This window comes from Arvicola amphibius, chromosome 3 (genome assembly GCF_903992535.2).
Source record: "Arvicola amphibius chromosome 3, mArvAmp1.2, whole genome shotgun sequence".
In the NCBI taxonomy this organism is placed as follows: domain Eukaryota; kingdom Metazoa; phylum Chordata; class Mammalia; order Rodentia; family Cricetidae; genus Arvicola; species Arvicola amphibius.
Window position 1 is genome coordinate 124,983,717 of NC_052049.1, and position 134,812 is coordinate 125,118,528.

The 134,812-nt window shown below is 48.2% G+C and overlaps 5 protein-coding genes across 6 annotated transcripts in view; 4 read left to right on the plus strand and 1 right to left on the minus strand.

Moving 5' to 3' along the window:
• Positions 1–9,682: 9,682 nt before the first annotated feature.
• On the plus strand, positions 9,683–44,804 carry Cspg4 (chondroitin sulfate proteoglycan 4). Its single transcript, XM_038324312.1, has 10 exons — positions 9,683–9,770; positions 28,890–29,053; positions 30,752–34,291; positions 35,549–36,031; positions 36,488–36,664; positions 38,376–38,574; positions 38,696–38,830; positions 38,934–39,100; positions 42,486–42,669; positions 42,970–44,804. The coding sequence occupies exons 1-10, from the start codon at positions 9,683–9,685 to the stop codon at positions 44,802–44,804; spliced, it is 6,972 nt and encodes a 2,323-aa protein (XP_038180240.1).
• Positions 44,805–65,932: 21,128 nt separating this feature from the next.
• Snx33 (sorting nexin 33) lies at positions 65,933–78,305 on the minus strand. The gene is made up of 2 exons (XM_038322987.1): positions 75,000–78,305; positions 65,933–67,371 (listed from the first exon to the last, which is right to left on the minus strand). Exons 1-2 carry the CDS (start codon positions 76,471–76,473, stop codon positions 67,118–67,120), a joined length of 1,728 nt encoding a protein of 575 aa, XP_038178915.1. The 5' UTR covers positions 76,474–78,305; the 3' UTR covers positions 65,933–67,117.
• Positions 78,306–85,414: 7,109 nt separating this feature from the next.
• Positions 85,415–86,365, plus strand: Imp3 (IMP U3 small nucleolar ribonucleoprotein 3). The gene has a single exon (XM_038322855.1). It carries the CDS (start codon positions 85,504–85,506, stop codon positions 86,056–86,058), a length of 555 nt encoding a protein of 184 aa, XP_038178783.1. The 5' UTR covers positions 85,415–85,503; the 3' UTR covers positions 86,059–86,365.
• A 5,169-nt stretch (positions 86,366–91,534) lies between these two features.
• Snupn (snurportin 1) lies at positions 91,535–121,650 on the plus strand. Of its 2 annotated transcripts, XM_038324181.1 has the most exons (9): positions 91,535–91,577; positions 98,108–98,270; positions 99,238–99,382; positions 104,848–104,952; positions 105,186–105,282; positions 110,462–110,559; positions 116,293–116,370; positions 118,987–119,067; positions 121,112–121,650. In XM_038324181.1, the coding sequence occupies exons 2-9, from the start codon at positions 98,113–98,115 to the stop codon at positions 121,421–121,423; spliced, it is 1,074 nt and encodes a 357-aa protein (XP_038180109.1). In that variant the 5' UTR covers positions 91,535–91,577; positions 98,108–98,112; the 3' UTR covers positions 121,424–121,650. The 2 variants fall into 2 exon arrangements, with proteins under 2 accessions (XP_038180109.1, XP_038180110.1); XM_038324182.1 differs by lacking the exons at positions 91,535–91,577; positions 116,293–116,370 and adding an exon at positions 91,602–91,769.
• A 13,052-nt stretch (positions 121,651–134,702) lies between these two features.
• Ptpn9 (protein tyrosine phosphatase non-receptor type 9) overlaps positions 134,703–134,812 on the plus strand; it is an 80,686-nt gene continuing 80,576 nt past the window's right edge. The window contains exon 1 of the mRNA XM_038321727.1: positions 134,703–134,812. This exon is cut by the window's right edge and continues 545 nt beyond it. The gene's annotated coding sequence lies outside the window, so the exon portion shown is untranslated.

The following is a 134,812-nucleotide window of genomic DNA, read 5'->3' on the forward strand; positions in this document are numbered from 1 at the left end:
CCGCAGAACCTCTCCCTGCTCCAGGATGTCCTTCTGTTTCTCCTTCCCTGGTTTTGGCTGTCTCTTTGCAGGCTTTCTTCTGGCTCTTCTTCCTCACCCTGACCTTTCCGTACTGGCAAACGCTTATTAATCACGAAACATAAAATAGTAAGTTTCTGTGGACTCAGTCTCGCGGGCTCTCCCTCCCCCGGGTGATACATGTGAAGATAATTCAGTGGGGGGGGGGGGAGCGCTGTGCTTGCTGTGCCGCATGGAGATGAGTTCAGACTCAAAGGATCCACATAGTCAGCTGTGCGGAGCAGTGTGTGCCTTATCCCACCACTGGGGAGGAATGCCTGACCATTCAGTTCACCTAATCAGTGAGTTCTAGGTGCAGGGAGAGACGTTGCCTCAACAGAGGCGGTGGGGAGCAATCAAGAAAGACACTCAATGGTAGCTGGCCTCTGGCTTCCACACAGGTGTACGTACATACACATCTTGCACAAAAGTTTTTTTGTTGTTCTATTATTCGGTTATTGTGTGTAGTCTGGGTGTGTGCATGCCACAGTGCATGCATAGAGGTAAGAGGACAACTTTGGGGAGTTTTCTCCTCCCACTGTGGGGTCCAGGGATTGAACTCAGGTTGTTCAGTTAGAGAGCGCTTCTAAACACTAAACTATCCTGCTGGCCCCAATTTGTTGGGGGGCGGGTACGGGTCTCACCATGTATTCTAAGATGTCCTGCAACTTGCTGTGTAGACCAAGCTGGCCTCAAGCTCACAGAGATTACTTGCCACTGCCGCCCCAGTGCTGGGTCAAAAGGCATAAAACACCACACCTTATTCCCCAATTTTTAAAAATAAAAACCCAAACAAAGGCAAACAAAACAAAGGCCCCACCAAGGGAGCTGCTGGTGCCTCCTGGTAGGCTGACACAAGGAGGCCACAGCATCACTCGACTGTGCTCCACAAAGATACAGAATCTGAATCAAACAAAAGAACACAAGACAAGATAGCTAGCCTGGAGTCACAAAAAAAGAAAAAAGAAAGAATAAAGAAGAAAGAGGAAAGAGGAAAGAGGAAAGAAAAGCCAGTGTCACAGAAAACAAAGAAACCCTGAAGAACTGTGCCAGCCTTATAAAAACTCCGAAAGTCACACAGCTCAACGCAACACAGAAGGCAGGGGCTTGCTTTTGATGCAAAGGATGTCGTTACAAAAATTGATCAAAGCAGAAATAAGTCTATGGTTTATTTCAAAGTGTAGCCATGTTTATTCCTGATTGAGCATTGCACTCCTAAAAGGGAAGGTCTTTGCTCCTAGAAAACACATACGGACTTGTTTAAAGGAAAAGTACTGAGTGTCGTGGCACCTGCTTTAGTCCAATGCTCAGGAGGCAGAGACAGGCAGGTCTCTGTGATTTTGACCACTCTGGTGTACACTATTGTGGAGAGTAGACCAGCGCAGATTGATGTAGAGTTCCGGAATAATCAGGGATGCATAGAGACCCTGTCTCAAAACAAATGAAAGTGTGGTAAAATATTAACACTTAGGAAATCTAGGTGAAGAATGTGCGAGAATTATTTGTAATAACCTTGCCACTTCTATGTACGTCTAAAACTGTGTGCAATATTGTGTCTCAATAGAGAGTAAAATGTTATCAAGCTCTGTGAGTAAGCGAGGACCTGATTGGGATCTCTAGAGCCCACACAAACCCAGGCTCAGTAGCATGTGTTTGCAATCCTCCTATGAGATGGAGGGCCAAGGCAGGAGAGTTCCGGGAAGTTGAGGGCCAACTACCCTGACATACACAGCAGCAGACAATAGAAGCTCTGCCCGAACAAGGGGAAGCAAGCAACTGACACCAGAGGTGGTTCACACACACACACACACACACACACACACACACACACACACACTCGAGACAAGGAAAGAACTGGTACTAGAAAAGAGGAGAAAGAGAAGAAAGGATGGCAGGGAAAGGGAGAGGAGAGGGGATGGGAGGGGAGGTGAGGGAAGGGAAGGGAAGGGAAGAGCGGAGCGGAGGGGAGGGGAGGGGAGGTAGTGACGGTTTTTAGGGGTTCTTTTTTTTTTCGTTCTCTTCTCTTCTCCTCCCTTCCTCGCCTCTCTCCCTCTCCTCTCCTCTCCTCTCCGCTCTCTGAAGAGAAGAGAAGAGAAGAAGAATTTAAAAATGAGCACCTGGTTCTTCCAAGCTCAGACCTGGACCTTTGTCTCACTTTACGTCACTCTTCATCGTCAGGGCAGACCCCTCTCCTCTTGTGGCTCCTTCACTAATGGCACATCAACAATTGCCTAACATTTCTCTGTTCTTCCTCTATTCTCAGCAGCATTAGGTTTATGCCTGCACCATGACACTCGGGTTTCACATGAGGGGAAAAATCAACATGCCCAATTCACGCTGTAGTTGAGACTGACCTTGAACTTCTGGTCCTTCTGTCTCTACTTCCCAAGTGGCTAAGATCATAAGTGTAAGCCACAACTATTCCTGGTTTTATTCAGTATTTCTGATCAAACCTAGGACTTTGTATATGCTAAACAAGCTTTCTACCAACTAAGCTACATCCCTAGCCTCCAAAGAACTTCTTGTGAGATATCTCCCACCCCTAGTTCATCTCAGTGTGTCACCCTACCATCCAACTTGGTGCCTGAGCCTTGGGCTTGTCCTGCACACCTTGCTTGTCTTTACTGCCCAACTAATCACCAAGTCATTTTGGGGAATTTCAAAGTCCCAAAAAGTCAGGCTCCTATATATTAGTCACCCCAATGTCACCAGTGCCCCCCTCCAGCATAGTGCATGGCACCTGATTTACATTTAAGAAATCTTTCTTGAGTGAGAGGTGATGAATCTGTTGATAAAGTACCTGCCACAGAATGAGTACCTGCCTTCAGACCCTCAGCACCCGGTAAAAGTCAGGCATAACTGCACACCTCTATAACTCCAGCGCCAAGGAGCAGGGGCTGAGAGCAGAGAGAGGCAGATAGGAGCACGTTGTCTAGTCAGTGTAATCAATGAAGTCCAGGTTCAGGGACAAGATCCTGTGCATAGGCGAGGGGGGTGGGACTGGAGAAATGGCTCAATGGTTAAACTCTTCCAAAGGACCTGAGTTCAGTTGGCAGCACCCTTACCATTGGCTCACAACTGCCTGTAATTTCAGTTGCAGCAGATCTGACATCTTCCTGCCTCTACTAGCACCTTCACACATGTGGCGTGCGTGCGCGCGCGCGCGCACACACACACACACACACACACAAATAATAATAAGTGAAACTAAAGTGAAGGACTGGCTAGACAGCTCAGCGGGTAAAGGCACTTGCCACCAAGACTGAATATCTAAATTTAAACCCTGGGACCCAAATGGTAGGAGAGAAAATGCCCGAGAGTAGTTCTCTGACTTCCACACGTGTGTTGTCATATGTATTTGTGCACACACATAAATTAAAAATAAGATGTACAACAATTAAGGAAGAAACCTGACATTGAGCTCTGTTCTCAACATGCATATGCACAAACATACACACACGTGTTCCTACATATACACTCACATGGACACATGAATACACAACATGTATACATACTGAAAGAAAAAAATCTGGGGCTGGAGAGATGGCTCAGTGGTTAAGAGCACTGATTGTTCTTCCAGAGGTCCTGAGTTCAATTCCCAGCAACCACATGGTGGCTCACAAACACCTGTAGTAAGATCTGGTGCCAACTTCTGGCCTGCAGGGACACATGCAGGCAGAACATTGTATACATAATAAATAAATAAATAAATATTTTAAAAGATTTTTTTAAAAAAAAGAAAAAATCCTTTGAGGGGCTGAATGTGCAGCTCAGGCAGGACTAGCTGGACGACCCTGCATTCAGTGCTCAGCAGAGGAGATTTGAGTACGTGAATTCTTTGGCCCACCGGTTGATCAGAAGAATGCCACTCTACCAGCAGGAGCAGAGCATCCTTTCTGAGTGCAGACACAGGACCATCTCCCTCACTGGCCCACCCTTGGCAGGCAGCTGTGCAGTGTTACACCCACTATCTACTGTCACAAAATACAGGGCGCTTACCACAGCAGTCTCCTGTCTCACACAGGACCTGGGCTTTAGGAATTTGGAAGAGGTCTGGCTGGAGATTCTGGTTCTAGAGCTCTTGGGAGGGGGCAGTCAAGATAGCAGCAGGGCCCACAGTCATCAAAAAATGGACTTGGAGAGCTGGCAGATCCGGACATACCCAAAGATGGCGTGTTCTCATAGCAGGTGAGTTGGTTCTGGTGGTTAGTGAGAGGCCTCAGCTCCACCCCACATGAGCTTCCACAGGACACTTACCCGTCCTTTTTCATGGAATGGCCACTCACAGCGAGTGATTGGAGGCAGCAAAGCAGAAGCCACTATGCCACTGTGACCTTGCCTTGGAGTCTGCACCATCCTTTCTGCCCTGCCTTCCTGGGAGCACGGGCCAGCTCTATTCATCCAGGGCAGGGGCTGCACCGGAATGGAAACAGCAGCAGATGGGGACTACTGTTACTGTGAAGCTGTGTGTATGGGTGTTACATACATGTATGTGCAGGTGTGTTTGCCTGTGCATGTGGAGGCCAGAGGTTAATGTGAGCTCTCTTTCCCTAACACTTTCAAACTTATTTTTTTAGAGATTTGTTTTATTTTATTCCTATATATGTTTGTCTTTCTGGGTGTGTTTCCCTTTGCCATATGTAAGGGAGTGCCCAGGAAGCCAGAGGCATCAGATCCCTGGAGCTGGGGGTTCAGGCAGTTGTAAGTTGCCTGGTATGGATGCTGGGAATTGAACTCAGATCCTCCAGAAGAGTGACGCACATTCTTACCAACTAAGCCATCTCTCCAGACCTCTCTCCACCTTGTTGCTTTTGAGAGAGAGTCTTTCACCAAATGCAGAACTCACAGTTTTAAAACAAACTGGCTAGCCAGAAAACTCCCAGAAACTGCCTATATCTACCTCCCAGATCTGGGATTGCAAGCTAGGCCATACTTAGCTTTCAGATGGGTACTGGGGATACAAACTCAGGTCCTCACATGTGCACTCAGTCATCTCCCCAGCTCCCCCAAGAGGATTTTCACTAGGACAAGTTGTCAATGAACCAGGAATGGCCACAGCCCAGGCTGTGCAGGTTTGTGTAGCGTACAAGCTCCAGACAGGTTGTAGCCCCACCAGCTTGCTCCAGGTCCCTCTCCTAAAGGAATCCTGAGAGTCATAAACAAAGAGTGAGAAGCTCCAGGCTCTGCCCTTGGGTTTGCAAAGCCTCGGTGTCTCAGTTAGAAACCATCAGCCCAGGATCATGGTGGCTCTGTATGAGGAGGAGAAAGCACAGATAGGTCGTGTGACTCATCCAAGGCACACAGAAAAGGTTTGGCAAGACCCGGCTGCTGGCTCCTCACCCCACATTCTTTCCATTGCCCTACCCGGGCCGCCTGCTTAGACCTACATCTAAAGCCGTTGCAAGCGTTGGTCCCAGGCCCAAGCAGGTATTTCTCCTCCTTCCAAGAAACCCAGACGAACCCCTCAAAGGTGCCCAACCCTTGCCGGACCCTGAGAGAGTACATGCACAGATTTTCCACCTAGGTGGGGCCCATTCAGCCCCCCTTCCAGAGGCTGTCTCTGCAGGTGGTCAACGTCCATCAGAACAGCACATCAAGGGTTAACAGCATGAACTAATATTTAGAAATAGCACATCCTAGAGGAGTCAGCTGTGGCCAGCTGGTCACAGCCACTGAAGCCACAAGCCTTTGTGGACACGGTATGGCAGGGGGAGAGCCTGCTCTGGGGAACCTGAGAGGCCCTGAGGGGGTAGAACACCCCTGCCCCCACCCGATAATCCCAAATATGGCATAGGCGTGGTCCAGAGCCCCCCTCTCCCAGGGGTTGGACAAGCAAAGCTCTCCAAGGTCCTCCCATCCACAGCCTTGCTCCCAAAGCAGCAAAGACAACTTTTCAGCTTCTGAATTGTGTAATTGTTGGGACTAACTGCTCCTGCCCGCTGGAGTCTGGCTGCCTGCACTTGGAGGAGTCTTACCAGCTCCTGGGCCAGAAGCCGGAGCAAGACCACTCCTACAGAGGCTTCGCCGGAGGCTCTGCAGAGGAGTTCCTAATTATGAAATTGCAGAGCCAAGGAACCAATACCTAAAGCCCATGTCCCCTTGCACAGGGTAGTCTGTGCTCTGTGTCCTTCATGGCAGAGGGCCAATTCCCTAAGGGCAAGGCCCAGTTGAAGCAAAACGCCGCCGCTGCACAGACACCGCCCCTTTGAGGGCACAAGCACACACCATTTACCAGCAGGCTGGCTTTGGCCACAGGCTCCTTGGGTGGAGCCAGTTGGTCAGGGTGCAAAACACCCAGGCTGAGGGCAGGGTGGGGCTGCAGCCATTGCCAGAGCTGGCATGCTTAGTCCCAGATGCACTGGGGATGGGGGGCAGTAAAAGTGACCAAAAGAGCTTGGCCAATCTGCAGGGCTAAACATTGGTGGGGAAGTAGAAGTCGTTAGGTGTCTGTTGTCTCGTTCCCCTAGAGTTCTTAGGGAAACGCAGACAGCATATACTATAGATCATTGAAACTTCAGAGAGTTTGTAACCCTCTGACTTATATTATAGGTGGAGCGTTCTGAGCCACCCTCTTTCCTTGTCTGCTTGGGTGTCCTGGTCTGTGAAAAGGTGTCACTCTAGGGGGTGGGAAAAGCACTGAGTTACCCCCCCACACCCGTCAGTCTCACTAGAGAGAAGACTCTATGGAGTCTACACAGAAAGCTCAGTGTGGGGAAAAGAGGCCAGCGAGGGCTTCCTGAGGGGAAAAGATGTGACCAGGGAGGTAGGAGCAACAGGAGCTGCCTGTGTATGTCTGGTCAGCCCAACTCGAGGAAAGTCATGGCAAAGGTTAGCAGGCAGAATGGAGGCAAGAGTCAACCTTGAGAATGCCAGGGAGGTTTGGGTCAGCTCTGCTCAGGACAGGCATGCCCTAGAGGCTGGGGTGAGGACAACGGAAGAGCTGGCCCTAGCCGCATCCAAGAGCACAGCTCTGAGTCAGTGGGAGATGATTAGCCATTCTCAAGCTACGCGGTCACTGCTCAGCTTCAGTCCAGGGTTCAAGTCTCATGCTACAGACTAACAGAGGTCAAACCTGTGTGCCCAGAGCCCCAGTGACCCTTCAGCTTGAGAGCCACAGCTTTCTCTTTCATCTGAAAACAAGACTTATTTCCAAAGGTGTCAAGATCTCAGGTGAATGATTCTTGTTTTTAATCTCTCTCCCTGCATTCTCCACACAGGAACTAACTTTATAGTTGCAAATGACTTGCATTTCTGATTCTTCCACTTCTACCCCAGTGTAAGGATTAAAGGTTTATGTCACCACATCCAGTTTTTTATTGAATTTTATTTTGTGCATGTTTACGTGAATGTATGACGTGTATGCAGGTACCCGTGGAGACTAGAAGCTTATCCGAGACCCTGGAGCTGTAGGTACAGGTAGTTGTGAGCCACTCAATTCTAGTGCTGGGAACCAAACTCTTCGAGGGTAGAAAGGTGCTGAGCTCTCTCTTTAGTCCCCGTGCCCAGTTTTTATGCTGTGTTGCAGAGCAATCCCAGGGCTTTTATATACTGGAAAGGAACTCTACCAATAAAACTACATCCCCCTCCCCACCATCCCGGTGATAAAGGTTGAATCCAGGGCCTTGTGTATGCTAGGCAAGTGTTCTACCGCCTAGTTATTTCCTTTGGTGAGTGCTTTACAAACTGGGAACCCCCAGGAGAGATGTACAAGCTGGGTCATGAACGCAGTGCCGGCTGCATTCTTCTTCAGGTCTGTGTCTCTCAGCCCCACTAGCAACAAGGCTGGGGAAGGCTCTGAGCTCATCCTGTCTTAAATCTCAGCCTTGGGATGGGCAGCAGCTACTTGTCTGGAGGATCCTCAGGCAAATGATTCCTGGTGGGGGGGAGGGGGCAACGAAATCTGTAGGTAGGGGCCAAGCAAGATGGGAGAAGACAGGCGGTGTGGGACCAGTGTGAACCTCCACTCTAGTTTCTAATTCATAAAACGGCAGACACCTCCTTTCCCTTTCATTCTTAAAACTCTTTTTCCCTAACATTCCCAGAAGCCTCCGCTCCCCAACCCTGGATCCATATTTGGACAGTAATTGGCCCCTGATGAGGACCAAGTGCCTGGCTGACTCTGAAGAAGGAAAACAAGAGAGGAGGACTCAAGGCCTCACTTACCTAGGGTGCCTGGATAGTTCTTAAGTTTGTCAAAGTCCCTGTAAAAGAGTAATAACTGGCAACTTAGCCAACTTTAACGGCCACTTATTGAACACCTACTATACACAAATAATAACTGCCTCTGGAGGGGAAAGTTGAAGGTTCACAGACGATACTCCATGGGGTGGGGGGGGTGAGTAAGTTGTATACAAACTGTGAAGTGCTGGAATGTACAGAATGGAAAGGGGATAAAAGGCAAATATATGCTAAGCACCTACTGTCTGCCCCCGGAGTAGGCATTTGAAACATACTAAAACACTTAATCCTTATAAATTCAAACTAGCCCAGACCAATTTACTCACCGCTTTAATCTCGCTCAGCCTCAGATTCTCCATCCATGGGGCTGGGTTCTGAGGAAAGTTATGAAATGTATTCGATCTGAGCGTGTGCACTGGAGCGTGGGCTGCAGCAAGGAACCTAGCGGAGGGGCATGTGTGACAGAAAAGAGGTACAGGGGTACCTCCGTCCACAGGAGAAACCTAAGCCAGGCCCCATTGCAGCTGGGGCTGGAGAAACACAGGCACTGGGAAAGGCCACAATACTCGCCTTTTTCCAGCTCCTGGTTGGGACTAGGCAGGCTTTTGCCTGGGATGGAGCCAGGAGAAGAAGGCCCCAGCCTGAAGCCGTTAGGTAGGAGCTAAATCCAGGGCCAGATTTCCAGGAGGCAGTGGGGCGAGGGAAAACACCCAGATTCTTAGGTCAGGAGGCCTGGGCTCCTGGCAGGAAAGGTCAGGCACCTGCCTTTGACCCTGAACTAGGAGCTTGGCTCCTCCTATAGAGAATAAGGGAAGGGTGCTTAACACTCCCTCCCCCCCCCCCAGCCTTGAGGGTTGTTTTGAAGCCTATGTTATCACAGGACTGAGCTAACCGTAAGATCGAGATCCCTAGTCTTTTCAGGCAGAGAAAGTACAGTTTGTGGAAAGAGGAGACCAAACTCAGGGTCCTGTCTAGCGGTCCGCTCAGTGGAGTCCTCATAGTCCTGTGACCGTGGGGCACCTAAACCCTCACCATCCCCTCAACGGCAGGAGAAGACTTGCAGCTCACACTTCCTTTCCCATTCTTAAGCGATCCTGCCCACAGTGTTCTGGGGGTCTAAAGTCTCAGACACTTTGTCCCAAATCCTTAAAACAGGGCATGAGTCTGCCTTCGCGGTAAAAGTTCTTCAGCCCTGACCGGGAGCAGGAGCCCAGAACGGCCCCTTTAAGAAGGTTGGGGGTGGGAGCAGACACCGGGAACCCCCGCCCGAAATGCAAGCGCGGGTCGGCGCCTGCCCCGCCCCCGGAGTTAAGTACCGGACAGCCCTTGCGTCCTAGCCCGCGCGAGGAGCCCTGCTCCCTTGACTTACGACTGGAGACTCGCTGCTGTCCAGACTCGGCACGCTCTGTTCCCTAGCCTTTCAAGTCCAGACACCCAGCCCGCCGCGATGCTTCTCGGCCCGGGACACCCGCTGTCAGCTCCAGCCCTGACCCTGGCTCTTACCTTGGCCCTGTTGGTTAGATCTGCGTCTCCCGGTGAGTGAGGGGCTGACACCCTATCCCCCAGCCTAGGGGATCTTTGTGGAGGCTGCAGTCGCAGGCCAGGATCAAGAGTCAAAGGGCCCTACTTCTTCCCCAAGCTGAGGGTCTGGGAGGAAAGCTTTGATCTCTGTTTATCGGGACTCTGGCTATCCCAGGTTGTCTGACTTTCTTGACCCTCGGAAAGGGGCCCCTGGAGTCAGATTGCCAAGGGCGTGGCTCTGCCCACCCAAATTGTCCGGGTCACTCAGGCCACCTCAGTGCTATCCAATCTCTTTGCCAGACAGGTTTGGGGTGACCGTAGCGGTACTTAAAGAGCACCCAGTGGCATTAATAAGTGGGCATCCTGAACACAGATACCCTGAGCCAGAAATGGGGAGTGTTGTGCCGCCGTGAGAAGTGAAGAGGAGACTTAATGCCCCACCCTGTGTATACCCAGCACACCTCTGCCATGGCCTCCTCTCAGTACCTGGCATCTGGACCCTTTCACAGTTCTGCACCCCTCCTTTCATGCCAGGGCTGGCTGGCTTCTGCCTCTACCTACACCCACCCTTATGTCTTTCCTCACTGAAAGGACCTGGTTGGTGACAGACAGATCCACCCCCTCTTCAGGTCCCAGAGTCAAGACTGCTACCCTTCAGCTCTCAGCCCTGGGGCACCCCGTGCCACACCCCCTGTCCCTAGCTGTGGTGCCTGACCAGCAGACTGAATGGAAGTGTACTTTCTGAGAGGTGCCAGTGCATCCCGCCTCTGTCACAGAGCCAGGAACCCTAGCATTACAGCATTCTTCCTTTGCTGGAGACGAGGGTTGAGATGCCGTGAGATCTGCAGCCTCGGGGCCCATCAGTCACTACTCCCCATGCATGAATCATGGGGATGCAGCTTCCATCCTTCAGGACCATTTCCAAGAGCAACTAAGAGCAGAGAAGGACCCAGGCCCCACCCTTCTCCTCCGACAGGGGAAACCAGCTCTAAAGAAGGGGATCACAAGGCACCCAGAAGGGAATGAGTCAGGGAGGGACCCCCTGCACTATCGTGATTCATGGGTAGATACAGACTCACCATTTCTGCTTCACAGACTTCGCTTTCTAAAATTCCACAACCCTGGTGGTGAACAGAGCTGAGAGACGTGAAAAGGGAACACCTGAGGTAGCTGGGGGTTTGGCTCATCCAGCCCCCAATTTCCAGTCAAGAGGTTGTTCCCAGCAACCCCTACCTACATGGACTTCAACTGAGAATAATTCCCAAATACCATCTTAGCACTGACAACATAAGACACGGCACTAGGGCTGTGCAGAGATGGGCAAGCTGAACCAGGGTGTGGCAATGCGTGCCTGCAATGCCAGCATTGGGGAGGCTGAAGTTAAAGGATTGCACTGTGAGTTCAAGGCCAGCCTGGGCTTCAGAATGAGTTGCAGATCCGTCTCAGGTAGAGTGAGACCCTGCCTCAGAGATAAACAAAAAATAAAAAAGTGCAGGGGAAGAAGGAAGAAGAGAGGTGAGAGAGAAGGGGAAGAGGAAGGGGGAAATGGAGATAATTGTGTTCATTCAGGAGATAGAAAAATGAAGTAAAATTCAAAGAGCAGTTTCTAATTGTCTAGAGAAAGATTCACATGCAAGGTGTGGAAGAAATCAGACACAAAATGGGTGGGCCAGCCGTTCTTGAGTCGAGCCCTGGAGAGTGGGAAGGGAGTCTGCGATCCTGTCTGCGGTCCTCAGCCTGGACAGGGGCGGGAGGTGGGTGTAACAGGGTGTTGAAATAGAAAGACCAGCCTGACTGGAAGGCATATTTTGAGCATGGGACAGGAAGAGCCATTGGGCTGGGACACAGAAACCTTAAATGGCAAAATGAAGCCCACAGCCTAGGCACTGATGGTAAAGAGAAGAGGGTGCAGGTATGGATCAGGGAACAGACCGGTGCCTATGCCTAACAATAGACCCATCCTGGATTCAGCAAGAATCTGAGCAGGGGGAAGGGATGAAATAGTTGATATTCTCCCCTATGCCAGACAGAGCTTCTGCATAGCACATCCAACTCTGTAACTGCAACAATGTCTAGGAGGTTTATACGTGGGGGCTGACCTCACGGCCCAATATCAGGAGTCCGGGGGAGGGAGTGGCTATGCTTCTTCCCCAGGCTGATTTCTGGTTGTGGGGCCTCCAGCTACCCCATGCTGCCTGGCTTTCATGACCCATGGAGTCAAATTGACCAGCCCCATCCTGGGCTCTGCCTGAGAAGTGTCACTATGCCACCTCTCTGGAGGTACTTGAGTTCCCCTGCCCCAGCAGAGGCACACTTGGGTGGCTCCCTGCACCTATCAGCATTGCAGAGTGTCCAGATCATGGGATCTGGGAGGCAAGTTTTCTTGGCAACCATCTGGGGCAACATCTCAACTGTACAGACAGGAGAAATGAGCCCCCAGAGAGGAAGCCAAAGTCTAAGGCCTTTGCCGAACCCCCGATGCCCAAGAAAAGCCCAGGGGAAGAAAAGGAGTCCACTTTTCTGAGCTCTGTGGGAGGCCCTTGGCTAGGTGAAAGTGAAGTCGGAAGGACAGGCTGGGGAGAAAGAAGATGGCTTTCCAGTGCAGGAAGGCTTGACTCTAACTCAGCACCTGGGGTATGTCAGAGTACAGCTCTGGGGACACTGACTCCCATACCTCTTCTCTGGCCTGGCCTCGCCTGGGATCTAAGAGACTGAGGTGGGACCTACATAGCGGAAGCAGTCAGTATTATCTGGACGGGGATCTGAAGAGATGGGGCATTTAAGACAGTGGTGCTCCGGGACCCAGATACTAGAAAGAGAGTCAGAGTGGATTCTGTTGGCTCTGAGAGTGATTTACAGGGCACAAGTGGCGTGGAGACAGATGAACTTTGTGTCTGCACTGTGCGCACTGCCCCAGATCTCTGAGGCAGGGCAGAGGCCAGGGCCTTAACCCAGCCCACCCAGACTCTAGAAAAGCTGCCCCAAAACCAAACATAACTAAGCTCCCGCTCCCAGTGTCTGCATGCCCAGGCAGGACAAGAAGAGCCTTTTAGCAGTGCCTGACCGGGGGGGGTTATGGGGGAGGGTGAGCCATGCCAGGTGGGCCAGGCTGCTGGTTTCTTGGACCAGAAGGGGAGAGGGCCACAGGGAAAGGAACAGGCATGTGTGGAGCTCACACAGGAAGTGTATAGGCTCTCTGGGAACTGGGCGTGCTGCCCAGGATGGGGTAGGGGAGGGGGACTTGGATATCCCTGGCGTCCATGCTTGCTTGTTCACTGGTGCACACAGATGGGGCATGCACATGAGGACCCACAAGCACAGGCCATGGTGGTATCCGACTGCTCTCACTGAGCCTGACAGAGGCAGTAAGGGCAGGAGTAGCTGCTGCCTCCTCCCCAGCCTTCTACCAGACAGACCTGGGCTTGGGTGGAGCCTTGGGGGACATGAGGAGCGGGCAGGGCAGAGCTGCACCTCCTGGCCAAGACCAGGAGCAGATAAATTAGGGGCCTGTATGCTAGGATTTGGGCCTGCTCCCTCTTTGGTTCTCTGTCTCACTGACTCCCCGACAAGTGCTGGCCATGTCCAGAGCCCCTCCGTCATGCCCTCTGCCCCAGCCTATGTCAATTCTGCAAAGCCTTCCGGAGTTAAAACTCTTGCTCTAAGTGCAGACAAGGTGGGTCTGGATGCACCATATTACCTTCATTGCTGAATCTGCAAGGAATCTTGGCATTAACTGGATCAGCACCAATAGTTAAGTGTTAGGAGATTTGGGTTCCTGGCCCCCAGGAGAACCCAAATCTCCTAACAGGGAGAGGGTAAAGCCAGTTCATGACTCAGCCTGATCATTTTTCTTCCAGAGCCAGCCCTGTTGGGTGCTGGAGGGAAATCATCGCATTTTATAGAGGAGGAAACTGGCTTCAGAGAGAAGTAAGGACTCCCCCAATCACTCAAGGCATTCTTGTTCATCCCAACATAGTGGGCTGTCCCAGGTCAGGCCAGCAGGGTAGAGGTATCCACTAGTGACCTCAGCCCCCCACCCCACAAGAAGAGAAATATCTCCTAGAGAAGTGCAGGTCCCGCCAGCAATTGTTCCCACCTTTCCAAGCCCTCCTACCTCATAGCAAATCCTCCATTAAAAGCCTCCACCTACTCCCAGCTAGGGCGGCAAAGGAAGCCACACTTTTGTCTCTGATATAGGTTGTAGCCTGGGGCTGCTGTTAAGGTGGCTTAGTGGTGTGGATCGCCCATGTTCTGAAGGTAGCGTGGGTGGCCCTGGCCAAGAGCAGTGCCTGTCTTGTTGACCAGTCCCTGTTGCTCAGTGCCTACCCACGCCTGCCGGCTCAAAGCCTGTGGAGGAGCCCGCTCTGCCAACTCTGGCATGCATTAGCCAGGCTGCCAGCCATGGCTCATGCTTACTTAAATGTTTCAGTATGTCCCCACCCCCTCTGCCTCCACAGACCTAACAGCAGAAACTGACTCTAGACCAGCCCCAAGTGGGTCACAGCAGGGCTCAAGAGGGTGCTTGCTCTGGAGTCACACAGTGTTTCCTTAGTAGACTGGGGGCCAGGCTTCCCTGCCCTTTGTCCTTATTCCCTGGCGTGGGCGATGGCCTCACCCACAGGAGCAGCAGCCCCGTGGGAGCATATGTCTCATCTCCTTCTTCCTGGCTCTCGAACACATAACTGAGTGCAGGGGTGTTCCAATGGGGGCTGTGGAAGTCACTGTGCTGACCAGGGATTTCAGAATGTGCCTCAAAGTGCCCCCAGGGGTCACACTGCAGCCCGCCTGGAGGTATATGATTCTGGGATTATGGGATGCCTGTCTGGCCCAGTGCACATGGCGCAGCTTCCTGAACAAATGTTTATAGGTTGAGTTTTATGTCCTTTTTGCCAGGAGTGATGACACATTACTGTAATCCCTGTACTCAAGAGGAAGAAGCAAGATTGAAAGTTCATGGCCAGCCTAGGCTACATAGCAAGACCCTGTCTCAAAATTGATGATGGTGATGGTGATGATGGTGATGGTGGTGATGATGATGGTGATGGTGGTGATGATGATGATGATGGTGATGATGATGATGGTGATGATGGTGGTGGTGATGATGGTGATGGTGATGATGATGGTGATGATGGTGATGATGATGGTGATGATGATGATGGTGATGATGGTGGTGGTGATGATGGTGATGATGATGATGGTGATGATGATGGTGATGATGGTGATGGTGATGATGGTGATGATGATGATGGTGGTGATGATGGTGATGATGGTGGTGATGATGATGATGGTGATGATGATGGTGATGGTGATGATGATGGTGATGATGGTGATGATGATGGTGATGATGGTGGTGGTGATGATGGTGATGGTGATGATGGTGATGATGATGGTGATGATGATGGTATAATGTCAGGCTAGTGATGCAGCTTCTTTGGCAATTTGTCTAGCATGTGTGAAGCCCTGGGTTCAGTCCCCAGCAGAATCACAGACACTAAGTGTGATGGCATGTACCTGTTATCCCAAGACTTGGAGATAGAAGCAGGATCTGGGAGTTCAAGGTCATTCTTGGCTAAATAGTGAGTCTAAGATCCTTAAACGTTCTAGACTGGAGAGTGAGTCTACATGAGATCCTGTGTCAAAAACAAAACAAAAATATACGGTTTTAATAGAGTATTCTATGTCAGAGAGAAAAGGGGGAGGAGGAGAGAGTGAAAGAGAGAGAGACAGAGTGAAGCTACTTCAAAGAATCCCACTCAAGGCTGATTGTGGGTTTTCCCGTAGAGTCCTTCTCCGGGCAGCTCAGCAGGAAGCCTGAAGGCAGGGAGGAGCCCCTGAACACAGCCTCCTTACACCCAGACTCTGAGGTTTCTCCTGTCTTATATTCCCACTCTGCTACTCCTACAATCAAATGGGATTCCTGAACATTCAAGTGGGCAAAAGCCTCATTGACTCACTGCCAGCAGACCCCCACCACACCATCGCTACCCTGTGCCCTTCCCTCCCTACAGCGCACCAGCCTCCAAGGTCAAGGTGAATCATGTCCTAGTATCTGACTGAGCCAGCCAGTTAGCATCTTCTATTCCCAGCACCCTTCCACATCTGCCCCAGCTGGTCTCCGCAACTGGATTTCCCTTCCCCAATCCTTCGAGCTTCATCACCACAGCCCCTTTTTACCACTTATGGTAAAAAGTCTTTTTTACCACTAATGGCTCTGAGACCTATAGCCTAGTAAGCTTTTCTCTTGGGGCCCTGTATAAAGCAACTTACTTTCACCATCCTTCTGCTTCCGGACCCAGGGCTAGACACTCAGCGGGTGTGTGTCCGTGAATATGTGTGTGCCCACATGTACACACACACACACACACACACAATGCATTGTCCAGGCTCCAAGCCAGCAGTCCTAGGGGAAGCCCCCCAATTCAGGACACACACCCTGGCCCAGGAAGGACCTCTGGCTAAGTCTAGGCCAATCTGCTCTCTGGGGAGCAGAGGAGACTGGGGAGAGGAGACCAACTTCCGTTCCCACCTAAGAGCAAACCCTTCCCCGCCCACATTTCAGGAGGGGGCAGCTATAAATATCAATGGGCCCAGGATGCTGATTCCCACGAGGAGAGTTCCTCCCTGCTGCAGCTGGGGCAAGGCAGCCTTGCCTCCCCACCCCCTCCTGGCAGAGGGAGAACAAATCACCATTTTGGGGAGTCTCTGGGCTATGGATGAGTTCCTTTTCTATTCTTATTTTTACTCAACCCCCACCTTTCCTGCTCTCAGCCTTGGGCTGGACCTTCTATGGGGAGGCAAGAGGCTAGGCACAGTGATTTAGATTCCAGCTCTAACACTCTTGTGTGACCTTGGCTTGGCCCCCTCTGAGCCTCGAGTTAGTCCTTTATAAAACAGGAAAGAATAATTCCTGCTTCTCACATGTGTTAAAGACAACGAAGCCAGACTGAGGCCTGGAATATACGGTCTGTGAGCCCTTGTGCCCGAGGTTGCTGGCATTCGGTTCCTCCTGTCTTTCTGGGGTGGGTGGTTCAGCTGTGGGGTGCTCCTGCTCAGGAAAGGTTCCAAGGCAAGGACCCTGCGAAGGCTGCCAGCCTACTGCTGCCCACTGACCGCACCCCCAGGCCAGGACCCTTCACAAAGTGGAGACTTGAGGGCTCAGGTCCTGCCCTGCTCACCTACAGGAGCAGAAGGCCCCTCCTGGGTCCCCAGAGCCCGCTTCCCACTAGCTGAGAGCCCTGAACAAGGCACCCTAAGCTGGCATGCAGCTGAAACTCAGTCAGAGGATGCCAAGTGAGTGTCCAAAGGTACTCAAACCCTGGGCCCAGAGAAAGTAAGTGGGCAGGGAAAAAATGGCCCCAGTACTGTTTACGGGCAGGGGAACCCAGAAGCCTGTCTTTTTCTTGCCCTCTGCTAACCCCATAGGGCTTTTCTTGATACACTCTCCAATTCTGACAAGAGCCCAGTGACTTTGACATAAAGTAGCTTGATGTCAGAGTACCATAGGGCTACTAACAAATACCACTTGTAATCAGCAGTGGTAGCTACATAGCAACGGGCAGAAATACAGGCTGAGAGAAGTTGAAAAGAAATCTCTGGGATGTTGGTGATGTCCATGTGTGAGCCCCAGAGGACATGCGAGAAGTTAATTTCCAGAGAGGTCTACAGGGTGTGAAGTCCGGCACTGTGACTCCAGAAGAACCCTTGGGATGAAGGACTACCCAATCCTCAGTCTTGGGTTGAGATCCTACTATGTGGATACCTCTTCCTTCATTTCATAGCGTATTGGGAAAGGACAGGCTAGCTCCCCGGATGTGCTAATAGAATCCAGGCGCCTACCCTGGCTGTTTCTGTCTCCAGGCATCTGGGGCCCGTGTGCTTCTGGTCACCCATCTGCAGCCCAGCTGAGTCCTTCTAGAAATAGTGAGTGAGATGGAGGTTTCTTTCTCCAATTAGTGATAACTGAGAGAGAGGTAGGGGACTTGAGCCTATGTTTACTATGTGACAGATTGAGATCTCTGACCCTGCTGTGTGGCTTTCAACATACCCCTGTCCCTCTCTATGCCTCTGCATGGGAACTTTAATCTCCCAAGTCAGCTCTAAAATTCTGAATCCAAGCTCTTAAGAACGAGATGGGGGCTCAGCTTCTAGCTAGCTGCTTGTCCTGGGCCACACAGTAAGATGGGCTTCAGGGCACTGATGAGCCAGTGTTCTCTAGCATTAAGAATCACTTCCCAAAGTTAGCCCCAGACCCTGGGGCTCTCCCAGAATGAGAGCTTCCCTCCACCCCCGGGTTCCCATCTTCCACCCCCTAGCTTGGCCCCACCCTGCCAAAAATAAACTCCGACCACCCCATTTTGTCCCAGCCAGACCCACCCAGCCCCTCCAGAGCCAGTTGAGTCACTGCTCGGGACTGCTCCTTTTTTTAACCGTCTGAGTCACCGGTTGTGGCTATGGCTGTGTGACACATGCCCAAGCTGCAGCCAGCCCGTAGCCCCTAATAAGCACAATGGTGACAGCGTGACAGCATGACAGTGCCTGCATAGTGACTGGCAGCAGGTGGCTGTCCCTGCTGCTTTGGTTGGAACCTCTCAGGACTGGGAAGCACATTCCCTAGTAAGCCTAAGGTGCAGCTGACCCCACAGGACCTGCCTTACCTGTAGCATTTTATTGCCCCTCCACTAGACCTAGTCTTGTACACCGAGAGAACCAGAGAGGGGTCCCCAAGCCCAGGGTCTAGGGATGAAAGAGAAGGCCTGGCTTCTAGAGTGAAGGTCATAGAGATGCCCATTGTTGCCCTGGCCTATTTGGTTCCAGCTCAGGTCCCACACTGTGCCTGAAGACTCATCGCAGGCAGAAATGCCCGCTTTGGCTTCCCCTGTTGCTCCTGCCTACCACTGGGCTGCTGCTGTCTCTCCCAGACTCTTTCCACCCCATCTTTGCTTCTCCATCTTGACCATCCCTGTTCCTGACTGGCTCTCTCCATTTCTCCCATATCTGTGGTTCCTCTCTCTCCATCTCCTCCTTCCCCATTGCTAGCTCTGCATCTTTGCCTCTCCCCTCTCTGGTCCAGCACTTTCTTTCTGTCATCCTCTACCCAGTTTGGATGACAGTCTGAAGTGCTCCCTCTGAAGATGGCACCCCCTAGATGCTCCTCTGTCTTCTCAGTAGACAAAATAGACCCACATCCACCCATTCCCAAATGGGAGTCTGGGCCCTGGAGACCAATAATCCCGAGAGAAATTTTCCATCTCCCTCACCCAGGCCCTGTCCCCTAGCCCAAAGCATAGACTACATCCTGTCCCAGGGAATGTCAGGATCCCACAGACACTTCCTTAGAGCCTGGGGGATGGAGAGGGGGCCTGAGAATGGCCCCTCCTTGAGCTCTGCTGGAGCAAGGGCCTGCACAACTTCAAATCCTATCCTCTGTCTGTGGCTATGCCTCCAGCTATAAATAGGGGCTCACAGTCTATTTTCTTTAAAAACAAGCGTCAGACTGGGTCACCATGGCCAGAAAAGCACTCCCTGGCTGGAACAGCCTCCCACCCTTCCTCAGTCACTGTGTCTAGGCCCCTTAGGTGGTTAGCAGGGCTGAAAAGGAGGTTGGAGGGGAGACACAGTGGAGAATATCCAAGGCAGTCTCCAAGGTGCTACCTGGGCCACCTGGGCCACCTGGGCATGTGGCCACTCTTTATACACCCTCCCGCCATCTCCTCCATCACACAAGTGACCTTGTGCCTGAGACTCACAGTGTCAACAAAGAGAAGTGAGGGCACACGACTCCCCACAGTTGAGTGACTTTGAGCCCCAAATGAAAGGAGAGTGCCTTGGCTGTAAGACAAGGGGAGGGAGGCATGAGGTCTGTTTTCAGGGAGAAAGAAAAAAGCTGGATCCAAGAGAGGCTCTGCGTGTCTGCTAGATCTGGACAGAAAACCTGAGGTCCCGTAAGGCTGGCACATGGTTAAGCTCAAGGGAGATGAGGATGAAGGCTGTGGACAGGCACAGGTCACTCAGGGCCTTCCACATCAGTTTAACTGTGGCTACTACTTGCAGTGGAAGGCAGGAAGCTAACTTAGGCGGGCACGGGATGGTGGCCATCTGCCTTGTAGAATGGCAAAATGGGAAAGGAGTTTAATTCGAGGGAGAATTTAGAGGCAGGATACATGGAAAATGGGTATCCCTTGGCTGTGAGGAGGGAGGAATGTGTGCATCCCGGAGAACTCAGACTTCTGTCTATAGTGGCTGGAAGTGGGAACTTTACGGGGCCAGTATGCAGGTTGGAGCAACATGACCTTGTTTGCTATGAGTGGGGATGGACATGGTGGTTCCTGGCCCAGATGTCCAGAGTCACTAGTAGTGGACCTGGGGCTCAGTAAAAGAGGCCATACCTGAGACTGAAAGAAAAAAAAGGGGTACATTGTAACAAGAGCAGGATTTAGCTCCTGGGAGCCATAGGTGGCAGGAAACCCAGTGGGACCCATCTCCAACAGCCACAGGAGATGTGAGACCTCCGTCAGGGCTCTGTGCATGGCCTGATTAGCCCTTGACTCCGTGGTTTCTGGGCCCGACCTTCTAGCCATCGAGTCTGTGGGCACTGGCCAATGTGATGGTTTGTTGCTCAGCCTATCTGAGACAGATCTCCTTGATAGAAATTCCCAAGACAGGCTGGGCTGTGGTGGCGCACGCCTTTAATCCCAGCACTCGGTAGGCAGAGGCAGGTGGATCTCTGTGAGTTCGAGGCCAGCCTGGTCTACAAGAGCTAGTTCCAGGATAGGACAGACTCCAAAGCTACAGAAAAACCCTGTCTCAAAAAATCCCAAAAAAAGAAAAGAGAGGGGGGGAAGGGAGGGAGAGAAGAAGGGCGGGAAGGAAGGAAGAAATTTCCAGGACTAAGGAAATGGCTTAGAGGTTAGGATCACTGACTGCTTTTCCAGAGGATATAAGTTTGATTTCCAGCACCTGAATGGCAGCTCACAGCTGGCTATAACTTCAGTTCCAGGAAATTTGACACCCTCTTCTGGCCTTCACAGGGACTGCATGCATGAGTGCCCAGACATACATGAAGGCAAACACTCATACACATAAAATAAATAAATAATAAAGTTTTTTTTAATGAAATTCTTGAATAGGACCAAATGTCACATCCTTTTGATCTCTACTCCTCTGCCTACTGGTCCTTCCTCCACCTACATGTCCATGGTGCTCCCTCCATCTACATGTCTATGGTGCTCCCTCCACCTACATATCCATGGTGCTCCCTCCACCTACAAATCCATGGTGCTCCCTCCACCTACATATCTATGGTGCTCCCTCCACCTACATGTCCATGGTGCTCCCTCCATCTACATGTCTATGGTGCCCCCTCCACCTACATATCCATGGTTCTCCCTCCACCTACAAATCCATGGTGCTCCCTCCACCTACATATCTGTGGTGCTCCCTCCACCTACATGTTCATGGTGCTCCCTCCACCTACATATCCATGGTCCTTCCTCTGTCTACATGTCCATGGTGCCCTACGTGAGGACATGAGCCTGGGTCCTACCCTGAAGAGCTTCTAGCATGCAGGCTTGCCTCTCAGTGGTAAAGCACATGCTTAGTATCGCACACGCACACATACACTGCCTGTCCACCTGTGCGTCTGTCTGTGTTATAGGAGACAGATGATCCCTAATCCAGCTCCTGATGAGAAGCATCTATCTGGAGGTCTCTCCCTCTTCTTCCCTAGATCTTAGACATGATTGTTCCGAGGAACATGACCTGATCTACACACAAATGCCACCAAGATTTAACTTCAGAACTGCCCAGGCCCACAGTCATTGTTTCCTATCCCAGCTCACCCCTTCCATCTCCAAACCCTGAGAAGCCTTCCCAACACCCCCATTCTCATGGCTGGTCTGTGGCTGTGGCACTGCGGTCTATGTCTGTATGGGCTCTGCTGTGAGAGGGTTTGGCCCAAAAGACACTCTCAGAGTAGCTCCCCACACATACTCAAGGCCTAGTTACTAGACCCCCTTCTCTCCACTCTCCCTGACCTCCAAGATCCCAGGGGGCAAGACTGGTACTTAATCACTGGCTTCTGAGAAGACTGGGCCACCTCTTGCCAGCCCCTCCCTCTCCCAGCAGCTCCCAGAGCCCACCCACAGCTGCTCCAGGAGAAGCCAGGCCGCCTCACCCTGCCAGCCAAAGCAGATGCGTTCCCTCCGGCCCTCCGTTCCTCCCACTTCCACCCGACCCTGACAGAGGGAGCCTCAGGGGGACAAGAAGGGAAAAAGTGTGTCTTCCCCAGGCAAGATGCCAAGCCTCACACCCTCCTCCCACCACAGCCAGTGCAGATGCTTCACTTCCGATGGCAGCCACCACTTCTGTGTGCATACACCTCCCTGCTGGCACCCACATCACCCAAATCTGGCACCACACCCCCAGGGACTTCAGCCCTAGTCTGGCCTCTGTCCCTGCGAACCCCTTGCACAGGGAATTGTCCTCTCTAAGCCTCAGTGTCCCCACTTGTAAGATGGGAGGTGTCTCAGAGAGATCCTGCTAGGGCTCCAGGGAGTCCCTTCTTTTTCTTTTGCATGCCATTAACCTTATCCCAGCCTGAGCCCACTGAGATGGGAATCTCACACACCCCCAAGGGCCTGGCCAGCAAGGGATGGGGAATGTGGGAGAGGGCCTAGAAATCCACCCATCTAACAAGGAGGAAAATTATAAGGCAGAGAAAAGCCTCTTGGAATTGCTCCCCCCCTCGCTGGTTCCTCCCTCTTTGCCTGGGGCTGAGGAGCAGCGGAGCTCTACAAAGACTCCTTTGAGACCGGCTTCCTCCAGTCCCAGCCTCCAGCCTGGTGGACTCTGGGCTATTGGTTCCATCAAAACCTCTCATTTTCCCTCCTACTTCCTCTAGTGCCCCACATGGCCCCCGGGCTGGGATGTGTGGCTGGAAGCCCAGGACACTAGCCCTGCCCCTAGAAAGCTCACAGGGCATCGCCCAGCCCCTTCCTGCTTTCTGTCCAGGAGCCCACATCCCTCATGTAAGCCTCTGCTTTGGAAATCATCCTTAGTCTATGGCCCACAGCATGGCTGACTGGTGGTAGTTGTTTAGAGGACCAGGAGCCGAGGCCAGGGCCAGAGGTGGAGCTCAGGCAATAACTGAGGAAACTATCTTCTGTTCTTGTCTCTTTGGATTTTCAGGGAACCAAAAAGTCAGTGAGAGAGTGAAGGTCAAGCGTGATTCTTGTGGCTACACAGTTCTTGGGGTAAAGGGAAGTAGGTCATGCTGACCCCAGTAGAAGTCTTCTGGTGTTCATTGGTGGAGGTCATTTGCCTGTGACTCTGACAGTGCTTGGTGGTCCCGCGCTGCCCTGGGATGAGGTCTTGTCCTGAGAGGGAGAATGAATGACTTCTGTTCTAAATTCCTGTCCCTCGTGATTTTGAGCTAGTCCACTGTTGTTCACGTGGCTAGGAAGCCCAGAATCAGACGGGCTTAGCTAAAGAACAGTGACCATGTGTGGTCTTCAGGGAGCCCATAGCAAGGGGAGGTGTCGACGAGGCTGCTCACCCCAACGTCATGCCTGTGGAGGCTGTCGCCCCTTTGGTCTGACCTGAATCTGTTCCATTTCATCTCCTCCTCCTTACCCTCAGAGTAGCAGATGTGAGGAAAGATGGTGGCCAGGGTCAAGGTGGTAGCTTGGCCTCAGAGTGGGTGAGATGTGCTGATGGGGGTGGGAGGTGGGGAGCAGATTTGGGAGTAGATAACCCCCCAAGCTAGGCCCACTAGGCAGATTTGCCCTTGCCAAGGGGTCCAAGAAGCGGGCAGTATGGTAGATTATCCTTCAGTCCTGGTCAACCAGGATCCAGAACCTGGTCCTATGAGTCTTTGGACCTGGTGTCTATCCCCCCCACAGACCTCACTCTCACACACATGCTCTGTCCAGGTGTGCGACGCGCGCGTACACACACACACCCTAGTCTGTGGGGACTCCATAAGCTGCATTTGCCTCTCTATCACTTTGCTCCCCCAGCCCAGAGCAGGGAGAGCCAGTAGCCAGGGCACCAGTCTCTGGTGGAGGAAAGAGAGGGAGTCCTTGGAGATACAAGGGGAGGCAGGCAAGCTGGCCTGAGGGCTGGGTGACCTCAGAGAGAGTGCCCGCCGTGGCTCAAGCAGGGCATTGGGCCCATTGCTCTTACAAAGGCTGTATTGAACCCCAGGTGGGTCCCCCACCCCCATGACCGGTAGACAGAGAGCCCTTCATCCCTGCCTCAGCCCTCCCAGGAGTCTGGACCACAGACCTCTAGACTCCCTTGAAAACCCCAACCTCACCCTGCCTTCTCAGACCTGGAACCAGGATGGACTATTACCCTGATGGCAAACCCCACAGGCTGGAGTAGAGTCCAGCTTCCCCGAGGCAGGATCCTCTTCCCCGCTCACTGGGCACCCTCATTGCGACCCACAGCATCCTGCCTTTGCTGTCTCCCTTGGCTTCCCCATCTCCTTTCCTAACTCTAGGCTATGTTCCTTGTGTTCAGTCTTCGTGAGGAGGAGCACTATGTCTGATTTTCAGTGTTTTCCTCAGACTTTCTCTCTCCCATATTGGCTCTTCTTTTCCATCCCAATTGCTGCATTAGGCTCTGTGTGTGTGTCTGTATGTCTGTATGTCTGTGTCTCTGTGTGTATCTGTGTCTCTCTGTGTGTATGTGTCTCTGTGTGTGTTGTGTCTGTCTGTGTTTGTCTCTGTGTCTGTCTTTCTGTCTCTGTGTGTGTCTGTGTGTATCTGTGTGCCTGTCTGTCTGTATGTGTGTGTATCTGTCTGTGTGTGTATCTATCTGTCTCTCTCTGGGTGTCTGTGCTCTGTGTGTGTGTGTCTGTCTGTCTGTGTGTATATCTATGTATGTATCTGTCTGTGTGTGTGTCTGCCTGTCTCTCTGTGTGTGTGTCTGCCTGTGTGTGTGTGTGTCTGTGTCTTCATCTCTGTGTGTCTGTCTTTCTGTCTGTGTGTATCTGTGTGTGTGTCTGTCTGTGTGTGTGCGTGTCTGTGTGTCTGTCTGTATGTGTGTGTCTCAGTGTGTCTGTATGTCTGCCTGTCTCTCTGTGTATGTCTGTGTGTGTGTGTGTGTGTGAGTACATGCACGTGTGTATAAACAAATGAGTTTTGGGGGAAGCTTGGTCCCCTGTTTCTCTCACCTACCTCTCATGCAGCAGCACTGGGCATCACCCCCTGTTCACATACCCAGGGCTCCCACCCCCACCCTGCACTCAGCTGGGCAGCAGGCACTCCTACTGCCATCCTGCCTAACAGCTCTGGGCTCCCATTTTCTCCCTTATAAAGTCAGGCGATGGCAGACAACAAGGAATGCTGGTGCTGCCCATGACGCAAGCCAGCAGTGGGGGCCCGCCTGGCTGCCCTAGGCTATGAGGGGCTGTGAGCATGGAGCTCACAGGGGTTCACTGCCAGGGTTTGGGCTCTGTGGGTGGTGCTGGGGTGAGGTTCAGACAGTGGTTGAACAGAGACCTCAAGCTTACCTTTCTGAGACCAAGTCTGATAGCTTCCCCAGTGTGTCCCCAATATGGCCTGTGCCACAGAGAACTTTGATATTGTGGAATTTGTTCTGCATGGGTGGGGGGCCCAGGATGGGTAGCCAGAGGCCTGACTCTCCAGTACATCCTAGGACAGGGAGTTGTCTTCCCAGTTACAGAAAGATGGGCATGAGGGATAAAGGTGAGAGAAGAGAGACCAGGAGGGTCAGAGGCCTGAGGTGGGCTGTGGCAAGGCCGAAAGTCATAGGCAGAGGCATTGAGAGGTCAGATAGAAAGAAAGACAATTGGCTTGCAGAGTTCAGAGGAGTATGGGAGCTGGGTCTACATCAGTGCCCCAGGACGAGGGAAGTCATGTAAACTGAAAACCTTGCTCCCAGCCAGGCAGGGAGAGCTAAAACACATAGGTACTCCCTACATAGGGACCCTTTGTCCCCAGAGCCAACTGACCAGCTGAAGGCTGAGCATCCTAAGAAGCAATTCAGGTGTAGCATGATAGTGCACACCTGTAATCCTACCAAGGTGATGCAGAGTTCAAGGATAACGTCCACTACATAGTGACCCTACCCTGACAAAACTAAACGCTAAGTGCTCCCTGGGACAGGGACCAATAACCACGGACACACTTAGTTGCCCCAGGCTTCCAGGAGGAACCAGCACAATCCGGGGCCTGCCAAAGGGTGGCTATCTTGAAGACTGACCAAAGCCGCCCCTGACCATCTGTGAGGGACCATCATGGCAGGACATGAGCTCTTTCTGTCTCCTGACCCTGAGTCTCAGGAAAAGCATGGAGCCACCCCACCCTGGGGCCCAGACAGCAGCTCCCTGTTCTTGAGAGGAAGGGTGGGAAGCCACGAGGACTTCTCCACCTTCGGCAGAACTCTGGGATGGGAGGGGCAGGAGCCCTCTAGGAACACACGGCCTCTTTGAGGGAGCAGGCCTGTCCAAGTAATGGCTGGCAGGCAAGGGAGGCAGGACGAGTTGGGCACAATCACTCCTCTGTCCTAGCAGCTCTGGGCCCTTACGCGTATACACAAACACATAGCCTTAGACAAACCCCAAAGACGCCCCAGCAGCCACCCACACACTCAAGCACATGCACGCACATCTGCGTAGCCCTGGACACTCACCTGTGACCTAAGCCCACACACAGGCAGCAAGCAGCCTTCCTGCCTCTCCAGTTCATCTCCCAGAGCCTGGGGCATTTGCCCCTCCCACACAGAGGGCTTGGCCTAAGCACACTACAATAACCTCCCCTCCTCAGCCCACACCACTACCTCTCTCTGCCTGTAAGATATCTAGAACCAGTAGGGGGTGTGGGAGCAGATGCCACCGTCCCCTTCCCTCTCCCTGCAGAAGGATCTGTGCATCCCTACCAGCCTTTCACTGATCCTAATCTCTGAGAGCACTTATTCCCCTTCCTCGGTGATGCCACCCTCGCCCCCTCCAGGAAGTCCTCTGAGATTGACTTCTAGTTTGTTATTTCTTCATCCCGCACCCTCTTTATATCTGAAAGCCCTCTCCAGCTGCCCCCTACCTAATGACAGCAATTCTGGATGCAGCCTATCAGAGGGAGTAAGAGGAACACTATATGGAGGTGAGCAGTAGTCCTGTCAGAGTTTCCAAAGCCCCAGCCAGCTTGGCTTCAGAGGCCTCTGTTCGGACAAGGGGGCTTGCCTGGCCTGCACACTCGAACAACACAAGGCAGCCAGTGTGAGTGCCTGTCCACACAGGAAACATCAGGGCTCAGGCCCTCAATGGGCTTATTCAGACCCCAGCTCTCTGGAAAGTACCTCTGCTTCCTGCCACCCTTCCACTTAGCCAAATGGGCTGCTGCTTTCTCCTGTGGGAAGAGAGCAGAGGCAAGAGGTGCAATGGTTAGGGCCAGCGTGTACCTTGGTGCCTGACCCACAGCCCTGGCTTCATCTAAGACCTAGGACATATACCTTCTGTGCGAGGGAGTTTTGGCCAGATCGCTCTCACCAGAGAGAGCGCCCTCTTCCTTGGGGGTGGTGAGCAGCCCAGATCTCCTTTGTTTGCCTCTGCAGGATATAAATATTCTCTGAGTGGGCAGCATCACCTGGCTCACAAAATCCCTGAAGGTTTGCTGCTTAGTCTCAGCAGCTGCTCCAAGCCACTCCAGCCCACCGGCATGGTGGCTCCATCCGGTGGGGGCTGTGAGCCCCACCCCCTGTTCCGTGGCTGCCCTTGGTTTAGCCCGCTGCATTCCCCTCAAGCAGATATGGCACCCCCCACAAACACTTACTGCCTGCCCATTCCTTGGTCTGACGTTCCCTGGCACAAGGTGTGCTGGGTCTGCAGAGCCTGCCAACCACACCTGGGCAGGTGGCTTTGCACTCACTCTATCCTTCTAACTCGCGGTACCAGGAGCCGCAGAGAGAGTTCAGCTCGGCCCTAAGAACAGCATTATCTTTCCTGGCCATCCTTCCTGAGGCGGAGAAGGCAGGCGCAGGCCCCTGCGGTGGCTGATGCTGCTCTCTCAGGCGGATGTCAGCTGGCTCAGGCTGGCCAGGGCCCAGCGCTTGTGTGGCTGATGCCAGATCATCTCTATCAGAGTCATCAGCCTGACTGGGCCCTGAAGTCTCAGAGAGGCCTGACTGGGATGAGTCTTTTCCTCCTCCTGTAGTCTTTCCCCAGTGCTAGATATCTGCAGGCAGTCAACATTATAATCACCATGAAGGAACGGACAAGAAACTGTGGTGGTGGGCGGGAGACAGGGGAAAGCACCAGGAGGGAGACTGAAGGAGGACAATCTCAGAGTGGTCCAAAGGGAGCCTAGCTGGCCGTCACTGACCCTGGGGAGACCTTGTCTGTCCTGCTGCCTGAGGACGCTCGCTTTGGTCCAGCTGGCAGATTCGTGGTCCCTCCTACCCTTGTGCTCAGATTCAGTCCTGGCTTGGCCTAGGGAAGGGAAAGTCTGCCGTTGTCTTCCCTGGCTCCTTGGGCGAGCGTGGAAACAGAGAGCCCGGATGTGACTATTCACCAGAGACTGGGGTAGTGCTGCAGCAGGAAGCAATCGCAGAGTGATGGGGGAAGTTCTGGCCCATTCTGAGGCTGACACTACGCGTGCTCTCCATCTGGCCTGAGAGCCTTTGCTCCTTGGCAGACTCCGAGCTCTAAGCCGCCCCACCCCACCCCATCCCCACAGGCACTAGGAAAATAGCACGAGAGAAGAAAATACCTGTCCGCATTCCACCATCTGGCACCAGCTCTGGCCAACCACAGAGGCAAAACATGGCCGTGGCAAGGGGTATGAAGAGCCCACCCTAGGAGCAGGAACGTGACCGGGGATCCCCTGTTCCCAGGGACTGTGTCCAAGAAAGATGATCAAGACAGGACAGGGAGAGACCAGTCCCAGGATGGACAGTTTCTAGGGCCCAGAGGTGGTGGAAACATGTGGCTTCAGGAACCCAAGCAGTCCCGAACAGCTGCCGTCCTAACAAGGCCCCTAGACAATGCCACAGAGAGCTATGGGATATGTTAGCATGGAGGTCCCTCCGGCAGCCCAGCTGTCCGTCTCTGCAGTACCTAGCCTCCTCCTGCCAGGAGCCTGGCCCTGACCACAGCTCTCTCTTTCTCTCGCCAGCCTCCTTCTTTGGGGAAAACCACCTGGAAGTGCCCGTGCCCACAGCCCTGACCAGAGTAGACTTGCTGCTCCAGTTCTCCACATCTCAGCCCGATGCCCTGCTTCTCTTGGCAGCAGGCCAAGCTGACCATCTCCTGCTCCAGCTCTACTCCGGATGCCTACAGGTGAGTGGCACGCCTGGGGACAGGGATAGGCATTCCTTCTCTAGCTTAGAAGGCCTTGCTTCTGGCTGTGCAACCTCATGGAAGTCCTCAAGGCAAGACCAAGACCAAGACCCCAAGGCAGAAGTGACTTCTGCCTTGGGGTCTTGGTCTGTCCACTGTGAGTGGACGACATCCCAGATCCCAGAAAGAGTGTTTCTTTTTTTTCCCCACAAGACAGCGTGGGACTGCTCACACACAGAGACACACACAACACACATGGGACACAGAACTGCTCTGTGTGACAGAATCACATGGACCTGGGGTTTGAACTCGGGACCTCACATGCGCCAGCGCCACGTGCTTAACAGGCTGAGCTATCGCCCAGCTCGCTAGAAAGAGTGTTTCTGTTACGGCACTTCTGCCTACACGCTGACTATGAGCTCACTTCTCTTCCTAGCCCCTAGCTGGCCATCTGGACTTGAGAGCACTGAACCGCTTCCTCTGTCCACCTCTTCACAGTATTTGACTGACTGACAGGCTTTCTCACTATGGCTCTGGCTTTTCTCTTTGCCAGCCTTCCTCTCCCCTGTGCCTAACCAGTCCTCCTCCTTTGACATCTCTGTGTCCCGTGCTACTCACCTGACTCAAGTCCCTCCACTGGGGTTTCTGCTTTCCGCTAGGCCCCCCTGTGGTATGGTGGTACACTCTGTGATCATAACACTGCCGTTATCACCTGTTTCTTATTTCCTGCTTTAAGATCAATATTATTAGCAAGGGGTCATTTGGCTTTCTCTTGAATCTTCCTACTAATTGTGAAGAGTTTATGGTCCTGGCCTTGGACACATCTGCTTTCATGCCCCATTGAGGTTGGGGACTGTGGCCCTATCATCCTAGAGCTGCCATGGCTTCTCGCTGCCACAAGGTGTCACCCGGGGCCTGGTGCAGTAGTCACAGTGATGCCCATCATCGTACAGAGATAGTCTGTGGATAGCTAAGGTCTTGTACTCTGCCACCACCCACTCTGGTTCTGGTGTCCATGTCATGGAGGGAGCCTTCTCTGCTGTATCTTCAAAACAGCATCTGGGCTGCTGAGATGGCTTAATAGGTAGATGCACCTCTGTGCAGCGCTGATTGTTGAAGTTCAGTCCCCAGAACCCACAAAGTGGCAGGAGAGAACTGACTCCTGAGAGTTGTCCTCTGACTTCCACATGTGCGTGCACACACACGCACATGCCCACACACACACACACACACACACATTAAATTAAAAAACAAACAACAAACAAACACAAACCATCCCTTTGGGTTCTTATCCTGTACAGTGAGCCAAGCTACTTTTCCTCGCTAAAGGGGTTCACCAGGAAATTCCAGAGTTGCTATTGCTCCTCCAGAAGTAGTTTTTCTAGAATCCAAACTAGGTTTTCTGGCACTGCTCACCCAAGGAAAGAGAGGTAGAATGAGATTGTGGGTAGCGCTGCTTCAGGAGAGAGCCTTGCTTTGTGGAAATCCCTGGGGTCAGGATTACACAAAGTACCATGAAACCTTGACTCTACCCTGTTCATGTTGGTCAGTGAGGGACGCATGAGTGATATCACGAAAGCCTTCATCCTGGTCCCACTTTGCGGGGGAGGGGGCTCGGTGTGAGAGACCCACTGTGCTTTTGTGGGGTAGATAGAAACGTCACCTATTCCCACCCCTGATCTCCCTATCTCTCTCCAGGTCAGACTTGTTCTGGACCAAAAGGAGATGAAGCTGCAGACCCCAACAGACATAGTGCTGAGTGATTCTGCCCTCCACACCATAGTGTTTACTGTGTCCGACAGCTTGGCTGTGCTGTCTGTTGATGGGATTCTAAACACCTCGGCCCCAATCCCAAAAGCCAACCTGGAGGTCACCTATGGGCTCTTTGTGGGGGGCTCTGGAAGCCTTGAATTGCCTTACCTGAAGGGAATCAGCCGACCCCTGAGGGGCTGCCTCCACTCCGCCACTCTCAGTGGCCGCAACCTTCTCCGTCCACTGACGCCCGACGTTCGTGAAGGTTGTGCTGAAGAGTTCTCTGCTGGTGACGACGTGGGCCTGGGCTTCTCTGGACCCCGCTCGCTGGCTACCTTCTCTGCCTGGAGCACCCAGAAGGAAGGCACACTGGAGTTCACTCTTACCACGCGGAGTCAGCAGGCTCCCTTGGCCTTCCAAGCAGGGGACCAACGTGGCAACTTTATCTACGTGGACATATTCGAGGGCCACTTGCGGGCTGTGGTTGAAATGGGTCAAGGCACCATGCTGCTTCGTAACAGCGTGCCTGTGGCCGATGGGCAGCCCCACGAGGTCAGCGTACACATAGATGCTCACCGGCTGGAGATCTCTGTGGACCAGTACCCTACACGCACTTTCAACCGCGGGGTCCTCAGCTACCTGGAACCACGTGGCGGTCTACTCCTTGGGGGGCTGGACGCAGAGGCCTCTCGCCACCTCCAAGAACGCCGTCTGGGCCTGACACCAGGAGCTGTCAATATCTCCCTGGTAGGCTGCATAGAAGACTTCAGTATTAACGGCAGAAGGCAGGGCCTCCGGGATGCCTGGTTGACCCGTGACATGGCAGCAGGCTGCAGGCTTGAGGAAGATGAATACGAGGAAGAAGCCTACGGCCCATATGGAACTTTCTCCACCCTGGCACCGGAAGCCTGGCCAGCCATGGAACTGCCAGAGCCATGCATCCCCGAGCCAGGACTGCCTCCTGTCTTTGCCAACTTCACCCAGCTGCTTACCATTAGCCCACTGGTGGTGGCCGAGGGTGGCACAGCCTGGCTTGAGTGGAGGCACGTGCAGCCCACGCTGGACCTGACAGAGGCAGAGCTTCGCAAGTCCCAGGTGCTGTTCAGCGTGAGCCAGAACGCACGCCATGGGGAGCTGGAGCTCGACATCCCAGGAGCCCAAACCCGGAAGATGTTCACCCTGTTGGATGTGGTGAACCGTAAGGTCCGCTTTGTTCATGATGGCTCTGAGGACACCTCTGACCAGCTGATGCTAGAGGTGTCAGTGACCGCTCGAGCCCCTGTCCCCTCCTGCCTTCGAAGAGGCCAGATTTACATTCTACCCATCCAGGTGAACCCTGTCAATGACCCACCCCGCGTCATCTTCCCGCACGGCAGCCTCATGGTGATCCTGGAACACACACAGAAACCTCTGGGACCTGAGATTTTCCAAGCCTATGATCCAGACTCTGCCTGCGAGGGTATCACCATCCAGCTCCTTGGTGTCTCCACTGGTGTCCCTGTGGAACACCGGGACCAGCCTGGAGAGGCAGCAACTGAGTTTTCCTGTCGGGAACTGGAGGCAGGCAACATAGTCTACGTCCACCGGGGCGGACCTGCCCAGGACCTGACGTTCCGGCTCAGTGATGGGATGCAGGCCAGTGCTCCAGCTACGCTGAAGGTAGTGGCTGTCCGGCCGGCCATACAGATCCTCCACAACACGGGGCTGCGCCTAGCCCAGGGCTCCACTGCAACCATCTTGCCTGCCAATCTGTCCGTAGAAACAAATGCAGTGGGACAGGATGTGAGCGTGCTGTTCCGAGTCACTGGCACCCTGCAGTTCGGGGAGCTGCAGAAGCAGGGGGCAGGAGGGGTGGAGGGCACCGAGTGGTGGGACACACTGGCGTTCCACCAGCGCGATGTGGAACAAGGCCGAGTGCGGTACCTGAGCACTGACCCACAACACCACACCCAAGACACGGTGGAGGCGCTGACCTTGGAGGTACAGGTGGGCCAGGAGACCCTGAGCAACCTGTCTTTCCCCGTGACCATCCAGAGGGCTACGATATGGATGCTGCGGCTTGAGCCTCTGCATACCCAGAACCCTCATCAGGAAACCCTCACCCTAGCCCACCTCGAGGCTTCCCTGGAGGGGGAGGCAGGCCCGTACCCTCACACCTTCCGCTACGAGTTGGTTCAGGCCCCCCGGAAAGGCAACCTGCAGCTCCAGGGTACAAGGCTATCAGATGGCCAGAGCTTTAGCCAGAGTGACCTGCAGGCCGGTCGCGTGACCTACAGGGCCACCATGCGGACCTCTGAGGCAGCTGATGACTCTTTCCGTTTCCGCGTGACGTCCCCACCGCATTTCTCCCCACTCTATACTTTCCCCATCCACATTGGTGGTGACCCAAATGCTCCTGTTCTCACTAACGTCCTCCTCGTGGTACCCGAGGGAGGGGAGGGAGTCCTGTCTGCTAACCACCTCTTTGTCAAGAGTCTCAACAGTGCCAACTATCTCTATGAGGTTATGGAGCAGCCCCACCACGGCAGGCTGGCTTGGAAGGAACCAAAGGACAAGGCCACCCCAGTGACCTCCTTCACTAATGAGGACCTGCTGCATGGCCAGCTGGTCTACCAGCACGATGACTCTGAGACCACAGAGGATGACATCCCATTTGTGGCCACACGCCAGGGCGAGGGCAGTGGTGACATGGCCTGGGAGGAGGTGCGCGGTGTCTTCCGAGTGGCCATCCAGCCCGTGAATGACCATGCCCCCGTGCAGACCGTCAGCCGTGTCTTCCATGTGGCCCGGGGTGGACAGCGGCTGCTGACCACAGACGACGTGGCTTTCAGTGATGCTGACTCGGGTTTCACTGATGCTCAGCTGGTGCTGACCCGCAAGGACCTCCTCTTTGGCAGCATCGTGGCTATGGAGGAACCCACGCGGCCCATCTACCGCTTTACCCAGGAGGATCTCAGGAAAAAGCAAGTCTTGTTCGTGCATTCAGGGGCTGACCACGGCTGGCTCCAGCTGCAGGTGTCTGATGGGCAACACCAAACCACTGCCATGCTGGAGGTGCAGGCCTCAGAGCCCTATCTTCACGTAGCCAACAATTCGAGTCTTGTGGTTCCTCAAGGAGGCCAGGGCACCATTGACACAGCTGTGCTCCACCTGGACACCAACCTGGACATTCGAAGTGGAAATGAAGTTCACTACCACGTAACAGCTGGCCCTCACTGGGGACAGCTGCTCCGGGATGGCCAGTCAGTCACCTCCTTCACCCAACGGGACCTGCTGGATGGAGCCATTCTCTACAGTCACAATGGCAGCCTCAACCCCCACGACTCCCTGGCCCTCTCTGTAGCAGCCGGGCCAGTGCACACCGACACTATCCTGCAAGTGACCATTGCCCTGGAGGGCCCCCTGGCCCCACTACAGCTGGTCCAACACAAAAAGATCTACGTCTTCCAGGGGGAAGCAGCTGAGATCAGAAGGGACCAGCTAGAGGTAAGGAACAAGGAGGCGAGCATGGCCACGGGCCAAGCAGAGGGCCACATCCATGAAGGGGGTGTTACTGTGGCGACTCGGGGCTTAGCAGTATTACATAGCTTCAGTACTCACCTATATGTGCTTCTAGGGACTCTGTTACACATAATCTCCCTGTAAGTTGCATGTACCTCCAGAAGTCACATACACACGTGTCCTTGTTATGGCTAAGCATGAAAGATCTGGACTCCAGTGAGACCCACGAAATCTCTGAGTAGAACCCACGCAGACGTATTCTGTTAAGTTCCCTAGGAGGTTGCCAAGGGCCATGAGCTCTCAGGAGTACTGCTGCTCAGATCCCCAGGCCTTCAGCTCTTTTCCCAGACCCCATGCCGGGACTGTGAGGGTCTATGCGGTGATTAATTACTCAGGGAGTTCATAGTACAACGCTAACCATCAGGCTCACGGCCTTGCTGTGCAACTCAGGCCAGATCCTTTCAAATCTTGACACCCTTCTGGTTCTGAGTGTTGGAACTTCGAGAAAGATCATGACTAAACATGTCAGGAAGTGCACACATTGGAGGAGGTAGCGTATGAGCCCTTACTGTGGTGAGGCACATACACTTGGGAGGCAAAGGCTGGCAGATCTCTGTGAGTTCAAGGCCAATCTGGACTATTTAGTAAGTTCCAGGCCAGCAAAGGCTCAAAAGAATGGCAGGGGCTGGGGGAGCACATAATACAGACAATCAAAACTAGGGATAGCATTTCCAGCAAAAGGAATGTGCTCTGCAAAGGCCTAGAGGCAGACGTGTAAATCTGAGGGTGGCACTTAGACTTGTCGTTTGTGGCTAGATCAGGCTTTGAGGGAGTACTTGGGAGCCTTTGGACTGGACCTAGCTCAGCAAACTGCTTAAAACCTGTAATGTGGGAGCCTGTGCTTCTAGGAATGGTGGAGGTGCCCTCTAGTGGCACACAGTGCAGCCATAACAGGATTGGGAGCTGAAAGCCCTAGAAAAATCCACCTAACAGATCTAAACAGTGCCTGAGCAGGGCCCTAGCAGAGGAACCTGAGTGTGTGTGTGTGTGTGTGTGTGTGTGTGTGTGTGTGTGTGCGCGTGTGCGTGTGCATGAGTCTGGACGTTTTGCATGTGAACCCAAATGCATGTGAGCAGCAATATCCTGGCAACATGAGCAACAGGTGGAGACTAAGCCTGTTCTGCCAGCTGAGGTCCACAACAGCCTGTGATCCCGTGTGTCCCCATGGTCTCTGTTGACCAGGTAGCCCAGGAGGCAGTGCTGCCTGCGGACATCATGTTCTCGCTGAGGAGCCCCCCGAGCGCCGGCTACCTGGTGATGGTGTCCCACGGTGCTTCAGCGGACGAGCCGCCCAGCCTGGACCCTGTGCAGAGCTTCTCCCAGGAGGCAGTGAATTCAGGCAGGGTTCTCTACCTGCACTCTCGTCCTGGAGCCTGGAGTGATTCCTTCTCCCTGGATGTGACCTCGGGCCTGGGTGACCCTCTTGAGGGCATCTTTGTGGAGCTGGAGGTGCTGCCCACAGTCATCCCCCTGGAAGGGCAAAACTTCAGCATTCCTGAAGGTGGCACTCGTACCCTGGCCCCTCCACTGCTCCAAATCACCGGGCCTTACTTCCCCACACTGCCAGGCCTCCTCCTACAGGTGCTAGAACCACCCCTGCACGGGGCCCTGCAGAAGGAGGACCAACCTCGAGACAGGAGCCTCAGTACCTTCTCCTGGAGAGAGGTATGTCTGTTCCAGAGACCCCAGGGCAGCAGCCCGGCTCTAGTTGCTGGTACTGTTTTATGCTTTATTTTATGTCTTTCTCTGGAAGCTGGAAACTATTGCCCCCTGACTTCTCACCTATGGAAATGGATTCTTTTTTTAAAAAATATTTATTTATTTATTATGTATACAATATTCTTTCTGTGTGTATGCCTGAAGGCCAGAAGAGGGCACCAGACCTCATTACAGATGGTTGTGAGCCACCATGTAGTTGCTGGGAATTGAACTCAGGACCTTTGGAAGAACAGGCAATGCTCTTAACTGCTGAGCCATCTCTCCAGCCCCCTGGAAATGGATTCTAAAGGAGTCTGTCTTCTCCTGTACTCAACAACAGAATATTCAGGGTGCTGGTCCCAAGATCCCTGGTAAGTCTTAGGCTAGCTGAAGTCTGACAACCAGCCCTGGGTCTGCTTGTAGGTGGAAGAGCAGCTGATCCGCTATGTGCATGATGGAAGTGAGACACCAACAGACAGCTTTGTCCTGGTGGCTAATGCATCGGAGATGGATCGCCAGAGCCAGCCCATGGCCTTCACCGTCACCATCCTGCCTGTTAATGACCAACCACCTGTTCTCAGCACAAACACAGGCCTGCAGGTGAGTTCACCCCTGGGACCACCCCTTCTCCGCTTCTGGAAGAGACTAGGGTCCCCTAATTCTCCCCTTTGCTCGGGGGATGCTGTCCTCCTCAGTTTCGTCCTCTAAAAGGGTTTGCTGCCACATACTAGGTTACCGGGCGGAGAAACATTATACAGCACTGAAATCAGCGCTGCTGTGAGGTTTTGTTCCTGGGTACTTAGAAATATGGTGGGAGGTCTTGCTTTCAAAAGGTCACACTTGGCCTCGCTCTTCCCTGGACTCGCCTGTAGCAGAAGACTTCCCTAATGCCCCAATCCCATAATACCTGACAAAATTTCCTACAAGCCCCGTAGAGTGAGCTGCAGGTGGGGAGCTCAAGCACCACATCAAATAAAGACCACAGCTAGACTCCCCAAGCTTCTGTCCCTACCAGGCTGTGGCACCCCTGTTCTGTAGAAATGGGATCTGGTGTCCAGACAAGGACAGCGCTCCACGATCACATGGTATAGAAAGGATATAGTTTGACAGGCCTACTTAGGACAACAGAGGTTTGGATGACAGCAGCTAGAGCAGTGGTTCTCAACTTGTGGGTCACGACCCCTTGGGGTTGAATGACCCTTTTACAGGGGTCACCTAAGGCCATCAGAAAACATAGATATTTTTACATTATGATTCCTAATAGTAGGAAAATTACCATTATGAAGGATCAATTAAAATAATTTTACGATGGGATGAGAGGCCACCACAGCATGAGGAGCCATGTTAAAGTGTCACAACATTCTGAAGGTTGAGAACTACTGTTCTAGGGATAGACCGCCACCAGGAGGAGTTTTGGGAAGCTGTAGAAGCTGCTTCTGACCTGTGGTCTGACTCTTTTGTGGCTATCTGTGGAGAGGTGGTATAATGTTACCTGTGGGAAGTGGTTAAATTGGAGAAGCAGGACTTAGTTTCGATAACTAAGGATTGCCTAGAACCACAGATTGGAAATGCTGTGTGGCAAATTGGCCACCAGATGGTAATATCCACCCATGTTAGCTCCCTGGAGCCCTACAGTGAGGCTTTCTCTTCCTGGGACTCGATGAGGGAGGAGCTCATGGATGCAAGAAGGATGTTTTTTGATGAGGACCCCTACGCAGAATGGCCCCAGTGACCGGCCCTGTGCCACATGCCCAGGAAGAGGATCTTGCTCTCCTTGGGAGGGTAACCTCCGGGGCCTCCCCTGCATTCTGCACGGGTAGGGTCCTAACTTCAGGAAATTTTCAGCTCTCCTCTCTGCTCTTCAGCTCCCCGGCCCAGTGTTCAGCTGGTAGGAAAGCCTATTTCTATGTATCCTGTGCTGGCCAACCTCACTACCTCTGCCCCGTGCCCACCCCTGCCAGGTGGTGCATGCCACGGTAGGAGGAAAGGGAGGTCCCTGCACACCTTTGGTCAGGGATGGGGATCTCTGGGTAGTAAAAACTCAGTAAGGAACAAACAGGAGTATTTCTAGGCAGGAGGCTGTCGGCTGGCTTTGAGATACAATTAAGATTAGGACAAGTGGAGAAGAAGGAACAAGGGCCGAGGTGACCGAGGAGGAGAATGGGATGGAAGGTCCTTTATGTGGTAGAGCCCAGAATGACACAGGCATCTATGACAGCTGAGTAAAGCAGGGTGGAGCCCTGGTGTCAGTCCCAGGGCCAGAAAATGGGGGGACGATGAGAACAGAACTTTCACGTGCCTATGTCCCCAGATCTGGGAGGGGGCCACTGTGCCCATCCCTCCTGAGGCCCTAAGGGGCACAGACAATGACTCAGGGCCAGAAGATCTGGTCTACACCATCCAGCAACCCAGCAATGGACGGATAGCGCTGAGGGCGGCTCCAGACACAGAGGTCCGCCACTTCACACAGGCCCAGCTGGACAATGGACTTGTGCTGTTCTCACACAGAGGTTGGTGCTGAGCAGGGTCTTCAGCCCCCACACCCACACCCACCCGCACCCCCTGGGAGGTATCTTAAGGGAAGGGAGCTCTGTCGGGCCAGCAGGATCCAGATCCAACCCTTGTGCTCAGGAGCCCTGGAAGGCGGCTTCCACTTCGACCTCTCTGATGGTGCACACACTTCACCTGGACATTTCTTCCGAGTGGTGGCCCAGAAGCAAGTGCTTCTCTCCTTGGAGGGCAGCCGGAAGTTAACTGTCTGTCCAGGTAGGGCTACATGCTGAGTAGCTGGGGTAGAATTGAGGGTGGTATAACAGGTCCCTGGCCGTGGCGCCTGCTCAAAACTGACAGGCCTTTTTGTGCTTTCCAGAGTCTGTGCAGCCCCTCAGCAGCCAGAACCTGAGAGCCAGCTCCAGCACAGGCACTGACCCCCGGCACCTGCTCTACCGGGTGGTCAGAGGCCCCCAGCTTGGCCGACTGTTCCATGCCCAACAAGGCAGTGCAGAGGAGGCCTTGGTGAACTTCACCCAGGCTGAGGTAAGGGCCAAGACACAGACCCCAAACTTACCTCAGGTAGCTGCCAGCCAAAGCACACACATCCCTGGCATCTGAGCATTTTTGGAGCACTCCCTAGTTCAGGGCCTCCAGACGGAAGCTGTAACTGGATCCTAGCCGCTTAAAAGGGCCAGAGTAAGGAGGAGCAGTGGCACCCCAGCAGCTGGTGCTGAGCCCAGCTTGCTTCAGTGGGACAGAGCTTGGAATAAAGTTGAGCTTGGGGCTCAGGCCAGGTACCAGAGAGGAACAGAGGAAGCTGGGGACAGAGTGGGCCAGGCTGACACTCTTATCCACCCTTTGGAGCAGAGTTCCTAGCCCATGCCAGGGCCACCAATCAAAATTATAATTCCCAGCCTCAAGTAGAGGCTGGCTGGGGTGCTGAGGTGTCAGGGCTGTCTGTGCAAACCAGCGGGAACCAGCAGCCAACACTTACCAGGGTCTAAGGGACTGTGAGCAGCTCCTCCGGGCCATGGTAGAGGACAGGCAAACACTTGGGGCATCCACCTAGAGGCCATGTGGGCACATGAAACTAGGGCGTGATCCCAATGATTTCTATATGAGCAGGCTCCAAGAAGACACAGCTGGCCCTGCCACTCCATCTGTAGCATTGTGAAGCCGCTCCAAGAACTTTCCAGAGGGGCTTACCCTGGCTCTTGAAAATGGCAGGACCCACCCCCAGGACTCTTTCCAGTACTCCTTCACCTCAGAGGCCTCCTGGGTCCTAAAGTGCCTTTCCACTCCTTCGGGGTGTGTGCTCCCCCTGAGAAGTAACTGGATGGAGAGGCTACCAGATAGCTCAGAGGAGGAAGATGGGTTAGCTACCGTGAAGTAAGATTTCCCGGGTCTGTCGCCTCATTTGCTGGGCCTGAGTTCTCTCTTCTCCTGGGCGCTGGCCTCTCCCACAGCCCCTCCCCACAGTGAAATAAGCCAGTGGCTGTGACAGCTGTGTGCCCCCAGTCACTGGGAGTCTTGTCATCAGAGACCAAGAAGGAGGGGAAAATAGGACAAGGCCATGCGTGCCCCTCCCCCACCCAGCAGTCTGTGCCCCCTTCATTCCCCACCACCACCACCACCACCACCACTCCAGCAATGTGAAGGACCAGACTGAATGGCCACCAGGGGGCCAGACTGGCAGTGCCACCCGAGGAGGCTGGAAAGAGACTACGTGGCACAGGCACCCTCCTCCACTGGAAGAGGGCAGGCAGCAGGCAGCAGGCAACAGTGGCTTGACAGTCCCACTGCCCTTCAAGACTCTGGGTACACAGGGCAGGGCTCAGGTAGCCTCAACTTGCAGACAAGGATGTTCGTTTGGAAGGCAGGTGACTATGCAGTTCACTAGGCTAGTAAGACGCTAAACCAAGACCAAGCCTTCTGACTGCTCATCGAGTTCCCTTCGCCTAAGGACACTGTTTCCCACAGCTTGGGAGACCTGCATACCTGGCCTGATTTCTGCCTTTTTCCCATTCAGGCACTAATAGCCAGGCATCACCCTGACCTCCACAGCCACTGCTGAGGGGTGAGGGGGTGTCTCCATTTCTAACATGTCCACCATCAACCTGGGCCAGAGGTTTCAACAGGCAGTCATCAATCCTTTAGAACACATCTGGCCCACAGATGTGTTTTATTTGAGTACACATTACATTTAATATTTTAACATTAGTTGTCAACATTGGAGCCTTAGGAAATGTCACACAAACCTGATGCCCTGATTCTTCAAAGGCCTGTGTTCCTTCTTGTAGCAAAGCACTGGGAAAGAGCCTCTCTTGGCACGAGTCTGTTCCCAGGGTAGCCAGCACAGCCCTACTGCGGTACCCTGGGCTGCCAAGACCCTTCGTTCACAGAGCTCCCACGCCTGACTCCGTGTTACTATTGCACATGTCTTGTGTTGCTGAAAGGAAAACCTTTCTGTATCTCCTAAAAGGGGAGAAGCAAAGATAAGACACGAGGATGTAGCATTTGAGCAAGAGTGAGCTTAAATGCTGAGTTTGGCACGGTGGCATGTACCAGCTGCTTAGGAGCCTGGGGCAGGGGAATCACTTGAACCTGGGAGGTCAAGGCCAGCCTGAGCAACATAGTGAGACCCTGGTTCAAAAGAAAAACAGAGTGGATTAATTGTATATTTTCAAAGACTCACTCCGTGTTAAGACTCTGCAGAGGGAGTGGGCAGAGGCCTGGGGTGGAACACAAAAGAGGAACCTTGCAGAAACCCAGGCAGGACCTGGGTGGCAAGGCAGAGAGGAGCCAAGCAAGTCTCTGGGGTTCCCTCTGAGCCACTCACCAGCAGAGCTGCTGACATGGTGATGGAGTCTCAGGAGACAAGGCCACTGGAGCGTATCTGGGCCTAGGGAGCTTGGAAGAACTGGTAGACATCTCTGTGGAGCAAGACACAGGTGGAAATTGGAGACTAGGGGACCGGTAAGAGTGAGGGTAAGCTGGAGATTCTGATAAGGGCTGCTAGAAGCATCTGAGACCATGCCACAAGGACTGGGGAGCAGGACCAGCGAGTCTGTGAGGTGTGAGGAGCCTCAGAGCAGAACAGCACACTCAGAAGCTTCATTTGTATCAAGTGATGCTCAGCAGTCACTGAGACCTCTGGATCTAATGCAGAGGATCCATTAGTACCCTTGCTGAAATGGGTTTGGTGACATCATGAGAGCAAAATCCCACGTGGAGTGATGTGTGTTGACAGTGGAGATTATTCTTAAAAAATTTCGCTGCAAAGGAAACAATGAGAAACGGGAGGGAGCAAATGCTGTGGAAACTGTGAATTGAGGTGCGGGGGCGTAGCTCAGTCGGAAGGGTGACCACCTAGGACACATGAAGCCCTGGGTTCAGTCATCAGCCACCACATAAAAGTGGCATTTTAACAAGCTCCAGGACAGACTAGGATGCATAAAACCCTCACTCAAGACAAGGAAAAGTCAATTCCAGAATTGTTTTCTTTAAGATGAAAGAAAAAAATAACTCGGTTGCATAGCAAGGAAAAAAGATGATCTATTTGGGGGAAAGCTGACATAACAGAAGAGAGAACCGAATGTGGGAAGCAAGGAGGATGGGAGCCAGGGCAAAGGCAGAAGGACCCCGCTTTCAATGGAAACTTGAATAAATGACCAATTTCCCCATCTAGAGCTGGGGCTGAAACTTAGGCTTCTGGCTCCAAAGCCCAGCTCTTCTCTGCCACATAATTGCCTATTGGTGACCCCTTGAAGCAATGAGGTAGACAACAGGCCACACAGAAAGACCTAGGTCCAGACAGAAGAACACTGGGGACATGAGAGTGTGCCAGTGTCCTGCCAGCCCGATAGGAAGCTTTCAGGTACTAAAGTGTGATGCTACCTGTCATACCCAATCATAATGTCTTTCCCAGGTGAATGCTGGGAATATTCTGTACGAGCATGAGATGTCTCCTGAGCCCTTCTGGGAAGCCCATGACACCATTGGTCTCCTGCTGTCCTCACCACCTGCCAGGGATGTGGCTGCTACCCTTGCTGTGGTCATGTCTTTCGATGCTGCCTGTCCCCAGCGCCCCAGCCGCCTCTGGAGAAACAAAGGTGAATAGCATGATGATGGATGGTAAGGTTGAGGATGCAGAAAACTGCCTCAAAAGAGGGCCAGAGGCCTGGCTTGCAGCTCCTGTCTTAGTCCCGGGCCCTCAGAAGGTATGGGGATAGTGTGTGGGGAACACTGACATCAGCAGAAGGCACAGCCTTTGTTCTCCCGGGGCCATGAACCCCATCCTGAAGCTACTGGTCTAAAGGAGATGCACAGACTTGCTCTGGGGTCTCCTTTCTGCGAGTTCATGGCTCTTCCTCCAGTGGACCAGACCTTCATAGCCTATGTCTCACCCCTAGGTCTCTGGGTCCCTGAGGGCCAGCGAGCCAAGATCACCGTGGCTTCCCTCGATGCCTCCAACCTCCTAGCGAGTGTCCCGGCATCTCAGCGCTCTCGGCATGATGTGCTCTTCCAGGTCACACAGTTCCCCACCCGGGGCCAGCTGTTGGTGTCTGAGGGGCCACTCCACGCCAGGAGGCCCCACTTCCTGCAATCTGAACTGGCTGCAGGACAGCTGGTATACGCCCATGGTGGTGGGGGCACCCAGCAGGATGGCTTCCGCTTCCGCGCCCATCTCCAGGGGCCAACAGGAGCTTCCGTGTCAGGACCCCAAACCTCTGAGGCCTTTGCCATCACTGTGCGGGATGTGAATGAGCGGCCCCCTCAGCCACAGGCCTCCATTCCACTCCGGGTCACCAGGGGCTCACGAGCCCCTGTCTCTCGAGCTCAGCTGAGTGTAGTAGACCCAGACTCGGCTCCAGGGGAGATTGAGTATGAAGTACAGCGGGCACCCCACAATGGCTTCCTGAGCCTGGCTGGGGACAACGCTGGGCCCGTGACCCACTTCACACAGGCTGATGTGGATGCAGGGCGGCTGGCCTTTGTGGCAAATGGAAGCAGTGTGACTGGCGTTTTCCAGCTGAGCATGTCTGATGGAGCCAGCCCCCCGATACCCATGTCCCTAGCTGTGGACGTCTTGCCGTCCACCATTGAGGTGCAGCTGCGAGCACCCCTGGAGGTGCCCCAAGCTTTAGGGCGCTCTTCACTGAGCCGACAGCAGCTCCAGGTGATTTCAGATCGCGAGGAGCCGGACGTAGCATATCGCCTCACTCAGGGGCCCCTGTATGGGCAGCTACTAGTGGGTGGGCAGCCTGCCTCTGCCTTCAGCCAGATGCAGGTAGACCAGGGGGAAGTGGTCTTTGCTTTCACCAACTTCTCCTCCTCTCAGGATCACTTCAAAGTCCTGGCTCTGGCTAGGGGTGTAAATGCATCAGCCACCGTGAATGTCACAGTGCAGGCTCTGTTGCATGTGTGGGCAGGTGGGCCATGGCCTCAGGGTACCACCCTGCGCCTCGACCCCACTGTACTGGATGCCAGTGAGCTGGCCAACCGCACAGGCAGTATGCCCCACTTCCGGCTCCTGGCCGGACCCCGATATGGCCGTGTGGTTCGTGTGTCCCAAGCCCGCACAGAACCTAGGAGCAACCGTCTTGTGGAACATTTCACTCAGCAGGACCTGGAAGAGGGAAGGCTGGGCCTAGAGGTAGGCAGGCCAGAGGGTAGATCCATGGGCCCAACGAGTGACAGTCTTACTTTGGAGCTGTGGGCAAGGGGTGTCCCACCCGCGGTGACTTTGTTGGACTTTGCCACCGAACCTTACCATGCAGCCAAGGCCTACAGTGTGGCTCTGCTCAGTGTTCCCAATGCTCCTCGGACAGAAACAGAGAAACCAGGAAGAAATGCCCCCACTGGCCAGCCTGGCCCAGCAGCATCCAGCCCAGTGCCCACTGTGGCCAGGAGCGGTTTCCTGAGCTTCCTAGAGGCCAACATGTTCAGCGTCATCATCCCTGTGTGCCTGGTCCTCCTGCTCCTGGCCCTCATCTTGCCTCTGCTCTTCTACCTCCGCAAGCGCAACAAGACAGGCAAGCATGATGTCCAGGTGTTGACCGCCAAACCCCGCAATGGCCTCGCCGGGGACACAGAGACCTTTCGCAAGGTAGAGCCGGGCCAAGCCATTCCACTCACCGCTGTGCCTGGCCAAGGGCCCCTGCCGGGAGGCCAGCCTGACCCAGAGCTACTGCAGTTTTGCCGGACACCCAATCCTGCTCTCAGGAATGGCCAGTACTGGGTGTGAGACCTGGCCTGTGCTCAGATCCTGCCCACCCTCCAGGCTCACTGCTTCTGTACCCTGGTCTGGCCTGATGATCTCCAGGGCCAAAAAGACCTTGAGATGCCAGGGGTAGAGAGGACTGGGAGACAGTCTGGAGATCCTGGAGTGGGTGGAGTCAAGAGCTGGAACCTTCCTCAGCTCACTTAGACCTGGAGAACTGCAGGCGCCAAGGTGAGAGGCAGCTAAAGTCAGCTCACTGTGGAAAACACGGTAGCAGCCTAGATTGATCACAAACAACTCTGGGTCCTGGGTCTGTGACCTTAGATAAGTCGTACCTGACCCAGGCTGCCTAGAAGGTCAGGAGAAGAGAGCACCCCGGGTTGTCCACCCCAGCTCTGGCCATTTGTTGTCTCTGAAGTACAAACTCTCCCTCCCTGGCATTTTCCTGAAGCTGAATGGGGAGGAATGTTAGTCAATAGATTAATATATTCAAGGTGCAAAGTGGGTGGGTTGCTCTGGGGCTGGTTAATTTAAGGCAAGAAAGTTATTTAACATGGCACTGGGCTAGCCAGGCCTGATGGAGCCCTGGAGTGTATGGGAAGGAGAAGTGTCTGAAACCATTTATCCACAGAACCCTGTGGTGCGGCACTGAAGCATTGGTGAGCAACCATCAATGCCTGGACTGGAAATGTTGGAGGCCACTCGGGTGGCCATGCTCCCCTCAAGACTAGGGAGCAGACAAACTGGGGCACTTGATCCCACGGAGCCTTGGAAAATGGTGCTCCAGAGGCTCCAGGCAGCTGTGCATTGTTTGTCTTTGTGCACTGGGCTCGTATGCATGGCAGCCTCACTCCTCTGGGGCAGGCCATGTGGCCTAGCTTCGTGGGGGTTGGGATGGACTAATCTGGGCAAGCTCTTGAATTTCCACCTCCTGGAGCCGTCCCAAAGACCTCACTCTTACCTGTACAGGCAGATGGGCTGTTTGTTGAGATGGGACCAAAGCCCTTACTCTACAGGGAACTTCAGGGAAAAATAAAATAAAAAGAAATGCTCCCAGTCCTAGACTTCTTAGCCTGGGTCTTGGCCTCCTCAGCCCCATCCTTCCCCACCTCCCTTCCTTTTGGGTGTAACAGCAAAAGTGAGAGAAATGGCAGCGGGGAGTGGGGGGCTTGAGGATGTCCAAACGTGGGGCACGGTGCATAAAGGGAAGATCTGGGCATGCAGACTTCTGTGTGATCCTTCAGTATCTCCATCCTTCACCAGGACGATCGAGGTACTTCTCCAAAGGAGAGGAAGCGATACAGACACATGCCCTGTGCTTGGCCCTAGGGCACACCATTCAGCTGGCAATGGGGCCTAAACTGCCAAGTCCCCAAAAGAAAAGCCATTATATGAGTTACACGGCAGACAGAATCCTCTGGCCCTTCCTAAAAGAGGATGATGCAAGATTAGGGGGCAAAGAAAGCAAACTCTGGCCCAGGGGATCATCTGGTCCTGAGAATGGATTGAACTGTCACTTGTCTGTCACCCCAGCATTTGTGGGGTGGAAGCAGGAGAATGAACTCAGAGCCATTTTTGACCACATACAAAATTCAATATTCAATATCCTGACAGAGACACTAGGTGTCTGAGCTCCAGGGGGAGATTAGGATTTCTTGGGGCCCCAGAGCAGGCAGGTTAGAGGTGAAGAGCTGTACGCAGCCTTTGGCAGCTGACCTGCATCTGGGGACCAGGATGATCTATTGATGTGCCCCAGCATCTGTAACATTTGAGCCAGGAACAAGGAGAGGAAGGGAACCCACTCTTCCAGCCTGTCCCTAGAGAATCCAGGTGTGTCACTGACATAAGGGAGCGTCTCCAAAGGAACCAGAGGGAACGGGAGACAGAATCTGAGAGGGTCTGTGAGAGCTACCCAGCAAAGTAATGGTAGATAAGACCCCTGAAGCCCAGCAAGACTTCAGGGGTGCCTCTCAGAAAAGCACCGCCCCCAAAAGCACTGACCCCCTAGAAGCCTTGGCGTTAATTCTGGCCCCCAGAAATACACTACTTTCCTTGTATAAACTGCACATCTCTGGTTCCCCAGGTTAGGAATACTAAGTCCAGAGCGTCCCCCACACAGCACCCACAGCTCCACCTTGCCACTCCCAGGAAGTTAAGGCTGGCTCCTCAGGGCCTTGATATCTGGGACCAGTCTCCACCCAGAGTCACCAGCTCCCTGAAAGTGTAAGCAGAGCTGTGGGTGACAGACCTGCCAGGCAGGATCTGCCCTGTCTCCTATTTCCCCTAGAGGACCGACAACACCCTCTATTCACACAGCCTGCCCTGCCCTGCCCCCAGGCACTGGCGCAGGCTGACACAGCTCTGCTGCTCCAAGCCTGAGCTAGGTGGTGAGCTGGTGCCCAGGCTTTGTGCCTACAACCCTGCTAGGACCTGTGAGATTTCACTATACAGCTGAGGTGAGGACCTAACACAATTGCGGTGGGTGGGGATGGGGGGCACATGACTTGACCCTTTTGAATATACCCCTAAAACTGAAGGGCAGGGGTTCTGTCCCTTCCACTACATAACTCAGCAAGGCCAGGATATAGCTCAGTAAAAGACTACAGGGCTGGAGCACTGTCTCAGTGGCTACGAGCACTGGATGCTCTTCTAAGAAGCCAGGTTTTGATTCCCAGCACCTACATGGTCACTCACAACTAACATAACCCCGGTTCAGGGAGGATCCACCACCCTTTTCTGGCTTCTTTGGGCACCAGGCACACATGTGGCATATAAACATGCATGCAGGCAAAATACCCACACACTTAAAAAAAATTAAATCATAAAGATAAAAAACAAAAGCCACAACCAAAACCTTGACTAGCATAAGGCCCCAAGTTCAATGTTTTGTAAGACTAAGGGAGGGGGGGGAAATTACACCACACCATCCATCCTCTCCTATCCTTAAGGAGTTTGTTTCTCTAGGCTCTGCCCATGTTTAAGATGTTGAAAACTAAACCCTCTTTTTTGCACACAAACACACATATATATATATGAACTATATATATGTGAACATGAGTTTTTTTGTAATATTTGGACACACAGCACAGAGACCAGTATCTGTCGACATAATATACGATCCATGAAGGATACACACAAGCTCTGGAAGCATGTGCCCTTTCCCTGTGGCCCTCTCAAATGCCTAGGAGCTAAGGGAGTCAGGACACCCTGCCCATTCAAGGAACTATGCCAACATCATTGAAAAGAGAACCCATGGATATAGGGAGGGCTTGCCACGGGGGCCCAGATCTCTAGGTCCCCAGCTTGAAAACACTGTCTATTGCTTTAGAGCCTCTTACAGTGTAAAGAAGGGAGCCCTCTAAACTGGCCCTTTAAGTGTGGTTGCTATGGCAGTTGTGCAGCTCACTGAGTTAGAACACTCATCTTCCAATAAGAAGCCAGAGAAGTGCTTCCTCTAACTCTTACCTAACTTCCCTCTGACCAATAAAAACTGCTAGAGCAGCTGGCATCTTCCTCATTTCCCAGGAGTAAGAGATCTTACAGGAGTGGTGGTCCCAAGGCAGACCTTCAGATTCTCTGATTTGGTCCCTTTCCTGTCCACAATGTGGGAGTTGTTCTGGCAAGTAGATAAGACTGGCCTGACATCTGTCTTGCCCTGGGTCCCCTCACAGTAAGCGCTAGCAATACGTATGTACTTTGAAGTTACGGCCGAAGATGACTCAGGTCTTGGCATAACGAGCCACAATTGCTGTGGTAGGTGCGAATAGGAATCCACTTAGCCCTTCCTGAAGAGCCCCAGACATTCCAATAACTAACAAACCACGATGTGGGCCGCAAGCCAGTAGAGCCGGCCAGTTAGGAGAAGCCCAGAAGTGTGTGTGTGGGGGGGGGGCTAGCGGGCTCTGTCTGCTCCCTTCTCCCCTCACAGACTTCTGGGCATTTCCATTGAAGAAACAGCAAGCAGCCACAGGAACTGAGCTTGTTTCCATCCTCGGTGTAATGAATCATCGTCTTTAACTGATGGCTGCTGTCCTCATGAAGGGCGTCACCTCCTCAGAGGGCCTCCTGTGGCCACCAAGATAATGAATGGGTTGAACTGTGTTCCTTTCCATTTCAGATGTGAAACAACCTTTAGCTAGGTCAAGCAGTGATCAAGAAAGGACTTTTCTAGACGAACAGAAGTGTGGCTGGTACTGGAGTTCTCCTGTCCCCCAAACATGAGCACAGTCAGCCAGAGACTGAAGCTAATCCCAAGATAACTTTCTGAGGCTCTGTCAGGAGTGGTTTGCAGAGGGCTCACGTGACTCCCCCCCACCCCTGGGTCCTTCAGCTCAAATAAAATAGGTTGTCTTCTTTGCTGCTGAAGAGCTCTGTGGGTTACCAGCATTATCGTGAATTTGTTAAAAAATAAAGGGCAGGGGGCTGGAGAGATGGCTCAGAGGTTAAGAGCATTGCCTGCTCTTCCAAAGGTCCTGAGTTCAATTCCCAGCAACCACATTGTGGCTCACAACCATCTGTAATGGGGTCTGGTGCCCTCTTCTGGCCTGCAGGCATACACACAGACAGAATATTGTATACATAATAAATAAATAAAGGAAAGACATGAAGAACCAGGTTGGGCTGCCCCTCAATGAATGAGCCCTCACCTAAGCTGGCATATAAAACTCTGGTCCCAATCATTAACACTGCAAAAAGGAACCAGAGATTCCCAGGCCTTTCCCCCAGATGACTGAGTGAGATTCTACTTTAACAAGGCTAGGGGCGATTGGAATTCACACTGCACAGTCGTTTATATTGCATTGAATACATCTCCCCAACCTGGAGCTAGCTCATTATACTGAGGGGGTGGCAGAAACAAGGCCGGTTACCGTCATGCCATTCGTAGCTAGGCTGGAAGGAGTCAGACCATACAAACCTGTCCAGGAGTATTTTGGCTTGCACTTCATGTTGCACGTTTATAAATTCCCCTACACACCCTGCCTTACGGTAGGGTTTGCTAACTCCAGGGCACTCCACCAAGTTCAAGAGAAGGAAGTTGAGTAGAGATTGCCGGCGGGCAACTGTTATGCCCAGATCACGGAGTCCCCCCAAAAACCAACTAGGAGACCAAGTCCTGTATGTAAGAGCAAAGAGCCTTTATTCTTATTCAAGCTCAAATTCGGACTTTCCGTGTGTCCAACACATTGGCACAATCAGAGAGCCCCAGCTCAGTTGGGATGGGGATTTTGATAATAGCAGAGGTTGAGGTGAGGGATTTCTAAGGCTTAGGAGCCCTGATTGGCTGACATTGGTTTAGGGGTGTCCTGGTGAAAAGCCTATCTACAACGGTCGGAAGGTTATAAATTTCCTTTGCGTGCTCTGTTCCTGGGTAGGGCCTGGTGGTCTCAGTTTGTGGTCTTTCTTGGAACCAGGTATTGCCTTAGAGTAAACTCCTGAGACTCTTGGGCCTCTATTGAGCTTGTCACGGCTGGGCCCTACAACAACCAAGTCTAATTGGGTGGAGGGAACTGTTAGGAATATTCTTTGTATTAAAAAAAATATTTTTATGGTTTATTTAACTTTATTTTATGTGCATTGGTGTGAATGTGTCAGATCCCCTGCAACTGGATCTTCAGACAGTTGTGAGCTGCCATGTGGGCGCTGGGAATTAAACCCGGGTCTTCTGGAAGAGCAGTCAGTGCTCTTAACCATTGAGCCATCTCTCCAGCGCCTGGGATATTCTTAAGACAAGCCTCTCTGCCGATGCAAATAATTCCAATAAGACCCAATTAGACTGAATAAAAGATGCCCACGTCTAGTGCAGCGCTCCCGTGTGGCCGGGACAGCATGGCAAGGGGGAGAAAGCCAGTGAGACCACAGGGAACCTGGAGACCACGTGTTTCTATTCTGGGCAGCAGCCTAAATAGCCTGTGGGAATGGTCCTGACCCTCCCTGGACAGGGGTCAGTGTTTGGCAGGCTTTCCCAGAGGTGGAGTCCAGACCAAGGCAACTCCCAGGGGAGGGGACTTCCAAAGACGGATGCCCAGGGTTGGGATGAGGCCCCCAACTTAATATTACAGGAAACAATCCACTCCTACCCTTGTCTCCCAAAAGCCAGTCCCTGATTAGTGCAGCAGCCCAAAACACACTTCCTTCTACAGACAAGTTAGTCCTACTTGTCAATGAAAAAGACAGAAGTGTCTGGCCAAAGTCACCTGTCCATGCTCACCTGGAAATGCCTCTTTCTGGAAGAGCAACAGCTGCCAGCAGAGGTGGAGGATAAAATTCATCAGGAAGGAGTTCTCCATATGTACACAGTGGGTAGCCAGGTATAATGGCATATTCTGTAATCCCAGCACTTATACCACCAAGGAAAGCCTGGACTACCCAGTGAGATAACCATCTCAAAATCAAACAACAACAAAAACCAGACAGTGGAACTGAAGCTGTCTCACTGTCTTTCTGCCCTGAGAGGGGATATCAAACGGTGTGACTCCACCCTGTGGGCTGTCTGGGTGGAAGTTCACCCTGCTGTAGAAGAAGACTCCATCCTCCCCATTCCTCTCCCCCCTCCCTGGATTGCTGAGTGACTGGCTTGGGCAAAGGCCCAACTATCCCGACCAGCGGGATACAAACGGGGGTCCCTGATAAACCTAGTGGAGAGGAATGAAAGGGACAAGACACACGAGAAATGACGGCAAGACATGATTTCTGATCAAGCCGTCCAGTTTATTATTTCCTCAGAAGCTGTTATATAGCAAACGGGCAAAGGGGGGAAGAGAAGGGTGTCGGGGGCGGGGGGGGGGGAAGCGTGTCAAGGGGGGAGGGACGGGTGTCAGGAAACTCAGGTCTGCTGGAATTCAGGTCCGGAGACATCCCTAGCTGATAAGTAAATACTGAGGGTCTGTAATTGTTGACTAACGAAGGAAAATGCTAATAGATTTTGGAGCCTGGTGCCTGCAGGTCTCTGCTAGGAGAAAAGACGCCAGGTTGATTTCCCAGACCCTGCAGAGGGGATAGAGGTAAATATTTTTCTTAATTTGTGAGATTAAGATGGCTGTAAACTAAATGCAGATCTCAAAATACAGGTCTTTGCTTCCGGCATGTCTGCCGGAAGTATTAGAATGAGGGGAGTTAAAGGTCATCTGGTAGATGAGCGGGCATTAACCAGTGGGGGGAACAGAGGCCCGATCCTCCCATGTCTAATTGGTGGGGGGGAAATTCTTTTCAACTTGGTGGAAGAATTTTCAGAGGTACAGATGTCTTTTTGGGGAGGAGAGGGTCTAGGTTTTTATGTCAATACCTCTGGACATCAACCTCTATGCAATCAGGCATGTTCCTCAGGAGACCCAGAAACAGAAAGCATGGTCTTCTCCCTACAGTGCTTTGCCTTGCACCCCTTGCTGCTGCCCATGCCTATCGTGGACAGCCACACATATCTCTGGGTTTTATGTGGCTGCTATAGGAGACTCGCTCTCAAGGGGCTTTTCTAGCCCTCAATTAGCCAGATCAAGCCAGTGGTAATGGACTGAATGGGCTTGGATGCCACCTGTTAGGAAATAAACTTAGTGAGCCTATTAAGGGACCACGGTTCAAAAGCCATCAATAATAAAATTCTAAAAGAAGGTCCCAAAAGGGAACGTAAGAGGGTTACGGTGACCCAGGGGAAACTATCTCTCCTCTTGCTCTATCTGCTTTTTTTCTATGCTCGAATCCTTTTGTGACCTTAGCAAAACTGTCTCTAACTATCCCAGTGTGATCAGTATAGAAACATTTCTCTTTTAGGGCAGTGCAAAGGGATCAAAAATCTAAAAATCTTGACATATGCATTAAACCCAAAACATTTTACAGGGTGTGTCAAACTTTCCTCAACATCTATAAGGAGTTACAAATATCACTAGGTCAATTCCAGTAAGAGTACAATGACAGACATTGTTGTTATTAAACACCAATTCCAGTCTCTGAGCAACAGTCAAACCCCAAGTCTGCCTGTTATTCTTTTGGTCCCTGCCCCTTTCCACGCTGACTCCCAGCGACCGCTGGTCTCTCAGAGTCATCCTGAATCTTTTCTCTTCCCTCTTCTCTTCTCACTGTCCCCTTTTGCGTGTGTCTGTGCCGTTAAGCCGCCGCCGCCGCCGTTTGCCGCTGCCTGTTCACGTGTGCTCACCCGCCGCTTGGTCACACGTGTTCCACGAGTCTCCACGCAGCTACACCAGCCCACTGGCCTGGCAGCTGCCCAGCTACAGTTTTTAAGAACAAAACTGCCCCCTTCTTAAATGAAGAGGGGTTAATATTTTAATCAAAATGAGTTCTGTGTCCCAAAGATTAAAACAGTCAGAGCTCCAAAGCAAACAGGATTCAAACTGCAGAAAATTGTAGTCGCCACGGTCAGGTCATCTCAGCAGGGCATCTGTGTCTGCGTCCCAGGTCTGGAAGCAGCTCAGCACTTGTGCTTCCGGGCAGGTGGGATTCCTGGGTGAGGTGAGCTGGATTCAGCTACCTGAAGCACATCTTGGCAATTATCTCAGCGGGGTCTCTTTGTGAGGACTCTCTGGAGGCAGGACGTGTAGAGTGGCTTAGCAGGTCCTGCTATCAGGCATTTTTCTCCGTGGGGGCAGGGAAGACTGTATCAAGGATTCCTCTCCAACTAGGTTCTCGAACACCTTTATGGGGTGCTACTACATCATCAGGTCCAGCTTTATTTTCTTTCTATGAAAAAAGCACAAACATATCCTCGACCTCAAATATATATAGGCCGGGTCTTTTCATAATGCATTGCAGGGGCTTTTTTACCTTGCCTTAGTAAAGGTCAGCTTGGTGTCTCCATGTCAGATATGTTGGCATCAGGATCTGTCTATAACTTTTATACTTTGTTTTTAAGGAGCCATGGTATGCTCCACAATTTCTTTTTGTTATTAACCATATAAGCAGTTTTTCCACTGGAAGAGCCATTGTAAAATTTAATATAAAATCCTTTAAGGGATTTTTAGCTGTAAGATTAGCATAATACAGTTGTGTGAATTGTAGCAATGATCATCTGGGAAAATCTGCATTGGTGTTGTCTCTTTGGGGAGCTTAGATAAGAGGTGTTGGTGGATGAAAATTGACTTTCTATCAGTGTGAATTGTATAATAATAAAAAGCCTTTTTGCCTTTTTGCTAAACAGCAGTGAGTCAGTCCTCCAGAGGCTGATCCAGCCCTCCCCGCCTCCTGCAGCTGGAAAAGGCTAAAAATCATCCTTAGAGTGCCTATGTGTCTTCTTTTCGTGAACCCACACCCAAAAAAATGGAGCAACTTTGGTTCCTCTGACTCCATAGGAGTCATATCCAACTGCTACGTTGTTACCAGAGCTCTGCTAGCACCCAGGCAGATGGAACACTACAGCTTGCATTTCTCTGCAGAGTTTGTGTCTTACACACACACACACACACACACACACACACACACACACCCGTCTCACTGTGGTTCTCTTCTTCCCACTGTGTATTTTCTCTGAACTCTATGGGCAAAACTTGTTTACAAAGCTTTCATGGGAGCTCACCACATGGGAGGCAGAGGCAGGCGGATCTCTGTGAGTTCGAGGCCAGCCTGGTCTACAAGAGCTAGTTCCAGGACAGGCTCTAAAAAAGCTTCAGAGAAACCCTGTCTCGAAAAAACCAAAAAAAAAAAAAAAAAAAAGAGATAGATGCAAGCAGCACATACAAGCCAGGACCTCCTCAAACTCCTCCCAGACTCTGATAGTATTTGTGCAGAATCTCGATGTTCTGTGAACCCTTAACCCAGCAAGGCTGAGCATTTGAAGTGCTCACTGAAGCCAACTTCGGGTGAAGAGCAAATCCAAGGGGCCCTTACCCCTCCCACCCAGAGAGCCCTACATTCACCCTTCTGCCCAGAGAAGAGTATCTTGTCCATACCCACACAGTGACTCACTGACAGAGCTGGGCCTCTCTACAAGGCTGTAAACACTGCCAGGATCTCATTTTTAGCAGTGGAGAGGCACCTGGGCAAACTCGACAGACAATGGGCACACCAGAGACCTTCAAAGAGTCCAAGCACAGTAAGAGAACCCCAGAGTCCTGATAATACCTGTCAGAGAAAGTGGAACTTGCCTTAGAAGGTAAGACTCAGGCTAGAAAGACTGCTCTTGATTCTGCCTGTGGGCATGGCTAGGCCTAGACACCCCAATAAGTTCCTACACCCTCAGAGGTGTAGGAACTTCTGTTCAAGAAGTGCCCAGAGAGCAAGATGGCTCCACTGGTAAAGATGCTTGCCTTCCAGTCCGACAACCTGAGGTTGTCTCACACACACACATCCGTAAGAACACACACACCACATGGCCACCCACACACACACAAACACCCCCTCAGTTCTATCTCTGAGACCCACATAGCAGAGAGAACTGCTCTTACAAGTTGTCCTGGCCACACACACAGGAATAGAAGTCACAGTATTTTTTCAACGATTACCTCGGTGTCAGGGGACTGAATCCATAAATGGAAAGAGGGAAGGTGGAGACAATGCCTTCTACCTGAAAAATTTGTACAAGGCCACTCGCCTATTCTAACTCAGATGGGATAACTGGGCCCAGAGAGTATGGAGCCAGGTCTAGGGGAATTCAGTGCCAGCTTTCTGCCTAGAGTCCCACACTGGCTTTCACTACAGTCCTATTTCCTGTCTCTACTAGTATCCACGTGAGAGGGCTCCCACCAGCTCCCACCAGCTCCCACCAGCTCCCACCAGCTCCTAAGTTATCCGGGATCCTGGATGTCTGTGCTCTGAGTCACAGGTCAGACCCTCTGGCCCATCTTGTCATGCTGCTGTTCCTCCCTGTGCTGGGAATCCTGTGCTGAGGGCACAGGTAGAAAGGCTTCAAGCATTTAAGCTCTACCCAGCTCTGCCAATGAGTTTCTGTGTGACTGTAGGTGACCTAAGGCTGTGGAGTTTTGTTTGTTTATTTTTTTGAGACAGGGTTTCTCTGTGTAACAGCCCTGGCTGTCTTGAAATTCACTTTGCAGACCAGACTGGCCTCCAACTCACAGAGATTCACCTGCCTCTGTCTCCCAAGTGCTGGGATTAAAGGCGTGCACCACCCACAGCCCAACAAGACTGAGTCTTAATAGGAACTTTGGATACCAAACTGAAAATCTGTGAGTAGTCCCTGCACTGACAGGGTGTAGTCGCTGGAAGACACTGGTGATGGACTGGATCTTGGCTATTGCCAAACTCTCAGACAAAAAAGAAAAATCTTTAAGATACAAACTGAAGCTGAGTGGTGGTGGCACACACCTTTAATCCCAGCACTCAAGAGGCAGAGGCAGGAGATCTCTGAGTTTGAGGCCAGCCTGGTCTACAGAGTTAGTTCCAGGACAGTCAGAACTACCCAGAAAAACTCTGTCCCAGAAAAAAAAAATGAAGAAATTGGTGTAGCTGGGGTGCGGCTGAGTCCCCAGGGCAGATTTCTGCTCTCAGTCGCCCCACCTTTGAGGCTTTTGCTCAGCTATCCAGCAGCCACGCTAAGAACCAGCAGGATAAGACATGACCACCCTTCCTACAAATATACCCCAAATCCCACTCGGCTGGTGCTGGCCCAGCGAGACTGGGTTCAAGGCTGGAGAGAAGGGAACCTGCAGTTCTGCAGGGTGGGGCTGGCAGTTATCCAAAGAATGACGACGGACAGGACAGGACAGGACAGGACAGGACAGGAGCTCTCTGGGCCTCCAGTGGACTGGGGAAAGCCAGGGCTCACCTCCCTCCCTCCTCATGGCTGACTAAGAAACAGGGAAATACACCCGCGTGAGTCACCGGGCCTTGGAGGTGTGGGAGATGATGTCAGGAAGAAGTGTCAGGAAGAAGGCATGCTCTCTGCCACCAGCTGTGATGACGGCAGCACACACAAGCTCATGATCACGTACCCAGAGGACTACCACATGCTTCCGTGCACATGCATGTGCTGAGTCTCACCGGCACTGCAAGAAACACAAAACCACAGGCACACATACGCTGCCTCAAGAACAGCTGACATCCCTGCAGATGTCCTGAGTAGCTTGCTCTGAGCAAAGCCCTATGTTAGATATGAGGTATAGCAGGGAATAAGCTGGACAAACCCAGCTGCCGGGAATGCCGCTTCGCACCTAGGCAAACATCTTTCACCAGGAATTCTAGCCCAAAGCCAGCCTGTGCTACAAAAGCCAGCCACAGGTACTACAATAGTCACTTTCTTACAGTGTGCTCAGTATATAGCTAGCCTTCCATTTCTGGTCAAAAAAAATAAGATAAAGTTTAGTAAAACAAATAAAGTTGGATATGGTGGTTCTAGTTTATAATCCTAGAACTTGGGAGACTAAAGCAGGATTGTCATGAGTTTCAGACCAGCCTGGGCTACATAGTAAATTCCAGACCAGCCTGGGCTACATAGTGAATTCCAGACTAGCTTGGGATGCAGAGAAAGACCTTGACTCAAAATAATAACAATAATAATAATAATAATAATAATAATAATATCAAAGCCTGGTGTAGTAGCTCATATCCTTAATCCCAGAATTTGGGAGGCAGGGGCAGGAAGATCTCTGAGTTCGAGCCCAGCCTGATCTATATAGCCATAGCCAGTTCCAGCCTGGGCTACATTGAAAGACCCTGTCTCAGAAAAATAAAAAAATAAAATAAAATAAAAGGAAGGAAGGAAGGAAGAAAATAAAGGATAAGAAAAAAAAGGATAAATAAAAAATAAATGACTGTGAGTTTGAGGCCAGCCTGGTCTACAAGAGCTAGTTCCAGGACAGGCTCCAAAGCTACAGAGAAACCCTGTCTCAGAAAACAAGATAAATAAATGAATAAATAAATAAATAAATAAAAGATATCTGTAGGTCATGTTGCCACTAAAGGCCATGTGGGTGTCCGTGGCCTGTGCTGCTGCCTAAGGCCATGTTAATGTTTATGGCTGGGCTACTGCTGGAGACCATGTTGACGTTCGTTGTTCATGTTGACCTGGAAGTCATGTTGATGTCCCTGGCCTATGCTGCAGCCGAGGGCCATTTAGCTGTTCATAATCTTTACTGACACCAGAGACCATGCTGAGGTCTGTGGCTCATTCTGACAACCGAAGACCACGTGGTTGTTCATGATCAGCAAAAACCATGTGGAAGCCGGGTGCACGCCTTTAATCCTAGCACTTGGGAAGCAGAGGCAGGTGGATCTCTGTGAGTTCAAGCCCAGCCTGGTCCACAGAGCTAGTTTTAGGACAGCTAGGGCTGTTACACAAAGAAACCCTGTCTTGGGGGGAAAAACACGTGAAAGTCCATAATCCATGCTCACACTGACTGTTAAGGGCGAGGAAGCTACTTCTGCAGTTGTGGCTACGAGTGCAGACTCAGGGTTGAGAAAGAGGGACATAGAAGGCTTCTGTGAAAACCCTTACCTCCCGCAACCGCGCCTCCCAAGAAGGTAACAACCCAGACAGAAAGCGGTCAAAGAGAACTCTTAAAAAGCGTGAAAAGGATGCTGAAGTGTAGATCACAGATTTTGGCTTCTGGTGGGGTTGGAAAGGACTCTTTTTTTTTTTTTTTTTTTTTTTTTTTTTGGTTTTTCGAGACAGGGTTTCCCTGTAGTTTCTAGAGCCTGTCCTGGAGCTAGCTTTTGTAGACCAGGCTGGCCTCGAACTCACAGAGATCCGCCTGCCTCTGCCTCCCGAGTGCTGGGATTAAAGGCGTGCGCCACCACCGCCCGGCCAGGACTCGTTTTTTTTAAGGGGCTGGCCACTGGGATTCTGACCATGTTCCAGTGAGTATATGGATAACACAAATTGGACTTGTTTTTTCTTCCTCCACCTCTTCCTCCTCTGCATTTCTTTTTTGGGGGGAGGTCACAAGAGTGGAGAGGCAGAGCTGGAAGGACTGGGGAGTGAGTGCTTTATGTGAAATCCCCAAATAGAAAAATATTACATTGAAAAAAAATGAATAATAAGCAATAAATATCAACCTTTGCATAGAAGTGTTTGCAGATAAGATTAAAAGATGTCTGAAGTTTGCTAGAAAACAAGACATGGGGAGAGTAAGACCTGCCTGCTGTTGATCATTATGAGCTGAGGGACGGACTCATGCAACCTGTCAGACAAGCTTCTCTATTCTTATACATGTTTGAAATGGTCCGTAATATAAAAGGCTAAATACTGCAATTACAGCTCGTAATAAATGAGATTTTTGTTGTTTTGGTTTTTTTTTTTTTTTTTGAGACAGGGCATCTCTGTGTAGTCCTGGCTGTCCTGAAATTCACTCTGTAGAGATCAGGCTGGTCTCAAATTTACAGAGAGCCGACTGCCTCTGCTTCCCAAGTGCTGGGATTAAAGGTGTGCACCACCACCTCCAGCCCAGCATGAGATAAATTTTTAAAGGTGTAATAAGGCGAAAGAAATACTAGGAAGTCTCTTTAGAGTGGGTGGTCAAGGAAGGTTTCTCTGAGGCATGATGGTGCATATCTGTAATCCCAGCCCTTAGGATAAAAGGAATTCAAGGCCAGCCTTGGCTATATACTGAGACCAGCCTGGGCTACATTAGACCCCTATCTCTAAATAAAACAACAGCAAAGCTAAATTAACAAGTGCAAATCACACACACACACACACACACACACACACACACACACACACACACACACACATATATATATATATATATATATATATATATATATATATATATATATATCTTGGAGAAGACCACTCTAGACATGGAAAGCAACCCAAAGGCCCTAAGATCCTAGCAAACATGGAGGAGGGAACATAAGATGACTGGAGAGTCTCCATGGGTTTGGTCCTTTTTCTTCCTGTCGCCCCGTGCCAGGTCCCTCCTGTATTTTGTAGGTCATCATCCCACAGCACAGAAGGCTCTGGAGACTGCTGACGTTCCAGGCTACTTCCTCACTGTTCTCCCTGAGAAAGGGCTATAAGTCTATCCGGTGCATGAAGAGACTCCAGAGATCACTATGGCCCCTGTTAGTGTTTGCAGAGTACTGTGTCAGTCCAGGCAAGCCAATCATGAGGGAGTGACAGTGTCAGTTTGGATTTTTTTTTTTTTGAGGCTTTGCTCATGGACGTGGTGTAAAGTATAACAGCAAAAACAGAGCGAAGTACCGTTCCTGATCTGAGTTCCAAGGTCAGGGATGGCTTTGTCTAGGCTGGGAAACAAGGAACTTTGTGGCTTAAGTTTTGTGACAAAGGTCACTGAACGCCACTCTCAGGACATGTACACAAACCACACAGATGAACACACACATCCGCGTATCTGGAACCCGCCTTCCTTGCCTCACTTGTCCTCATGGATGTCCTCATGGAGAGTCACTTGCCATCTCTCCAGTTTAGCCAGCACTAACGAGACCTCTTTTACCCTTTTCCTGCCAGCTCTCGCTGCCCCTGTATTGTCCCCTGGAGAAAAACTTTTCACAATTACTCTTGTTTGGGAACCCAACCTGGTGCCCCGGAACTCACTATATCACCCAGATTGTATTCAAACTCATAACAGTCCTTCTGCCTTAGCGTTCTGTGTACCCTGTGCCTGGGAAATGCCTTTGCCTCCCAGAGTTCACCTGACTCTGACAGATCTTGATGGAGGCCTGTCCCTGCCTCCAGTTTGCTTCTCCTGGCCGCTTCCCTCCACAGACAGGCCTCCCTCCCACACTCCAGCCTGAAGCCTTGTAGAAAATGATCATTCAACAAATATTTGTCCAGTGCTGTTTGTGGGTCAAACTCTGTGCCCTTCCCCCTTCTAATATGAAGGTGGAGCCTCAGCATACAGGGCGGTTATATGCCCCATACAAGTAACTCAGTGCCCCTAAGCCACTGTCCACTGGAGCGTGTTAGCAGGCGGTCTAGGCAACTCAGCAGGATTTAGCCTAAGGCACACAGTATGGAGTCACAGGTATGCGCTCGGGCCTGCCTTAGCTGTCTGTCTGAAACACGGCACACCTGGGATAGTAATAGTGTCCACATTTCTGACCTTGTGGTCCTTTTAACCATAGTCATTGTTGGGCGAATGTGGGGGGTGAGGAAGGAGCTGAAACGAAAAGGTGACCTTGCCTGTGGTCACCCCATGAATCTATGTATGAGAGTCCTGACTATGGCACTGAGTATCTTAACTCCATATTGCATGATGCCCAGTGGCCTCAAAGACCCTTCCCCTCAGACTGATGGGTACCATGATGCCTGGAAATAGCTCACCATACAAACAATGAGGCAAAGGGTCAGGACCCAAGGCCTGGGGTTGAGGGGAGACTTGGCCCCTGGTACAGCCGGCTATCTAAGCGTGTGGGCCACACAGGGCTTGCTCAATTTGTCTTCTCACCTAGGAAGCAGGCTATCGGAATTTTTGGCACTCCCTCTCCAGGGCTCCACCCAAGGCCAATAATCTCAGTCACTCCTCACAGAAGTTGACTATGCTGTCTCTGCCCAGCGGATATGGATATGTTTGCTTGGGGAACCCTCCCTACAGCCATCTGGAACTCTGTGGCATGAAGGAGAATCAGAAGCCTGAAGCAACTAAGAACATCGGCGTAGCGAGTACACCTGGGCAGGACTTGTACTTGGTTCATCAGGTCTGCAGCTCTGCCTCTTAGAGGAAAAGCAGCCAGAGCCTGTGGCCACCTGCGGAGCAGCTAGGTACTGTCTGGCTCTGGCCCAGCTACTCCGGCAGCTCCCCTTTCCCTCCTCTGTAAAATAAGGGTGATCATCTAGTGAAATAATGACCTCAGCGTCCACCACAGGCTGCACTGGGCAAGGTTAGAGGCCTCAGCGCAGGTGAGGTTCGAGGGACTGGGACTTACAGCCCTTTCTCAGGGAGAACAATGAGGAAGTAGCCTGGAACGTCAGCAGTCTCCAGAGCCTTCTGTGCTGTGGGATGATGACCTACAAAATACAGGAGGGACCTGGCACGGGGCGACAGGAAGAAAAAGGACCAAACCCATGGAGCCGGGGTTGGGTATCAGGGGACAGGTGGTAGGAGGCGAAAGGGGACAAGGAGCGCCCACCGCCGTCAGAGCCAGCTGCAAGCCACAGCGCCAGGGTCAGCTCTACAGGAAACAACAGCTCTACATTCAGGGTAGGGGTAAAGAAACCAACAGCAGGAAGAGAAAAAAAAGAGATAAAAACAAAATCAAAGTTAGTAAATTTTTAAATTAGATCTCTACAGGTAGAAACACTGTCAAAGAGTAAACCTAGTCATTAGAGTGGAACGAATTAGAATATGTGGGACTCAGCCTTTGAAAGCCAGTCTGCCAGCAGCCGGCAAAAGGTCTTCAAATACGTCAACCCCAAAACTTACACAACCCCCGGGAAAGATTGCCTCCCCCAAGTTATTCGAGATTATTTTTCTACCATGTGGGAGAATAGAGGGAAATCCAAGGCAGGCTATGTCAGGTGTGATGGTTCACGGCTGTAAACCCAGCACTCAGAGGATGGAAAATGAAGGATGGCTGAGTTCAAGGCAAATCTGAGTTATAGCTGACAAAAACGTGGTTAGCGTCCTCGCGTACTTCCATCTGTAAACAGCCCAACGCTCTAAGATGTTACCATGTAGTGCTGTCTTTCGTTTCTTATGAGGGAGTGGGGGTGGTAAAGAGGGCCTGCTGGGCCTCACCCATCCTCAAACCAACCACACTTGTGAAGCAGAGATCTGCTCCCTGTTTTCTTTAGACCTCAAATGAATTCATCAGCACAGCTTCAAGGAATGGAGCCAGAGTTGGGGTTCAAGACCAGCCCTGCCTGGGCAAATCCATCTTCCGTCTGGCCAAGTCTCAGTCTCTGGAATGAAACTGAAGTGCTGAGCAGGACCAGTGGGTGGAATAGGGAGGCCACAGCTATGTGACAGACACTGCTCTTTAAACAGACTGGACTGCACTAGGATTTAACTAACAAAACAAACCCAAAAGAAAATATTTATGTTGAACATAGATCCCCAGGGCTGGGTTTTGCAATCAGCCTCTTTATCTGGGAGTGATAAGTTTTGACCTTACCCCATAGTCTCCTCCTGCCCCAGTGGTAGAGAGGGCAGCCGGAGGGCAGTGGTAAGGAAGCAGGTTGGTGTGGGTGAAGGAGCAGTCTGTCAGGCTTGGCTCCCAGAGGTCTGAGTCAGCGGGGCAGGCAGGGCGTGCCCAGTCCACGCATGCTGTGGGAAGGCCCGGGTACAGGAATGTTCCTCCCATCCAAGCGAGGGCCCTGCCCACTGCATCCTGGCATTGTGGCTCCTTCTCCCTTCTGCCTTAGACACTGCAACTCAGCTGCAGATGGGGATGCTCCCAAGCCTGGAACTGTGGCTGGTGGGTTCAGCCAGGGGCAGGGGCCTTAAAGAACAGCCTAGTCCTCAGGACTGGCTCAGGGTGAACAAGGCCATGCCAGCCTGACCAGAGCTGGTCTCTGGTCCCAGAGGATCCCTCGCCCTGCTGGGTGAGGTGGCCAGGTACCATCTTCACTAAGATTCAGGGTCACTATTCTGAACAGTAAGTTGAACTTGGTGCTGTGAGTCCATCCTGTCTGGACACCCAGACCCCCTAGAGCACAAGCCTATATGTGGCGCCTGTAACTTGCTCTGCATCTCATCTGGGACACAGGCCCTCTGAGTTGCTTGTCCATCAACGTTCTCTTGAATCTCTAATGAATCTAAAGGATCTTCAAGGGGTCTATGAAGTGATAGACATGGTATCAGTGGCACATACCTATGGAACACCTTTGTTTCAGATCATGTGATTCTGGCTATGTAAGGTTATTATCGTGTGCCAAGGACTGTTGTGATTACATAGCAAAGTGGCTGGGACATATCTGCTAACAGATGGCAACACGTGTGGTCATAGCTGTGAATACACGACACAGTATGGTGGTGTGACCAAGGTGCAACTCTGTGAGGGGCTCAAGTGTGAGTGGCCACCGAGGCCTTTGGAAAGTACAGGACTGTACATTTGTGTCTGTGGTTGTACATCTACAACCCAGGGACCGTGTCTGAGGCTGTAGTACCACAGCTATGGCGCAGAAGCTCACAGCTCTCCTGTAGCCTAAGGAGACAGGATGTGCAATCTCAGGTCTGCCTCCATCCCCCATCTATCTCTACATAAGCACAAAGCAGACTCCTTTTCCAGGGCTGGGCCAAGATTGGGAACCCAGGAGTCCCAACCCCCATCCCAGGTTCTGGTAGCTGCCCAGGACAGAAAAAGAGGCCTTGTTTTCCAACCCCCTCCTAGCAAAGTGAGAGAGGAAACTAGAGGCAGCTGGGCCCAGCTCAGTCTGGAACATCTGCCTAGCATGTGACTAAGGCCAACAAGCCCTGTCACCACAGCATTGCCCCCCCCATGCCCCCCCCCCGTCTCCTGCTGGGGGACATTCTGCCCAGCTCAGAATTAGCACAGATTTCTCCAATGCATACAGATAGAAAGAAACCAGAGCAAGGGTTGTGACACCCCCGTTCTCCATACACCTGTTACTAGCCAGAGACCTTGGTGCTACATGGAGCAGGAGGTCTATCTATAGCCTTCACTTTATCTTTTTCTTTCTTCCTTTTCTTCTTAAGACACTATTTCACTGGGTAGAGCAGGCTGGCCCTGAACTCTGAGATCCACCTGCATCTGCTGGGGTTAAAGGTGTGTGCCACTATGTCTGACTTAGTTTTCACTTTGTGATTCTTCTCCTAGGCCCAAGCCCCTTTGATAACACATCATTTTGATTACAGGAATGGGAGGTGGTTCCTTCTCAGCAGAGAGACACAGCAGGGCAACACTTTTTCATAGGGCAGGAAGTATTAGCAGGGTGCTTTCCAGGCGTAGTGGGTGAAGAGGAACATTCCAGTGGGCCTCAGGAAGGAGCCCTACCCCCATGCATGCTCAGAGCCTTCTCTACAGAAAACTTCATGGAGGTCAAAGCTGAGACGAGGCTGCAAACAAGAAGTTAGCTCCTTTACTAGTAGGAAGATGAAGGCAGGCAGGGAGGGGAGAATTCCACAGAAAGTCCCACGTCTGACCTAATTTTGATCCAGAGCCAAGGGGATCCATTCCAAAAGTTCCTGTAAGGACACTATGGCCTAAATGAGGCCGGCCCATTCCTCACTCCCTGCCATGAACTCCTCAGACTCTGACCTGACCAAAAGCCCTCCCCGGTGAACCTCACCCTGGAAAAATCCCCTCTGCCTCTGAAGGAGGATCAGCTCATCTGTGCTTTTTCCGTATGTGAGAGAAAATCTTCCTTGTCACCAGGGCACTTTAAGCTCTAAAATGGGAGCCGCTGCAGGGCTGGGAACCCGAGACTGACGAGAGTCTCTGCCTGTCCTGTGCTGGACCCGAGCTTTCTAGGGACAGCTCCCTAGGACATGCATCACCTGGAACTCTGCAGGGCACAGTCTCATACTCTTCTCCTACAATCTTTAGCACAATGACTATGACACCAGGAACCCCTGTATAGGACTTCACCCATTTTGAAGATAGAGGAAGGGCTGGCAATATGGATTAGTCAGTAAAGTGCTTGTAGCATAAACATGAGGACCTGAGTTCAAATCCCTACCACTGACATAAGTAAAAATCCAGAACTCAGGCATGACCGCACATGTCTTTAATCACAGCACTAGAAGGCAGAGGCAAATGAATCTCTGTGCCTTCCAGGCCAGCCAAGACTACACACATGCCGTTTGCCTGTAATCCCAGCACCGGGAGGCAAAGACAAGAGGAACCCTAGACTCCACTGGCCAGCTAGCCTAGCCCAGTTAGTAAGTTTCAGACCCATGAGAAGCTCAAAAGTAAGGTAGAAAGCAACTGGAGACACCCAAAATTGATCTCTGGTCACCATGAGCACCTCCCCCCAAATACACACATACACAGGCAAATACACACACACACACACACACACACACCAAGGCATAGGCAAATACACATACACACACACCCCAAGGCACAAGCAAATACATACACATACACACACCCTGAGGTACAGGCAAACATCGAAGAGGCCCAGGTCTGAGGAGGCCATGTAGCCAGCTGGGGATGTAGGGCCTTCTACTGCCTCTGACCATCATAGCCTTGCTCCTATGTTTTGAAGTTATGAATTAATTTTTAGACCCATCAAGATCACTGAATCCAGTCCAGTGGGGGTGTTTTGGGTTCTGTTCTCCCTGCAACCCTCACTGTTTCCAGGACTCAAAAAGAAAAGGCTGTACTTCCGTTACAGTAACTGTAAAACGTTTATCAAGAAAAGAGAGACAAGCAGCAGGACCCAGGAGCAGATCATGACTTCCCAGGAAGGCAGGGGGGCACAGGGTCACATCCTGGCCTAGGGGGAAAGGGGTAGTATATCTCCTGGAGGATGTAAACATAGGTGAGCCTGCCCAGGAGCAGGGAGTCAAAGTCCCCAGATTCTTTCTCTCAGATTTTCCACTGTGCAATGAGAAGGATTTAAGAAGACCAGCCTACAGAAGCAAAGGCCCCTGGGAACTGGGCACCGGGACCTGCTAGGAGAATGGGGAATTACTGCTAGTAACTTTGAGAGTTCCCTCCAGGAAGGCACCACCAAGGATCAGTGCTCTGTGGCTTGAGCATCTTGAGCCCAGAAAAGAGAAAGTTGCTGCACAGTGCCCTAATCAGTGAGAGGGGTTCCCCAACCAGGATGAGGGGAGTTTAAGACTTATAGGAGGGAGTTGGCTTGCAGACCCTCCTGCAGAAGCATGGATGGGGCAGGGAAAGCCAGGGACCAAAGAGCAAGGATGATCCCTCCCTCTGTCATGCAGATCACAACCCATGGGAAAGGTAAGGAAGAAGAGATTCAACATCAGTCCTCTCCCCAAAATTTCCTTCACCCCATTTACTGTCTTGTAGGTCCTTGTAATTCTTCAAGAGATTTCTGGTATGTCACCTATTCCATGGACTGTCCCCTGACCAGCAGAGTTCTGTGGTCCCTTCAAGGAGTTTCCGTGAATCCTTAAGTGGCACTGTCACACAGCATTGTCTGATATCCATCCTGAAAAGTGGCTCCTCCAGGACAGGAATGTTCCAGCCTTGGTCACCAATGTCTCAGCCATGGTCACAGCAGCCCGTGGAGCCCAGGGAATGAACAGGGTGTGGTGGCCAGGTGAGCATGCACTATAGGTTCCAGGGAAGTCTGCTCTCCAGGGACTGACCAGCAGCCCAGACTTTGGCTCAGAGGACTCCCACCTCCATTCACCCATCTTAAAGTGAGGGAAGACTTCTCCAGGGGTACCAGGACTTCTCAAAAATCCCTTCTCTTTAACAGGCCATTCCTCACCCACTCCTGAGCACCCACTGCTAGGGGCAGGGAAGCCTGGAGTGGGGTGGACCGCAGTGGCAGGTCCTGGTGGGAAGAGGACCTACATACATGGCCAGAAGGGTCAGAGATGGTCATACATGCGCAGCGTCTTCTCCAGCTGCTGGCCCACCCGCTGGTAGAAAAGGATCTGCTGGCGCAGGTAGCTTTGCATCATATGCTTGAAGTCAAGTTCACGGCGCTGGTGGAAGTGGTTCATCTCGGCCTGCAGGGCGAAGCCTACCACACGGCAGCGCCTGCGAATGCCATCTGCCTCTTCCTGAGCCATGCGGCCCTCATCACTCATGCGCTGGCTTTCCTTCACCTTGGCAAAGGCACCTGGCAGGACAGAGCACAGGACAGGCAGGTTAGGGCTTGGACCCCCATTCACTCACTCCCTGTACTTCCCTCTAGTCTCTCAAAGGCGAATGACACCCCAGATAGCTCCACCCAGACTTCCTCCTGAGCTCACCTGACTGTCTCCCTCAGGACATCACAGGCCTCAGCATCTCCTATTTCAACTTTACACTCTCTCTTCCGTGTACCCTGTGATGTCAGAGACTTTCCAACATTCTGTATCTTAGCTATCACACTCTGGCTGGCTGGCTTCCCTGAGATGTGAGCTGAGTGAGTTTAGGGACTGTCATGTTCCTCTGTTCCCCAGGTCAAGCAATGTCTGGCCGGGCAGATGTAAACACATCTGCTGAACTGACTCATCCCATCCCCGGGCTGCTATGACTATGGCATCCTCTCTAATTTGATAGTCTATCTCATAGAATCCAAAGATGCTCCCTAAGCTGGATGCCATGTCTGGCTCTTCACTGCCTGCAGATGACAGTCCACACCCATTCCCCTGCCTGGGAGGCCTCCGGGAGTTGGATCTCGCAGATGTGACTTCCACAGTGACACCATGTCCACCCAACCCTCCCATTTCTTTCCTATCTTGTGCCTGCCTGCTGGATCTCTATTCATAATTCAAGGGCTAGATCAGGTTCTACTTCTACATCAAAGTCTCCTCAGTGCCCCAGGCAGAATGCCTCCCAGTGCACCTGTCCCCAGCCTGCTGTCACACAGCTGATTCTAGCACAGCACTTCAGAAGCCACCTGGTATGGCTCTGTTACACACAAACCCCGTCCACTCCTCACCCCATCCCCATAGAACCAGAGGAGACTGTGATGATAAACAGGTGACAGATGGTAAGAGAAAGGGGTAAACCTGGGCAAGGGCCTTGATCCAGAAGAACTGAACTGAATCAACAGTTAATGGATTCAGTTTTGAATAAAAGGCAGGTGAGTAACTTTGCCTTTAAGCCAGTTGCTGAGAAGAGAAGGTAGTGGGTCGATACCTGGCACTCACTCTCAAAGGACAAAAGGGAGTCCCTAGTGCAAGGGAGCCCTTATCCCATTTTTACTTTTGTTGACTTTTTTAAAGATTTATTTCATTTTTAATTACTTGTATATTGGGGAGGAGAGTTCGTGCACATGAGTGGCAGTGGAGGCCAGAGACGTCAGATCCCTCCAGAGTGCCCTAGCCCGCCGGAGTTACAAACAATAGTGTAACTATGTGGGTGCTGGAAACTGGACTTGGGGACTCTGTAAGAGCAGCGCACACTTTTAACCACTGAGCCATTTCTCCAGCCCTTCTTTTTTTTCCTTTTTGAGACAGGGTTTCTCTTGTGAATCAGTCCTGGCTGTCCTGCAACACACTCTGTAGACCAGGCTGGCCTCGAACTGACAGAGGTCCACCTGCCTCTGCTGGGATTAAAGGTGTGCGCCACCACCGCCCATCTTTCCAGTCCTACTTTAATTTGATTAAAATTTATTTTATTATTTTATGTGTATGAATGTTTGCCTACATGGATGCCTGTGGATCTTGTGCGTGCCTAGTGCCATTGGAGGCTAAAAGTGGACATCAGATCCCCTGGAACTGGAGTTATAGGTAGTTGTGAGCCAGCACGTAGGTTCTGGGAGTTGTACCTGAATCCTCTGGAAGAGCAGTCAATACTCTGAACCCCTGAGCTATCTCTCCAGTCCTTCTTCTGTTTTGTTTTGGGTTTTTTGTGTTTGTTTTTGTTTGAGACAGGGTCTCTTGTAGACCAAACTGACCTCAAACACATGTATTACTATATTTGGTTTAAGAAGACTGAACCCAGGGTCTTGTGCATGCTTGACAAGCACTCAGCAAAATCTCCACCAAATAAAATACATCGCCAGCCCATGCCACTTCTTCTACGTGGTATTCTTTCAGTTCTCACTCAAGTTGTCAGAAACACTCAAAATGCACTTCCTATATGCCAGGGCTCTGCATGCTGGAAGTAACTCCAGATACCTTTATCAGAGGCAGCATCTCTATCAGCTAGCAAGAGCAGGGCCAAATGGTTACTAGTGGCATTTTATACAATGCCTCAGTTTTGGAGAAAGATGCTTCCATGTTACCCAAAAGAAATCGGGAGCTCCCAGCTTTCAGCTCACTCAGGCCTCTGACACTTTCCCTCATTATCACGGGCCTCCTGCTCCATACTGACAGTCCAGCACAGTCCTGGGCACAGGAGGAAACACCCTAAGAGAGTTCAGAGCTGAAGAGGCCCTCAAGGGCAGCTGTTCGATCCCACCACAACTCTTTTAAGAAGAAACTAAGATCTTGAGGGGATTTGCCTCAACCTTCTTCCTATAAGTGGAAGGTGCCTAGCCCTTCACATCTGGGAGATGAATAACATCTCTACTACAAACCTATGTAAGGCTCCAGATAGTGGACACAAGGATCCAAGAAGGTCATAGTGAGTAGGAGGGACCATAAGAAGAATAAAAGATGGAGACAAAGAAAGCGAAGTTAAGCTTCAGCAAACAGAGTTTCCCTGAAACAGAGATCCAGAAGGAGCCTGAATTCCCCGGCATGCCTGGTTGAGTCTGGGAGCAGTGCTGGCAGATCAACATGCAAACAAAGATTTTCTTGGGACTGGAAAGGTGGCTCTACAGAACACTGGCTGCTCTTCCAGAGGATCCGGGTTTGATTTCCAACACCCACATGGCAGCTCATAACAGCCCCAAATGAATGAATACCCTCTTCTGACCTCCACAGGTATCAGGCATGTATGTGGTACACAGACATATATACAGGTAAAACACCCATACACATAAAATAAGTTAAAAAATTTTAAAGAAAGATGTTATGCACATAGCCTTGATGGGATATTAAAGCCCCTTTTGTTGACGAGATAATGGCCCAAGTGGCAAGAATGAGCCTATGACAATCACTAGGTATCCAGGGACAGGCAGGGCTGGGGGCAAAGGCTTCAGAAGGAAGAAAGAGAGGCAAAGGCCCCAACTGTGCTCTCCATCTGTGGTGGTTTGAATGAGAATGTTCCCACAGGCTCATGTCCTGGAATGCCTCACCTCCAGTTGGTGGAACTGTTTGGGAATGTGGCCTCATTGTAGGAAGTGTGTCACATGCATGGGTTTTGAGGTTTCAGAAGTCCATGCCACTCCCACTTAGCGCACACTCTCTCTTCCTCATGCTTATGGATGAGACGGAAGCTCTCAACTACTGCTCCAGCACCATCCATGTTTGTCTGCCTGCTGCCATGCTCTCTGTCATGACGTTCATAACCTGTAACCCTCTGAAACTGTGAGTCCCAATAAATTATTTGATAAATTGTCTTGGTCATGGTGTCTCTTCACAGCAATAGAAAAATAATTCAGACACCATCATTTCCCCACCTGGTAACTGAGAACAGGGGACAGCTAAGGAATCCACCGGAGCAGGCGGGGCTATTATGCCCGTTAAGAACACTAGGACTCAGTCTGAGATTCTTTCAGGGTTGCCTCCTGCTCTGGCACACTAGATCCCAGGAATGAGGAGCGAGGACTAGAAGTCTATCGGCCGCAGAGCCCGAGGGTTCTAAGCACAGTACCCACCCTCCCCCACTTATCTAAATTTGGGGGCAAGAGGTCTGAGTCCTAGGACCAGCTGTTACACCTGCAGGAAACCGCTGGTTGGCTGGGCGGCAAGTGTCTCCTCTGGTAAATGGGACAGATCTGATGCTGCTGAAGACCACTCATAACAACCACGTGCCTCAAGAGTTTCCACATCTGTAAAAAGTGACAATGACAGCACAAGCTCTACAGCAATTGAGGTTTAATTCAAATAACATGCATAAAATGCCAAAGCCTGCACCTGCCATAAACAAGGATTCGGAATGCTTTAATATGCAAACTGCCTCCAAGTATGTGCGCATGATGTATGTATTTAAACATGTATGTGTGCATGCATATTCTTGTGGGTGGAGGAATGCATGGGCCATGGTACACATGTGGCAGTCAGAGGGAGATCTTGAGTGTCAGGCATCACCTTCTACTCTGCCTAAGACAGAGTCGAGGTGCCTGGCGGTGGTGGCGCACGCAGGCTTTTAACCCCAGCACTCAGGAGGCAGAGGTAGGCGGATCTCTGTGTTTTCGAGGGCAGCCTGGTCTACAAGAGCAAGTTCCAGGACAGGCACCAGAGAAACCCTGTCTCGAAAATTTGTTAGCTGCTGTATATGCCAAGCACAAACTTCTGTGTGATCCCTGTCTTCACTTTCCTTTGCATCAAAGAAACAGTATGTTTAACTGCTGAGCCTGGCTTTTGTGCAGAATTTCAGCTCAGTTCCTCAGAATGGCACGGCAGTCGCTTTACCCATTGAGACATCTCCCCAGGCTGCAAACTGATTTTCTACCCAAGGACTCACAGCAATTACCAGCCCATGGTGACTCATGGCAACATAATTCTCTGTTATAAAAGTTTTGAAGATCCAGGTGTGGCCGCACACACCTTTAATTCCAACACTCAGGAGGCAGAGGCAGATGGGTTTCTAGGAGCTGGAGGCCAGGTCAAGTTCCAGGTCAGTCAAAGCTATGTAAAAACAAAATAAAAAAGCATACAAGCTGGGCGGTGGTAGCGCACACCTTTAATCCCAGCACTCAGGAGTCAGGCAGGCAGGTCTCTGTGAGTTTGAGATCAGCCTGATCTCTAGAGTGAGTTTCAGAACAGCTAGGACTACACAGAGAAACCCTGTCTCAACAAAACAAATAAACAAATAAATAGAATAAAGAATTAAGACTAGCTTGAGGCACAAAGCAAGAGCCTGTCTCAAAAACGGAGGAGCAGCAGCAACTGCTGCTCCTGGTGCTGGAAAGATGGTCAAGCACACTTGTTGCTCTTGCAAAGGACCAGAGATCAGTTGGCAGCTCAAGACTGCCTGTAGCTCCAACTCCAGGGGATGCAACACTGGCTTCTGGCCTCTATGGGTACCCTCACTCATGTTCATGTATCTCCAAACACAGAAACAAACTGATACACATAATTAAAAACAAAGCTGGAGGAGGAGGAGAGCAGCAGCAGCAGCAACCGCTGCGAAGAAAGGATTGCATAAGGCTGAACCTATCTGTCCCCTAGTTAAGAGCTTGCACCGACAGGAACTACCCCTGCTTCAGCTAAGCCACGAGCTCCATGGTCCCTCAAGGATGCTCTGTAGTCCCAGACCTGCCGCGGGTACACAAAATACACAAACCGAGGCGGTGCTAGACTGTGAAGCCCAAGCTCCTTCCTCCTTTTCCTTCAGCACTATCGACCAGTTGTCCACACCTTGGGCAGTTCTCTCCTCCTTCTGCCTGACGCGATATATCCCAACATACTTGGCCCCTATACCGACTCTGCCTCCAAATCTCCTCAATGCTGCTTATCTGTGAAATTGAAGGGACTGCACCAGCTACTTCGTGTGACTGTTTAGGATCGATCCCTGAGCCTGCTAGCTCTCAGGAGAGGACTCTGGGTCCTGCTCGCTCTGGGCAGTCAATTATCCTTTCTGTGACAGGATAGCGATTACTAGGTTTTTCTTCCCCCCAAATGCTCAAGTGGAGAGAACATACCGGAAAGCTCAGCTCAGCTCCAGGCAGACTCCATGTCAAATCAATGGAGACAGGGGAGAAAAGTCTCCAAGGTCACCCCATAGGTGAGGTTCCTCCGAGCCCTGTTTCCTGACTCTCCAGCCTGGGCCTCCGCAAACTTTTCCCTCTCATGCTTCACCGTTTGTTCAACTGTCTAGATGAGACAGACAGAATCCCGTGACCTAGGACTGAACGTCCCGTTGTTTCTCTGAGGAAAGCCTCTATCTACGAGGCCAGTACAGGATGTTCTCCAGCTGCAGCTTCCAATGCCTGCCCAGTCTGTCTTAGACCAGCTCCAATCCCTCCTCACACTCACTCCAGATTCAGGCCAGAATTCAGAACTCAGAAGCAGGGCTTACACAGCATGGGGCAGATACAGGCGGCAGAAGAAACATCTCAAGGGGAGAGTGAGACACGGCTGTCCTGTCTGCCTATCTGAGGTACTAAGAACAATATAGCTTTCTTCCCCTTCTTCGATGAGCCTGGGAACACTTGGTGTGTGGACACGTGATTGCCTTCTTACTCCAACTATACCCTAAGTGAGAGTTTCCAGCCACCGCGTCGGGGTAGCTGTTTAATCATTGTGCCCAGCCCCTTGCTGCCCACACAAAAAACATGCCATCCAAGGAGCTGGTTGAACCAGCTTTCCCAGGCCCAGCACAGTGTGTGGTTCCACTTCCGCACAGGGAGGCACCTGCCCCTGCCAGGCCGGGCCCTTGCTCTGAGTGCAAAGCCAGATCTACGGAACCAACCTAAGGTACCAGGCAGGCCCTCCCCAGAAGACTGTACCCCAAAGGCCTAAAAGACTAAGGTTCAGGAAGGCAAAGGCCCCTCCCAACAAGGGACACAGGCAAACCGGGTGCAAAGTTGGGCTGGAACTCAGGCTTTGAATCCCTAGGGCTGAAAGGAGAAGAAAGGTAGGTGGAGATGCAAGAGTTCAACAAACAGAAGAGGAAAAGATAAAGGTGAAGGGGGAAAGCTGCCTGACAGATAGAGCTCTGACAACCACCTTCATGGTGAGGACAGGGGCCTGAGGGCGGGGGTAACGTATTTGCTGTTCCCTACATTCAAACCAGAGGGCTGCCCAGAGTAAAACTCCTTGACCTCAGGGCCTAGGGTCCTGGGAGCCAGCCCCACGCCCTGCATCTATTCTTCCAGAGTTACCAGCCCCAGGGAGGACCACACCTCTCTCTTGGCATGTTCCCTAAGTTCCTGAACTCAGTCACCTGCTAGGTCAGCCCCTGACTCAATTCTTACGCAAGAGAAGCTCAGCTTGGACAGGGAAGATAGACTGACCCACGTGAACAGAGCCTTGGACCCCTGGTTCTACTGCCCCCTGCCCAGCTTTGTGCCCCATGTGACCCAGGATGAGTCACTTCGCTGGCAGTTCCTTAACAGCAGCAACAGGCAGGGGCTCATCCTGTCCCTCCCCCACACAGGGGGCCTTGAGAACTGAACACATGATGGGCCTGGGAGGCGGCCAATATAGATGTGTCCTTGGGGATCTGGAAGGAGGAAGGAATAGTCCCAGCTGAGCCACAACCACTCTGCTGTGGACACAGACTTCATCTGCGACATGAGGAGAGATCCTCCTGCACAGATAGGGGTTAACAGACAGGACAGAGCGGGAGTCTAGGCTCAAATGCTTCAGAGGTAGGAGCTTAGCCTGTGAGAGGGTAGGGCAAGCTGCAGTCCGCTCTTACCTGTGTCTGTGTCTTGGTCCTCCTTAAAACCGTGGGTTCGTACACGGCAAAACCTGGGATCTGGTATCTCTGTGTTCCCAGAACCCAGGAGGTCTCATGCATGATTGGGTAAATGAGACACAGAAAGAACAGAGCGGACAGAAAAGTATGCACAGAGCTCAGTGAGAACAAAGACCAACCCTGTCCACACTATCCCTCTGCCTACTAGAGAATCATCTCGATATATTTGTTGAGCCAGCGATGGAGATGGAGACAGGAAAATGTGATGAGCTGTTCATCGTAGTACAGGCGGTGCCCATATTCCCAGGGACCAGCAGAACACCACACTCAGGAGGGGCTTACCTTTTTGCAGATGAATAATGTCAGGAAAGTTGGAGAGCAGGCCCTGGTAGAGAGACAGTGTGTCAAGCATTTGGAAGAGGTCATTCCTGGGCTGTTCAGCAAACATCTCACCAACAGTTTCATAGGTCCGGCCGGTGTGAGAAATGGCATTGTTGAGGGCCTCAGAGCTAAAGGGGGGATCCATCTGGAAGGCATGGCTAATGGCCTGGAAGGCATTCCCCAGCTTCTGGAATTCCTTGCGGAAGCCTCCCATGTGCTTCCGCACCATCTCCGATGCCACGGTGCTAAGTTGTAGGACGCATTCGTCCATCTTCCTACTGAAAGTCTTGAATGTATCCACCCGGTCCTCTACGTCTTGCAGATCCTGGTGCTCTGTGGGGATCTGGAAGGTGAGCAGAAAGCTGGCCCCCACCATCTCATCCCTCTCTGCCCGACGTTTACCCATCTTCCACTGCTTGTCATCTAGACAGCTGAGGAAATGCTGGAAGCCCTCATACTGAGAGAGCACAGGGTGGCTGGTCATGTGGTCCATCCAGAGGATGAGTCTCCGCTTGCGCTTCTCAATGAAGTCCTCCTCAAAGCGCCCAGTGGCCTGCTTCTCGGGCAAGTGGGGCACAGAGATTACAGTGAACTTGTGTAGAAGGCGGTTGTAGAGCCAATCGAAGTGTTTGTAGCGCCGGTAAACAGGTGAGCCAGCATGGGTGGGTGTGAGCTTATAGGAGATGTAAGTTTTGATGCCTTTGAACTTGGTCTGTTTGGTGGGCTCCTCTATGGAGCAGGCAAATGGGTGCGGGTTGGCCTTCCACTGAGGGCCACGAGGGCCCATCACAATGGAGTATGTCTCAACAATCTTGGCCATCATGGGCACATCACCAAGAATAAAAGCCTCTACTCCGGAGCGCACAAAACACGAGAAACGATTGAGGTTGCGTCCCACCACACTGCCCCGCTTGGAAGATGCCAGACTGTCCTGCCTTTCCAAGGGTGCCTTCGGTCGGAAAGCCATATGCTGGCTGGGGTAGGCACCCGGGTAGGAAAGGTTAAGTGGAGGGTGCCCATTGGTACCTAGACCACCAGCCCTTGGCTCGTCTACCACTGTGCATCCATCATCCCAGTCATCCCAGTCATCATCATCATCCTCTTCAAAGTTTCCTTGTTGATTTGGGAGGGCGTCACTGCACCCATCACTCTTGACTGTGTTGGTCATACTAGGGTTGGTATACAAACTCACTTCGGTGTCCAAGGAGACTGCAGAGCTGCTGGCATAGTCCACATGGTTGGTGCTGATGCCAGGACGGACAATCTCAACGTAAGAAGCAGGGAAGAACCCTCTCTCCCCACGGCTGTTCTGCCCCTGCAGCCAGCCACCTAGTGAGGTCTCACTGAAGATAACCAGGTCTTCATTCTGCTGGATACTGATTTCCTCCTTGTCTTCACTGTGGAAATCATAGAGGGCTCGGCCTTTCAGTGCCATGGCTAGGCTACTGGACAGGTCAAGATTGGAAGGAAAATGCCTTGCCCAGACTCAAGATGCTCAGCAGGGTGTCCAAAAATGTACTTGCAGCTCAGTCTAATACACCTTACTCAGACCCTCAGGCAGGGTCTCAGCATGCACAAGATGCTGTCTAGCTGCCTTCTCTTCAAAGAAATGTCCATAGTCCATAAACCGCCTTATCCAGCCCTGGCCTATCTACCTGTAAGCAGGGAGGTGTTGGACATGGCCACAGCCGTTTATCTCTTCCCTAGCAGCCCCTGAGATGGGGGGAGTCTCTCCCTCTTCTCACACCAAGTAGAAAAGTCAAATGGCCTGGAGAAACTAGCTCTGCTAGAATAAGAATGCGGCAGACACTTTGCACTAGAACAATGTTGTACAACGACAACAACAACAAAAAAAATCAGCCGCGGACCACGGTCCCAGGAACGCAAACAAGGTTCTGCCTCTCCAGCTCCCAGCTCCTTCTGGCTGCTCCGGCTTTGGGAGGCTCTCACATTCCTCTGAAGATCTGTTCCTTCCTCCTTCCTCTCTCCTCCCGCGCCACCGCGTCTTCAAGAATCCAGAAAATCCAAGAGGGGCAAGAAGAATAACAGCAGAGTCCTGAACCAGTTCCAAGGATGGATGTGTCCAGCCTCCAAACGAGCCAGGCCGGGAAAACAACGGCCAAAGCTTGCACAACCGGCGGGTAACTACACGACCTAGGGGGCGCGACCCCGCCTCGCCCGCTCTGGTGCCCTCTTCCCGCCCTGGCTAGCCCCTACCCCCAGAGAACAAGGGGCGCGACAACTCGCTCAGATCTCTCTCTCTCTCTCTCTCTCTCTCTCTCTCTCTCTCTCTCTCTCTCTCTCTCTCTCTCTCTCTCTCTCTCTCTCTCTCTCTCTCTCTCTCTCTCTCTCTCTCTCTCTTTTGTTTGCCTAATTCCTCAGCAGTTTCGGAGTACTAAACTGACCCCAATCGGAGTCTGTCCAGAAGTAACACTAATGGAAACCTCCACCATCACCACCCCCACCACTGTCGTGCCAGCAAACACTCAACAGAAGTTGGTAGATGAAGTTCCATCGAATAGATGGCCCGGCCGGCTGTTCGTCTGTCCCGCAGTTCGTTCTCCGCGACGCCCTGTGACTGCCGCCCGAGAAGGATAAGCTGAGCCGCAGCCTCCAGCTTCCTCACCTCGCACTTGCAGCCCCTCAGCGCTGCCTGCGGGAAGTCAGGTCCAAAACAAAACAAAAATTAAAAAAAGAAAAAAAAGGAAAAGGAGTCCAGGAGGTGGCGTCCCGAGGAAGGAGGGGAAAGCAGTAAGGGGAGGTGAAGGGTGGGGAGAGCGGGAGGGAGGTAAGAGGGAGGGAAGCAGGCTAGGGAATTGAGCAAACTCCACAGCACTTCCGCGCGTCCTGGCGGAGCAAGGATCGCGCGGCTCCGCCCTCCGAGGTCAGGATGCCACCGCGGGCTTTCCGTCCTCTTTCCTTCTGACGGGCGCCCTCCCTCCCTCAGGTTCTGTCCGAGTGGCGGGGATCCGGGAAGTGGACTCTGGAGTCGGGAGCTGCAAGCTTTCAGCAGCGGAGTAGCCGGTGTCGAGAGCCACCTCTCTCCCGGGTTGGAGCACCGCGCGAGGGAGCTCGCCAGCCGCCGCCGGGCTTCGCCTCCTGGACTCGATCACCCGCCTGCCTTTTCCGTGACGCAAGTGCAGGACAACTCCAAAGTTTGCCGAACGCAGAGTGGCAAAGAGGAAGCTAAGGGCTGGGAGAGCCGCGCAGGCTGTCGGGGAGCAGAGCTGTGGATTACATTTTTCCAGCTTCCTTTCCGGTCTCGCTTGCCCCTAGCTGTCTAGGGATTAGCACAGCGGGATTGTTCTCAGGAGCGGAGGCAGGGAATTGTGCAACCCTGGTGTCCCGCAGGGGATACCCGGTGCTGCAAGCCTGATTGGGCCGGGAGCACCTCTGTCTTGGGAAGCTTCGTTAGGTTGGGGTGGGGGAGACTATACTTATGCAGTGGAAAGGAATTAAGTTTAGGCACAGGCGAGTTCTGGGTTTCTTTGTTCTTTCGCGGAAACTGGATCTTCCCTTCTGGCCAGCAACACCAAGGAGAAGTCGTATTCTGGTAGATAGCCTCTAGACTTTCAGGATTTGACCCTCTAATTTATGCTTAACGCGGTGAACTGATTAAGACAGGAAATGTGCTAAACTCTGGAGCGAATAGCACAACGGTTGGATCCCTGCCCCGCCCCTCTGCTCTTTATTTCACCCAATCTGTCTAATTCATTAAATTATGTATTCCAAACAATAAATTAACCGAGTACCGATAATTTGCCAAACCCCTGGAAAGACAACAAAATAAGAAACTGTGCTTATCTTTTGGACGCTCATTGTATCTTCACAGGTAGACAAGATGTTCCTGCCTAATGTGGCCAGTGCTGTGGAAAATGCGTGGGAGGGCACTACCTCAGCCTGAGTGGGACACCAATCAGGGACCTTCTCTTTTTCTTCCCTGCGTCTGAGGTTACAACAGACTGAAGCCCAGACCTCTTTCTAGGCTGAGTCCAGGAGCCTTGTTTACTCCCCTACCCCACCCCCAGCTAGAGCTTCCTATCTCCCCATTCTAGTCTTTTTTTTTTTTTTTTGCATATTTATTGGGATAAATTCGTGCTGCTAAAGATTGGTACCTTTGAGTCGGGCAGTGGTGGTGAACTCCATTAATCCCAGCACTCGGGAGGCAGAAACAGGCAGATTTCTGTGACTTGGAGGTCAGCCTGGTCTACAAAGAGAGTTCCAAAACAGCCAAAGACATACAGAGAAACGCTGTGTGCGGGAGGGGGGTTTATAACTTTAAAAAAATTGGAACCTTTGGCTGTTTTAAGGGATGTGATTCTTCGACCTCTGGCTTCAAAACTCATCTTTATTGGTACAATCTGGATTTGACTCCCTATGAAGATGAATAAATAGCTGTTCGAGGCAACACACTTGCAGGACTGAAGCAGGAGGATCCTAAGTTTGTGGACATCATAGTGGGAACAAAAGCAAAACAGCTTCTCCAAATTAATGCACCTTTTAAGTTCCATTTTACAAATACATTTTTTTTACTTACATTTTAAAGTTAAGGCATTCTTAAAATATCTAGGCTGGTTTATTTCATCAGTCCCTCTTTCAATCCCATGTCTCTAAGCAGCTGTAGTTTGCTTATCCAGCATTCAAAAATTTAAAATCAACACAATAACATACAGGATCCAGATCCCCTGTGTATTTTTCATCTCTACGTGCCTTATTCTTTTTATTACTTTACTTCTCTCCTTAAAGACTTTATTATTATTTTTTTTAATATTTATTTATTTATTATGTATACAATGTTCTGTCTGTGTGTGTGCCTGCAGGCCAGAAGAGGGCACCAGACCCCATTACAGATGGTTGTGAGCCACCATGTGGTTGCTGAGAATTGAACTCAGGACCTTTGGAAGAACAGATAATGCTCTTAACCTCTGAGCCATCTCTCCAGCCCCCAAGACTTTATTATTTTTAAGCTATTTCTTTCCATATTGTCCATATCTTTTTTTCCTTCTTTCTGAAGCCTATACACATTATAAAGGGAACTGGAACCTGTTTAGTGGTTTTGCTGTGTGGACCTCTTTTGCTGCATATCTCTAGTCTTTTTTGACAGCACAAGCAAACTTTAGACTGGTAAGCTACACCTGGATCCTTTGCAAGACCCTCAGCTGCCCCCTACCCCTACCTCCCCAGCCCTCCTCCCCTTCTACCTCCCCACCCCTCCACTCTCTCCAGTTGTGAAAGACAAGCCTAAAGCTCACAGCCAGGTTGGAAGTGTATGACCAGGAACTGCATCCAGCCTTCCTAGGGGAGGAAGCCAGTACTTGGGCTGCCACAAACTTGTCTTTTTTTATTTACTGCTGTCATACCACCTGAACAGCACTGCCTTTTTCTTTTTTTTTCTTTCAGCTTTCTCAGGCCCTACATGGAAATATGGCCCCTTGTTGGGTGTCAAAATATTGTTGGTTTTTTTTTAAAACTCTTTACTTTTTTGACTCTTTTGGAGGCCCACCACCCAGTTCCCAAATAAATCATACATGGAGTCTTACTCTTTCTTATAAATGCCCAGCCTTAGCTTGGCTTGTTTCTAGCCAGTTTTTCTTAAATTATCCCATCTATCTTTTGCCCCTGAGCTTCTACCTTTCTCTATTTCTGTATATCTTTTCTTTCCTTCTTATTCCGTGTCTGGCTGGGTGGCTGGCCCCTGGAGTTCTCCTCTCCTCTCCTCATTCTTGCGCCTAGATCTTTTTCTTCCCAGATTTCTCTTTCTATTTATTCTTTCTGCTGCCAGCCCTGCCTGTCCTTTCTCCTGCCTAGCTATTGGCTGTTTAGTTCTTTATTAGTAGATGGGCACTGTAACACAGAGTTAAACAAATGCAACATAAAAGAATGCAGCACATTTTTGAATCATTCAACAAATGTTCCGCAGCAAACAAATGTAACACACCTTAAATTAATATTCCACAACAATGGTGGGACAAAGGCTGGGGCAAAGGAAACCTGGGAGACCTTTGGAGGCAGACTAGACTAGAATATTGATCACATATTTGAAGATATATTCTCAGAAGCTGGACATGGTGGTAAATGCCTATAATTCTAGAATTTGAGAGGCTGAGGAGGCAGTATCAATAGAGCTAAAATGGCCATACTTGGTGGCATGCGCCTTTAATTCCAGCACTCTGGGGGCAGAGGCAAGCAGGTCTCTGTAAATTTGAAGCCAGTCTAGTCTTCAGATTAAGTTCAAGGCCTGCCAGGACTATGGAATGAGAACCTGTCTCAAAACAAATAAATAAGCAAACAGGAGGTAAAATGACAGAAACTAGCATGAGACATGGGGAGGGAACAGTCTCTAAAACCTTTAGGTAGTGGTACTACTTAGAAGACAATAAAAACAAAAAATAGAACTCTTCTGATATTTGTGGCCTCCAATGAGGACATTTCATGAGGGGCTGCTTTGGGCTCTTTTTCCATGTGACAAAGTTTTATCTGTTCTCACCATTCCCTCCTTTGAAGTAACAATGCTAAATTCATTTAGGAACCAGACCAGGGATTAAAACCTACAAGCAGTTTTGGCATTTCTTTGGCCTACAGTTAGGACATTTTTATTTTTTAAATTTTTTTTCTTCTTCTTTCCTCTTTCTGTCTTTGTCTTTTCTATCTCTATGTGTATGTATATATTTTGTTTTGTTTTGTTTTTACAGCTAGGACATTTTTAGCTCATGACTGAGGATACAGATGTTGACTGAGGTCCTGTCTCTAAACTGCCTGTCCCATTTTTATCTCCTAGCCTCATCATTCCGGCCTGAAAATGTGACTCTGAAAGCCATTTAGGAAATTAGGGTGTTTTTTTTTATTACATTTATTTGGTGTTTGTATGTAGGCCAGAGAATAAGGGAGTCTGTTCTTTCCCTCCAACATGGGGTTCCAGAGATGGGTGGCCAGGCTCAGCACCTTTACAAACCAAGTTATCTCTTAATACTGCCAATCACCCAGAACCTTTTTAAAAAATATTTATTTGTTTGTTTATTATACAATATTCTGTCTGCATGTATGCCTACAGGCCAGAAGAGGGCACCAGACCTCATTACAGATGGTTGTGAGCCACCATGTGGTTGCTGGGTATTGAACTCAGGACCTTTGGAAGAACAGGCAATGCTCTTAACCGCTGAGCCATCTCTCCAGCCCCTAGAACCTTTTATTTTATTTTATTCTATTTATTTATTTTTGGTTTTTCGAGATAGGGTTTTACTGTAGCTTTGGAGCTTATCCTGGAACTAGCTTTTGTAGACCAGGCTGACCTTGAACTCACGGAGATCTGCCAGCCTCTGCTTCCTGAGTGTTGGAATTAAAGGAGTGTGTCACCACTGCCAGCTTTTTTTTTTTTAAACAGAGTCTCACTATGTAGCCCTTGCTAACCTGGAACTCACTATGTAAACTAGGTTACTCTCAGACTCAAGGAGATTCACCTGCCTTTGCCTCCCAAATCTTGGGATTAAAGATATAAACTCTCCTACCCTAAAGCAGAAACAAAAACAAATACGCACATACATACACACACAAAGAAAACAGGGCTTCTCTATATAGTGCTGGTTGTCCTAGAACTCTATATAGATCAGGCTAGTCTTGAACTCACAGAGATATCCACCTGCCCTTACCTCCCCAGTGCTTGAATTAAAGTCATTCAGCACTATTTGAACTTTTTGGTTTTTCGAGACAGGGCTTTGGAGCCTGTCCTAGCCCTTACTCTATAGACCAGGCTGGCCTTGAACTCACAGAGATCCACCTACCCCTGCCTCCCTATTTGAACTTTTAATAGATGTCTCCAACCTACCATCTACAAAATGGGCTTTCTGATCTTGCCCATCCCCAAATGTTCTCTGCTTGTATCTTCTTTCCCCATCTCGGGTGATTACATATATATACATAGCTAACCTGTTAGGATGTTAAAAAAAATCATCCTTGACTCTTCTCATCATTTTGTCTTTTTCCCTTTTACAAGCATCTTAGTACTGCTTTTCTGGCTCAGGTACCTTCTTTCTGATGTGACCTGGATGGCTACTGTAGCCTCCTTATGTTTTCTGTGCATGTGCATACACACACACACACACACACACACACCATTGTTCCTTATACAACAGTCAACATGATCTTTGAATTTTTTTCTGATTAAAATTTTTATATTGCCAAGCAGTGGTGGCACACGCCTTTAATTCGAGCACTCGGGAGGCAGAGGCTGGCGGATCTCCAAGAGTTTGAGGTCAGCCTGATCTACAAAAGCTAGTTCCAGGACAAGCACCAAAGCTATGCAGAGAAACTTTGTCTTGAAGAAAACAACACAAAACAAAAAACAGGAAAAAATTATTATTTGTATTTATTTTGTGTGTGCTGCAGTGCATGTCTTAGAGGTCAGAGACAGCTTGAGAGACTCAGTTCTCTCCTTTCACCACGTGGATCTTAGGGACCAACCTCAGATCATCAGACTTGGCTGGCTTTTGTTGTTTTGTTTTTCCCCAGGACAAGGTTTCTCTGTGTAGCCCTGACTATCCTGGAACTTGTTCTGTAGACCAGTTGTTGGCCTTGAACTCACAAGAGATCCCCCTGCCTCTGCCTACTGAGGGCTGGATTAAAGACAAAGACATGCATCATCACTGCCTGGGACAAGCGTGTGTTTTTTTTTTTTTTTTTTAACTGCTAAGCCGATTACTTCAACTTCCTTTAGAATCTATAAAAAGCTTGGAGTGTATTTCCTTATAGGGCTGGGATGACTGTAGATGGAGCTAGCTCAGCAGTTAAGAGTGTATACTGACTTGGTGTACATGTCTGTCTGTACCACATTTGTACAGAGCTTTTTATTCCAGGCCCTGAGAACGACGGAAGGAAAGGGGGGCAGGGAGTATCTCTCTGGGCTTCAAGAACAGTGAACTGGTCTGTCCCTGGAACTTTCATGCATGGATCGCTTAGACCGACATCAAACAGAGTCCATCCATTGACTGTTAGGATGGTTGCAAGTTCAGGGATTTGGAGAAGGAGGAGAGAAGGAGAAGACAGGAGAGGAGAGAGACCAGGGAAAGGGCTAATATTGCAACCCCAATGAAACCCCTTTGAGGTTTCTGTGCCAGAGATGCTAGATCTGAGCAGACCTGGAAACCAAACCTTAACCGATGCAGACTATTCTTTGATAAAGATGAGGGACAACAACCTCACCTGGGAAATGGGGATTGTGTGCCATGGCATCAAAGGGTGAGGTTTGGTGGGGTTTGAAGGGACCTGTCAGGGTGGGATGGCATCAGAGCTTGAGATTTGGTGGGACTTGAAGGGGAAAGGACCTGTCAGGGTCGGGGTTCAGTAGAAATTTTTTTTTATCTTAGTTCTGCTTCTGTGATTTCAGACATCAACTGTGCTGGAAGATCTTCTGGAGCTTGGGGGTGTCAAACAAACTTGCCAGACAAGGTATTTTCACACGAAAGGACTAGGACTTATATTTACACCGAGTTTCTCATATTCGGTGGGCATCATTTACCACTGAGGACTGTCAGAAACACAGAACCTCCGGATTTACCCGAGTAACATAGAATCGCCTGTAAAATAAGAAACGGGAGTAGTGAAGCAAGCCTTTTATTCCACCATTCGGGAGGCAGAAATGGGTGGGATCTCTGGGTTAGAGACGAGCCTGGTGTACCTAAAGAGTACCAGGACAGGCAGGGCTACATAGAAAGACCCTGTCTCTCAATAAAATATGATGACCGTAGTGGCCCATGCTGGTAATCTCAGCGTTCTGGAAGACTGAGACCGGTTGGATTATGGCGAATTCGTGGCTGGCCTGGGCTACCTAGGGAGAGACACACTGTCTCAAAAAAGTAAAAGCTAGATGTCAGGGCTGCTTCCCACCTTGATTCCATGCGTCTAGGAAACGACCAGGAAACGGGCATGCCATAGGTTTGGCGCTGCTCAGTACTATTTGGTAAGGAGAGAATTCCTTTCCTAGCCTAGTGACAGACTCGATGCTGGCCGGGGTGGGGCTTTTGGCCAGTCCTAGGGACCGCTGGCGCGGAGAAGTTCGCACAGTTCTAACCACATCTTTTAGCAGAGTAAATCCCCTCAAAATCAGTCACTCCGCTCTCCCGAAACTGACGTTTGCAGCTCTTGAGGGGAACTTTCTTCGGAGTCACCAAAGACAGGTGCCTGAGATAAAATCGTGGAAGAACTAGGCGACGTGACAGCCCCGTCCCCGCCCCACCCCACCCGCGGCTACGAGGAGCAACCGGCTTCGCAGGACACGCCCTCCCGACCTCCCTCTGGCCTTTCCCCCGACAGGAAGTTCCGAGTTGGACCAATGAAAAATGGAATGGGGGCGTGGTCTTCAGCTTTCTTTTTTATTGGCTCAGAGGCGTGGGCGGCGGGGGTCTTCCCGCGCCGAGGCGGAAGTTGTGTTGCGTTCTCTGCGTGCTTTCAGCTTTCTCGGGCTCTTTCCACGATGGTGCGGAAGCTCAAGTTCCACGAGCAGAAGCTGCTGAAGCAGGTAGACTTCCTGAACTGGGAGGTCACCGACCATAACCTTCACGAGCTGCGCGTGCTGCGGCGGTACGGGCTCCAGCGGCGCGAGGAGTACACGCGCTACAACCAGCTGAGCCGCGCCGTGCGCGAGCTGGCGCGGCGCCTGCGCGACCTCCCCGAACGCGACCCGTTCCGCGTGCGCGCCACGGCGGCGCTGTTGGACAAGCTCTACGCCCTCGGCCTGGTGCCCACGCGCGGCTCGCTCGAACTCTGCGACTCCGTCACAGCCTCGTCCTTCTGCCGCCGCCGCCTGCCCACTTTGCTCCTCAAGCTCCGCATGGCGCAGCACCTCCAGGCTGCAGTGGCCTTTGTGGAGCAGGGTCATGTTCGCGTCGGCCCTGACGTGGTCACCGATCCCGCCTTTCTCGTCACTCGCAGCATGGAGGACTTTGTCACTTGGGTGGACTCGTCCAAGATTAAGCGGCACGTGCTGGAGTACAATGAGGAACGCGATGACTTTGATCTGGATGCCTAGCGAGGATTCTCCCCTTGGCAACTACAGGTCACTGACCCGGGGATGGGAGGAATCGCCCTTTACGTTCCGGGAAATTTTCTTCGAATTTGAACTGATAATTAAATGACTGTCTTAGGAGTCAGTGAGAAGCAGTTTTGTATTGCACTGGGGATTGTTAGCTGCTAGTGCCTTAAACTTGGTGGTGCAGAAGCAGGACGTTACCCCTTTCCTCCTTTGCTTTATCGTCTTGAAATAGGACTGTACAGATGGAGAATTAGGGTTAAGTCTCTTTGTTTTTGTTTTTACATATAAAGTGGTGCAACTTGAATGTTAAGTGTTCGCTCTCTCATTTAAAGAAATCTTTAACTTATGCCAATAAATGCCCCTACCACCTTGTTATGTGTAAATATTTGTCTTTTTACGTAGGTTTCTATCTAGCCATATCTATTGATCGTGCAAGCTCATGAACCCTAAGAATGGAAATGGGATTGTAGGCGTGAGGTCTGCCGCGAACCTCACGTGGAGGCTGCACGGTGTTGGACAAGCTGAGCAGATTTGTCACCAGCCCTTTTCTCGGAATGAATCTTTTGGCAGAGCTTTTATCCACAAGACTTCCTGTTGCTAGTCCAGCCCCAGGAAATACCATATTAAAGGCCTGGAGTGTTTGTTTGCCCTGTAGCTTGGCCAGCTAGTGGTTAGAAGTGACCCGGGAGGTTCCTGAAAACAGATGTTCTTAGGAGTGGTAAAATCTGTCTTTAGTCTTATGTGCAAGGTCATGGGTTCGGTGTTAACCCCTACTGCAAAAACGAAGCAAAGAACAAAATAAAGCAATAGAATTGGTGAAGAGAGAATCAAGTTTTAGCCCAGACGGAATACAGAGCCCATCATATTAAGTTAATTTTAGGGGTGAAAGTTTTTTTATTTATTTTTTATTTAAAAACTTATGTATAGTGTTCTGGGCACCAGATCTCAGTATAGATGGGTGTGTTGTCATGTGGTTGCTGGGAATTGAACTCAGGACCTTTGGAACATCAGTCAGTTCTCTTAACCTCTGAGCCATCTCTTCAGCCCAGTGTTTTATTTTTTACACAGGTTTTGATATAAACTAAGGCAGGTCTGGAACTTGAAGTGATCCTCCTGCCTCAGCGTCTCTAGTGCTGGGATTACAGTGTGCACTGATAAAGTTTAGGATTTTTTTTTTTTGTTTGTTTTTTGAGACAGGGTCTCACTGAATATCCCTGGTTGTCCTGAGTGCTGGGATCAAAGGCGTGTACCACCACCGGCCGACAAGGCTTAGATTTTATGTGCTTTCTCTACTTCACTAGGTGGAGGCATTAATGTGCCAGATAAGATGGCTCAGTGGGAGAAGGTTCTTGCTGCTCAGCCTGACAACCTGAGTTTCTTCCTAGAATCCACATGCTGGAAGGAGACAACTGACTCCTCCACAAAATAAGCAAAGAACAAAATAAAGCAATAGAATTGGTGAAGAGAGAATCAAGTTTTAGCCCAGACAGAATACAGAGCCCATGTGTGGTGTGTCTTGTGTATTCACACAAAATAAATTAAAACAAGCAAACAAAAACCGGAAAGTACCATGAGGTGCTTCCAAATATTAGACCCAGTTTTAAGTAGGTAATATGTATTAACCTATATAACCTTTCCAACAACCTATTTAAATAGACCAGTTACTTTCCACTTTTCAGATAATGGAAGATGGGTCAGAGTATTTGATTGCATGATAAATGTATTAGGATGCTCCCTTTTAAGAGACGGCCGGTGTCAGCATAGCCAGCTTTTAAAAGGTATGTGAGAGTCTCAGCTTGAGTTTCCAAGCCAGTAGCAATAGTAGGCAATGACTGGTCTCAGCAGGATGCTGTATAAAAAGTGAGGCAGAGCTGGTGTGGTGTCCACTAAGTATCTGGGAGGCAATGAGAGGAGGAACACTGCAAGTTTGGGGTCAGCCATGGCTACTCAGCCAGACTGTCTCAAAAAACAAAACAAAAGGTTGAAGAGGTGACTCGGCAGTCAAGGGTACTAGCTGTTTTTCCAGAAACTACAACAGTTCCAAGGACTCCAGAGTCCTCCAGGCATGAAACGGCACATAGACATACTTGCAAGCAAAATGCCTCCCCACACAAACACACAGAGGTTGATGTGGTGTTGTGTGCCTTTAATACCACCACCTGGGAAGTGAAGGCTGAAGGATCAGAAATTTGAGCCCAGACTGGGTTACAGGAGACCATTTCAGAACAGTGGTAGTGGAGAGGGAGGGGGAGGGAAATGGGAGGAGGGGAGGAGGTGGAAATTTTTTTTTTAACATTTGTTTATTTAATATGTATACAATATTCTGTCTGTGTGTATGCCTGCAGGCCAGAAGAGGGCGCCAGACCTCATTACAGATGGTTGTGAGCCACCATGTGGTTGCTGGGAATTGAACTCAGGACCTTTGGAAGAGCAGGCAATGCTCCCTCTGAGCCATCTCTCCAGCCTGAGGTGGAAAATTTTTTCTTTTTCTTTTTTTTTTTTTTTTTTGTTTTTCGAGACAGGGTTTCCCTGTAGTTTCTAGAGCCTGTCCTGAAACTAGCTCTTGTAGATCAGGCTGGCCTCAAACTCAGAGATCCGCCTGCTTCTGCCTCCCGAGTGCTGGGATTAAAGGCGTGTGCCACCACCGCCCGGCTCCGAGGTGGAAATTTTTAATTAAAAAAAACAAAAAACAAACAAAAAAAAACCAAACAAAAAACCAGAACAGTGGTAGAGAGAAGTACGTACACATCTGGGAGAGGTAGAGGTAAGATCAAGTATCAAAAAGAAGACACACCTCTGGGGAGCAGTATGCGGTGGTAGGAACAGAACTGGAGCTGGGCAGTGGTGGCACAGTCCTTTGATTCCAGCACTCAGGAGGCAGAGGCAGGAGTTCGAGGCCAGTCTGGTCTACAGAGCAAATTCCAGGACAGGAAGGGTTACACAGAGAAACCCTGTCTCAACTCTCACCGCTGCTGAAAGAACAGAGAAATGGCCTTGAACTCAGTAGTTCCACCTCTGGCTAACTGTTCTTGTTAACTGAAGTGTGTCAGCCCAGAGTATGGTTTTGTGTTTAAAAGCTCTCCCTGAGAAAGGCTTGGGGCTAAACTGGCATCCCAAGCGCCCAGTGTGGTCGCTGGTGGGCTAATAAACACCTTCTATTGGTTTAAACCCATGTCTGAGCAGTCTTCTCTGTTGAATCCCCAACAACGTCAAGGTTGAAGCTGAAGCCAGGTGTGGTAGCACACACCTGCAGTCCCAGCTCTTGGGTCATGGAGGCAGGAGAATCTGAGGCCAGCTAAGGCTATACAAGCACTTTTGAGTTCAGTCTAGGCTATAGAACTAGACCCTATCTTAAAATAAAAGCAAAAAAATCTAAAGTTGGGTGGGTCCAAACATTTTCACTTAGAATTTTTGTCAGTTTTGAGACAGGATCCCACGTGGCCCAGGCTGAATACCTATCCTCCTGCCTTCACCTCCCAAGTCCTAGGGTTACAGTCCAGGGTCCCCACAACCTGATTCCTGGTTATTTTTCTATTTTTATATGTGTATATTTTGTCACCTTTTTGATGGGGGACTTTAGCCAATCATGTGCTGTATAAGGTGGGTCTCCCCCGGGGTCCCAATTAGCCTATAAAACACCCATATGTGTTTCCTCCTCTTTGTTTCCTGTGCTCCTGAATCGCTGGAACCCTGGTTTTGTAAGTTCCCCCTCTTCCCCTTTATTAAAGTTGAATATTCTTTATTAAAGCTAGTCTGGTTAATTTTAACTGCCGATCGATCATTCCCCATCACCTTTTTCTTTTTTTTTTTTAAAAAGTCCTGGATGTCTTGTAACTATCTCTGTAGATCAGGTTGGCCTCGAACTCACAGAGATCCGCCTGTCTCTGCCCCCCAAGTGCTGGGATTAAAGGTGTGTGCCACCACCACCCAGTGATATTTTTGTCCCTTCTTTTTGAGGATGGGCCAAGTTTATGTTTTACATTCTGTAAGCTTCTAATATTGAATGCAGGATTTTAATATTCATCAAATAAAGAAAAATTTTAAAATGGTCCCAGTGCAATTTTGGGTGCCTGGAGCTCCCATGCAAATGGATGGTGTTATATATCCAAGAGATAAGCATCTTTTTTTTTTTTTTTTCTAATTTTGCATGTTTTGCTGGCAATGTGAGCTGCCTTGTAAGTGCTCGGAATTAAACCTGAGACTTCTTTGCAAGAGCAACAGATGCTCTTAATAGCTGAGTCATCTCTCCAGTCCTCATCTTGGATTTCTCAGACTCAACATGTACCAACTTTTAATAGCTTGTTTCTGTTGTATAGTTATGATAGTAATGGGTAACTTAGTTCTGTAGCAGTCAAACATTCAGCAAATTAAAACTTTATCAAGAGCTGTGTGGTGGTGCACACCCTTAATCCCAGCATTTGGGAGGCAGAGTTAGAGACCAGCCTGGTCTATATAGAAAGTTCAAGGACAGCCAGGGCTGTTAACAGAGAAACCCTTACTCGAAAAACAGCAAAACAAACCCCAAAACCTACAGAGAGTGGGTCTCATGTAGCCCAGACTGGCTTCTAGATCGCTATGTAGTGGAGGATGAACTTAAACTTCTGTTCTTCCTGCTTCTACCTGCCTACCTCTTGATGCTGGGATTACAGGTAGGTGCCACTACAAATTTATGTGGTCTTGGGGGTAGAATGCAGGCGTTAGTGCATGCTAGAAAACACCATATGGAGATACATCCCCAGAGGCAGACTCCTGTTCACTGAAGAGTAAATTAGGTAAAGCAATCCATCTGGCTCATTCTAAGCATTCGATAAGAAGCAAGTCGCGGTGAAGTTTTTTGTTTGTTTGATTTTTTTTTTGGGGGGGGGTGGTTTTTCGAGACAGGGTTTCTCTGTAGCTTTGGAGCTGAAACTTGCTCTGTAGCCCAGGCTGGCCTCGAGCTCCAGAGGGGTTTTTAATTTTACACCCTAGCAATAATCTTATCGTGCAGACACTGTTTATTGGTTTTATTAGGATCTCTGAACGCTAACTAACAAGATCCAAGCCAGGTTCCTTTCCACGCAGTTAGAAGGGAGAATGGGGAAAGAACGTCTTTTACTTTGAAACTTGAATGCCATTCAGAAAACCACACAGGAAAGACAAAGGCAAGCTGTGGGCGCAGTGCTAGAGCTTGGGCAAATCCGGAGAGGTGACGGCCACGAAGTCAGGCTTTGTTGGCCCAAGTACCTGGGATAAGTTTGCGCTCAGGAGTGAAGCCTCCGCATCGCTAACCATCTACGCAGAGTCGGGAACAAACACCAAACCAAATCTGTTAGCCCTTCCCAGCCTATGAACACCAATCCCGTACTCAGGGCGGAAGTAATGGCATGTCGCCACTCAACTCCCGCGATGCACCACGGTAGGCGGAACCGGAAGTTTGGTGTGCCAATCCTAAAGCGGGCGGGTCTAACTCCGCTAGGGCAGCTAATTGGTCAGTTCGCAGAGGCGGAGGCGGCGTGCGAGACTGGCTCATCGGTGCGGTAAGTCTTGAGTTTGGCCTTGTCCGCTTCATGCGACTTAGCTGTAACTTCTTCCGATCGCCCAGGACTTTGCCTTTCCAGTCGCTACCCGGAGAGGCTAACCAGTCTAGGATGTCGGGTTTGGCCATATTTCTGCCGTTGTATGCCAGGGAATCTGACCTGAACTCATGAGGAATATTATTGTGTGGCAGGGTGAGCTAGAGACTGATGACCCCATTTCTAGAGAGAGACAGTGAGGAGGATAGTGACTGGGAGGACGGCAGAGGCCACGGCCGCCTTGAGGGAGCATCTGTCGGACTAGGGAAGAGGCTTCCGTGTGCCATTGCAGGCGTGTGCCACCCTCTCGTGTACCGTTAGGGACGGTTTCAGTGGCATACTATTGGGGATACCTTGCAGGGGGAGCTCAGTAATTATCCTAATACGGTGTATCACAAATACACAACCTTAAATTCACACTGATAGTATGTCACTTAACACATTTTCTAAAAGAAGCACTCTTAATGTCTTAAGAATATAGAAATGCAGCTTGCTGTCTTTCTTTCTTTTTTTTTTTTTTTTTCTTTTTTCTTCCTGGGTTTCAAACCCAAGGCCTGGTGCAAATTCGGTGCATACTGGGCAAGTGCTGTACCAACGGAGGTATATTCCCATCCTTTTTTTCTCCCCTGTTTATTTTTATGTGTCACGTATGCACATTTAAAAGAAAACGTATATGGGTTGTTTTGCTTGCATGTCTGTGCGCCACATGGGTGCACTGCTGGGGGAAAAGAAGAGGGCTCCAGTTCCCGGAACTACTTTACAGATGCTCAGTAACCACTATGTGGAACCCGGGTCCTCTGGAAGAGCAGCCAGTACTCTTAACCTAATAGCTGAAAAGCTGAGCCATCTCTGCAGTACTCTCCCACCCTACATCCTGTCTCTCCTTCCTCCTTTTTAATGAGATAGTTTTATTCTGTAGCTCAGGCTGATTGGAACTTGGTGAAATCCTCCTGTCTCAACCTTCCAGGTTTTGGATAATGTGGGCAAGGCTACCACAACCAGCTAGAAGGTTAATTTTGCAAGCTGGAAACAGTTGGTAACAATGTAAAGTTACTCCCCACTGCAGAACTGTGTACTTAAATGGTTAAAGTGGTGAATCCACGTGTATTAACCTCACTCCACCCTCCTGGCCAATCAAAGCCAAACACTGACACTGAGCTACAAAGCCAGCTGGGATTGAAGAACTGTAAATTGAACCAGGAGCATTGCATGCAATGGAAACACTTCTCTATTGAGCTGTAATTCCAGCTACCCCCTTTAAAAAAGATTTGTAACTATATGTATGTGCACTATGTGCTTGCCTGGAGAGGCCAGAAGACGGCCTCAAATTCGTTGTGAGCCACAATATTGGTGCCAGGAATTGAATCCACTTCCTCTGCAGGGATGACAAGTGCTTCTAACCCCTGAGCCATCTCTACAGCCCATTTGTTTTTTGAGGTGGGGGTCTCAATAGTCCCATACTTATCTAGAATTCCCTATGTATTTGTGGCTGGCCTTGAACTGCTGATCCTCCTTTCCTGCCTTCATCCCCTTGTGCTGGGATTTTAGGCATTAGTGAGCCTGGTCCCACCTAATTTTCTCTTTCCTTTTCTTTCCTTTCCTTTCTTTTTCCTAAGATAAGGTCGTGCCAGGTTACCCAGGCTGGTTGTGAGCTTATTCTGGAGCCCAGCCAGGCCTTTAACTTGTCATCCTCTTTCTTACCCTGAGGAGTAGCTGAGATTATGAGATTACAGGCCTGACTCATCACAGTTTTGTTTTTGTTTTGGGACATGGCCTCCTTAATTTTTTCCTGTCTGGCTTGGAACTCAATATATAGACCAGCCTGACCTTGAATTTGCAGTATCCTGGGTGCTGTGGTGCTGTGTGCACTTCTGCACCTGGCTACCACATTTTTATCATTTATGTATTTATTCACTTGTTATTAACAAAGAATTAGGTATAATTGTGACATATTCAGACAAAATCTTTTTATGTCTCTTCCCACCCATTCCACACACCCTCTCCCCAGTGCTTTTCTCCCAGCCTTCTTTCTGTGTTCATGTCATCTATGTTCTTTTTTGTCCTGTCCTCCCTTACAAAGATCTATCTTTATTTCCCATTCCCTGTGTGTGAGTGTTTTTGCCTGTATGTATATATGTGCAGCAATAGCATGCCTGGTGCCCTTAGAGAGCAGAAGAGGACATTAGATCTTTGGAACTGGAGTTACAGATGGCTGTGAGTTACCATGTGGCTGCTGGGAACTTGGGACCTTTAAAAGATCAGTTTTGTTTGTTTGGTTTGAGACAGGGTCTGTCTGTCTTAAGACTTACTTTGTAGCTGGGTGGTGCTGGTGCATACCTTTAATCCTAGCATTTAGGAGGCAGAGGCACGTGGAGTGGATCTCTGTGAGTTTGAGGCCAGCCTGGTCTGCAAACTACAAAGCAAATTCCAGGACAGCCAGAGAAACCCTGTCTCAGGGTGGGGAGCAAGAAAAAGCTTTGTAGACTGGACTGGTCCTTGAGTTCACAGAACACACCTGCCTCTACCTCCCAAGTATTGGAACCAAAGAGATGCGCCACTATGCGTCACGTGAAGCCAGTGCTCTCAACTGCTGAGCCATCTTTGTAGCTCCCCTCCCAAACACATTTTTCAACACATCTTGCTTCCCTCTTATGAGCTATTATCTAGTTCAATTACCTATACCCATCTCCATATCCTTTTATTTACTTATATACAAATATTAACAGTTGGGCTGGAGAGACGGCTCAGAGGTTAAGAGCATTGCCTGCTCTTCCAAAGGTCCTGAGTTCAATTCCCAACAACTACATGGTGGCTCACAACCATCTGTAATGAGGTCTGGTACCCTCTTCTGGCCTGCAGGCATACACACAGACAGAATATTGTATACATAATAAATAAATAAATTAATTAAAAAAACAAATATTAAGTTAGCATCCACATATGACAGATAGCATGCAATTTTTATCTTACTAAGTCTTCATTGCTTACTTAAAATTTTGCTTTCCAGATCCATCCATTTTCCTTCAGACTTCAGTCTTTATAGCTAAATGTATGCCATATTCTCTCTCTCTCTCTCTCTCTCTCTCTCTCTCTCTCTCTCTCTCTCTCTCTCTCTCTCTCTCTCTCTCTCCCCAGGGTCTCATGTTAACCCTGACTGGACTGAAACTCACAAGATCTGTCTATCTTTCTCTCCCAAGATTAAAGATGTGCTATACCTGACTATTGTATGCTGCATTTTCATTATCTCTTCTGTTGACTATCTAAGCTGGTTCTATTTCCTTTTTCCTTGCTATTGTGACTAATGCAGCAATAGACGTAGATGTGCGTGTTTCTCTGGAGTAGCTAATAGAGTCCTTGGGTATATTCTCAGGAGTGGTGTCTTAGTTAGCTTTTTTTTTTCTTTTCTTATCTTTTTTTTTGTTTTTTTGAGACAGTTTCTTTGTAGCTTTGGAGTCTGTCTTAGAACTAGCTCTTGTAGACACCAGGTTGGCCTCGAACTCACAGAGATCCACCTGCCTCTGTCTCCCGAGTGCTGGGATTAAAGGCGTGCACCACCACTGCCCAACAGCTTTTTATTTCTATGATAAAACATTATAACCAAAAGCAACTTAAGGAGAAAAGAGTTTACAATTTCAGGTAACAGTCTTTTACTGAGGAAGTCAGGGCAGGAACCTAGAGGCTTTCTTACCTGTCAATCGACTAGGCTAGGGGAATTCCCTCCCCCTCTCTCCTTCCTTCCCTCCTTCCCTTCCTCCCTTCCTTTCATCTGTTTGAGATAGTCTTTCTTTGTAGCCCTAGCTGTCCTGGAACTCTCTGTGTAGACTAGGCTGACCTCGAACTCATAGAGATCTGCCTGCTTCTGCCTCTCAAGTGATGTCACCTCATGTGTCACCACACCCGGCATTTGGGGGACGTTTTCTTACTTTATTTTTTAAATTTATTTTTTAAATTTTTTAAGTACTTACTTTATTTTGGGGGGGGGGTCTATATGTGCCTAAGCATATGTTTGTTTATACACCAAATGAGTGCAGGAGTCCTTGGAAGTCAGAAGAAGGCACTGGGCCCTGGAGTTGGAGTTTCGGGCTGTTGTGAGCTGCCATGTGGGTGCTGTCAGTTAAACCCAGGTCTCCTGCAAGAGCAGTAAGTGCTCTTAACTGCTGAGCCATCTTTCCAGTCCATGGACATTTTCTTTTTCTTTTTTAATTTATGTGCATTCATGTTTTGCCTGTGTGAAGGTGTCAGATTCCCTGGAACTGGAATTACAGACAGTTGTGAACTGCCATATGGGTGCTGGAAATTGAATCTGGGTCCTCTGGAAGAACAACTCGTGCTCTTAAATGCTGATCCATCTCTCCAGCTCCATGGGACATTTTCTTAATTGAGGTTCTTTGTTCCGAATCAACTCTAGCTTTTGTCATAGTTGACATAGAATTAGCTAGGACAAGTGGTATTGCTGGATAATATCGTAGTTCTATTTTTAACTTTTTTAGAAACATCCCTAGTTATATTCATAATAGCTGAACTAGACTAGACTCCGCCAGCAGTAAATATAAGTTCATATTTCCCCACATCCTTTCTAGCACTTGTCATTTATTTTCTTATAATAACCATTCTGATTGTGGTGAGATGAATAGCAGAGTGTTCTTTTTGTTTGTTTTTTGTTTTTTGTTTTTCGAGACAGGGTTTCTCTGTGGCTTTGGAGCCTGTCCTGGAACTAGCTCTTGTAGACCAGGCTGGTCTCGAACTCACAGAGATCCGCTTGCCTCTGCCTCCCGAGAGCTGGGATTAAAGGCGTGCGCCACCACCGCCCGGCCAGAGTGTTCTTTTAATTAATTTTTTTGTTTAATTTGTATGAGCATTTGTTTGCATGTGTGTGTGTGTGCACCACTGAACCTGGGTCCTCTGCAAGAACATGTGCTCTTAACTGCTGAGCCATCTCTGCAGCCCCTCAAATTGGTTTTAATTTGCATTTCTCTGATGTTGAACAGTTTTTAAAAACTACACTTATTTATTGTGTGTGCACGCATGCCACAGCTTGCGTGTGCAGGCAAGAGGACAACATTTGGGAATTGGTTCTCTCCTTTCACCAGGGATCAGACTCATGTCCCCAGGTCTGGGAGCAAATGTCTTTACCTTGTGGGCTATCTTACTGGCCCCTGTTGAACATTTGAAAAAATGCTAATTGGCCATTTGTGTTTGTTCTTTTGAGTACTGTCCATTTCATCAACCTATGGATTGATTGGGAGAGATTTGTCTTTTTGGGTTTGGTGGTTAATTTTTTTTAGTTCTTTTTTGTTTGTTTGTTTGTTTTAAAGATTTATTTATTATGTATACAGTGTTCTGGAGCCAGCAGGCCAGAAGAGGGCACTAGATCCAGATCTCATTACAGATGGTTGGGAGCCACCATGTGGTTGCTGGGAATTGAATTCAGGACCTCTGGAAGAGCAGGCAGCGCTCTTAACCACTGAGCCGTCTCTCCAGCCCTTTTGTTTGTTTTTTGAGACAGGGTTTCCTCTGTGTAGCCGTAACTGTCCTGGGACTTGCTTTGTAGACCAGGCTGGCTTCAAATTCAGAGATCTGCTTGCCTCTGCCTCTGCTGGGATTAAAGGTGTGTGTCACCATACCTGGCTCTGTTTTTGTTTATTGAAGCAGGGTCTCATATAGCAGAGGCTTGCCTTAAACTTTGTCTAAGGCTGAGAATAGCCCTGAGCTCCTGATTACCTGCTTCCACTTCCCAAGCATTGGTATTATAGGAGTGGGCTACCACACCTTTTTGTTTTTTTGTTTGTTTTTGTTTTTCGAGACAGGGTTTCTCTGTAGCTTTGGAGCCTGTCCTGGAACTAGCTCAGGCTAGCCTTGAACTCACAAAGATCCACCTGCCTCTGTCTCCGAGTGCTGGGATTAAAGACGTGTACCACCACCACCTCCAGGCTTCTTTCTTTCTTTCTTCCCCTGTCCCTCCCTCCCCCGCTGTCTCCCTCCGTCCTTCACTCTTTCCCTCCCTTCCCCTCTCTCTCTCTTTCTTGCTTGCTTGCTTGCTTGCTTCTTTCTCTACCTGGGGACAGAGGTGAGAGCAAGTCTATGTGAGTTTGAAGCCAGCCAGGATTTTACATGGTGAAAAATGAACAAAAATATCATCAAAATTATATTTGTTATTGAGTAATGGCTCTTTAGAACTATTTAGGAACTAAGTTAAGATGCTCATTCATATCACCAGATGTTAGGGGTAGCTTATTGTGATGAGAAGCAGAAAAAAAGGCTATAAAGGAACTTTATTTAATGATTGGTATTTAGATTTATTACCTTGGCTATTAAACCTACTGTTATTGAAGTACTAATAGAAAATAACATTATTATTACTAATATATAACTCACTTATCTTTTGTCTTCTCCACAGAAATAACTAATTTTGGTTATGTGAGTTTTTTTTTAATTATAACTGCCTTATTATCAAAAGATGAAATAAATGAGCCATTTTATGTTTTCCTTTCTAGGGAAGATGGAAGAACTGAGTCAGGCCCTAGCTGGTAGTTTTTCTGTGTCTCAAGAACTGAACAGCACAGCTGCCCCACACCCTCGCCTATCCCAATACAAGTCCAAGTACAGTTCCTTGGAGCAAAGTGAGCGGCGCCGCCAGTTGCTAGAACTACAGAAATCGTAAGGGTGCTTCAACTCCTTGGCTTCTTTATGCTGGGAGCTGTGACTCATTCACAGGCCACTAGACTTCTCTCCCTAGAACCCCTGCACAGAAGAAGGGTATTCCTGTCCACCAGGCTGGTCTCCTAGACACCCTGCACAGAAGAAGGGTATTCCTGTCCACTGGACTTCTCTCCATAGAACCCCTTCACAGAGATCCACCTGCCTCTGTCTCTGGGGTACTGGGATCAAAAATGTGTACCACTACACCAGCAAAGATGTCAAGTCTTAAGCCAAACAGCTTCTTTTGAAAGTCAAACAAGAAAAGCCTGAGTTTTGGGGTGTTTGCTTGTCTGTTTGATCAACATGCTGTCTGAAGTGGAACGCCCCAGAAGTGTCTCTTTGGACTTCTCACCGCCTTTAGTGTTTTCTCCTTCCTATCTCTGGGCTTTTGATGAGTCTACCAGGCAGGAACTGTTTCTCACCTGAAGTGCAGTGGGGTAATGTGGGTTCAGCTTATACAGCTAGTGAGTCTTGGAAATTCCTCTAAAGATGGTTTACTTTGAACATTTTTTAAATAATTTATTTTTATTTTATGTGCACTGGTGCTCCGTCTACATGTATGTCTGTGTGTGGGTGTCTGACCCTGGATTTCAGACAGCTCTAACCTGCCATGTGGGCCCTGGGGATTGAACCCAGGTCCTCTGGAATAGGAGTCATGCTCCCAACCGCTGAGCCACTTTTCCAGCCCTTACTTTGAACATTCTTTAGAAACCGAGGAAGACTGTATTCAGAGGGTGTTCCCTGCTTAGGAACTGTGAGGTGACAGTCACTAGTTTTACCGTACAAAAGAACTTTTGTTATTTCTTACCCCCACCAGATTTCCCTAGTCACTTCCAAATTTGTCATCCTTTAATTGAATGACATCTGTATGCTGTGGGAGATCTTTGTATAGCATGCATAGACCTGACCTTATCTTGTCCTCCAGCAAGCGGCTGGACTATGTGAACCATGCCAGAAGACTGGCTGAAGATGACTGGACGGGGATGGAGAGTGGGGAAGAAGATAAGAAAGATGATGAGGAAATGGACATTGACCCTGGCAAGAAGTTACCAAAACGCTATGCTAATCAAGTGAGTGTTCCAAAGGTTTATACTCTGCACATGTACTCAAAACCACCAGAATAAGCGCTGCCATAAAAAGAGGGTGGGCAGGCTACAGAGCAAGTGCCAGGACAGGCTCCAGAGCTACGCACAGAAACCCTGTCTCAAAAAACCAAAAACAACAGAAAAAAAAGAATGGGCACTGGGTGGTAGTACATGTCTTAATTCAAGCACTTGGTGGGCAGAGGCAGGTGGCTGTGAGTTCGAGACCAGCTTGGTCTACAAAGCGAGTTCTGGGACAGCCAAGGCTGATACACAGAAAAACCATATCTCGAACAAAACTAAAAACAAACTAAAAATGGGGATGGGCAAGGCTAATGAATAGGAATTGCTGGTGTATTTGTAGAGAGAATGGATGGTAGCAGAGCTGGCTTAAAGTTCTGCTGGCTGACTGGAGACACTGATGAAGCTAGATGTAGTGGCGCACGCCTTTAATCCAGCACTTAGGAGGCAGAGGCAGGTGGATTTCTGTGAGTTCGAGGCCAGCCTGATCTAACATAGTGAGTTCCAGGACAGCCAGACTATGTAGAGAGATTGAGTTTCAAACCAAACCCAAACCCACTGATGAAGTCTGTGGCTAGTGACTTGGAATCACTAGTCCATCTGGCCCCCACACTGTTAGTCAAGGCTGCCAGCTCATACAGAGAGCTCCTGAACCACTACTCCAGTAGCAGATCCACACCTCTTTCCTTTGGACAGGGATTATAACACAGGGCTCTGTATATTCTAGGCAAATGTTCTGTCATTATTGATTGAGAAACCCAGGCTCCTTGTCTTTTGTCTTTTTTAACTATACAGTAGTTTGCCAGCCTGTGGTCCAGAAGAGGGCACCAGATCTCATTACAGATGGTTGTGAGCCACCATGTGGTTGCTGGGAATTGAACTCAGGACCTTTGGAAAAGCAAGCAGTGCTCTTAACCTCTGAGCCATCTCTCCAGCCCGAGATAGGGTCTTTCTGTGTAGCCCTGGCTTGAACTATTACGTAGATCAGGTGTCCTTGAATTTATAGCAGTCGCTTCTTTTGCTTTATTTATAGGTAAATACTGCCATTCCTGGCCTTCCTCCTTTTGGGGGCGGGGGGTTGAGACAGGGTTTCTCAGTAGTTTTGGAGCCTGTCCTGGAACTAACTCTTGTAGACCAGGCTGGCCTTGAACTCACAGAGATCTGCCTGCCTTTGCTTCTGCCTTCCAAGTGCTAGGATTAAAGGTGTGTGCCACCACCGCCAGGCTCTAACCATTCTTTTTTTTTTTTTTTTTAAATATTTATTTATTATGTATACAATGTTCTGTCTGCATGCATGCCTGAAGAGGGCACCAGACCTCATCACAGATAGTTGTGAGCCACCATGTGGTTGCTGGTAATTGAACTCAGGACCTCTAGAAGAGCAGGCAATGCTCTTAACCGCTGAGCCACCTCTCCAGCCCCCCAACCATTCTTTTTTTTTTTTTTAAATATTTATTTATTATGTATACAATATTCTGTCTGTGTGTAAGCCTGCAGGCCAGAAGAGGGTACCAGACCCCATTACAGATGGTTGTGAGCCACCATGTGGTTGCTGGGAATTGAACTCAGGACCTTTGGAAGAGCAGGCAGCGCTCTTAACCACTGAGCCATCTCTCCAGCCCCGCCCCCAACCATTCTTAATAATAAATCTTGGAGTCAGCTATCGGGGTGAAAGCGGAAGGATCAGAGAAGTGCAATGGCCAGACACTAGATTTCTTACCTCTATCGATGCTCAGACCAAAGTCTGCTTTCTCTGACTGACTGCCCAGGCTGCACGGAGCCCCTCCCAGCTGTATCACATTCCTGTCTCCACCTCCCTAGTGCTGGTATTAGAGGTGTGTGATCCCTAGTGCTAGGATCACCTTTGTGTGAGCTCTGTTCCCCTTTAGACTGGATCAATTCCATGTAGCCCAGGGTGGCCTTGAACTAACAGAGATCTGTATGCCTTTGTCTCCTGAGTCCTGGGATAAAAGGTGTGAGCCACCACTGCTTGGCCTCTAGTGGTTTAATTCTGCACTCTGATCTTCAGGCAAGCTTTATTTGTTAAAACATAAAGTATCACCATAATTGTTGGTTTGGATGGGGCCTACCCACCATCCCAGTGTCCTCATCCCTTCCATGTTTGGTATTTTTTTTCTGCTGGAGTATTGGGAGGCCAGTCTTGGCATCGTACATTGGGGTGGTATCAGGTAGGAGGAAGTACATCTGCCCCTAAAGAGATCCAGAGTGGGACATCCTGTTGACCATGGTAATGTTGAACCACAAAACAACCAATCACTTTGCCACACTCAACTAAATCCCTTATTATAGCTGGTGGTGCTACAGGGGAAACAGGAAAGGACTGTCCCACACAGTCGTGGTGTTCCAGAAGAAAGGATGTAAGTCTGAGTTAAAGCAGGAGTCTTCCTTGCTGCAATATACTACTCTGTAGAACCCTCTTGCCTTTAGAATACACTTCTTGGGAATACCCACCTGCTTGTTTCTCCCCCAAATATAGTACAAATAATACAGAGAAAGTATTCTTCAGTTTTTGTTTATTTGCAACAAGGTTTGGCTATGTAACTCAAGTTGACCTTGAACTCATGATTCTTCTGCCTCATACATACAATTCAGTTCTGTTCAGGAAAAATGAAAAACTTTTTATATGTAATCAGGCTTTGCTGTGTGATAGACATGGACCATAAATAGCCTCTATACCCTTATTTTTTATTTTTATTTTATTTTATTTTTTTGTTTTTGGAGACAAGGTTTCTCTGTGTAGCCTTGGCTGTTCTGGAACTTGCTCTGTAGACCAGGCTGACCTTGAATTCAGAGATTCACCTGCCTTTGCCTCTTGAGCCCTGGGATTGAAGGCATGTGCTACCCCTGTCTTGAAAGTTCTTTTTTTTTTTTTGTTTTGTTTTGTTTTGTTTTGAGACAGGGTTTCTCTGAGTATCCCTGGCTATCCTGGAACTCACTCTGTAGACCAGGCTGCCTTCAAACTCAAGAGATCTGCCTTCCTGTGCCTCCTTAGTTCTGGAATTAAAGGCATACACCATCACTACCCAGTGCTCCTGTACTCTTAGAGTAAGTGTAGATATAAGTAAGTTTGCTATATGAAAATAAAATTCTTGACCCTGGTTCGGTAGCTCTTATCTGTAAATTTTAGCATTTAGTTGAAAGGTTAAGGCCTTAGCCAAGGATTGCCAGAGGTCGAAGGTCAGCCTAGGCTATATAATAAATACCAGATCAGCCTGATCTACAGTATGAAATTCAATTTCAAGAGAGAGACAGAAAGGAAAAAAATACTAAAATTCTGTTTTTTTAGTATAGTCACAGGACTGGGCAGCTATCACCATTATTCAATTCTAAGACATTAACTTTCTGTTTTGAAGTATTTTTATTAGCTATATTTATTTGTTTATAATTTCATATGGGTATATAATGCTTTCTGCTTGCCCTTTATCCTTTCTCATACCCCTCTCACTTCTTCAATTCCCCTCCTCCCTACAAATCCTTCCCCCAGATTTATGTCTTTTTGTTTTGTGACCTGCTGCATTTAACCTAAGTCATCCCCGTATCTAGATTTGGAACTATGCATTGGAGCCTGGTGGGCTTACTAGTGGGTTTGTATCTGAAGACATTGATTCCCCATTCCCAGAATCTATCCATAGCCTCTAGTTCAGTGTGTGTGTGTGTGTGTGTGTGTGTGTGTGTGTGTGTGTAGGCCTTGTTGCCAAGACCAGTCTTTTGTTGGCCTTTTGCAAAGAAACTGCAGGTGCTGTGAGTTCATGATTGTAATGGTTATTCATGCCCATAAAATTGGAAAGATAGCATTTCATAGCCCTTCTCCATATCTTCCGGTCTTTCATTCTTTCTGTTTCCTCTTCCAAGATGTTCCCTAAGCCTTAGAAGGGAGGTATAAATGTCTGTTTTAGCACTGAACATTCAGCTGTCACTTATTCTCAGCACCTTAACCAGCCAACCATCATTCACTCCAAAGAGGCTTCTCTAATTAAGACTAAAATAAAAGTAGTTGCCAGGTGGTGGTGGTACACGCCTTTAATCCCAGTACACAGGTGGCAGAGGCAGACAGATCTCCGTGAGTTTGAGGCCAGCCTGGTTTACATACCTAATTCCAGGACAGCCAGGACTACACAAAGAAATCATGTCTTAGAGAAAAACAAAAACCAAAAAGCAGAAACCAAACAAACAAAAAGGCTAAAAGTAGTGTGTGTTTGTATAACTATTGAGAGTTAGAAGGCAGTTTAACATGATGTTAGTTTAGCTTAAAAAAAAAAAAAAAGAGTAATAAGTCCCTTCACCAGAGCCTATGACTTTTGTGGCCATCTGTCTCTGACTCAGGTTTATATTACCATGCATAGCACTTGTAGACCAGACTTGCCTCAAACTCAGAGATTCTCTTGCCTCTGCCTCCCTAGTGCTGGGATTAAAGGCATACGCAACTACACTTGGTTTTAAAAGTATTTTCTATTGAGTTAATAGCTCTTTCAGCAAATATTGGTAATCATGATCGAATTATTATATTATTATTTGTTTTTTCGAGGCAGGGTTTCTCTGTGTAACAGTCCTGGATGTCCTGGAACTCGCTTTGTAGACCAGGCTAGTCTCAAATTTACTGAGATACGCCTACCTCTGTCCAAATTCTGGGATTAAAAGCATGTGCCACCACCGCCCAGCTCAAATTATTTTTGTAAATTGTGACTATGTCTATGCCTGCATGAGTTTTGCGTACTACATGTATGTAATATGCTGGAATCCTCTCCCCCCACTGGGTTTCTCTGTAGCCCTGATTGTCCTCTGCCTCCCGAGTGCTGGGATTAAAGATGTGAGCCACCACTGCCAGTTCAGGCTTGCAACTTTAACATTTAGGAGGTGGAGCCAGGAGGATAAGTTCAGAGTCATGTTCACCTACATAATGAATTAAGGCCAACTTTAAAAAGTTGAAACAACATGTCATTAAGTTGTCCAGGCAAGCTGTGAATTTGGCAATCCTCCCACCTGAGCTTCCCAAGTAAATGAGATTATATGTCTATACCACCAGGCCTGTCTCATAAAATCTTTTATCATAATGTGTGGCATGTCAATTTGGGAAATTATGCTCAAGTCTGAGCATGACTCAGGATGAGTATTCATTCCTGAGGTGTAAACCCTAAATATAATAGTTATAGCACCTTTAGGCTTTGAGGTAAGGCAGTAAGTAGGATGCAGATGGTGATAGTAAGGGCAGATGCCAAGTCATCAGTAAATGCCTTCCGTCTGTTGGTTATGCTGGAGATCAGCTTGCTTCTTAGAGCACCTGGGATGGAAGTACCTCTGCCCTCAGCTTTTAGCTGTATTTGTTTACATATGTAAAATGTTAATGCTTTGTTCTTGTGATGTTTGAATTATATACTCTTGCTGATCTTTTGACACCATTTTTGTGTTCCTAGTTGATGCTTTCTGAGTGGTTAATTGACGTCCCTTCAGATTTGGGGCAAGAATGGATTGTGGTTGTGTGTCCTGTTGGGAAAAGAGCCCTTATTGTGGCCTCCAGGGTGAGTAACTGCTTCTTGCCTCTAACACCAGCAAGCCTACTATATGACAAGTGTATATTTGCTTCCCATTCTCATCAGCCACACCTCTGTGCCTGGAGTTGGCTTCAGAGTGCTTTCCTGCTGGAAGAGACTTTTGCTGATCATCTTTGCACTGATGATAGCCCTGTAGTAAAGAAGCGAGAGTCAAGGACATCTGTGAATGCCTAATGAGAATGGCAGCTTTCTCCCTACAGGGTTCAACCAGCGCCTACACCAAGAGTGGCTACTGTGTCAATAGGTTTTCTTCCCTTCTGCCAGGAGGCAACAGGAGAAACTCAACAACAGCCAAAGGTACCTACCTATGATATCTATTTACTGTCTTTTTTTGGTCTTTCTACCCCACTATCTCTTTGGTGCTGGAGCTCAATCACAAAGGACCTCTGAGGCTTCAGGGGCTAGCTAGCCAATTCTGTAGGTAAAAGGGCTTTTTGCCAACTCCTTGTAAAACCTGAGATTGAGCCCACAGTGAAAGTTAGAAAGTTAACTTCTAAGAGTTGTCTTGTGAGCTTCACACATGTGCTGTAGGACATGCCCGTGTACATGCAACATACATAATAATAGAACTTACAATTAAAATGCAACATTAGGTCTAAAAGCAAGTTTGAGAGAAAGAGCTTATTTGTCTTACACTTCTGCATTGTAGTTCATCATTTAAGGAAGCCAGGACAGGAACTCAAACAATGCAGAAACTTGGAGGCAGGAGCTGATGTAGAGGCCATAGAGGGGCGCTGCTTACTGACGTGCTCGGCCTGCCTTCTTATTGAAACCAGGACCACCAACCTAGGGGTAGCACCACCCACAGTGGGCTGGACTATCGCCCATCAATAACTAATTAAGAAAATGCTCTAAAGATTTGCCTATAACCCAATCTTAGAGATCTTATAGAAGCATTTTCTTTCTTTCTTTCTTTCTTTCTTTCTTTCTTTCTTTCTTTCTTTCTTCCTTCCTTCCTTCCTTCCTTCCTTCCTTCCTTCCTTTTTTTTTTCTCCAGTATTTTGTGATGAATTTCTCTGTGTAACATCCCCGGCTATCCTGAAACTTGCTTGGAACTCGCTTTGTAGAGTTCAACAGGCTGGTCTTAAACTCACTGAGATTCACCTGCCTCTGCCTCCCAAGTGCGGGAATTGAAGGCATGTGCCACCACTGCCCAGCTTATTTGGATTTTTGAGACAGGGTTTCCCTGTATAGCCCTGAGTACCCTGGAACCTCCTTTGTAGACCATGCTGGCCTTGAAAGATCCATCTGCTTCTGCCTCCAAGTGCTGTGATTAAAGGCAGTGTTACTACCACTTCCTAGCAGTAAGCATTGTTTTTAAAGATTTATTTATTATGTATTTAGTATTCTGTCTGCATGCATGCCTTCATGCCAAAAGAGGGCACCAGATCTCATTACGGATGGTTGTGAGCCACCATGTGGTTGCTGGGAATTGAACTCAGGACCTCTGGAAGAGCAGGCAGCGCTCTTGACCACTGAGCCATCTCTCCAGCCCCCCTCAAAGAAGCATTTTTAAAATTAAGGTTCCCTCCTCAAAGATGACTTTAGCTTATGTCAAGTTGACATAAAACCACCCAGCACACCATGTAACTGAAGCTGGCCCGAATCTCCTAATCTTCCTGCCTTAGCCTTTCTCGTGCTAAGATTACAAACTGAGATTATAAGAATGTACCATTATGCCTAGTTATTTACTAAGTTTTTGTCATTTAAGGAAAAAAGTAAGGTGTTGTATAGCCCAGGCTATCTTCAAACTTGCTGTGTAATCAAGACTTGAACTCTAGACCTTTGATCTATTTCTCAGGCAGTAGGATATAAGCATGCGTCATTATGTGTCCTTCATTTGCAACTTTTTTTACTAGCACAAGATAGTGACTTGCCTGGCTAGGTATTTTTTTGTTTGGGTATTTGGTTTTTTTCTTTTCTTTTCTTTTTTTTTTTTTTTAAATATTTATTTATTTATTATGTATACAATACTGTCTGTGTGTATGTCTGCAGGCCAGAAGAGGGCACCAGACCTCATTACAGATGGTTGTTGAGCCACCATGTGGTTGCCGGGAATTGAACTCAGGACCTTTGGAAGAGCAGGCAATGCTCTTAACCACTGAGCCATCTCTCCAGCCCCTGGTTTTTTTCTTTTAATTTTTTTTATATTTTATTATTTTGTGTGTATGGATATTTCGCCTGTATGTGTATCTGTGTACCACTTGCATACAGTGGCTCTGGAAGCCAGAAGAGTTTGTCAGACCCCCTAGCACTAAATCTATAAACTACTGTGACTTGCTATGTGGATTCTGGAAACTGAACCAGGGTTCTCTAGAAGAGTAATCACTGTTTTTAACTTCTGAGTCATTGCTCCAGCACCATTGTTTATGAGACAATATCATAGTACACAGGCTGGGCTTCAAATTGCTCTGTGGCTAAGAATAATATTGCTTTATTGAATGTTGAATATTGTTGAGTATTGAACCCATAACTTTGTGCTTTCCAGACAAACACTTTAATAATGAAGTTCTTCGACTCCATGTTTTACTATTGTTTGTTTTCAACAGGCGGTCTGCTCAGCCGGTTCTGAGATAGAACAAAGTTTAAAACTTTGCAAATATTTTCCATAGGAAAAAGCAGAAAGCAAACCAGATGTTGAAATTAGCATTTCAGTTGATGATGGGAAGAGTGGGATGTTTCTGATGCATCAGTGTGGGGGCCATGAGTTTTGAGTGAACCTAAGGAAGTTGGGGGTGGACCTCTGACATGTTTGGGTGGATTCCCAGGGTTAATGAATGCACCCTTGGAGCCTGGAGATGAATTTCAGGAGCAGGTGTGTGCACATCTGGGGCCTGGAGGTCAGGCGGTGAAATGAGTGAATGTCTGGGGATGGTGGGTGGATACATGAGTCAGGGAAGTAGACACCCAGTATAAAGTGGGACCCTAGGAACCAGCCAAGCTGGAGAGGTGGAGGGCATCGGGTTAGAGGCAGACCAAGCAAAGTGAGAGCCAGGTTTGATTCACACTCAGTTGGGTCTTGCAGAGGCACTGGGTGGGGCTGGCTGCTCCTGAATCTAATGCGGAACTGGAGTAAAAACTACTAATTGGTTTCCAGTTCCAGTGAATCCAAAAACTTGTCTTTGGCTTTGTTAGTCTCTCTCCTCTGCATCTAGAAGACTATGGTCTGTAGTACTTGATCCATAAGCAGTTACACTTATCCTCTATTGAGGACAGAGGGCCTCAGTCCTCTAGTTATAGGCAGACAGAACATAGTGGAAGGGCCTGTTGGCCCTGGTGATCTCAAGATTGTCCATCTAGAGCAGGAGGTTCTGTTAACCCATCTCTGCACCTCTGCTGCTTTGTATCCCAGGCTGCTGATAGTCACAAACTTCTTTCTTTCCACTTTGACCCTTCTGGAAGTTGGCAGGATAGAGCCTCTTTGACTTTCATGGGTACTCTCTGGGTCAAGTTGTCTGATGCTTTTGCCCTTAGATATGGGTGAGGTAGGTCCCTTCCTTGTATAGAATCAGGCAGAGTTTATATTTGTAAAAATTCTAGGTGATTTTCTATAAAATATGAACTGTCTTTTTTTTTTCAAGATAGGGTTTCTTTGTGTAGCCTTGGCTGTCCTACAAGACTAGCTCTGTAGACTAGATTGTCCTCAAACTCACAGGGATCCGCCTGCCTCTGCCTCCCGAGTGCTGGGATTAAAAGCATGTACTACCATGGCTCAGCTGTCATTGATTTTGATAGTCTCAGGGCCAGCTGCTGTTGGTTTTCTTGTTGATCCCTGTTACTCTCCAAGGATGAGGCCACTACCCCATTCCTACTCTTGCGCCCTGGTTAATGCTGGAAAAACCCTCTCCTGAGGCCTCACCATCAGAGTGATCCACAGCTTACTGTGTGAAAATACAAAGCAGACTTCTGGTTAGTTGTTTTAATAACCCACTTTGAATGCTTCCTCCCCTCAGGGTCAGGTCTCCTCAGTTCCATGATAAAATGCAGCCCTATGAGGTCCTCTATGTCGATCTGAACAAAGATCATGCCCTGGGCCCATTGTTAGAGTTTTTTTTTCCTGTGAAGGTCCTGAGAGAATGTCAAGTGTAATGACACAGTGAGCTGTTGCCGAGGTTTCCCAGTCCAATTCTCTTTCTTCTTTGTCATTTTCCTGCTTAGCTATTCCCCTACCTGGCCCTAGTAAGTGGATTAGGATTAAATAATGTATTGGTTGTTTTGAGTGGGACTGGCAAAGCTGAGGCCCAAACCCTGCTCTATTCTCTTCCTGTTCAGACTCATTGAAGATTTCTTCTGTTTTCTCTAGTAAGGCTAGCCTTCTCTGTTTTGTTTTGTTTTATTTTTTCCTTTCTTTTTTTTTTTTGTGATGGAGGTTCATGTAAGGATCAGGTTGATCATGTAATAAGGATAACATTAAATTCCTGATCCTTACCGGGTGGTGGCGCATGCCTTTAATCCCAGCACTCAGGAGGCAGAGACAGGCGGATCTCTGTGAGTTGGAGGCTGCCTGGTGTGCAGAGTGAGGTCCAGGACAGCCAGGGCTACACAGAGAAACCCTGTCTCAAAAAACCACACACAGAGAGACACACAGAGACACACAAATTAAATAGATAGATAGATAGATAGATAGATAGATAGATAGATAAAACAAAAAAGAGAAAAAAGTTCCTCATCCTCTTGCTTCAGCTTACCAAGGGCAGGGAGTACAGGCAAGAGGCAGTGTAGCCTGCCAACTCCTGTTGTTCATAGTTTATGTTGGGTGATTTAGCTCTTGTCTCTTTCTGTGATCATCTTATATCTATTTCCTTGAAGAAAGTGATGAGTGTTACTTGATATTCCTCACACAGCACAGCACTTATAGTAAGAATGTAGAAAGTAATTGTAAGCCAGATGCTGTTGTGTCTAGTCCCTCAGAAGGTCAATGAAAGCTTGGGTAACAGTAAAACCTTTCACAAACACACACAATAAAAATAGCCTAGAGAGGCTGGAGGGAAGTCAGGGACAGTAGGACTGCTGTGAGTTTGAGGCCAGTCTGGGCTACAGCGTGCAGTCCTGTCTTAAAACAGTAAAAAACCAGGTTTGATGTGCCTGCCTGTAATCTTAGCACTTGGAAGATGGAAGCCGGAAGAGCAGGAGTTCAAAGTCATCTTTGGCTCCATAATGAATTCCCGGGTAGCTTATCTTTAAAAAAAAAAAAAAACACAAAAAACTGAGCTTCTTTAAGAGTAAATAAATTTCCCAACTTGTATAGAATTCCCACTTGGCTAAAGTGTGATCTCTAATGTCTTCTGCTATGCCAGGTATCTAGAAAGGGTTATGTAGGACTCTCTCCTTGATGAGTCCATCATCTTTAATACTGACAGTTGCCATAAATCCTAAGGATTGTTTGACTTGAGCCTCTTAAAATGGGCTCCTTCCATCATGGTGGATGGAACACTGTCTTTGAGTTCTGTGTTGACTTTCTTCCTTGTATCTGTAGACTACACCATCCTGGACTGCATTTACAGTGAAGTGAACCAGACCTACTATGTTTTGGATGTGATGTGCTGGCGGGGACACCCTTTTTATGACTGCCAGGTAAGGATTGATAATCTCCTCGTGTCTTTCCTGTCTTCTTCTTTCCTCCTGGGAAGGTGGGTCAGCATGTGGGTTTGGTACGTGACCAACTTCTTGGTAGATACAGGATGTGGTAATCAAGAACATTATCTAGTGCTCCCTGCATCTTCAAGGGTGTCTGAATTAGCTTACTTTTAAAAATAAGTAGGAGGAACTAAGGGAGTATGACAGCTCTTAGGGAGAAAAAAACAGCAGAGCTGCCGGCTGGGACTATGCTAGCAGTTGTGGCCATCCCTTGTCTCGCTCTAGAGAATGGGAGGATTGTTGTAGGGACAATTGAAGGGTAAGAAGTTATGCAGACAACACCATCAAATAAACTCCTGTATCTTCTGTCCTTCACCCACCACGTCCTGACCCTGAAAATGCCAGGTCATCTTTGGTATGATACAGAGCCTCATCTCAAAGCTTGCTCTAGGAAGAGATTACAGACATGATCCACTGTGCCTAACTCCAAATTGGCTTCTTTCCTTCTTTCCTTCCTTCCTTCCTTCCTTCCTTCCTTCCTTCCTTCCTTTTTGTCTTTTTTTGAGACAAAGTCTCACTGTGCAGCCCTGGCTAGCCTGAAACTCAAGAGATTCACCTCCTTCTGCCTCCTGAGTGCTGGGATCTAAAGCATGCTCCCCAACACTGGGATAGCCCACTAGACTGTTTCTTTCTATTCTGTTACCTTATGGTGGATTTCAGAAACACCAGCTAGTGTTGGCTCAGTTTGTCTGGGACAGAATCTTGCTATCTAGCCCTGGACGACCTGGAACTCATTAAGTAGCCACACCCTGCTCTGTCTTTGAAACAAGAAGTCATTACTTAGCCTAAGACAGCCCCAAACCTACCGTCCTCCTCCTGTCTCCATCTCCCCAAGTGGTTGAGAGTATAGGTTTTGTCGCCATTCCTGCTCCATGTTTCCCTTTACTTTTTTATTTTTGGTATTTTTGTTTGCTTGTTTGTTTTTTATTTTCCAAGGCAGGCTTTCTCTGTGTAGTCCAGGCTGTCTTAGAATTTGCTCTGTAGACCAGACTGGCCTTGAATTTACAGAGATCTTCCTGCCTCTGCCTTCCTAGTGCTGGGATTAAAGATGTGTGCCACCACCGTCCGGCTCTCCCTTTAGTTTTTTTAAAAGGATATTCACCACATATATTCATAACTTATAGATTTGGTAATTAAAACTACATCTATATTTCCACATATATAGTTATACTATAAGGAAAATACAAGTTCAGCATGGTAGCTCATGACTGTGATCCCTTTATTACAGGCTGAAGCTGAAAGAATGTCATGAATCTCAAGCCCAGTCTGAGCTATGTAGCAAGACCATTCCTGTCTCAACAAAACAGATCAGGAGACTGAGGGTGCAGTTCAATTAGTAAAATGCTTACATACTGCACACAAAACTCTGCATTCAGTCCCCAGCACCTCATAAACTGGTACATGCCTGCAGCCTTCACAGATGATCAGAAGTTCAAAGCCACCCTCTGATATATAGCAAGTTTGAGGCCAGCCCGAGCTACACAAAACCCTGTCTGAACAAGAACATGGGGCTGGAGAGGTGGCTCAGAGATTAAGAGCACTGGCTGTTCTTCCAGACAATCCTGAGTTCAATTCCCAGCACCCACATGGCAGCTCACAACCATCTGTAATGAGATCTGATGACCTCTTCTGGTGTGCAGGAATACATGCAGGCAGAATGCTGTATACATAATAAGTAAATACATTTTTTTTATTTTTTAATATTTATTTATTTTATTATGTAAAGAATATTCTGTCTGTGTATATGCCTGCAGGCCAGAAGAGGGCACCAGACCCCTTTACAGATGGTTGTGAGCCACCATGTGGTTGCTGGGAATTGAACTCAGGACCTTTGGAAGAGCAGGCAATGCTCTTAACCTCTGAGCCATCTCTCCAGCCCCAGTAAATACATTTTTTGAAAAACACACATACACACAGAAGAAAAAGAAAATTGCTTTTATTGTTTCAAATTTCCAGAAGTAAAGTAAAAGAATAAGGAGTGTCTCAGAAAGATGCATATTAATAATTCAGAGAATCAAGTACTTAGGAAAAGATTCAGCAGTATAGTGTTTTTTATTTTTTTTTTTATTTTTTTATTTTTTTTAGTATAGTGTTTTTTAATAGCCAGATTAAAATGAAGCAAGGAGGAATCTAGGTCTCACATATTTTCTTTGTTTACCCAGGCAAGTGACTTTACTTTTTTGATTCTCAGAGTCCTCGAAATGTAAAATAACAATAATGTTAAAATAGTGGTTGGTTGAAGTTATAGCAAGTAGTTGAAGAAATTCATTAATTCTTTATCTGTTTATTTATTTGTTTGTTTTTCCAGTCAGGGTTTCTCTGTATAGTTCTGACTGTCCTGGAACTTGCTCTATAAGATCAGGCTGGCCTCATACTCACAGAGATACACCTGCCTCTCCTTCCGGAGTACCGGAATTAAAGGTGTGTGCCACCATAGCCCAGCTATGTATGTATGTATGTATTTAAAGACAGAGTCTCATTCTATAGTTGAAGTTGGCATAGGTCTAACTATATAGCCTTGGTTGGCCTAAATCTTTTTTTTTTTAAGATTTATTTATGTATTATGTGTACAATATTCTACCTGCATGTATCCCTGTGGGCCAGAAGAGGGCACCAGATCTCATTACAGATGGTTGTGAGCCACCATGTGGTTGCTGGGAATTGAACTCAGGACCTCTGGAAGATCAGCCAGTGCTCTTATCCTTTGAGCCATCTCGCCAGCCCCTGGCCTAAATCTTGTGGGCAATCCTACTGTGGTTTTCCAAATGCTGGGTTTACAGGCATGACCCACTATATCTGAGTAAAGATTGTATTGTTCTTATTGTTTGAAGCAGGTCACCCTATATAAGAGGCTGAAGATTGCTAGACAGTGGTGGTGCACACCTTTGATCTCAGAACTGGGGAGGCAGAGACAGGGGCATCTCTGAATTTGAGGCCAGCCTGGTCTACAAAGTGAGTTCCAAGACAGCCAGGGCTGTTACACAGAGAAACCCTGTCTCGAAAAACCAGACCAAGGGATGAAGAGATGACTTAGCAGTTAAGAGCTAGCTGTTTTTCTAGAGGTTGTGAGTTCAGTTCCTATCAACTACATGGTGGCTTACAATCATTCATAATAGGATCTGATACCCTCTTCTGGAATGTAGGTTTATATGCAGAGCACTCATACATAAAATATAAATAAATAAAAAATTTTTAAAAAGAAAAAAACAAGAGGTGAAAGATTAATTAATTAGATTATAGGTGTTGGCTGGGCCTGGTGGCCTTTGATTCCAGCACCTGGGGAGGCAATGGGGGCTTTATGAGTTCGAGCCCAGCTCAGACTACATAGTGAGACTCTGTCTTTAAAAAATAAATATAGTCAGGTGTGGTGGTATGTGCCCTTCATCCCAGCCCTCAGAAGGCAAGTAGATGTAGATGTCTCTGAGTTTTTAGAGGTAAGCAAGCAGATCTCTGTTAGTTTGAGACTAGCTTGGTCTACACAGAAGATTCCAAGATTCCAAGACAGTCATATGTGTGTGAGAGAGAGAGGGGAGGAAGAGAGGGAGAGAGAGAGATTCTATTTCAAAAACAAACAAACAGACGCCCACCAAACCTAAATAAATAAATACTAGATGTTGCTGTATAGTCCAGGATAACCTCCAACTCGTGGTCCTTCTGATTCGGGGATTGCAAGTGTGAGCCACCATGCCCTGGCATCTTAAGAAGGAGAGTGGAATCAAGACAGATTTTATATATCATAGGCTGATTTCACTATGTAGTCAAGGATACCTGCCTCTATCTCCTAGATGTTGGGATTTGTGCAGGTTTGAGCCTCTATGACTGGCAGCTTTGCTAAATTTTAAAAGAATAAAAATCTCTATACTGTAGTGTGGGGCTGCGGGCAGGCCTGCTTTTCATCCCGCCCAGATTCCACATGGCTAGCTTTACACCCGAAATAACAACACACAAACTGTATTAATTTCAACACTGCCTGGCCCATTAGTTTCAGCCTCTTACATCTTGATTAACCCATATCTAATAATCTGTGTAGCACCACGAAGTGGTACCTTATCGGGAAGATTCTAGCGTAAGTCCATCTTGGGCCGGAGCTTCATCGCGTCTCTCTCAGAGAGGAGAGGCATGGCATCTGTCTCACTTAGGAGAGGCGTGGCATCTGACTGAGCCATCTACCTCACTTCTTTCTTCCTGTTCTGTCTACTCCACCCACCTAAGGGCTGGCCCATTAAATGGGCCAAGGCAGTTTTCTTTATTAACGAATGAAATCAACAGTTAGATAGAAGACACACCTACATTATTTCCCCTTTTTCTGTTTAAACAAAAAAGAAAGGCTTTCACTTTAACATAGTAAAATTACATATAACAGTTGATAACAGTTATCAAGCAAGAATTACAGTTACAATATTTATATCTACTTTCCCTTTTATCATAACTAAGTAAAACTATAACTATCTATTTATTCTTCAACTCTATCAAAGACTCCAGAAGGATATAATATTACCTAAGTAAATGAGAAGTAAGCAACTTACAAAACTCTAGAAATCACAGAGACATCTCGCTGCGTGGACAGTCACCCAAAGTTCCTCTGCACCGTTGGGGCATCCATCTTTGGCCTACAGGCCTGTAGTTTCCAGCAGACATTTCCATGAAGCAGGAAATTTCAAAGGCAGTTCAGTCAGTATCTGCTGCGTCCTGCAGAATGTCTCGCAGACTCTTTTATGAATCAGGAACCCCGAGAGATCATCTCACCATTAGACAAGTTCAGCAGTCCTCTCTCTGCGGGTTCTTTGTGTGCAGTTTATGCCAACAGTCCAGGCAAGAGCAGTTTCTTGCCCAAATGGCTATCAAACTCCATAAGGAGCCTCTTTGATGCCCATCTTCCTCTTGAAGTAGATTGGCACTGCCAGGAGCAGACATGTCTCATTGTCATGAAAAGTCCTAAGTTATTAAAACATTTAAATGGCATATTCTGTAGTCTTTGAAAGATATGAAGAATGCCTATCTGAAATATATCTATGTACATCTAGAAAATCTAACTAACATGACTACAAGTTTGACTATTATTGATGACTATCCATAACAACCTATATACATTACATTTTTAAATGAACTACACAATCACAATACCTTAATCAGTATCAGAAATACATATACATATAACAAAATTGACCTTAAATTTATATCAAGAGTAAAATTTATATCAATGTAAATTATTCATATCTATATCAATATACTTGTCTGAAAATGTTTTATATAACATAATATTTTGTATAACATAAACAGTGAAAATCTATTTTAGAATTTTATTTATCTTTATTGTGTATGTGATGTGTTTGAATGAATGAAGGCAAGTACATGAAGGTTAAAGGATATCTTTTGGGTGAAGGTTTTCATCTTCCAAGTGTGGGTTATAAAGAGAAATCCAGGTTACAAATTTGCATAACAAGTGCTCTCAGCCACTGATCCATCTTCCCATCGGAAACATCCGCCACACACACAATTAAAATCTTGAAAATTTTGATAAATTTATGGTTATCAATGGAAATGGGGATAGCAACATCAGGGTTTAGGTCTTTTTAAGTCACATGGCTGTGAGAATGAACGTTTCGTTCATATAAACGTTTGAGATGAACAATATTTTACCTTTTTTTTCCTCAACCTTCTGTGTGACAGACTGATTTCCGATTCTACTGGATGCACTCAAAGTTACCAGAAGAAGAAGGACTCGGAGAGAAAACCAAGATTAATCCTGTAAGGCTATTATTAATATTACACAGTTCTTTATCATTATTATTGTTTGGTTTAGAAACAAGGCTTCATATGGCCCAAGCTGGCCTTGAACTGGCTATGCGACTATGGCCTTAGAAGCCCTGATCTTCTTGCCTCAGCTTCCTAACTGTTGGAATTACAGGCACGAGCTACAGTTCCCCTTCCTTCCTTCCTTCCTTCCTTCCTTCCTTCTTTCCTTCCTTCCTTCCTTCCTTCCTTCCTTCCTTCCTTCCTGTTCCCACCCCCCCCAAGGTTTATTACTTATACAGTATTCTGCCTCCATGTATGTCTGCAGGCACCAGATCTCATTACAGATGTTTGTGAGCCACCATATGGTTGCTGGGAATTGAACTCAGGACCTCTGGAAGGGCAACCAGTGCTCTTAACTGCTGAGCCATCTCTCCAGCAACCCCCTCCTGTCTTTTTAAACAGGGTTTCTGTTCATAGTCCTGGCTGTCTTATAGACCAGGCTAGTCTCAAACTCACAGAGATCTGTTTGCCTCTGACTCCTGAGTGCTGAGGCTAAAGGTGTGTGTCACCACTCCTGGCCCAAAATTATTTTATAATTATATCTGTATATGTGTTTTGCCTACCTGTATATCTGCACTACCTGGAGCCCACAGGGGTCAGAAGAAGGCATCAGATCTCCTCAGAGTGGTTGGGAACAGCCATGTGACTGCTAGAAATCAAAGCCAGGTCCTCTGGAAGAGCAACCAGTGCTCTTAACCACTGAGCCATCCCTCCAACCCCAGAGTCACCAATTTTGATTGATGAGTTTATCTTTTGAGGCAGCATATTATAATAGTGCAATGGGATGACTATGAATTGTTTCAGTTTAATAGTGTAGGGCTGGAGGTAGGGCTCAGTTTCTAGATCTTGTTTAGAATATATAAAGACCTAGGTTCAATCCCTAGGACCATTAAAAATAATAATGGTAATTAGGATAATAGCCTCACTTACTTTAGTGGTGTGTATGTGTGTTTTGTCTGCAAATTGTACTAATAAGCCAGGAGGGGTAGTAATCCTAGCACGCAGGAGGCTGAGGAAGGAGGAGCTCAATTTTGACATTAGCTTGGACAATATAGCTATAGAGTGAGAGCACATCTCTAAAAATAAAGGGTACTATCAAGAGTTATTGTAGGAACCAAATTACACACACACACACACACACACACACACACACACATTCACATGCAGATCTTCATAGCTTAATCCTTATGGTAAAGCACTTGGTAAATGATGCTTATTATAAAATGCTTCATGTGTATGTGTAGTAATTGCATCCAGGGCCTCACCTAAGCTCAGTAAGCATTTTACCGCTTTCTCTGTTTGTGTGTGTCTGTGTGCATGTGTGTTTGCGTGTGTGTGGTGATTGAACCGAGAGCCTCACGCATGCTCAGTGAGCATTTTATCATTCTGTGTGTGTGTGTGTGTGTGTGTGTGTGTGTGTATAGTAATTGAATACACAGCCTCACCCATGTTCACTGAGCTGTACCTATGTTATGTGGTAAACTTTTCTTGGGGAGACACAATAACACATTTACTCACTCCAGATAGGGAACCAACCCCTATAGAACAAACTACGGTACTCCCCACAGTCCAGCATGGTGAACCAATGATTTCTGTTGGGATTAGTTATAGGAATATGGGTAAGGGGTTACTTATAGGAACAGAAATGACTGAAAACGACTGTATCACCAAAGCCCACCCCAGCATGGGTTACAGCTCACAAGAGCTGGGAAATCTGAGCACCTGCAGGTAGCTCAGCAGGTTGAAGAGTGTCCTACCTGAGTGACTCTTTGTTTTGTTTTGTTTTTGTTTTTGTTTTTGTTTTTTGTTTTTCAAGACAGGGTTTCTCTGTGACTTTGGAGCCTGTCCTGGAACTAGCTCTTGTAAACCAGGCTGGTCTTGAACTCACAGAGATCCGCCTGCCTCTGCCTCCCACATGCTGGGATTAAAGGCGTGCGCCACCACTCCATTCCAGGTGACTCTTTTCTAAATCTTTTTCAGGATACTCAGCTGGTTTCCGCCTCTTGTAGGCGCTGTCTGGTCTCAGAGCCTTCTTTGCAGAGTATTTGCTCTTTTGATCTGAGAGAGATTGCTCAGCATGTATTGTTTACTCCAGCAGCATAACAGGGCCTAGTTCATCTGGTCAGTTTTAGGGACGTCCTGAGGTTGTTGACCCATTTGCAGAGCTTCCCTGTGTGATGAAGTATTTCAATATACAACAACCTATTAGCAATTTTACAGACAAGGATTTCACTGGATAGCCCAGGCTGGCCTGGAGCTTGCTATGTAAGTCAGACTAACTTAGATCTCTGTGAGTAGTGCCTGGGATTTGGTGAAACACATACTCTTAGACTGTTCTTAGAGTGCTGGAAGTGGGATCTAAGCATTTGAATTTCTTTCTATTCCTTTTCCCCTTTTTAAAGACTGGATTGATAGCTTAGGTTGACCTTGAAACTCCAAACTCACAGTGATTTTCCTGCCTCAGCTTCCCAAGTACTGGGAAGCAAAACTTATTTGATAAAGTCTTCAGTCATTAGAGCTAGTATCGTTTGAAACATGTACTAACTCTTTGTTTTCTTTGTATTTCAGTTTAAATTTGTGGGGCTAAAGAATTTCCCATGTACCCCTGAGAGCCTGTGTAAGGTGCTGTCTATGGATTTTCCTTTTGAGGTAATGAAACGATTGTCTATTGCTCTGACATGATTATAGGATACAAGGAGGCCGGGTACATGAAATCTTTTTTTTTTTTTTTTCGAGACAGGGTTTCTCTGCGGCTTTGGAGCCTGTCCTGGAACTAGCTCTTGTAGACCAGGCTGGTCTCGAACTCACAGAGATCCGCCTGCCTCTGCCTCCCGAGTGCTGGGATTAAAGGCATGCGCCACCACCGCCCGGCATGAAATCTTAACAGAGCCTCTGATTTTGCTCTGTCTAAGCATCAAAACAGGGCTGAAAAGTAATTTTTTTGCTGAAAATGAATTCTAAGAAAGTGTAGTTGCTGCCCTCAGAGCCTCAGCCTTACTTCCACTAAAGTCAACACCAGAATTGAATAGTCCCCTAGCACCCCAGGAAACAGGCCTAGAGAAGAGCAGAGGATCCCTCCATCCTGGGTCATCATTGTGTGCCTTGTTTGACGGCCATGGCAGGTTGTAAAGGCATATGGGCATATGTGGCTGACTGACCCCAGCAGATGTTTGAACCTCTGATTCTTTTTTGATCAAACCACCAATGGCTCCTAGGATAACAGTGTTTACTAATCAGTGGCAGGGTGGGAGGGCCAACTCCCTTACTTTGTCCATACTTGCCATGTATTAGCACTGAAAGACTCCTGTCCCTGGGAACTCCTGGAACAGTCTTTTATCATCCTCAGAACCTGCAGCTATTCTCTTGGCTTAACAAGCAAAGTTTTCTTTGCTATCATCCTTTTAAAATTCTGCCCAGTCACAGTCAAATGTATTGAATTTGTGAAGGATCACAGCTTCCTGGATAAGGAAATGGCAGAGACTAAGTTGCTTCATTTCTGGAATCAATTACGAAGGTGGTGGGAGCACTATCTTTATTTGTAACTCTTAGAGCTTTTTAGGGGTGAGTCACAGAGTCACAACGGAGAAAGATGGGCTGCAGGAGTCTTTCCCGTCTAGAAGAATGCAGTTTCCCAGAATTTGGCTCTTAGCAGTCTTGGGGGAGGTCTAGGCAGCAGCAGTAGCTTGGGCAGCAGGGCCTCTGAACAGGATTGTTCCTGTGTGAGTGTACGTCGGTGGGGCTACCTAGATCTCCTGCTCTCATCCCATATGAGGAGCTCAGCCTTACTATTGAGACTTTGTGGCGGTAGAAAGAACCCAGAATGTGGGGAGAGAAGACATGGACTCAGGTTGAATTCCTGCTTCATACTTTGCATCTTTACAGAGGTGCCTAGAACTTTCTATATTGAAAAACCCCATCTCTAAAAAAGTAAAACAATGGGTGGAAAACATTTTGTTTGTTTGTTTTGTTTTTGTTTTTTTTTTTTTTTTTTTGGTTTTTTCGAGACAGGGTTTCCCCATAGTTTCTAGAGCCTGTCCTGGAACTAGCTCTTGTAGACCAGGCTGGCCTCGAACTCAGAGATCCGCCTGCCTCTGCCTCCCGAGTGCTGGGATTAAAGGCGTGCGCTACCACCGCCCGGCCCGGTGGAAAACATTTTATAAGTGGAACAGTGGTCTTTTTAAATTTTTGTTTGTGTTCTTGTTTAGATCTCCCCTTTTTCCTTTTTTTTGGAGATAGTTTCTCTATATAGTTCAGTCTGTTTGATCTTGAAATCTCCCTGCTTCAACCTTTGGAGTCCTGGGGTTATAGGTGTGTACTGCCACTTCTAGCCCCAGCCCTTTCTCTAATAATAAGCTTCATAAGAGAAGCAAGGAGTTTTTCCGCCACTGGCAGTTGCTTAGAAAAATAAAAAATGAAAGAAAGAAAGGAAGAAAGAACGAAAGAAAGGAAGGAAGGAACGAAAGATTGCCTGGGCCTGGCTGCACATTCTTTTAATCCCATCACTTAGAAGGCAGAGGCTGGTGGATCTCTGTGAGTTCAAGGCCAGACTGGTCTACATAGCTAGATGGGCTTTGTAATAGACAGACCTTGTTTTCCAGCAACCAAAAAAGGACCCATAAGAGCTGCCTCTGTGTAGTTGTCTTTGAAATATGTGACCTTCAGTCATTCTGATTCCTGATTTTTCTGCTTACAGGTAGATGGACTTCTCTTCTACCATAAACAGACCCACTATAGCCCTGGGAGTACTCCCTTGGTGGGCTGGCTGCGCCCCTACATGGTGTCAGATATTCTGGGTGTAGCCGTGCCATCTGGCCCGCTGACCACCAAGCCAGAATATGCTGGGCACCAACTCCAACAGATTATTGAGCACAAGAGGAGCCAGGAGGACATGAAGGATAAACTCACACACAAGACTTCTGAGAATGGGCACTATGAGCTAGAGCACCTGTCTACTCCCAAGCCGAAGAGTCCTCCCCACAGCCCTGGGAACCTCATGGACAACTAAAAGGACAGCCCATGAAAGACTGGGGAAGAGGACAGTGGTAATGGCAATAGGTGATCTTATTTCAGAGTGCACTTTCCAAACCCACCCTGCTGGAAAGTTGGCTCAGACTGTTGGGGATGAGTCCCTATTGGATGGAGTAGAATCCAGGTAGATTTTAATATCTTTTTGCTGTGGTATGTACATCCCAGGTCCACAATGTAAATATATGTGATTCTTAAGAAAAAGGTTGCTTGTGGTTTTTCGATTTATTTTTGTGATTATTAAGATTTAGGTATCTCCTCCCCCTTCCCCTTACTCCGTAGGATACTTATGGCATGACTGTTCAAATCTTGACCCATTTCACCCTTCTTAGCACCCAAACATTCTGCTGAGTTTCCAGTTGCTGCTGTTGGTAATGCCATTTTCTGAAAGGTCTTACCAGGAACTGCAGTTCTTGGTATTTGAATATGTTCCTTCTTCTGAGAAAACAAGTGTGATTTTTCTACGGTTTAGACCTTCCCAGAGATAAAATGCTAATGGGGTTCATTTACTTCAAGAAATGTTAGAGCCCCTATTAAGAGATAAACCCTGCACTATGCCTGAGATGTGGGCTATAAAGGTAGACAAGACCTTGAGGGGTGTGCCCTGCAGTGAGGAAATAAACCTCGTAGTGTAGAGCGTGGTGTATGATTGCTTTAGTGCAGAAAAGAAGTACCTAGTTTAGAGGGGAAGGAGGAGGATAGAGCTGGGCTAAGGCTATGGGGAGGGACCTAGTGTATTTTGCAGACCAGGAAGAAAGCAGGTCCTCAAAGAGTTAGATGTTATGTAGCTGCACTCCCCTAAACAGGTTCAGCATGGCTCAAGTACAAAATAGTGGAGAGTTAGGGAGAGAAAGCTGGAAGGCAGAGGGGGCTTTAGATTTTCGTCCTAGTGAAAGGGGGTTAAGGAAAAGCCCTGGGGCAAGATTCCCTGGGAAGCAAAGCTCTTCATCAGCTGTGGAAGCAGAAGATAGAGCTTAAGATTAACCAATTAGTTTTCCACTCCGTTCAGAAAGCATATTCCAGGTCCTATGGCTTCAATCTGCAGCCCAATCCATTTCCCACATTGTTAAGACTTCTCTTATTGGATAAACTTGGCATCATCATTCCCTTCAACAGAAATAGTCTCACCATGGAAAATCTCTCAAAGGGATCCAAGTCAGATCTTGAGTTAACTCCGTTTGAGTTAATTAGTTCTGAGAACTGGTGGTTCTGGCCAGAAGTAGTGGTTACCCAGATCAGCACATCCAGTGGAACTCGTCGAAGCACCTGCTCTTACAAGGCCTAAGCTGCTTTCTGATCAGACAGGAAGAAACTCTGCTTTACTCTCGCTGACTACAGATTTAGGCATTTGCCTATAAGCTTTTTCCTGTATTTAGGTCAGATTTGCTATATTAATGTAGTAGTGTTCCTTATATTAAAGAGTATTTCTGTATGCTGGCCTTGAACTTGCCCAGGCAAAGCCTTGAATTTTCAAACAAGTCTCAGCTTCCTAAATCGCTGGGAGTATATGCCTTTGCCACTATTCCTGACTTGTTTGAGAGTCTTCTGAATTCTTCAGTTTTATCAGTCTGGGGACTGTACATGCCAGTGTCAGCAATTTAGCCAGACTTGGCTTAGAAATAAGCCTGGGCTTTGGGGATGGTGGCTTGTGTTTATAATCCCAACACTTTTAGGAAACTGAGACAGGAGAATTGCCATGAATTTGAGGCCAACCTGGGCTATAGTGTGAGACACTATTTTAAAAATAATTAAATAAGTAAACCCCAAAATAAACGTGGAAGGGTTACTTTCTCAAATTACCCACTCTGGAGACAGATGCATGAATAAGTCAAAAATGTACCAACTAAATTTAACCACAAGCACAATTTGATATGGTTCCTAATATCTTTAGCCAAGGAACTTGTTTGATTGATTAACATAACAGTATGTCTTCTGGTCATATTTCTTTGGGAATTATAAAACCACTTCTTACCATTCATTTAAAAAATGGTTTTATGGGTAGTTGAATATATTGTAGATTTTAAGAATAAGTACTCTATTTGGTCCTGTGAATTTGATTGGACTGGGGGTAGAATGCATACCTGTTTTCCCAGCATTTGGAAAGTAAAGGCAGGAAAACTAGGAATTCACAGTCGGCCTGGACTGTCTGAGACTCTGTATCACAAAAAACCAAGACAGTCAGGACAGCCTAGGGGTGATGGTGGTGGAGACATACCTCCTAGACAGTCAGGACAGCCTAGGGATGGTGGTGGTGGAGAGATGTTCAGTGGTGAAGAGCACTTGCTGTTGCTGAAGAGAATCAGGTTGGACTTCTGGCACTTACATGATAGCTCATGACCACCCGCAACTGCAGTTCTGGGCATTTCAGACTCTTGTGACTTCCACAGACATCTGCATGCACATGGTGGACATACAGACATACAATCACACATATAAAGTTTTTAAAAAAAAATAGGTGCTCGGGCTGGAGAGATGGCTCAGTGGTTAAGAGCACTGGCTACTTTTCCAGAGGTCCTGAGTTCAATTCCCAGCAACCACTTGGTGGCTCACAACCATCTGTAATGAGATCTGGTGCCCTCTTCTGGCATGCGGGCATACATGGAGGAAGAATGTTGTATACATAATAAATAAATAAATAAATCTTTTTTTTTTTTTTTTTTTTTTTTTTTTTTTTTTTTTTTTTTGGTTTTTCAAGACAGGGTTTCCCTGTAGTTTCTAGAGCCTGTCCTAGAACTAGCTCTTGTAGACCAGGCTGGCCTCGAACTCAGAGATCCGCCTGCCTCTGCCTCCCAAGTGCTGGGATTAAAGGCGTGTGCCACCACCGCCCAGCAAATAAATAAATCTTTAAGAAAAAATAGGTGCTAAAGAGATGGTTTAGTAGCTAAGAGTGTATTGCTCTTACAGAGGATAGGCGTTCAGTTCCCAGCACTCCTGTTGGGAACCCTCTGTAACTCCAGGTGATCCAGTGCCCTCTTCTGGACTCCATGAGCATGTACACCCACGTGTACTATCCCCCAAAGAGATAAGCACATATGCACATAATGAAAAAATAATAAAATATTTAAAACTGCAAAAAAACCCATGTATTTTGGGACGAAACAACCTTCCTATATATAAATTAGTAATAAAGAAATGAGTCAAGAACTATGTGATGGCTCAGTGGCTTAAGGTAGTTTCTGCCAAAGCCTGAGGACCCGAGTTTGAGCCCTAGAACTCACATGTAGCAGAGAATTGGCTTCCATGAAGTATTCTCTGATTTCTATATGTGTGTCATGGCACATATGCCCCTCCCAATAAATAAGTTTTATATATAAAAACACACATGTAATAAAAGTATGTATGTAATAAAATATTTTAAATGAGTTGAAATGCTAAGTTTTTTTTAAAAAAAAACTTTTTTTTCTTTTTAAGTGCATTGGTATTTTGCCTGCATGTATGTTAGTGTGAAAATGCCAGATTCACTGGGATTGGAGTTGCAGACAGTTGTGAGCTGCCATGTTGCTGTTCTAGACATACACACACATGTTCCTAGGTTCTCTGGAAGAGTAACCAGTGCTCTCAACTGCTGAGTCATCTCTCCAGCCCACAATGCTAGAGTTTTTAAAGCAGTTATGATTTTTTGTTGTTGTTGCTGTTTCTCTCTGTGTAGCCCTGGCTGTCCTGGAACTCAGTATATAGACCAGATTGGCCTTGAATTTATAGAGATCTGCCTGCCTCTGCTGGGATTGAAGGCTGTAGAGGAGACTATACCAGTCTCAACCTTGAATTTTTGGTAATCCTGCCTCCATTCCTGAACTCTGCTACAAGGTTTCATGCAGTACTGGGGATCAGAATCTAACTCTGGGACACTGTATTTGCTGGGCAAGCATTCTACCAACCGAGGCACATACCTAGCTTCTCTACCCTCCTTTTTTGCTGGGGGGATGAGAATCAAACTTGGATTCATCTTGTGTTGGGTCTACATCTGTTGTAGACCCAACACATGTGCACCAACATGTTTGGTACTGGTGACTTTGTGTGTGTGTGTGTGTGTGCGCGCGCGCGCATGCGTGTGTGCAGGTGTGCATGCATATGCAGGCATCTGGAGGCAAAAGGTCAATGTTGGATATCTTCCTCAATGGATTTCCATCTTATGTTTTAGATACGAGGTCTATATTGGTAATATGGGTCTTCTAATATGTATATGTATGTGTGTGTATGTCTAGCCATATGTGTGTGTGTATACACAATACAACCATAGATGTCTTTTGTAAAATGAAATTTATGATTTTGCCTTTCTTTTTTTTTTTTTTTTTTTTTTTTTTTTTTTTTTTAAATATTTATTTATTATGTATACAATATTCTGTCTGTGTGTATGCCTGCAGGCCAGAAGAGGGCACCAGACCCCATTACAGATGGTTGTGAGCCACCATGTGGTTGCTGGGAATTGAACTCAGGACCTTTGGAAGAGCAGGCAATGCTCTTAACCTCTGAGCCATCTCTCCAGCCCTGATTTTGCCTTTCTTGTAGCAGTATGGTTAGATTAGATGAGAAAAATTATTTACTTATTTTAAATTTTTAGTTTTTGGTTTTTTGAAACTATGTAATCCTGGCTGGCCTACAATTCAAAATCACTATGTAGACCAGACTGGCCTTGAACTCACAAAATTCTGCCTGCCTCTGCCTTCTGAATGGTATGCTACCACAACCGCTGAGAATAATTTAGGGCAGTGTCTAAGGGAACTATGATAAGGACACAAGCAATGTTGTGTACATAAATCCCAGTGTATGTACAGTATGATTTATTACTAAGTCGATTGAGGATCGTTATGTTGCTTCCAATATTCTGCATTTTAATCTATTCTGTAATCTAAGGTCTGTCTGAGCAGGGTAGCTATACTGCACGTGGTTTTGTTAGTTCAAGAATGTAGTTTGGGCCAGGTTTGGTGACACATTTTTGATCCCAGCACTTAGGGGTCATAGGTAGGTGGTTCTTTGTGAACTCAAGGCCTAGCCTGGTCTACATAGAGAATTCTAGACTAGCTACAGCTACATAGTGAGACCCTGTTTCAAAAAAGATAGTTTGGGGCCAGAAGATTAGGTGGCTGCCATCAAACCTAACAACCTGAGTGCCACGTGTAGGACTGAGGGAACTGGCTCCTGAAATTGTCCTTTCACATGCAATGATATACACACAGGCATGTGTGACACACAGGTTAAATATATAATTGTAATTTAAAAATCCAAAAGCAACCAAACAAAAATAGATTGTAGTTAACTAGGTGTGGTGACACACCCATAAACATGTAATCCCAGCACTGGAGAGGCTGAGGAAAGAGAATCAGGATTTCAAGGTCATCCTCAGCTAAATATGGAGTTCTGAACTACAGGAGGCCCATTTCAAAAGGACAACAATAATAAACAAAAAACAGACAAAACAGAAAAGACTATATAGTTCAAGGCAATCCTAGTAGTACATGGCAAACTATGCTCGCAATCCCAGCACTTAGGTTGTTAAGGTTGTTGAATTCCAGCCAGCATGGGCTACAGAGTGAGACCTTGGGACAAAAAAAAAAAAAAAACCCTCTGCCCCAATAAAAACAAGAAAACAAATTAATAAATAAACCCAAGCTAGATACTGGCATTTGTACTCTGGTTCTATGACTTTTTTCTAAGAACAAAGCTAGCCACCCAAGTTCTTGGTGCTTTGTTTTTGTGTCTCATTCATTTCCAAACATGGTCCTGTTGAGCTTGCAATAGGTAACAGTTCTGGCAAGCTTCCTTTATTTAACTGCACTGCCCACACACAGTTGCACCTCTGAACACCCTAAGCTCTTTTCGTTCATCTAAATTGCATCCTTTATTATTTTCCCTACCACATCAGTAGATTCAGTTCTACAGCCTGAATTCAGGTTTCACCTCACTAGAAATTTCGTGGCTGGCTGAATTGCTGACTGCAAGGTTCCCTAGGATCACTGGGCAAAAGAAGTGCAAAAGTAGTATCAGTAGTAGGTGGAGACAGGCTAGCTTTCTGTTTATGGTCATTTGTAAGTTCTTGTAATGGCATTCCTTTTCTTTCTTCTTCATTGGTTTATGCAGTGTTATTGAGAAGAACTACAAGCAAGGCTCCTGGTGATCACTCATCCACTGACAACTGCCCCAGTTATTTACTGCTACATTAAATGTCAGGCAGACTGTTTTATAGATTCGCACACTCTCTGACACAAAAGTGTCATCTGAGTTTGCCTTATATCACAATGGACAGATGGATAGAAGAACCTTAGAATTCTAGATGTAGTGGAGCATGCCTGTCATCCCAGCGTTTGGACTACTAGGAGTTTAAAGATAGGTTTGCATCCTTGACTACAAAGTAAGACCAAGGCCAGTCTGGGCTGTAGGAGACCCTATTTCAAAAAATCAAAACCAAAAGAAGCTAGGTGTGTTGGGGACACTTTTAATGCCAGTACTGAGGAGGCAGAAACAGAAAGATGAGAAGTTTGCTGGTGCCACCCTGTTCTCTACAGGGAGTTTCTGGTCAGCCAAGGCTACAGAGGGAGAATGTTAAAAAATGAAAGCCAAACAACAAAAAGACCTTTAGAATCCATCATGGTGGTGCACGCCTTTAGTCCCAGCACTCAGGAAGCAGAGACAGATGGATCTCTGAGTTTGAGGCCAGCCTGGTCTACAGAGCTCCAGGATAGACAAGCTACACAGAGAAACTCTATCTCAAAAAAAAAAAGAAAGAAAAAAAAAGAACTTTAGAAATAGTTAAAGCAGGAAACCACTATGAATCATAATATTGATATAAATGCTACCATTACTGTTAATATTTAGATGAAAAATTCCTTGGTTGTTTAAGAAGAATCTATAGGATAATGAAATATATATATTTCAAGCACCATCTTGATTGGGACTGTTATTAGGTTCCAGTGCACACTGGCAGCAGGGAAGGATCATCTCTTTATCTCACCTTGGCACACAAGAGCAGGGTCTTCCATCAATCTGTGGTCTTGTTTGTCTCTTTCTGTCCTGTAATTTCTTATTCTGCTTTGTTTCATTGTATCTTCCTAGCTCCTGAACTTTGTTCTAGAGCATTTTTATTATTAGGGAGGAAACATGAATTTGTTTAAATGACTGGTTTTTTAAAAAATTTATTTGTTTGTTTTTGGAGACAGGGTTTCACTATTTAACCCTGGGTGGCCTGGGTTGTATGGACCTGGTTGTACACAAAACCACAGAGGAGTATCTGCCTTTTTCTGCCTCCTGACTGCTGAGATTAAAGGTATGTACCACAAATGCCCCGCCTAAATGACTTTTTAAACATACATAAGTAAAGCTATAGTCTTGGAGCTAAGACAGTAGTTACCCTTTAAAGCAGAATTGAATGGGAGGGAACAAAAGACTGTATTTTGGGAAATTTCTATTTTTTTTAGATTTTATTTATTTATTATGTATACAACATTTTGCCTCCATGTATGCCTGCAGGCCAGAAGAGGGTGCCAGATCTCATTACAGATGGTTGTGAGCCACCATGTGGTTGCTGGGAATTGAACTCAGGACCTCTAGAAGAACAGTCAGTGCTCTTAACCACTGAGCCATCTCTCCAGCCTGAAATTTCTATTTTTTAAAAAAGATTTTTGCCCACCAAAATCTCAACAAAATTCTTTGAAGACCTCAAAAGAAGGGTACTCAACTTCATTTGGAAAATCAAAAAACCCAGGATAGCCAAAACAATCCTGTGCAATAAAAGAACTTCTGGAGGTATCACAATCCCTGACTTCAAACTACTACAGAGCTACAGTACTGAAAACAGCCTGGTATTGGCATAAGAACAGACAGGAGGACCAACGGAACCGAATACAAGACCCGGATATCAATCCACACATCTTCGAACACCTGATAAAAGAAAGCATATTTAACAAGTGGTGCTGGCATAACTGGATATCAACTGGATATGTAGAAAAATGAAAAGAAACCCATATCTATCACCATGCACAAAACTCAAGTCCAAGTAGATCAAAGACCTCAACATAAAACCAGCCATACTGAACCTTATAGAAGAGAAAGTGGGAAGTACACTTGAATGCATTGGCACAGGGAACCACTTCCTAAATACCCCAGCAGCATAGACACTGAGAGAAACAATTAATAAATTGGGACCTCCAGAAACTGAAAAGCTTCTGTAAAGCAAAGGACATGGTCAACAAGACAAAATTACAGCATACAGAATGGGAAAAGATCTTCACTAACCCCATATCAGACAGAGGTCTGATCTCCAAAATATACAAAAAACTCAAGAAATTGGACACCAAAAGATCACATAATCCAATATAAAAAAAGGGATTACAGGCCAGGCCGGGCAGTGGTGGCGCACGCCTTTAATCCCAGCACTCGGGAGGCGGAGGCAGGCGGATCTCTGAGTTCGAGGCCAGCCTGGTCTACAAGAGCTAGCTCCAGGACAGGCTCTAGAAACTACAGGGAAACCCTGTCTCGAAAAACCAAAAAAAAAAAAAAGGGATTACAGACTTAAACAGAGAACTCTCAACAGAGGAATCTAAAATGGCTGTAAGACACTTAAAGAAATGTTCAACATCCTTAGTCATCAGAGAAATGCAAATCAAAACATCTCTGAGATTCAATCTTATACCTGTAAGAATGGCCAAGATCAAAAACACTGATGACAACTTATGCTGGAGAGGTTGTGGGGAAAAGGGAACACTTCTGCATTGCTGGTGGGAATGCAAGCTGGTACAACCTCTTTTGATGTCAGTGTGGTGATTTCTCAGAAAATTAGGAAACAACCTTCCTCAAGACCCAGTAATACCACTTTTGGGTATATATCCAAAGGATGCTCAATCGTGCCACAAGGACATATGCTCAACTATGTTCATAGCAGCATTGTTTGTCATAGCCAAAACCTGGAAACAACCTAAATGCCCCTCGATTGAAGAATGGATAAGGAAAATAAGGTACATTTCCATAATGGAGTACTACACAGCAGAAAAAAATCTTGAATTTTGCAGGAAAATGGATGGAGCTAGAAAACATTATTTTGAGTGAGGTAACTCAGACACAGAAAGACAATTATCACATGTACTCACTCATAGATGGTTTTTAAACATAAAGCAAAGAAAGCGAGCCTACAACCACAATTCCAGAGAACTTAGACAACAATGCAGATACTGAAAGACTTACATAGATACAATCTATGTGGGAAGTAGAAAGTAGAAAAAGACAATTATCTCCTGAGTAAATTGGGAGCATGGGAACCTTGGGGAAGGGTTGAAGAGGGAGGGGAGAGGCAGGGAGGGGAGCAGAGAAAAATGTAGAGCTCAATAAATATAAATAAAAAAATATTTATTATTTATTCATTCATCCATCCATTTATTTATTTATTTATTTATTGAGACAGGGTTTATTTGTGTAGCTGTGGCTGTCGTGGAACTCTTTAGACCAGACTGGGCTCTGTTGAAGTCAGAGATCCATCTGCCTCTGCCTCCTGAGTGCTGAGATTAAAGGTGTGCACCACCACCATCACTACCACTACTGTCTGGTTTAAGATTTATTTTTATTATTTTTATTTATGTGTATGTCTGCATATGTGTTCACAGGTACCTGAAGAGGCCAGAAGAGGGTGTTGGATACCCTGGAGCTGAAAATTTAGATAGTTGTGAGCTGCCTGATGTGGGTGCTGGGAACCAAATGCAATGGAAGAGCAGCAAGTGCTCTTAACTGCTGAGTCATCCTCTCCAAATCCAATTTCTCTCCTTCCTTCCTTCCTTCCTTCCTTCCTTCCTTCCTTCCTTCCTTCCTCCCTCCCTCCCTCCCTCCCTCCCTTCTTTTTTCTTTGTTTCTTTTTATTCTCCCCACAACCTCCCCACCCCAGTTCTTTCCTTTTGTAACAAGGTTTCTCTGTATAGTCCTGTCTGTCCTGGAATTCCCTCTGTAGACTAGACTGGCCTTGAACTCAGAGATCTGCCTGTCTCGACCTCCAGAGTGCTGGGATTCAAGGCATGTGTCACCACTGCTGAGCTCCAAGTTCTATTTTCTTGATTTATTAGTTTTAATACTTTACAGTTTATAAAAACTCATGTGGCTGTATATTTACATTTTCACTTTTTTCTGTGCATATTATACATTAATAAAAAAATAAACAAAATGCATCTTCCCTTCAGTTTTGCTTCCTAGATTCCCAGTTTTTCTCTCTGACGAGAAAACCAGTTACCTTTCTTGTGTATTGTTCCAAAGCTTTTGTATGTATAAACGAGCTTACAAATAGATACTGTTTCTTTTTTCTTTTATTTATTTATTATGTATACAGTGTTCTGCTTGCATGCCAGAGGAGGGAACCCGATCAAATTACAGATGGTTGTGAGCCACCATATGGTTGCTGGAAATTGAACTCAGGACCTCTGGAAGAGCAGTCAGTGCTCTTAACCTGAGTCATCTCTCCAGCCCCATTTTTTCTTTAAAATGATAGCTTGTTATATATACTATTTGAAGTCTTGCATTTTTAATGTTTTCTCTATATTTTTAAAATGTGTATGGGTTTTTTTTTTCTGCATGTATGTCTATTCATCATATACTCCCTCAGAGTCCAGAAGAGAATGTTGGATCCCTTGGGACTGGAGTTACCATGTGGGTACTAGAATTGAACCCAGGTCCTAGGGTCAGCCCAGTATTCTTCTTTTTAAATTTTGTTTATTTAATTTAGGTTTTTCAAGATAGGGTTTCTCTGTAGGTTTGGAGCCTGTCCTGGAACTCTGTAGACCAGGCTGGCCTAAAATTGAACACAGGTCCTAAGGTCAGCCCAGCATTCTTCTTTTTAAAATTAATTAATTAATTAATTAATGTATTTATTTAGTTTTTTCAAGACAGGGTTTTTCTGTAGCTTTGGAGCCTGTCCTAGAACTCTCTCTGTAGCCAGGCTTGCCTGGAACTCAGAGATCCACCTGCCTCTGCCTCCCCAGTGCTGGGATTAATGGCTGCACCACCACTGCCTGACATAAGTAGTATTTTCACCCTTTGACCCATCATCATTCCAGCCCGAGTGTTTCATTTTTTACTTCCTGTTATATTTTCATAATTGTATACTGTCTTATTTTAACTCCAGTATTTACAGCATACTTACAGTGTCTAGTGTATCAGTGTATCAGGCTTTTTTTTTTTAGGCCACCAACCAGCTCCCAAATAATGACAAAGAGACTTTTATTAGTTTTGAATGCTCAGCCTATTTTAGGCTCGTTTCTGGCTAGCTCTTTTAACTTAAATTAACCTGTTTCTCATTATCTACCTTGGGGCTTAATTACCTCTCTTCTTTTTTTGTAATAGGTTTATTTTTTTAATTTATTTAATCTTATTTTATGTGCATTGATGTAAGGGTGTCAGATCTCCTGGAACTTGAGTTACAGTTGTGAGCTGTCATGTGGTTGCTGGGAGTTGAACCTGGGTCTTCTGGAAGAGTAGTCAGGGCTCTTAACCGCTGAGTTATCTCTCCAACCTCTCTTCTATATATTTTACTTTCATTGCTTCTCAATATACCTGGCTAGCGGCTGCCTTGTTCTTTCCTCCTTCTTTCCTTTCTGAGCCTAGATTTCTCCTCCTATGTATTCTCTTTGCCTGCTGGCCCCACCTGTCCTTTCCCTGCCTAGCTATTGGCCATTCAGCTTTCTTAGACCAATCAGGTGCCTTAGGCAGCAGGCAAGGTGAAAAGAATGCAACACATCTTTACATAATTCAACAAGTGCAGCACAAATAAAAGTAACACACCTTTACACCATCAAAATAATATTCTGTAGCACAAACAAATGTAACACACATCTTTGCCCAGTTAATATCCCACAACAGCCCGGCATGTAAATATACTTGTTACATAGACTGTCTTCCAGTTACAGTACTGAAACCAGCTCTTGTATGGGTTCCTGAGTTCAATCTAGAGTCCATCTTACTGGTGGCAAAAGACAAACTAACCTAGTTGAAGGGTTCACAAGGGCAGGTCATGCTTTTAATTCCAACACTTTAGATACAGATCTCTGTGAGTTAAAGACCAGACTGATTTTCACAGCCAGTTCCAGGACAGCCAGGATTGTACAGCTACGGCTATATGGAGAGATCATTTCTCAAAAACACCTCCCCCTTCAAAAAACACTTAGCTGATGTTGCTACTGCACCGGTGCAAAAATGAGAATAAGACTATATTGTAAGAAAAAATATTTTCAATTAAAAAATATCTAAAGTTAGGTTTGCTGGTACATTTAATCCCAGCACTCAGGAGGATTTCTGCAAGTTTGAACCCAGTCTGGTTGAGTTCTATGTTCTATGGCATCCAGAGATACATAAAGAAACCATCTCTCAAAAACAAACACACACACACACACATTTATTTTTTAAATTCAGGTGGGGTCGGGCATTACTTTTCAAGTCCCTACAGCTGTTGCAAGGGCATGCATGTACTGGAGTCCCAATGTCCTGGACCACTTGAACCCAATAGGTCAAAAGCTGCCTGAGAAAAGAGGGAGGCCAGACTCCATCCTGCCTTTAAAAAGTTCTCCAAGATGAGCATCAAAACCGACAGCATTTTCTTTTCTGAAGACTCTTCCCCTGGTTCCTTCTGCGTGCTCCAGTCCTGGGGGGCACTCTGGTTTGTTGAAATCCTCTGGAATACTTATCTTTGGTCTAAAATAATGAAAAACCACAGCAGGCTCAGTCAGCCCGCCCTTCACAATGTCCCTATCCTGAGAGGCCCAAACTCTGGTGCGCTGCGCTTGCCCTACAGGAAAATAAAACATTTGCAAATACTGTGTGTTCCTGAATGAATTCTGACATAAAATGTCTTTTTCTCGTACGCGATTAAAATTAGCTACAATGATGCTAGAATACAGGATACATTGAGCAAAGAAATGTGACCCTTGCTTATCTGTCAGATTCTTGCCATCTGAGCTTCTTAGATTTCGGAGGCAACCTTTTAAGACCTTAAGATGTGGGTTCCTCACGAATAGGTGGTAGCCGCCTGTGAATGCGGGGAAGGGTGCCCGTCTTACCAAAATTTTGGATTCTTTTAACTCAGTCCCGTCTTCCTCTCCCTCCGGTAGGGGAGTTGCCTCGTCTCCCGCAGCCCCTCCCCCGCCATTCCGCTCAGCCTCCCCTCCTCCCAGCTCCTCTCTGTCTCCCCCTCTCGGACAGCTTTCGGCCCGGCCCTCCCCGGCGCCTGTTTGTGAATGAGATGCTCAGTTTCTCAATGGAGCCGCGGGGGGCTCGGGCGGACGCGGCGCAGGCCGCAGCGCTGGCCCTGAGCCGGGAGGGGGACGCCTTTTCCTCGCTCGCTCGCGCCCGCCCTCCCTCTCGCCGCTGCGGCTTTTGAGGAACTGGGCCGCGAGGCCGCCGCGCAGGT

Excerpts from the sequence above, each read along its gene's own strand:
- Cspg4 (XM_038324312.1), top strand. The coding sequence starts at position 9,683 with ATGCTTCTCGGCCCGGGACACCCGCTGTCAGCTCCAGCCCTGACCCTG. Across the intron at positions 29,054-30,751 it reads TCTACTCCGGATGCCTACAG|GTCAGACTTGTTCTGGACCA; the intron begins GTGAGTGGCACG and ends ATCTCTCTCCAG. Across the intron at positions 42,670-42,969 it reads CCGCCTCTGGAGAAACAAAG|GTCTCTGGGTCCCTGAGGGC; the intron begins GTGAATAGCATG and ends TCTCACCCCTAG.
- Snx33 (XM_038322987.1), bottom strand. The coding sequence starts at position 76,473 with ATGGCACTGAAAGGCCGAGCCCTCTATGATTTCCACAGTGAAGACAAG. Across the intron at positions 67,372-74,999 it reads CATTATTCATCTGCAAAAAG|GTGCCTTTGCCAAGGTGAAG; the intron begins GTAAGCCCCTCC and ends CTGTCCTGCCAG.
- Imp3 (XM_038322855.1), top strand. The coding sequence starts at position 85,504 with ATGGTGCGGAAGCTCAAGTTCCACGAGCAGAAGCTGCTGAAGCAGGTA.
- Snupn (XM_038324181.1), top strand. The coding sequence starts at position 98,113 with ATGGAAGAACTGAGTCAGGCCCTAGCTGGTAGTTTTTCTGTGTCTCAA. Across the intron at positions 110,560-116,292 it reads ACCCTTTTTATGACTGCCAG|ACTGATTTCCGATTCTACTG; the intron begins GTAAGGATTGAT and ends TCTGTGTGACAG. Across the intron at positions 119,068-121,111 it reads CTATGGATTTTCCTTTTGAG|GTAGATGGACTTCTCTTCTA; the intron begins GTAATGAAACGA and ends TTCTGCTTACAG.